General features: G+C 38.1%; 3 protein-coding genes across 15 annotated transcripts in view; 1 reads left to right on the top strand and 2 right to left on the bottom strand.

Moving 5' to 3' along the window:
* Positions 1-41,701: 41,701 nt before the first annotated feature.
* Positions 41,702-62,398, bottom strand: immp1l (inner mitochondrial membrane peptidase subunit 1). The gene is made up of 6 exons (XM_038306727.1): positions 62,247-62,398; positions 52,734-52,844; positions 52,550-52,635; positions 50,895-51,021; positions 42,398-42,508; positions 41,702-41,861 (listed from the first exon to the last, which is right to left on the bottom strand). The coding sequence occupies exons 2-6, from the start codon at positions 52,836-52,838 to the stop codon at positions 41,775-41,777; spliced, it is 516 nt and encodes a 171-aa protein (XP_038162655.1). The 5' UTR covers positions 52,839-52,844; positions 62,247-62,398; the 3' UTR covers positions 41,702-41,774.
* A 29-nt stretch (positions 62,399-62,427) lies between these two features.
* Positions 62,428-138,092, top strand: elp4 (elongator acetyltransferase complex subunit 4). 2 transcript variants are annotated; one of them, XM_038306725.1, is made up of 10 exons: positions 62,428-62,615; positions 64,752-64,787; positions 73,744-73,865; positions 77,693-77,827; positions 79,183-79,319; positions 82,097-82,175; positions 86,816-87,004; positions 92,633-92,741; positions 94,874-94,980; positions 137,634-138,092. In XM_038306725.1, the coding sequence occupies exons 1-10, from the start codon at positions 62,438-62,440 to the stop codon at positions 137,751-137,753; spliced, it is 1,212 nt and encodes a 403-aa protein (XP_038162653.1). In that variant the 5' UTR covers positions 62,428-62,437; the 3' UTR covers positions 137,754-138,092. The 2 variants fall into 2 exon arrangements, with proteins under 2 accessions (XP_038162653.1, XP_038162654.1); XM_038306726.1 differs by lacking the exon at positions 86,816-87,004.
* Positions 138,093-142,786: 4,694 nt separating this feature from the next.
* The window catches only part of pax6b (paired box 6b), a 19,596-nt gene continuing 18,203 nt past the window's right edge, over positions 142,787-144,179 (bottom strand). For all 12 annotated transcript variants that reach the window (XM_038306704.1, XM_038306707.1, XM_038306699.1 and 9 more), the window contains one exon: positions 142,787-144,119. In XM_038306704.1, coding sequence (XP_038162632.1) covers positions 144,034-144,119 — 86 coding nt within the window. In that variant the 3' untranslated portion in view covers positions 142,787-144,033. The remainder of the gene's footprint in view (positions 144,120-144,179) is intronic.

The following is a 144,179-nucleotide window of genomic DNA, read 5'->3' as shown; positions in this document are numbered from 1 at the left end:
CAGGTCAATTGAATTACTCTGTAGTGAGCGTGATCGCTGAATAACTAATGTGGCTGAAAACATTGTTGCAATAATTGGCCTAAATCAAGTGAATCCAGTTAAGACTGTTTACACCTAATAACACAGCCATCCAGTCTTTATCTCACAACCACTGCAGCATCCTGTTGCTCATTATAGCAGATCCAGGTCTGCACAATGGAAACAAGGGAATGAACTCAAAAAAGCAGCGATAATCCAAAAATCCCCAGTGTGAGAGTTTAATATCAAAGCTTAGCAATTATTTGCTTGCAAGCTCACTCATAAGAAAGCCTTCACATTACACACCCACTGGCCATGCCCAAATGATAGGTCCCTTTAAGACTTTGGAATGCGTAGAATTTCGCATTTGGGCAAACTTTGGAAGCTATTGAAATGCATGCCTAAACCGGAGAATTTGAAACATGTATTAGTGATATCCCAGTGACTTAGAGGAATAATGTTTGTTAAAATATTGCAGATCCTAGACCGTAGATATGACAGCGGGATAAGGATTCTTTTGAGCGGCTCAGTGACAAGGAACAAATAGGTCATCATTTAAGCAGTCCTGCTGTAATAGATAGAGTTAGTCAACTATGAAGTGTAAGAATCTGAGTGTATTTAATCTATTGCATCTGCTTTTGACTGCCAGCATTAGATAAATCCAGCAAACTTATGAAAAAAAAGATGACAAAGAACTTTATTTAGTCATACTACAGCTTACCGTAATTGTTTAATTTAACGATTGGACACAAACAGAAACCATAAAATGCATGCAAACACTGCAACCCAATTCGAAAGCCATCTCCATCACTCACTTTGGCACACAAGTGTTGTCAGCCAAATACTTTCTGCTTTTCACACATTAATCTGTTGCGAAGAAAGCTCACATCAGCTTTCAACATCAGCTTTCATGTGTGCACTGAGACTAGTGAGTGGAACTAAAACCTGGTCCTCAAACCAACAGGCTTTGGCTCCGTTGGGACATGCATAAGCGACAATAACAACTAAATCAACTGTGCACATGTGGGTGTTGAGTCAACACTAGTTAGCTAGAGGCTCGGTCCCCTAATCAGTGGACAACTCTGGTCCACTGATTCAGGGGTAGACGATGAACTTTCATGCTGGGTTGATTTGGATTATGTGCTGTGAAATTAGACTGGGGTGTGAAGGTGGGAAAAACCAAGCAGGCATGAGGCTAAAACACGGAATCACACCTTCTCGCCTCTCATGTTCACAGGATTCAACCCTGTCAAACTCCATAAAGGCAAAATTTGGAAATGATCAAAAGAAGCTGGGGTACTTTGTCCTCTGTCCCACTTGTTGAAGCACGCTCTACAATATCCCACACTAAAATTGATAAGCTTTTCAACTCAAAACAGAGTAATTAGTTTTTTTAAATATTCAAAAGTATCTACATTTGTAACATACCCTGTTGTATTATAGGACGACAAAGGTAAAAAGAGTGCAAGTAATCTCATTATCATCAGTATCTAGTAGCTTCACAGTAGGGAGGGGCTTTTTAATTCACTGTTATTTGTATATTAACTTTCACAAAGTGTAGCAGAGGCTCACTTGGTTATATTCTTGATACTTTCTTTTCTTTGTCTGAATTTCTTTTTTGACCCTCAACATGTTGCTGCCTTCATGCTGGCAGCTCTAATAGCTTCCTATCCACAAAGACCAGACTTACACTGCTTTACCTACATTCACACACCCCTCCACTCAGATGTACCCTTTCTACAGCAACTGATAACTGGATTCTCTCTTCTTCTACCATGTGTGCAATGCTCAAAGGCTCTAAATGAATTAATGCACAGTCATGCACACACATAGATGTCACAACGGTGTATTAAAGAACAAGATAAGACATGCTAAAATAAAAAGCACTCTAACACAGTATGCAGATTACCTGAAGCTTAATAGTCTTGGTTGTCTTGTTGGTTTCTTGAAGTTTGAGTCCATGAACACAAATACAACGAGACTAGATGAACCTGGTTTAGGCAAAGTGCTGGTCTTCAGCCCTCCCACCACACCAAGCCTAGATATACTCTGGCTGTGTGAGGTACACTGATTACTGATATTATACACACACATGCACGGTACCTTCACTGCAGGGTATGTGTAAACCCACCATGCAGAAGCAGGTTGCATCATTAAACACAAGCATATGTTAGCAAGGAGTCTTACTATGATCTTGCACACAGCACTTCACTAGACTGGGCTTCAGCACGCTACACTAGTCTGTGTTCCACTGCATTACGTTGGGCAGGCAGGCCAAAGCTAGCTGATTTCCCTGCCACACAGAGCAACAAGCACCAGGCCTTGCTAGTAAGCTCACCAGGCTAAGCTAGAGTAAATCAAGGCCTCCTGCAGTCACTGGTGTGAGAGCCCATTTTCACAGTTCACACCCGACCTGCTAATGGCTGATCATTCATTCACGCTCTCTGTTGATTGCACAGGCAGGGGGTTGGCCAATCGTACAGTTCGCTAATGTACCGTACATAGTGAGGATAATCGGCGAGAGCAATAAGCATACTAATGTTCATGTTGGCCATGAAAACAGAGGTCTGGTAATCTCTTGATATTTTAGAGCGGGATCATTGAGTTTCTTTAGTGAACGCAGTTGAGAGCTGTAGGTCGGGACATGGACATGAGGATTAATAAAGGGATTCAGTGGTGAACTCAACTTTAGCTTGTTCCACTGCAAATAAATTTAAGTGTAAAAATGCCAAAGGCACACAGAAACTTTAAGCTTTTTTTCATTAACTTTACCTTCCCTACTATTAGAGTTAACAGATTTCCTATGGATCCCTGAAAACTCACAAAAATTTCTGGTCTTAAAAGGTGAAATAACTTTTTTTTTGCATACTTGTCTAAAATTAGGGTTAGGGTAGCAGTGCTCCAACAAATGCAGGAAAAAGTCCAGAGGGTAACAATTTTATTTTTCAAAATTTTATTTGCTTTGTAGTGAATTCCGACTTTCTGAGAAACTGTAAATTCTAAGTCACTGATGAATCTAACCAGGGCCTCGTGAGTGATAAGGATTTTTTTTTAAGTGTTCAATGTTGGTTGTGGAGCTTGAATTCAAGAATCGGTTTTTAATTCCTGATTTAGGCTTGGTGGTTCCCGTCTCACTTGACTGGCAGACACAACATTAACCCCACATCACAGGGAAATACAGAGACAAAAAAAAAAATATGGCAGTCTTGACTAATAACATTTTAGAGAGAGCCATAGACTGTGGGATAAAGTTTGAGAGCACTGAGCCAAGTCATGCTCCAAGCAGAAAGGCTTGAGACTTGAACCTGGAAGCTTCTGTCTGTAACACTGCTGAAAGCCTCACCAGCATGCAGCCTTTATTCGGTTAGAATAAAGAACCTGCAAAAGAAAACATAAGCTTAAATAATTTTTTGGAGTCTTAAATATATATATATATATATATATATATATATATATATATATATATATATATATATATATATATATATATATATATATATTTATTTATTTATTTATTTATTTTTGCACTTTCTGTTCAACAGTGACAGGTTCAGTACTTCAAGGGTAAAATATAGTCATCTTTGTTTGCAAGGTAAATCAATCATGCATTAGCCCATTATTGTCATTACACTGTCACAGGTACAGAGCAACGAAAGCAACTCTCTGCATTTAAACCATCCCCTTGGGGAGCAGTGGGCTGCCATTGTGCTGTGCCCCGGGAGCAGTGTGGGGTTAAGGGTCTTTTGCTCAGGGACCCAGAGTGGCAGTGGGAGTTGGGCTTGAACACAGAACCTCTGGATTCCAAGCTCTATGCCCTAACTACTAGGCCACCACTCTGCTACTGTATATCCTTATATGCATTTCATTCAATTCAATTCAGTTTATTTATATAGCGCCTATCACAAAACTTGTCATCTCAAGGCATTTTACAATTCAACCAGATCGTACAGTCAGATTGGTTCAAAATTTTCTTTCTAAGGAAAACCAGCTGATTGCATCGACTCATTGACTGAAAGGCAATCCCTCACAGCAAACATGTTTGAACCTACGGCTGAACCAGGCTTATTAGTGTGAATGGACATTTGCCGACGCCGACTGGGGCTCAAGGAGACAGAAAGAAGCTGAGATACAAAAGGCAACTGTCAACCAGCTCCACAAAAAAAAAACACACAGCCAGGTAGATGATCTCTGAGCCAGCTCTCATGTCAGAGGATGAAAGAGAGCACATACAGTTAGAGAAACAAGACTACACTGAAAAACAAGCTAAGCTCCAACATCTACAAACAAAGGTGTTGATAGCAGTAGAACGGCTTATATTTCTCTCCAGGATGATTTCACAGCCAAACAGGGAAAGACCAGACAGAGTTATTATTATGAGAAAAAGCATGGGAGAATGGATACAATAAGGTAGAATGATGAAAAATATGTCCTTCAGCAGTCTGAGAGGCTGGTTATACTCCTGCAGCAGTGTGTCACAGTGAGCTTGTCGCAGGTATAACGCAGAAATGTTTTATTTAATGCCCAATTTTGAAGCTTGGTCTGCTATGTTATTCCATGCCACAACGCAAGAGGGACAATCATGAACCCGCTGTGGGTCTAGATACAGCTGAGGCGGTGAGGAAATGGAGGCAAGGGGCAAGTTTGTGCAACAGTGGAGGGACATGAGCATGAAAAGAGCAGGGATCGAGGGGGAAAAGCTGTCTCAGCATTCTAGCGCACCCCGCTCTTCTAGCTGGTCCAACTTCACGAGTCGTTTTCCACAAATACAAACAAAACAAGGCAAGGTACCAAACAGGAAATATGCATAGAGTAGAGTGGATGTAGATTTGACCAATCAGAGACCTCCTATCTACGGTCACCTACAATTTTGTAGAGGTGCAGCAGAATGTCTGTGGAAGGGGGCGTGGCCATGTCTGCGTTAACTGCGACACACATGCAGACCACCTGATTTCTGAGCATAAACCAGCCTTAAGCCTATAGCAGCATAACTATAGAGATAACCTGAGCCACTCTAACTATAAGCTTTATCAAAAGAAAAGTGTTAAGCCTACACTTAATAGTAGACAAGTTGTCTGCCTCACTGGCTTAAAGTGGTAGTTGGTTCCACAGGAGACGAGCCTGATAACTAAAAGATCTGCCTCACATTCTAGTTTGAGATATTCTAGGAACCACTAGTAAACCTGCAGATTGAGAGCGAAGTGCTCTGTTAGGGACATAAGAAACAATAATATCTCTGATGTAAGAGTGCAGCTTGGCCATTTAAGGCTTTATATGTGATCAGGAGGATTTAGTTATTGTTAAGAGAATATGTTGCGCATAAAAGATCATTATAATTATACATTTGATGTGATATCCTTCCACTGTCTGATAAACCAAATACCAGAAACCGTATACTTCTTCAGAAGTTACATCTATTTATTTTAGCATTTTTAGTTTGGTTGTAGGAGTTTTTAAGGAAACATTCAGACTCTATGAAAACAAATTTCCTTATTTAAAATGCAACTGAATGGAATATAAGGCTCAGAAAATAGCAAGTTTCACTTTGCGGTTTAAAATAAATCTGATGGTTGTGGGGCAAATGCAAAGCAGTGACAGTTTTGTGCTGCAAAACATTCTTGCTAGTACTTTTGGATTGTCTAATAATTAAATAATAAAAATTAATAATAAATAAAATTATAAATAATTAGATAATAAATAATACAATAATTCCGGTTAACAAGAATTATTTACTTTTAAAATCTTTTGACATGGAGCAAAGATAAATCCAGATGTATTAGAGGCACTTTATAAAACATTATACATTGTTTTTTTGTTGTTTTTTTCAGCCACTGTTTTACCATCAAAAACAAAACTGTTTACATTTTAAGATCACTGATAGTGTGGAGATGCATGTGAAACTGGAAATTGTATCACCTAATCGACAACCTTTAAGTTAATCTTCACTTTCTAAACACATTGAAGAATAAAAAATTCTGTGCAAAGTTAGTCAGTGAGATTATACTTCATTTTATGTGAAACACCATACCCTCATTCAGTAGATGACCTAAACCCCTCTGTTGGTTTGGGTTTCCCAGCTCATATTACAGAATCTACTTCTGCCAAATATGGCAAACTTCCTCAAATATACCGGATTGTACCACAAGATGTAACATGCAGGATCAAATGTTCTTCAGGCTAAACAAAGAGATGAAGAGTAAGTGCCAAGGAAGCATAATTAATGCTTCTAATTGGGCTTTTCCTTGCAGTGGTGAGTGATAGTCCACTCATAGCGCATCATGGCTTCAGGGCCACTGATATGTGCTGCTGCTGATGCGAGTTTTGTCCATGTTTGATCTGAGGCAGTTATTGGCTTTCAGTAGCCAGAGTCTTCCTTATGACCCTAAGCTATACTGTAGGAGCTACAGGAAGAAAAAGCTTAACACAAACAAATTACATTTTTTGTGTCTCTCAAGCAAGTATTATTTCACTACAAGCCCCTATTCCCACTAGTCAGTGATGATTTGAGCCATAACAAACCCCCTCTGTGTTCCATCTGATTGAGTCTTTGTCCACTACAAGATTTACTTAACCTCCTGAAGCTGCTCTCCCCCAGAGGTCTTACTCACCAGCACTCTCCTCCTCACTCTGACCCATGGCTTAGTGACATCAAATGAGCAACGAGGTGTAAATCCGCTGCTCTTTAACATCACCACCGTTGTTAAGTCAGGTGTGAAACATAAGCTTTTTGGCTGTAGAATAGCTCTTCAATCTATTTATTTGTGTTTAAAAAAAAATTTAATATTATGTTCTTTAAGTTGTAAAATAACAGAAAGTCAAACCATGCGGTCCAGTTTTTTTGCTGCTATACTCCTATGTTTATGACAAAAATTAAAAACATTCCAAAGATCCAGAAAATGAAATAATCAAATTCTAATATAATTTCTTTGTCTTCATACAAAGTGGTATATAGCTAATGCTGATCATGAGGGGGGGGGGGGGTGCTCCTTCTTAATATCATAGTTCATGTAATATTTAGGGAATGATATTCAAATACTTACTTTAGAAATTCTCCAATTAAGGTCCTCAAAAAATCAAGTTGGAGTCTCCATATGCATTAATTAAAATAAATTCAATTACATTAAACTTGAGCAGTAACATAGCATTTCCAGACCCTATGTCCTATATATTGCATATAGTATGTTGTGTGCTCTATATATATATATATATATATATATATATTTATATATATATATAAAATTACTAATTTTTTTTATGTGTCTGCACCATCAACACCAAGTCAAATTCCTTTTAAATGCAAACCCACTTGCCAATTAACTTAATTATTTTTCTGATTAGTTTCTGTGCTTTTTTTCTTACCTACCAGCAGGGGTCAGTAGTGTACCGCACGTACCCTCACCTGACCGGCGTCAGATAAAAAGGCTTTTATTATAGGCACATTTTCTTATCCAAGATCTGAAAATATATATCCAGATTGTAGTCTTCACATATATCAGGGTTTCTTTACATATAAAACGCATAAATGGGGTACTCTATGAAAAAGGATAACATGTAAGTTTACATCTCATACTGGGATTGTGTGAGGGTCACTAACTCAGAGCTAATCTGCTTGGTGAAAGCTTATTTTTTAAATCTTAATGAGGGATGAGCCGTCACTCAGGAGCAAAGGTAAATACCGACATAAATATGCAATCATTAAATCTAATCACTGTTTAATTATGTCCTCCTCAATGGGTTTAGATATCTTCTGATGTCTGTGGTCTAAATTTAAAGATATTTTATTATGGATTTTAATTGCAGCTCGTGTCGATAATCAAGGGCAACTTTCTGTTATTGAACATAGTCGATTTCAGAAATATAGAAAACTGGGCTACCACAGCTAGAAATAACCATACAATTGGATAAAATGAAGGCATGTAATTGAATATAAATTGAAATCTAAATGGAAAAAACTGTATTTTCTGTTTGTTTCGTCAGAATGACTTGGTGGCCCCTTAGTGTCCAAAAAAGGCAGCAACTGACACACTTTCCTTGTGCTTTCGCCCTCAGGCAAAGAGCTAATTAAGGCGAGACTCTGGTTTTATTTACTGTCAGCTCTTGGCCCCTGGCTCTGTGTCTGTGTGCTGGTTTGTGTGTGAAAGAATTGGAGAGGGAAAGAGAGAAATCGTGTTGGGCAGATTTTAACCCCATCTGAGACCCTTTCCAGTCACACTGGTTTTACAGTGCTTAACTATTTTGTTCACGATCAGCCAACAGCACCATGAAAAGAGGAACGCTGACTGTTGTGCTAAAGAGGAGGCTTTTCCTTAGCAACACATTAAAGTACTGAGAACAACAATAAAAGCCCCGAAGGGAGAAATTATCATCACCAGTAGATGATCCACTGATCATAATTAGAAAGAGGGAAATTTAGTCGGTTTTCAAAATGTTTGATAATAAAATACTACTAGAGCTGATTTAGTTGTTATTTTTAAGGAGGTTAGGATTATTAAACAACATGATGTCGCTTTGACTTTGCATGAGTAGAGAACATGGTTATTCCACACTTTTATATAAAGTGATGCAGGATTGGATTTTGGGGATCACTCCTAGCCTCAGCGGTTGCAAGGGGGGCGGGGCGCAACCCATCACTGGCTCTCTGGATGTGGGAGAAACACAGGTAAGTGACCACAATCATCTGACAGGAAATGATTATCCATGTGAGTCTCTTACCGGGTTTAACAGTTCAGTCCATCCTCTCTAAGGAAGGCAAGATCCAGCCGATAGATTGCCAGACGAGAAGCGGCCAAGAGCCGCCCAGAACTCCTAGTAAGGTAAAAACATCTTTTAAACAGCCCATAGTTTACCATTTATTTGTTAACTAATGATCCAAAAATTACTTAAACTGACTGCCGAAAAACAGGAAATGTTGCGATTTACTCTCTGATGAGTATTTTCTAATTAAAGGAAAATTACTTAAAGTGTTTTAAAACATGGAAGCTGTTTTTTCCCCCCAAATAATACATTATTGGGGTAGTTTCTTAAAGCAGCCATCGCAATTACTGGTCAGAGTTGTCCGAAAATGCTTCAATTGGGTATAAAATGGGACCCAAGAAGGAAAAATTCATAAATCTGTATAATGATTATTGAATAACATATCATAAAGAATCCATAAATCATAAAATTCATAAATGAAGAACAATATAGACAACCCCCAGCATCCTATTCAGAAGACTGTTGAACAGCAAGTTTCGTCTAGCAAAGCTTTCACAACAGAACAGAATGTAAATCCCTATTAACTTCTGCAAAAACTAGTTAAAAAAAAATTGTTACAAAAATATGAAATTTTCCTTCAGGTTTAATAAAGCATTTTTGAACTGCATTAAAAAAAACTATAAAATAAACCAATTTTTGATTATATGCTTTTTGAGTTGTTTAAATCTATTTAAAAAAATATATTTGGAAAAAATAAATTCAATTTATCAGCTGCTCACATTAAACCAGGTTCTGATGGATTTTTTTTCAGGTAAAAGCAATTTTCCTTTACCACAATCCCCGCATTCATATTCGGTAGAAGGTATTACTGTAAAATCAATGATTCATTGCAAGGGAAGGTCCACTTCTCCTCCAGAAGGAGTAAATGCTGCAAGTCAGTAACTCATTGCAATCTCTCTGGATTTATTCCTTTTTTTTTTTTTTACCAGTGTAATAAATACCAAGAACCTGACTGAAATGTTCAAGAATTAGAATATATATTAAATGTATGTAAAAAAAAACAAAGCAAAAAAAAAAAACAACTTCAAACCTGATCTATATGAATAAACTGAACAGACTGTACTTAGTTATTTTCTAAGTGCCTGAAACATGTGTTGTGAAGTCTATAAATAAAAAGAATAAACATTTTCAGTCTATTTTATTTCTGAGAACTGAAGTAGAAAGTAGTACTGACAGTTTATATCATTACAGTATCTATAGGGTTAGGCTGAAAACACCAAACTACAATAGCCTAAGTGAAGATGAATTTTCATGTGGTCATGATGATAATATAAAATATTATCCAATATTATCTCAATCTTATTTAAATGTGACTTGTTATAATAAACACCTGCTGTCTATGTTGACTGTGGATGGTCATCTGGAGGTAAAGTGGCAGTGGACATTCTCCCAACATCCGCTGTTGTTGATCAAACACACCCTGCAGTCCCCAGCCAGCCCCAAGCTGACTCTAACAGTACCCCAGCAGGACTCTCTTCACAGGGTTCCACTAAAGCTCCATTTGTTGCTGACAGCTCTGCTGCAAAGGTGACACTCCACAGTGACAGGGGCAAACACTGCCCACCCCCCTGCCCTCTCAACCTAACACACACACAACCACACCAGACCCTTCCTCACCCAGTGGTAGGGTCCCTGGGAGCCCCGTACCTCCATGCCAGTCAATAAACTGCGGGCGGTCTCACAAAAACACACACACACTCCCAGTGGCACTGACAACTTGGAACTGTTGACAAAGACGTCTTGATAGAGACGGAAAGTGGAAGAAAGGAAGTGATGCATGGATGGAAAAAGCGTTTCAGCGATATTTGAACAGCAAGCACAGCGAGGAGGACTCTCATTATGCGCTGTCGGTTCTGACAGTGACAATGTTGTAGCAGTTATAGGGGAGCTGATGACCCAAGTGACCCGGAAAGCAAGGCGTAGCCTGCACAGCTGTGGTCACTGTTGTGATCTCACACAGTGCAATTAATGCGCACAATCAGAGGTGTCTATGAGAGTGAGTGAATGTATCTGAACACGGATGCAGGGGTTTGCCTGCTTATTACAACCAAACACTGAGTTACTATCTGACAACAGAGTGCTCTGGGTAATTTCCCATCATGCCTCATCAGGAACAGCAGGGAGCCAAGAGCATCGCCACATCAGCTCACTCTCGGACCTGGGTGGAAAATTACCATCATTAAACAGCGATGTGCAAGGGAGAGAAAGAGGGAGCCGTAAAAAAGAGGGCTAGAGGAAAAAAGAGTGGCCTCCAAAAAGCAATGGGATGGCTCTCTATTTCTTTATTTCAAAGAAACCTGGTGGAAAAAAAGCAAGATGGAGACAGAGCCAGAGGTGGTTCTAGACCTTAAACCAGACCCTGGAACCACATCTTATCAAGTATAAATACAGATTACCCCAAATTTCATGGAAATATTTATTTCCCTGGTAGCTTTGCATTTAAAATGATTCTATTTCAACCAAGAAACTTGTTTTGCATTGAAAATAAGACAGAAATCTTTGAGAACGCCAATGCATGTCAAGGTTATATTTAAAAAAAGCTATCACAGGCATTGAAAACCTCATCAATTACTTTTGACCTGGTGACTTATTTTTTATTCAGAGCTACAAGGAGGTTTTCAAGGATGTTGGTGGTTCAGAATGTTGATTCTACTTCAATTTAACATAAACATACAACTTAAACCTTGCTGGGTGTATACATGTTAGGGACTTAAAGGTAAAGATACACTATATTGCCAAAAGTATTTGCTCACCTGCCTTGACTCACATATGAGCTTAAGTGACATCCCGTTCCTAATCCATAGGGTTCAATATGACGTCGGTCCACCCTTTGCAGCTAGAACAGCTTCAACTCTTCTGGGAAGGCTGTCCACAAGGTTTAGGAGTGTGTTTATGGGAATTTTTGACCATTCTTCCAGAAGCGCATTTGTGAGGTCGCACACTGATGTTGGACGAGAAGGCCTGGCTCTCAGTCTCCGCTCTAATTCATCCCAAAGGTGTTCTATCGGGTTGAGGTCAGGACTCTGTGCAGGCCAGTCAAGTTCATCCACACCAGACTCTGTCATCCATGTCTTTATGGACCTTGCTTTGTGCACTGGTGCACAGTCATGTTGGAAGAGGAAGGGGCCAGCTCCAAACTGTTCCCACAAAGTTGGGAGCATGGAATTGTCCAAAATGTCTTGGTATGCTGAAGCATTCAGAGTTCCTTTCACTGGAACTAAGGGGCCAAGCCCAGCTCCTGAAAAACAACCCCACACCATAATCCCCCCTCCACCAAACTTTACACTTGGCACAATGCAGTCAGACAAGTACCGTTCTCCTGGCAACCGCCAAACCCAGACCCGTCCATCAGATTGCCAGATGGAGAAGCGCGATTCGTCACTCCAGAGAACGCGTCTCCACTGCTCTAGAGTCCAGTGGCGGCGTGCTTTACACCACCGCATCCGACGCTTTGCATTGCACTTGGTGATGTATGGCTTGGATGCAGCTGCTCGCCCATGGAAACCCATTCCATGAAGCTCTCTGCGCACTGTTCTTGAGCTACATGAAGTTTGGAGGTCTGTAGTGATTGACTCTGCAGAAAGTTGGCGACCTCTTCGCACTATGCGCGTCAGCATCCGCTGACCCCGCTCCGTCAGTTTACGTGGCCTACCACTTCGTGGCTGAGTTGCTGTCGTTCCCAAACACTTCCATTTTCTTATAATACAGCTGACAGTTGACTGTGGAATATTTAGGAGCGAGGAAATTTCACGACTGGATTTGTTGCACAGGTGGCATCCTATCACAGTTCCACGCTGGAATTCACTGAGCTCCTGAGAGCGACCCATTCTTTCACAAATGTTTGTAAAAACAGTCTGCATGCCTAGGTGCTTGAATTTATACACCTGTGGCCATGGAAGTGATTGGAACACCTGATTCCAATAATTTGGATGGGTGAGCAAATACTTTTGGCAATATAGTGTATGTTTAGATGGGGAAAAGTAAAACAAAAACAAAAAACAAACAATAATAATTGTAAAAGTATCTGCAATAACCTGATACTGCTCAAAACTTGCTATTTTTGAAAACAGATTTTATTAAATTAATTAATAAGCACATCTCGATTTAGTCAAACATTACATACTACACATTGCCAACATTCTTTCAATGATTAGTCTTTGCTTCTATTCTTGGGACCTCACAGATTTTAAATTTGTCAGATTTAGTTGTTGACTTTTAGCTAGGCCTTTTTTCAAAAATTGTAATGTCACCAAAAATGACCAATCTAATCTGACAAAAGATAAGTACAGAGCATGATGATGCCGCCACCATGTTTCATAGTGGACATGATGCTCTTCTTGCTGAGATGCAGTGCCGTTTCTGCCAAATATACCTTTCTTTTGCCTGTAAATACCAGAAACAAAGACGCATGTCTGATAGAAGAAAACCTTTTTTTAATGTATGCTCTTAACTGATCATTTTCAAGGCAACAGGATCTTTAAAAAAAAAATGTTAGAACTGTAAATTTACAGTCATTTTTACTATTTCTCAAGGCTGCACTTTTAAAAGATGAAATTGTCCAGTGAGCTGTTTCCAAACAAAATTTCTTTTTGTTTTACACTTGTGTAAACAAAATGACAAATAAAATCCATCTACAGTCCAAAAGTTTAAAGTCTTTATCTAAATTCATATTACTAAGTAGAGCTGAATCACACATGTTGACTGTTGTTTCCGAACATGAGCACATTTCCATTAAAGTTTCCTAAACATTGTGAACTATTACAAATTATTCTGAAAGAAAAATAGATTCATCCCATAAACCACAACAGATAATTGTTCAGTCTTTCCAGTATGTTCTCCTCTGATTAGTTGGCCTGCCAAGTGTTCTTTAAATGTTTTTAAAAGTTATGTTTGTTGCAATTTAATTGTGAGTTTACCAAGGCAGAAATAAATCCCTAAAGCATATACACCAGTAAAATAGGTCTATCAGTGCTATTAGAAGGACTCACCCATACAGTAAATGATTAAACCCTCCCCAGATATTGATCATGACAGGTGGTACTCTCAGAAACAGAAAAGACAAATCTTTAAAAGGCTTATCTGTTTTCTTATGTTGCCTTATCTTATCTTTGTCTGGATCTTCCACTCTCTCATTAGCAAGTTGCTGTGATTGCAGTGGAGTGAACACTGATTCTTTATTGATCTGGGCAGCCCTCTGAGGACTAATGTAATCAGTGCCCTCTGTGAAACCTGCAGAGACAGCTGGTGAAAGATCAGCAGGAGGGCAGCTGGGAGGATAAGCTGCAGTCAGACACTGGCAGCTGCATTTACCTGCATATTGTGCCATGCAAGGTCAAAAGAAATGAGCGATCTTCACCACTTCATATGCTAATTTGTTTGTATATAAATCTATATCTATATATAAAAAAACACACTTGTTGTCTTTTTTGGGGGGGAGGTTAAACAGAGTGAAAGCACTGCTTAAAGCAAACCGAGACGAGGCCCACTTGTCAAATTTCAGCCCTTGTCTACAACGTAAAGTACACACAGTGTGATGGCTGAAAGATTTTTAGCAAAGCTCTGAGCTGAATCTTCGATGTCTTGTCTCAAGTCTGCTTAACGTAACAGTGACATGTAAACATTAGAGAAGGATCCCTGAGCTCATACTGAAAATAACAGGGGGTGTCTGTTAGGAGACACATCTGTAAAATCCTAAAAACAATTCTGAGCTTAGACAAGTTCTGCTTTTTCGAAGAGGAGAGCTGCTGACAAGTCTGTTGTCTCCCATCTTTTCAGATGCATGACAGCATACTGGGTCCATGGCACTTCCTAACTTTTCTGCCCTTTACTTTGGTCTTTAGAGGTCTTGTGTCTAACCTTTTTTTTTTACATTTCTTGTAGTTTTGATCAATAGTTCTAATTTTTTTCTGAGATTTTGATGTTTGTTCTTGTTTTTGTTTTGTTTTTTATCACTAAGGAAAAATGAATGTAGAATATATCTTGAAGAGCACCCTCACCTGGCCAGGGTATACCACTGTCTTTTGGCTATAATGGGGTTTGGCACCAATACCTGGTAGGTTAGCAGGGATTAGGTGAGTATAGACAAAGAACAGGTGGACAGTCTGGACAGCCAGCGTTGCTGATAGAAGTAGCTCAGTTAAGAGCTTTTAGGTGAAAGCATGGTTTAATGTCAATGATTAACAACAGGATCATAACCGATCCTGTATCAATTAATTCCTGTATTATAAAAACATAACTTTCAGCTACTGTCTGTCACACAAACTTTTTGTTTGAACATTCTTTCCCCCTTAATTTGTCCAGTTTTCTTATTTGTAATCACTTATGATACTATCACATTAAGGTACAAAAATTGGACCAAAAAATGAGCAAAAACAGCTTGGTTAACCATTACACATAAAGAACATTTAAAAATACTTAAGGATAAAACAAAATGAAAATATAAACATCCAGAGATACACCCTAAAAGATGTAAAAAAAAAAAAAAAAAAAAAAAACACCCCCAAAACATAAACACGAGGTAGTGACTATTGAACGCTCTTTTTCATTACCTTTTCCACTTCAACAATGCTATAATTTTCTTTAAAAAAAAAAACCGTCTGCTCTCCTGTGCATGTTTAGGTGGGTCTGGGGCAGTTATTGGGCAAAAGGTAGTTTACACCCTGGAGTATTTGCCAGTCAATCAATAACAACACAGACAGGCAAGAGATAATTAAAAAAAAAAAAAACTTTGAGACACACATTTATACTAGATTGCATTGTAGAGTAACTACTTACCCTAGGAGTCATGATATTAGACTATGGGAAGAAGTTGGAGTGTCAGGAGAGAAACCCATACCTGCATGGAAAGCAGGCAAATGTTGTGGAGAAATACTTTAGGTTTGAATTGAAAACCCAAGAAATGATTGCTGCAAGGCAAGGCAACAGGCTAACCACTGTGTCATAATGCAGCCCTTCTTAAAATCTTTGCATCCCTTGGTGAATGTCTTATTACCACAGATCACTAGCTATTATGTCAAAGTCAATTTTTTTTTTCTTGTATAACCTTGCTTAAACTTACTAATGAAATGCAAGAAACACCAAAATAAAAGGATACTCAAATTAAATTAGACGCTGCACCTGTTGACAGGTATGTTTGTTCACTGTTCATGAGCAAACTTTCATTTGTGTGGAAAAAATTTCTTTTAGAATTTATTTTCCAATAAAGATTTAAAATCAATATTTTACTTTACCAAATTATCATTTAGTTATTTTTTATTTATTATTATTTTTGTCTGCTTTGTGTTATTTGAAATACTACTGTGAATTAATCAATATCTTTTATGAGAGGGTATGGAAAACTTTCAAGCACATTATGTTTGTGAGTCAGTATAAGCATTTTACATAATTTTTTGATTTTATTTGTTGTTCAAATAAAAAAAAAACAATTTTTAATATCCTCATTTATACTCAAATACATTAGAAGAAATAATTTGACTTTAAGGTCTAATGAAAACAGTCAATATATAATCAATCAATGTACTGTATTATGTATTTACAAGCTGAACTTTGCTGCTCTTTTAAATGCTTTGTTTGATTTATCATTTTTCAGAAATTTGAAAAATAGCATTGTTTGGTTTTGTTCATCTGGCTTCTCTGCTGTCTAAAGACAGAAGAAATGACAGGGGAAAAACAGATAGAATAGAGTTAAGAGGGAAAAAATGCATAGGATGGATATGCAGAATAGAATTTAGGTTTTGTCAATAAGCAACTGCACTTTACCCATCTTCCTTTCTATGTTACATGCTGTATTCTTACTTGAACAACACACAACCAAATACAAACATTCCCCAAGCAAAGGCCTACACAGATGCGTTCGTGGTGAGGAGGAGGAGGAGGAAGAGGAGGAGGAGAGACAGAGAAGTGGGAGACTGCATGGATGACCCAGTTGGGCTTGTGCCAGTTCTGGAAGAGCCTGGAGCCAAAGTAAAGACCTGGAGATACACATTCACTTACTCACATGCTCGCACACGCATGCACATACACCATCTGGTCCCGTGCCTTTTAATAACAGAAACAAGGCACAAGATGTAGGCAGCATGGTGCATGGTTTCCCATCAGACTGGCAGCAAGATATTGGGGAGATATAACAGCAACAGGAGCCCTGAGAACAGTAAATACACAGAAAACACAACAGCAGGCCCAGTTACAAGGCTGTTGGGTTTTAGAATGATTGAATGATGGTTTCAGCAAGAGTTGTTGGGAGGAAAAGACTTCACTGTTGTTTCTCTCCTCGACCAGGCCTTAATTCCAGATTTTGCTCTCACTCACTGTCTCTCTTTTCTTCATCTCTGTCTTTCTCCCCTGCTGCGTACAGGAGTCAGCCTGACTTTTGATCCTGACATCTGCGTCTTGCAGGAATGTCTGTGCGCTCTCTCTGCCCTCTGATGTAGCTCCAGGAACTAATGGAATGTGAAAGAGACAGACGGGCTTCTCGTCTGAAAAACACTGCCCTCTCCCCACACACGTGTGTATATGCATACATGTGTGTGTGGGTGCTTGTTTCATACACATGTCTGCTGTCGACTTCCATCGCAGCGAATTTAAAATAAAGCGTTTTCGAAAAGAGGTGAGACAGAAGACAGAGAATGAATAAGTCCAACAGTTTGGTCTTTGGTTTTTGCACATTGAAATCTTTGAGCTGCTCTCTGTATGGGTTAATCCCGCAACTCTTTCACTTTTTCCCTCCCTAGTTCTGCAGAGAGAGACTGAAAGGTCTAAAAGGGTGTTTACAATTCACTAATCTGACTTCAAAACCGGCTTAACTCTGGGAGACATCAAAGGTGTGCGCGTGATGGCCCCACTTATCCCAGTAAGAGGGGGATGTATGATAGACTGGAAACATGGAGAGAGCCTAGGGAAGGAAAAAAAAAAGACAAACTAGATATTTTTTAAGATCTTGTGATGGTTGTCTCGGTTAATTAAGCAAAAAAATGTTCCAGACTTATGATAAGGCTTATAAACTTGGAACACCTCAAGAGGTGTCCACAAAATAACTAAAGGAAATAGGTTTAAAAATAGCTCTGTCAACTAATTTACCTTATTTATCTATGTATTGTTTGGGTTGTTTTTTCAAGCATTTTATTGTTTAGAATAATCAAATCAATTAAAAACATCAAATTAGAGCTCAACCCCACCTGTTAAATCATTAAATAACCTTCATGGCTAATTTTTGTTTGAAATTAATTAGTGTCATGGAGGCCTAATAACCTGCAAAACTGTTGAAACAAGAATGACTTAAATAGGACCTGCCGGACAAAATCAAGTATATTAAAAGATCTCAGAAGTACACAGTACCACCACAGTACATTAGAATCAATCTCTCTGACATAGTGTTCTGAATAAGCAACAGCGAGAGTCTTTCTCCACAAGAGAATATATAATGTAGATGTGAATCTTCCCTACCAAAAATAATCTAGCTGCTCATTACAAACTCATCCAGGAGGTCACAAGCACTGCAAGCCTTAGAGTGAAAGCCTGATTCAGGGTCTAAATGGCTTGTTGATACTGATGAAAACATTAATCATTTTCTCTAGAATGAATTCCTGAAGGAGATTATATAGAATAGAGAATATTAGGCTCTGAAGAAGTTTGTTTATGCATCACCACAATCATATGAAAAGCACCAGGAAATTCAAATATGAAAAACAACACTGTTTTTTGTTTATTTTTGGGGCTTTTTAAGTCCAAAATGTGATGCTATATTGCTGCAGGGACTTAAACCTGAAGTCAATTCTATAAAACCTCTCTAAGGGATTGAATAAAAAATTAATAAATTGAAAATTCCTTCATAGAAATACAATAGAATCCGTTTCTGTAAACCTGACAGCAACTGTTGCTACCAATTGCGGCGCAACTCATTTTAGATTAACAAAAAGCCAGATTGTTTTGGATATAGATACCCTATTCAAATTAAGGCATTTATTATGTACATGTTTTATTTGTTTGTTTTTACTCGTATGTTCTTATTCTGAAATTAACTATTTTGCTTTGTCGTGATCAGAAACATCAAAACATAAAAAATAGGAAAAAAACAGAAAAAAATTAGCAAATTTAGGGTTGAAAATACATTTTACTGCACTGTCAGTTCTGTTTTAAATTTTAAACCAGTAATGAATGCATCTGAATCCTATCAAAGTAACTTAGAATAGAAGGTCATCCAATATAGCAACCCCTAGCTTTCATAAACATATTCATTAAGAACTGATAGCTGGATTTCCAAATGCAGTTCCAGGATGTGAACGGGAGAAGTCTTTGTCCTGGTGAGGCTAACTAATGAGCAAAATCTCATTTAAACAAGACTTCCATGAATATCTGCACAGGAGAGAACGCAGGCAAGGTAAAATTAGCCCTGTAATAAATGAAGATTGTGGGAATACATCTGGCATTAATTGTCCTCCAAAGGTCACGCTTCATTAAATTACCATTAAAGAGTTTGACAAAATATATTTAGTGCTCACTGAGGTGTGCCAGCTTTGTGAAGGAAAATGTATAAATAACTGTAATAACTACAGCTGTGTTTCTAAAAACCTATTAATACAGGACGGGAAGCAGGAGTCTATTCTGTGGAGACGTTATCAAGGGATTTGAGCTATTAACAGATGTATTTTTCCCCCTCCTTGAACACGTAGAAATGATGCAAATTATAATAAATTGTCACGTAATGAACAGTGTGCCCAAAAAAGCCGAGGTTTTCAATGTGATGGAGATGAGCTGATGTCTGTGGTTCTATTATTTATTCAGTGTGTGTTTGCTGAATACATCTCCCTGCAAAGTTCTTTTGTGATTTTAAGTTTGTCCCACATTCCCACTGAGATACCAGGGAGCGACATGCGAGTCTGCCTCAAGCAAACATCTGCTCACACATGTACACACATGTAGAAAGCCACTCAGGCTGACGTCGATGCCTGGACATTTTACAACACAAAAGAGGGAGATTATATTTAAAAAAAAAACAAATAAAAAACATCCTGGGAAGAAAATGTTGCAAATAAGAGTTTATATGATAATAAAGTGTGCTTTTGATTAAGGATAAAAAAGGGAAATATAAGGAAACAAAATGTACATTTTACATATGTATGTGTGTGCATGTGTAGGGGTGTGTGTGAAAGAGAGGCAAAGTAACATAAGACTTGCGTGGACAGAGACTGATTCCCCCAGGTGCATGTTGGGTAAGTCTTCAATAATCTGGAGTGACAAGGAACAGAAGGAGCCGATTTCTCCTCATGTCATATCCTCTTTCGCTTCTCGCTTCCTGCTTCTTGTCAACAGGACTTTAAACTGGTGTTTGTTAAATTGGATGTCAGGTTCAAGAGAGGACTTTTTTTTTTTTTTGCATCCAGTGCTTGTCTGTTAGCGTGCATGAATGTGCTGTCATTTGAATGTGGTAATGGGCTGTCTCCTGACATTAAAAGGTCCAGGTCAAACAATCCAACACTGTGGAAATTGATCTATAAAAAAGATTATCCAAACCAAAACCTTTAGTGTAAAACTACAGATTGCAAAATAATATATCCTCTATTACTCTAGCTGTGGTCATAGAAAACTATCACTGCCCCGAACTGGAAAGCCCTCAAGCCTTGAGATGTTCAGCAGCAGGTCTATCCTGCCTTTCCAGGAAGCCTCAGATGAGTCTGGAGCCCCTGGACATCTCTGTTAATCAGCCATCCTTAAATAAGCACTTTCTAAATGACCTTAGAAAGACAGAAGCAAGAGGCAGACAAGTCACAGAGTCAAACAAGGCCCCCAGGCCTTGAACCAATTTAAAAAACCAATTTGATTTCTTTCCAAAATATTCTCATAGATACACACATATCCATATATGACTGTGTGCTAGAAAGAGTGTAGATCCTCAGACAACCAGCTCCTCGACATAAATAGCAAAGGTCATCCCCTGTCTGAGTCAGTGTATGTTATTGTTCCATTAGTGTGTGTGATTTTGTTTTGACTATCAGTGCTACAACTGAAGAAATTATTGACCTTTGACTGAAAAAAACAGAAGATCACATCACAGCCATATTCAGAGCTTTCTTTTTTCTTTCAAATTATAAAGAATAATTATAGAAGCTAAATACACATGCAAGAAATTAAAAGAACTAAAACCATAATTTAAAGCTTTAATGTTTGCATATTCTTTTAAAGAGACAGCTAGGAAGGTTGAAACAATACAAAAAGTTATTTTTTTTTCTTATTTGCATTTCAATAACTGGCAGACTTCAAAATCTGTTGATGTGCAGCACATTATGTACTTTTGTGTTTAGATAATACACCTAGATAGATTTCAGCTTTATGGATCCGCATTGATTTGGGCTTTACAACTTTAGCAAAGATTGTTGATCAAAAAGCAGTCCATCACACAGCCACTGTCACCGTCGGTGGAAGGTAAGTCACAAAAGTTCTATGCTAAAGGAAGTGGTTCTTCCAAGGTGTTGGATTCAAGCATGCATATTCAAAGCAGTGACTCACTAGAGCTAAAAAATCTTAGACTTAGACTTAAACTTACGTAGACAACTTTTATTGTCAATTTGTATACACAGAGTGTACACAAAGAAAAATTTCCTTTAGTACAGCTTTTTAGACAGTAAATAAACATTTCCATTCCATAAAGTCCAGCGGTGATCAATTGGAAGCAGCGCGGGAGAAAAAACATGGTGCAAAAAAAATGCATGGGTATGGAAGTTAAGAGCATTAATATACAGTGTATGGTGCAAATATGCAGTACTTTTGGTCTGGTGTTATGAGTGTGATGCAGAGTTTGTGACATCATTTAGAGTTTTTTTTAATGGTAAATGGCATGTACCTCTATAGCGCCTTTATTTAAGTCAGAAGACTTGACCAAAGTGCTTTACACTACATTCATTGTTTACATTTTTTTTTATTCAGTTGGAACCAAAATCTTAAAAAAAAAAAACACAAATAACATATTTGGTACACAAACCCCTTTAAAAGGAAATGACATATAAGTTTGAATTGAATCACATTTTTTTATGGTGGAAAAAAAATATAAATAGAAGTGCATAGTGAGCACTGAGATCAGTTAAGGTATGTAAATACTTAACTAAACTATAGTATACACTGACAGCTGTACTAGAATTTCACTAGCTAGTTATTGCCTTTTGACACATAAACAAAGGGCCACACATACAATCACAGACACATACACCAGATGGCCACTCCCCCCTCACCTTGTTGGGTCCCTGTGGCAACAGGTCAAAACAGGTCCCACCTGAACGCTCCATATCTGGTTCACAGGTGAGTCCTCTCTATTCCATAAAAAAAAGAAAAAAAAAATTGCCCTATCACACATCTCTGTCTCTGACTGCTAATGAGAGCAGGTCACCGTGTGCTGAGGTTACTTCTGCAGGGCAGATGGGATTCAGTGGCTGACCCAGCTGATGTAGCCACTATGCAGCCAGAAATGTGGTTTTGTTTTTATGTAAATCTCATGCAGGTGCTTACAATCAGCTAAAATATCTTAAATCTATTTTTCTAGTGAAATGCTTGTTGGTAGATGTACTGCAATGGAGGAGTGGCCTCGAATGCTTTTACTATTGGCCTCTATTATAGTATAACAGCAGTGACAGCAGTTCTGTTGTCTTGCGCCTCCTAATACCTCTAGGTGGCAGTATTGTCATATCAACATTTCTTAAAGTGGCCTCTCTGCTCAAGCATACACATCTCTGAATAAAAACTGTTCTTATTCACTGTGAAATACTACTTATACTGCAGACAGGTGATAATTTACCTAAGTTACACTCAAAACTGTGCATAATACTAATATCTGAAGAATATATTTCACATCTCAGGAGTTCACTAATTACCATTCTGAAAACATGTGATCCGGTACAAATGGCCAGTTTGTTGTGTTTTTTAAAAATGTCTATAGCTTCAATTGAACAATAACATTATTCCGGTGTCGTTGTTTTTTGTTGATGATTAATGTTCTTTGAATTAAACTGACGACTCACCACACCGTCAAACACAACCCAAGGTGGGAAAACAGAGCATATAAATCTGATGATCAGATGCAGGGTGGTATAAAGGTGAGGGTACAGGGTTAGCTTGTGGGGCAATATAAATAATAATAAAAAATACTTAGACTCACTTTTTTACAATACTCACTTTTTTTATTGTTTCACAACATCATATATAAAATTATGTTGGAGATTTGCATAAAGGAGAACCTTGATTTTTTGCACAAATGAGAACCAAACAGTCAGGGTCAATATTGTGTCCTGGAACTGAGTCAAGCGGGTGTAGGGCACTCTGGGCTGACATGCCACTATTTAAAAAGCAAAATGAAATGTATGTTTATCTATATGTAGGCATTTAAGCCTGCAGGGTGGCAAGTGCATTAATGAGCAACTGACAGTAACAAGTTTCTCAGCTCTTTGCCATTTCTCCTCTCTGCTTGGGGATTGTGTTATTTCCTGCATCAGTTGACACAAGTCCTTAACAGACTATCTTGTTATAACTCTGAAAAGGTCATCTCTATGTTTCCAGGCCTCTATGGTATGCAATGATATAACACAGTAGAAGTAGAAGCAGAGCAAAAGCTCAATTTCAAAGTGTGCATGCATACAGGCTCCAGCGCAGCTCTTAATGCCATTCTCTCCTTCCTGGAGGATTGTAGGTGCAACTGAAATCCCCAGCAGAATGCCGCTCTGACAGCTAACAATGCCCTATGTCACAGTGTGTGCTGATTGTCTTATCTGCCCATTTATCACAGATGATTTGGACCCAGCCTTGCCTGAAACCTGTGTTCAGATCTTGTTCGGGTGACTTGGAATAGGCAATGCTGAAACCGTTGAGCTTTTTTCAAATAGGGGATCCATTGCAAATGCATTCAAGGTTATTCTAACACACATAGATACTTAATGCATTTTCTGACTGTATTTCACCGGTCTGAGATAATCATGACAATTAGCCTGACACTATGGAATGGAAAGGGGCAGGTCCATAAATATTAGGCTCCACACACCATGTCTCCTAACCAATGTACAGATCTCCTCCCTCAGATCGTCTGAAGCCTTTTCTCCCATGAACTAGAAGAAATGCATGAGTGTGCAGGAAAGGGTTGCTGTCCACACAAGCTGTTTGCACATAAACCAGCACTGATGTCTTCTGTCAGCCCTCATTTCAGTAAACACTGATGTCTTTGTGAGGAAGCGGAGTGACAGATGCATGATTGAGGTACTTAAATACAGAAACTACCAGCGACCGTCCCCTTTCTGAATCTCCCAGGGATGCTTCATTTTATATCCTGACAATGTATGCTTGGCCGCTCGCCTATCTACTATTTTATTCTCCTTTAATTGTTGCAGGACACTTTATCCAATATTTAATGCTAATTGTGCACTAATTTTATCAGACTAAGACAAACATAAAAAAAAAATCATCCCAGGAGGCAAAACATACATGTTTGATTCTGAGAGGCAGGAGTTTTGTTACCTTTCTAAAAACGCTGCTTCAGGAACAAATCGACTAAAGGTCCGTAGAAGGAAAACATTAAATATGCATCCAGATCTTCTGCTTGGGCAAGTGGACTGAATTTGTATAAATGGCTAAAGTGTTGCAGCGACGGCATGCAACTAGATTGAGAACTCATTACAAAATCTGCTCCACTGGCTATAAACACCAACAAGGAAACTTACCATGGCCCTCAACACATGCCAAGGTTAAATTGAGGGTAAAAAAGTGTACATTTATGTGCATGAGGGTGAATCAGAGTACATGTGGAGCTCAATAAAATAATTATTATACACAATAATTAGGTAACAAAATATAGATGACATATGTATAATATACGTATAGATTCATAATACTTTTTATAACAGTTTTGAAGGGGATGGCTTTGAGCTAGTAAAAAGAAATTTAAATAGTGCATAAGCAGAATATAGTTTTATATACTTTTTTTTTTACACAGAATTGTCAGTTTACTGAAAGGAAGGCCTGTGTACTGTATAGAACATTTATTTACATTTATTACTTCAGGATTCCTTTTTGAGCAATAGTCTGTGCAAGAAATTAGCCTATAGGAAGTCCATATTGCTTAAATAGTGGCTTTCAGATTGTCTGGATTGGTGACTTCACCCTTTGATGCAATCACTGAAAACACTTCTTACATTCTCTCTGACATTAAGTTCAGACAGGTGTATCAAGTGATGAAGTTCAATGGTGTCATTAAATTTCCAATAAATCTCAGCTTGGATATGTATGTTATTTTTTTATTCATTTATTGTTATTATTTATTCATTTATTTATTTATTTATTTATGTGATCCGTTAGTCTGCTCAAAATGGGTTGACTGAAATAAAAGGCTTATTAATGTCCCCTTCAATAAAAAATAAAAATGAAATACAATTTTTCCTTTAACGATCACACAACGAACAGAGCGCAAAGGTTACATCACGTCAGTATCACATGGTGAAGAAGCAAGATGAGCATTTCAATACATAACAGAGCAGCTGCATTTGTTACAGATGTTTGCAGGATAAACCAAAAATAATTAAAGAATCAGTTGCTATTCCAAAATTAAATAAGCAAATAATCAGTAATAAAAATACTTTTCCATACTTCCCAGGCACTACAGGCCCCCTTACATAAATAGTGTAATTAGTGATATATAAATCAAAAATAGAAAGCAAAAGCAGAAAATTTACCAGTGAAATAAAATAGGACTATTGTGACCAATTAGAGTGAAAATGCTTGCTTTTACAGATGAGTGCCAGTGTTTCAGATGTCAGGAGGGAAAGCATTCCAGAGATGAGGAGCAGATTAGTGAAAGGCCCTAAATCCCATAGTGGTCAGAGGAGCAGGAAGCACAGTGAGGATGAGAGAGGAAGCTGATCTACAGGAATGTGAAGCAGAAGGAGAGAGGTGATTGATGGCCCTAAATGTATTGAGCAGGATTTTGAATTTTGGGCAGTATCTGATTGGGATTCAGTGTTGAAGTACAGGTGAAATGTGACAGCTGAGTGGTGCTGTAGAGATAACACGGCTGACATTGTTGTTTACCAGAGTAGATAGAAACCTTTCCTCCACAGGGAGCATTGAGAGCTCTAAAATTCCCTGATCTACTACCTAATTTTCTTGAATTTCTTGATTTGGCTTCTTCCTTATTTAGCAAAGGGCTTTTGTTGAAGGTACCAGTGCCTACAGCCTCTCCCTTGATTTTAAGAATTTTAGATTTTCTTTGGTTATTTCTTATTAGTGTGATGTAAAGTTAGCATTTTTTCTTTTTTCTGTTTGTTATGGCTCACTCTAATTGGCAGATTTTGGAGGGTGTCGATGACAATCTGCACATCCTCCGTCCAGTTAGCGGCCTTCCCTATGATTGGTCTGCTAAAACATGAATGTATTACAAGACACTTCTCTTCCCTTTTCATTTCTTGTTTTCATTTGTCTTATGCGATATTCTAATTTTCATGTAAACTGTAATCCAGTTTTCGTTTAGCTGTGAGCCATAATTCTCGAAATCCCAGACCCTTGAAATATCTGATCCTGTTAAGATTGAAGCTATGTATATTTAAGTTTTCTTTCTTAACAGAATGCCTGAATTAAATAAATAAACCTGCCAGCATTGCGATTTATTGAGATGTATTTGTATGCAGTGGCGGGTGGCCAATATAGGGGGCACTGCCCCACTCACCTAATGACCTTGATTAACACATAAAAAACAAAAATTAAAATATTGTGAAATATATCAATATATTTTGTAGATGTGCAAGATAAATATTTAATCTTTTATAAGTGAAGATGTTTCGTTTGTTGTTGGATTGGTGACAGGGCGCCAATAGACTCTTGTTAAAAGTTGTACATGCGCAGTAGCTCCTCTGCAAAACAACAAATAGGACCATCCTGGGGCGCAGCTCTCCAGCGCCCAGAGATGAAACCATTATTATTTGCTCGCAACTTCTCGTCAAGGCGCTGATGCCACAGCCGTCTGTTATTAAGTGCAGCCGATTATCCGGTTCATATGATTATTTAGTAACAAGGCTTGGCTAACTGCATGCAGCGAGGCTAAAGCTTTATTCTGCTTTTCCTGCCTCCTTTTTCAAACGACAGGATCAGACCCAGCATGGATTAAGACAGGTATGATTGACTGAAAGCACTTTTTAGAAAAAAAATGTTGTTGTTGTTGGTATTCATGTAAATATATAGGTGTTATACCTTAGTATATGTTTGATTGTTTTTTGGTATACGTCTATTTTGAAGTTATAATCCCCCCTTGGAGAAAACTCCACCGGCTGCCAGTGCTTGTATATGTTTAGTAGGACAGTTTATGGATCATCATACTGTGGTCAAGTAAAGGGTTGACACAAACTGACAGTTTGGATTGTAGAGTGAGTAAGGAGGTTCAGGTGTCATGGCATACATAAGGCAAACAAAGCAGCTCTATAGTTTCTCACCAGGGACACTTCTCTCTGTACTTATCACACTGACTGCCCACATTAGACAACAATGCTGCTGATAAAAGCATCGCCATTTATCCAGATGGCTCTTTAATGGAGGAAAATCATATGTGGGATAATATTAGTCACTCACTTTCAACTACAGCCGTCTGCACAGTTATGCGGCCTGCCTCGGATTTTCTCTCCTGACGGCCGGCTGAACAGCTGATCCATTAGGATCTAGGAAAGAAAAGAAATCATGCAGATTTTATGGACTAAGTCAAGAGGCTCCTCACACCCACAGCTGCGGTTTGTCAGATGAACAAAATGTAATAAACCCGTCTGTGACACCTGAACATGCTTTCATTCTTCACTGTTTCCTGGTATTTTCTCTCTATCTCTGTCTCCCACACCTGCGTAAGTGAAGGATTTACTTGTATTACACATAGCACATTGAACATGTCAATCACAGCGCCGTGCAGGTGTCTGTATGTCATCTGCATTCCTTTGGTAATTATCCGTGTGCCAGAAATACTCTCAGGCATGTTGCTTCAGACGCTAAAGTGGAGACAAACGTCATGACAGTCTCTTCCATCATTTACATGCCAGAATCACTTAGTTTTCAATTAACATGAGCAAATGACTAATGCTGAGCCTTTTAAAAATCATTTAGAATTTATACCTCAATTATTCATCATTCAGCAGAGCATCTTACCTTCCTCAAATTAACTCCAAGAAGAACAATGAAACATTTTAGGAGTGAAAACATACAATGATACACTGTTAATGTCCTCTTGGTTTATAATGTTTCCAATGCAAGTTTGTGAATCTGTAAAACTAAAGCAAATGTAACCTTTTTTTCAAACAATGTGATTTAGGCTATAAGTATGTAGAGATGAAGACAAAGGTAGAGAGAGATACAGCTGTTGCAATGTCTGTTTACTCCTCAGTGTCCCATCTGTAAAGATTCTGTCCACAGACACCTCATACAGGGTGAGGGGACCCCTATTCATCTCCTCCCAAATGGGATAGCATCCTCCAGGGGAGAGGGGTGACACAGTTGCTGCCAAGGCGATGGGGAAGTCCTTCTGCTGATAATAGCAGTCGACGGGGGGAACAACCTCAGCAGGCACGGGGCCAGACAACTGTCAATCACTACACCTCTCTCTTTTTTCACTTTTTAGACACCACTGCTCTCCTTCTACACTTGTCCCTTTCACCAAACCCCCCCAGTTCACAGCATGCTCTCTGAAAGATAATCAAGGACTAAATCAACAGCCTGGAGGTCCTTACAGTGAAGGTAATGGGCTCAGTGCTCAGCCAAAGAACTGAAGATGAGCAGTTCTTCCAGATGTGCTACTGTGAACAGTAATAGGGGGAATCATAGCTTTATCTAATTGTGGATCCCTATGGATCAGAAAGAATAAATCCAAATAGTTTACATTTTTCCCGATAGTGCATTTGACAGAAATATAACAACTGTTGATCCTCTATTAGCTTCCTAATTAGTAATTAACAAACAGATAATTACACAACTGTGTAATGGCATGAATCATTGTTATGAGTAATTCATTTTTCAGGTTGTTTAATTTGATTGGCACCACAAAAAACAAAACAAAGAAAAAGCTGTGTGCAAAGAAACAAAACAGGCTGGGGTACTCTACGCTGCAAATGCCAAAAGAGATGACAAAATGTCAGAGGAAACAAATATTGGTTTTGTCTACTTATCCAAAAAAAAAAAAGCTTGCATCCTGTGTGAGAAATGTAATGACCCCAAAAACCCCAAACAATTATCTGAGCCTCATTTGGCGGCAACGGCTGTCTCAAAGTTTTGGTTTAACTCAGATGGAGTCTTTTTACATGCAGAGGGATTCAGTCCTCTCTGCTTTTCAGAATTGTTTGAATTCAGCCAGAGTGGAGATTTTTTAAGCATAATTGGCCTATTAAGGGTGATGAGACACACCGCTAATCATATTAAGGTCCAGACTTTGACTAGGCAACACCAAAACTTTCATTCACTTTCTCTTTGGTGGACCTGGTGTGGTATTTTGGATCATTTTCCTGCTGAGCATTCAAAGTTTATCAAAGATTAATGCAATAAACTGACGACCCAATGTTGTCTGCGATGACTTTCTGCAAGAGTTCATGGTTCCGTTAATGTCAACCGGCCTTCCAGGTTCTGAAGCAGCAACATTATCACCACACTTTTTGATTGCATTCATTTATCAAAATTCCCAAATGCCTGAAGATCATAACAGAGTGGGGCGCAGTGCAAATTTGGTGAAACAGGTCACAAACTTTTAAAAATGTTTACTTTTCACCTGCTCATACTAAAGTTACAAAATGTTTTCTTTATATCAGTGCTTTTCAGAGAATTTGAAACCATTATTTGTTGTGTTTTTTTTTTTTTTTTTTTTTTTGGTAATAAGGACTTTTCTTTCCTTTGTTGTTGCTGAATCATTGAAACCTTACATTTAATAAGGCAAAAATGTCCGCAGTGTTTTGGTGTTGTTTTTTTCTCTCTCAGTTTTTAAAGCATAGTACTTTTTGGGAGACTTGTCATTCCTGCAAAGGTTCCTCTCTGTGTCGTTTGATGGTATTGAATTTCATTGTGGTTAGTTGGCATACTATAGTGATCCTTTCAAATAGCTTTTCTGTTTTGCTGTTTGGATCATGGCAGGATGTCAAGTGTTATACTTAAAAAAAGAACCCAATGGAAACAAATTTTTGAATTTACATTGGTCATTTTAGTCTAATAATAATATATATATCATAATGTTCAAAATTTTATTTAAAAAAAAAACTAGAGTACAAATGTTTTTTAAAACCACTGTAATGATAGCGTACATATGTTTGCTTCAGCACTTTTAATGTCCCTATTTTATTACTATCTTATACACTGCTTTTTCACACAAAAGAGTTTTCTTCTTTTAGGGAAGTAAAGAGATCGATATAAATAGACTGAACTGTGTTAAATAAATATCAATATTGAATTTTATTAAGACTGAAGTTCAAAAACAGGATTTTATGAGAATACTGTATCTCTCATCTCAGGAAAACAACAGAACTGGTTTGATAAATGTTGATTGTCTCCATAAGGCCTGAGGCTGTCAGAACATTTCAACTAAACAGACTTTGAGAAACGGTGTATAAATAAAATTACCTGAGTTTGTTTTCATTGTTTTGCATTATACTTAGGATTTGAAGTTTTCACTAGAAAGAGGGTCATGTTTTTATTGTTATTAAAGTATAAAAAAATTACTTGCAATTGAAAACCTTTATGACATGATACCTTGCATAAACTTACTGACTTCTTTCCCATCCATTGAAGCTTGTTGATAAAATGAGAGCTGTCACATTTGCTCTGTAAAAGTGGGAGAGGTAACGCCATGCTGATGCTGCAAGCTGCCTATTAATGAGGCATCACTCCATCAGGGACGGTTGGTTATGACAACTGCTAGAGGCATTTCAGTGTGTTTTGTTTATCCCAACTCTATCTCCCTCTGTGTTTGTGTATGATTGGGTATCTCAAAAGTTGTGACCCTAAGCCAACACAAAAAAATGCAAATGTGTAAGATATGTTTTAATTGTTTAGCCTAAGGTGCGTTTGTTATGATGGACATGGAAATATTAATGGAAAGAAGTAGAGAAGAATAATTAGGGCATTATTAAGGGACAGCATATGCAAACTCTTTAAAAATCTGCATATATTGTAGAGAAGGAACATCTTAGATCTGCTGCATTTAAAGTTTAGGGACACTAAATATAATGCTGCTGGTGTTGCTGGGTAATGACGTTAAATCATGTTCACAGGTATTTGTCTATGATATAGTCTCCTTCAAGTAGGAGAAAATGTGGAAGAGTCCTGATTTATTTCTCTTGGGACATTAAATGCTTAGACTGCATTTTTTTTTTATCACATCTTAGGAGATATTCAACCATGCACTGGGATGATGGCAACTCTTGCAACTCAAGCAGCATTATATTTCGTGTTCCTAACATAATTATTCTTCTCTACTTCCTCCCTTTAATATTTTGATGCTTATGGCGAATGCACCTTAGGCGAAAACAATTCAAACAAATCTTACAAATTTGCATGTTTCAGTGTTGCTTAGGGTCACAAATTTTCAGATACCCAATCACACACAAACACAGAGGAAGATTTCTAAGTGAGAGAACTTGTAAAATAGCAGGGTGCTCAAATATTTATTTTCCACACTGTATAATTTGTATATTCAGGTTGCTACACTATTAAGTGAGACTGTTCAAATGTCCTACCAGTTTCCTGACATTTGAACATCAACCAAAACACTGAGTTTACCATTAGCTTTTTCATCTGCCTGCGCAAAATCTAATTTCTCATCACTTATGGTTCATATGGACCTAATCTAGGGACCTAGTTTTTTTTTTCTTTTACAGTCCATTTTAATTTCAATAGTTGTAGAAAGAGGGACAAGTCAGATAATTTAACGTCCAGATAAAACAGGAATATTCAGTGCATGCAATTACCTGGCAACATGTTTTATTTATCAGGAAATGGTAAAAGCAAGAATTACAGTATTATGCCAAAACTACTTTGTTTTATTTGCCTTTTCCCATTGATATCCCATCAACTCTGTACATGCAAGTGCTGTGAAGAACACATTTTAACCAAACTGTAATAAGTTTATTGGTATCGTGGAGGATTTTCTCAAATTTTTTAAAAGACTTTTTAAAAAATGAATACGCACAACCCCATACCCGCTCCTGACAGAGAGCGCCTGTTAAACATGTGCCAGAGCATGCATGAGCCCATTTCTCCTTGTTCACCCTCTCTGTCAAATGTGCTTTTTGCATCGCTCATACAAGCTTACTTTCAAAAGAAAATGTGCAATTTTTTCACTATGTCAGACTAAGCACCAGTAAGTGAAAATGAGGACGAGCACGTAGGACAGCCTTACGTAAACATATCACCAGAGTGAGTGACAATGAGGAGGACCACTTATTGGAATGATCCACCTGGAAATAAAAAATCCTCTGTACCTTTAGGTACAATTAGTATATGTGAAAATTATTGAAATGTATGCTTTGTTCCACTTATTGGGATGATCCACCCAGAAAAAGAACATCCTCCACTATACCTTTAAGCTTCTTTGCATATTAGATGTGCAAATATTACCTTGCTGAAAATCTCTTTTATTTTATTTTCTATTGGCTCTCGTTCTTTGGTCCCTTTTCATAAATTCAGGGCCCCAAGAGAAATGTGGTCAGTTTGCTTTCTCACAGCACTTCAGCTGACACTACCAAGAACTCATTTTACAAAGTGCTTGGCATCAACAGAACTAACACAGCATTTTTCTCTTGCACAATGGATTCCCAAAACCCACTAAAACTTCCATAATGACCAAGTCGCTCTTTCTGTGGCTGTGAACGATGTTTGGCTTTCACTTTCACTGATATTGCCCCCTCCTCCTGGTCTCTCCTTTCAAGTCCATCCATTTTACAAAGTGAAAACAGCAACAAAAACACAAACAAAAAGCTCCCCTACAAAGCTCTAGCACGCACAGCCAAACCCGACATTCTAATTAGTTCTAAAAGTAATTGCTTGAAATGATTAGTTGAGTTGGGCCACTTTTCTTTGTTACCTCTGAATTGGAAATATAATTGTGGCGGACAGTAATTGGCCGGCGATAGACTGTTGGTTATTGTAGTCTGTTGTGGCCGCCTGCATCATTACCACATCTTGGACACAATTCAGCTTTTGAACTAGAGTGACCAAAGAGAAACACAAACACACACGCACGCAATGCTCTGATTCCCGATGCCAGTTCTCCATCTCCTCTCAGGTTCATGCCTCGCTCCAAGGATCTAAGTTGTTATCCATTCTGGCTCTCTTTTATTCCCAAATTCTATCCTCCCTTTATTTGACCCTTCTATTCTTTATCTTTGGTAAAATGGACTTCCTGTCACAGTAACAGAGAGAAAGAGGCTGCAAGCCCTAATTAACCCAGAAGAAGCTTTGGTTTTTGAGACTTTCATGGATTAAGAGTCACCAAAACTGAGAAGATGGCAAGAAATTCCTCTAAATCGTAAGCAAGCTCAGCCTTCCACACATCTGCCGTTCCTGTCTATGTTTGTGAGGTTTCTTGGTGTATGCACTGGCTGTTATTGCCTGGATCACTCTCTCCCTGTTTATGTTTATTGCTTGAGTTTTCTTTGCTAAATTATCTGGAAGCAGAATGGCCCATATCAGCTAACCAGGCAGAAATTGGATCATTCAGAAACTGGGATCCAGGACATGCCAGGGGGACCACATATGCAGACAGACAAGCTCACATAGAAAACAACACGCTTACTGTACTGTACCTTAATCTTGCTGACTCACCAGCACACTGACTCTGTGTAATTGACTGATGAGCAGACAGCGGTTTACAAACAGCAAGATGCTTTAAGAATTAATGTTAAGCTTTGCAATTATCTATTGGCTTGTTATGAGATTTCATAAACATTACAAAAGATTTTTTGTGGGTTCAGCAGATCTAGCTATATCAAGTTCATATCATTGCCAGACCTTAATCAGTATTAGAAATTACTCAGACAAAACCTAAATGGCAAAATTAAGTTGTCTGAAAGACTGCAAAACAGCAACAAGACAACAATTTCACAACTGATGGCAAACAGTTACTGATTTTCATCAGACGGGCAAATCCAAACGAAGCACCTAATTGACGTCAATTAGGGGATGTTGCCTTAATTGGTTCTGGCCTGTACTTTTGTCATGCCCCGAAATTGACATACAGACCAGCCCACTGGTTCACTGGCCCTAGAACATAAATAGAGGTAGATTAGCCTACAGTTAAATGACTCCTCACACCCCCACCAAGGACTGTTGTCCCAGCTGCCCTCTGGGAAGAGGCTTCGAAGCATTTGATGCAGGTCAAACAGAATCCAGGACAGCTTCTTCCCCACTGTGATTAGACTGCTGAATGTTGTATAAAATGGGTTTAAAAAGCACTGAATTTTGGAAAACTGTAAATCATATACCAGTCTTATGTTTACATTTGATCACCAGGTCTAGATTTTATCACTGCTGCACTTTAGAAATTAAAATGTCTTGAAGGCTGAACTGAATGAAATTTCATTTTGTATACACTCTGTGTACAAAATGACAATTAAGTCTGACTAAGTCTAAGAATGCTGGAGCACATAGTGCGAAGAAGTCACCAACTTTGTGCAGAGTCAATCACTACACACCGCCAAACTCCATGTGGCCTTTAGATTTGCTTTAGAACATTGAGCAGAGAGCTTCATGGACTAGTTTTCCACGGTCAAGCAACTGCATCGAAGCCATACCTCACCAAGTAAAATGCAAAGCCTTGGATGCTGTGGTGTAAAGCAAACCGCCACTGGACTCCAGAGCAGTGGAGAGCTGTTCTCTGGAGGGATGAATGATGCTTCTCCATCTGGAAATCTGACGAACAAGTGTAGGTTTGGTGGTTGCCAGGTGAACTGAACTTGTCTGACTGCATTGTACAAAGTTTAAGGTTTGGTAAAGGGGGTTACGGTGTGAGGTTGTTTTTCAGGAGCTGGTCTTGGCCACTTAGTCCCAGTGAAAGGAGCTCTAAATGCTATAGCAACACAAGATTGGACTATTCCATCCTCCCAACTTTGTTTGGAGCTGGCCCCTTCTTCTTCCAACATGACTCTCCACCAGTGCACAAAGCATGGTCAATAAAGACATGGATGGCAGGGTCTGGTGTAGATGACAATGACTGCCTTGCACAGACTCCTGACCTCCAGCAAATAGAACACCTTTAGGATGAATTAGAGCCAGGCCTTCTTGTCCAACATCAGAGTGTGGCCTTACAAATGCACTCCTGGAAGAATGGTCAAAAATTCCCATAAACACACTACTGAACAATGAGAAGAGCCTTTCCAGAAGAGTTGAAGTTGTTTTAGATGTAAAGTGTGGACTGAAATCAGATTGAAACCCTATGGATTAGGAATGTACTGTCACTTAAGCTCATACATGATTTAAGACAGGTGGGTGAATACTTTTAACAATATAGTGTAAATGCAACCCTGAGAGGTTTCTCAACAAACATCGGTTCAAGAACTTGGGTACGCTTCACAATTAAAAGACTGAACTTGGAGTCAGAAAATGTAAATACAAATCCTAAACATGATCTCTCCTAATTGGCATAAGAAGTATGTTATTTATAATAAATCATATCTGAAAGACTGGATGAAGAGAGGAGAGCCACAGATCCACATTGCTTGAAGTCCAATTCAAGGTTTCAACAATCTGTGATGATTTAGGGTATCTTGTCATCTGCTCGTTTTAGGACATTGTGTTCTTCTTTTAGAGCACCCCTTGCTTCCTTGTGCTTAAAAGCTTAATGGAAATGCTGATTTAATATTCTAGCAATACTTGGAGCCTGCCCACACAGCCAAAGGTACCAAAATATTCAATGACTATAGCGCCACTGTGCTTAATAGACCAGCAAAACCACCTGATCTGAATCCCACAGATAATTTATGTGGCATTGTGAAGAGGAAGTTGAAGGACACCAGACCCAACAATGCAGACCTAAAGGCTGCCATATCAGAGGTAAACACAGAAACCAAATAGAGGCCAATGTTAGAAACCCTTAGACTTAGTGTCCTGTCAGCATATGATTCAGACAAAATCTACTGTTTAACATTACTTGTATGAAGTTGTCTCACCAATAAATGAAAACCTGCAAACTTTAGAGATCTTAGTAGTTTCTGTTCTTTTTCCCAGCTCTTTGATTAGTCAACTGTGAGTATCGACAGCCTGGCGTGTGTGATCATCACAACAAACCGACAGTAGGGAGCTCGATAGCCATCCCACCCAGCCTCCAATACCATCTGTCTGGTATGGATCTCTGGAGGTTGACGCCTGTTGGTTTGGGAGAAGTACACACCAGCAGCCTCAAGGGCTGGCAGAGAAGAGTCGGAGGAGGTGTGCCTGCTGGAATTGAAGTTGTTCAGTCATCTACACATGCAGAAAACTGTGAGTGGTAGGGTATATGAGCTCCTTTTCATGATCTCTATCACCCCCTCCCCTCCCACATAGGACACAGTGATCAAACACAACTGTGATGTCTTAATTAAGAAGTACTAACAGCCTTGATTAAAAGGCAGGAATGAAAGGATCCATCAGTGAAAGAGGCAATTCCCTGTCGGCCACAGGCAACATAAGTAGATGGAAGACCAAAGCATGTGAAGAGAAAGCAATGGAAGAAATTTGGACACAACAACAGACCAGAAATATGCAAGTGAAAGTGGATTGATGCGTGATTGACTTCATGCAGAACATTGACATAACTTTACAAAAACATCTCATAAGTAACAGTTGTGATAAAGGAAAATCAGGTTTTCATTAGTAACCCCCTGATTGTGAATCTTTTAATATGAGATATTTTTCATTTTGTAGGTAGTATAAGAAGGGGGATGAGATTTTAGAGTAATACTGCTGCATTTGATCTAAGTTTGCTTTTTGTTCCATTTATCCAACATTAAAATAGAAATTAACAAACCAGTCTATAACCAGTGACAGACTTTCCTTTGTAATGCACACTCTCATCTTCCACATGTCTTTGCACTGTTAAAGGAGCAATCTACTTGAAATAAACACATGCTGTCTGTCTGTCTACACATATTAGGGTATTATTTACCATCCTTATTTCTTTTCTTGTCCTCAATCTCTCTCCGTTTTTACTCTCTATATTGGCAACATGCTTTTGTTTTTATTATGCAAGGTTTTTTCTTAACTAGTGATATTGCTGAACTTGTGCTAATGCCCACTTTGAAGCGTTTCCATCTGTTTCCAAAAGCAAAGACTCTACCTCTAAAAAAGTGTTTTCTTTTGGTAGCAATTCTTTGTTATACAGCAGTTAATGCAAAGAACAACCTTCAGTGGCTGACGGCAGGCCAAAGCAGATGTAAGCAGGACAATCAAAAAAGAGCTTGCAAAATAATATAATTTAAAACAGTCATTTTTAAATCAGCAGACATAAGGAGAACAAAAATGTTTCCTTTTTTTCAATCCTTCACAGATGCTCAGAAATGCAGAATAACAGAAGACATAAAAAAAAACACCTAAACCAGTTCACTGAAGTAAGTTTTCAATTAAAAAAACAGTTGACAACTGGTTTCTACCCTGGTTTAGCAGGGGTATGTTATCTAGGGGAAACAACAAAAATTGGCACATGCCAAACTTGTTGAGGTGAAAATTGCTACAATATAATAAATTGGAAAATAAACCCAAAACAATAAACCCCCTGCTCTCTCAGTAAAAAAGAAACAGAGTCATTTATGTAGTCACTAAAAGCAAGAACATATTTAAAGGAGAATTCCGGTTTTTAACACTTTTAGCCCATTTTCTGTAGTGTCCAGGATGAAATCGAATGATCGACACCAAAATTTTGACAATTGGTCCTGTCTCTGCTTTTTGGCTCATTTAGAATCCACCCCTGGCTGCTTCAGAACGGCTTCCATAGTGCATGTCCGATAATGTCCTTAAAACAACCTTAAACGTTCTTTTTTTTTAAATATGCTACTCACCGTGTCGTCAGCGCTGTTCAATGACGTTCCAAAAAAAAGTTTCGTAAAGAAAAAACGTTCCTGTAGTGTTTTATTTAGCATTTTGTAAATCCCATTGAGTTCTGTTGGAATAGTCAATATTCCCCTGCCACCGGAAACGGAAATGGGGCCTGTTTACACAGTTGTAGTCTTTTCGCTTCACTCTGTGTACTCCGACGTCGAGGTGCTAACGTCTCTGTTAAACACTTTAAAAAACTCTGAAAATGGAATACGAAAGGTGGATTCTTGATTCTCGACGTCGGAGTACACAGAGTGAAGCGAAAAGACTACAACTGTGTAAACAGGCCCCATTTCCGTTTCCGGTGGCAGGGGAATATTGACTATTCCAACAGAACTCAATGGGATTTACAAAATGCTAAATAAAACACTACAGGAACGTTTTTTCTTTACGAAACTTTTTTTGGAACGTCATTGAACAGCTCTGACGACCTGGTGAGTAGCATATTTAAAAAAAAGAACGTTTAAGGTTGTTTTAAGGACATTATCGGACATGCACTATGGAAGCCGTTCTGAAGCAGCCAGGGGTGGATTCTAAATGAGCCAAGAAGCAGAGACAGGACCAATTGTCAAAATTTTGGTGTCGATCATTCGATTTCATCCTGGACACTACAGAAAATGGGCTAAAAGTGTTAAAAACCGTAATTCTCCTTTAAGGTAACCCTTATGCTTTAAGACATTTAATTGAACATGCAAAGGTGAATAAATGTTCAAAATTAGATTTACATCTGGTTTTGCTTCAAAGGTAAACTTCCAAATTATGAAGGCAAAAGCAAACTCTTCTGCGTTTAGATATTTACCATGATTGATTGATTCTTTTTTTACTAATCTAACAATGGAGAAATGTACTCTTTACATTGGCTCAATAGTAAAAAAGAAGAAGGTACCAAAAGGAGGAAAAGGTGCATGGAGGTATATACAGTATATATATAACAACTGAGGTGTCTTATTTAACAGGATTAATATACAAGGTTATTGCACAGGGTATTAAATGGGCATTTATATGGAATGGTATACATTTAGTTATTGCACTTGGTATCAAATATAAAAACAGGCTATTGCCCAGGGTATTAAATAGTCAACACAGATTTAAGCGAAAGGTTGGTCCATAAGCTTCAGCTGTTACTTTTTTCTTTCAATATCTGTCAGTTTGATAACATCCTATTAGATGAACTGACATACCATGTAACAAAAACAATTCTTATCTATACACTTAAGCAAAGTAATATGCTAAAATTAAATTAAAAAAATACTTCACTAACCCAACAAGGAAATAAAATTTTGTTGTAGAATTGATTTATATGTTGTGCTGATAGACAGCACTGTTCAGGATCCTGTCTTTGTTTACTACTATCATAATTAAAGAGGATGTTTGATAATTTCAACTTTTGATTCATTGTGTTAGATTTCGTTTGCTATGTGGCATTATTTTTCAGTATCAAATATGCATGATGTTAACATTTAACTTTGCTTAGCTATGATTATTCCTAAAATGAACTTACTCGATTTTTATGAGCAAAAAAAAAGAGAAATTGATCCGATTTGCTCAATTTTGGCTGAAACCATTGAGTGAATGACAATAACTCCACAACCTGACAAGTGTAGGGACAGTAAAACACACTTGGACCATTGCAGATCAACCTTTACCTAATCACTGATGCCTGACCACCACTGTGTTAACAGTTAAAAACAATGATCTCTGCCTGTATGCTATTGTTTGAAAACCCAATAGATTTTTAATTCTCATTTTCCAGTGTAATACAGCATTTACATTTTGTTAATAAAAAAGGGCATTTTATTTAAGCTACAAAAAAGGTAAATATTTTATTAGTGGGTTTCTAGTGGGTTATTAGTATTATTGCCTCACAGCTGAAAGATAACAGTTTTAAATCTCATAATCAGACATTCAGAAGTTTTGTTGCGTCCCCTCAGCTGTATAGGTTTCTTTCAGCATTTATATATATATATATATATATATATATATATATATATATATATATATATATATATATATATATAACATGTTAACTAAAAGAAAGCAAAACAATTATACAGTAAATGGGATTACTTTAACATGATGAAGAAGCTCCTCAATCTAACAGATCCATCTTTGAGTATTTATTTTACCCATAATGTGGAGCGACATGAGATTGCAACAGTTTTCTTCTGTCCCCGTTGTGTTTCACACAGGAAGCAGACACACCTCAGCCTCACTGACAGCCCACAGCCTGACTGCATGCTGCTGCATAGCTCAGCACAGCTGTCTGTTGTCTGTTTTCTTCTGAGGTCTACTCACTCCCTCATCACTCATTTTGTGCCCACTCAGCATGGGGGTCATCTACACCTCAATCATTTCCTTGGAACTTTGGTTCAACTCCTATTTTTGCAAAGAATTATGTGATTTTGATTAAAACTATCTGTTTAAACAATTACATACTGGGGAACATCCTGGGGGAAAGAATGATCCCAATAGACATGAGGGGATGTGAATCTCCAATTTCCAGATTTTACCCATGCTAACTTTCCTCAAATTATAAACAGTGTTCTAATCCTCTTGGAAGAAAGTTATAATAGTATACAGTCCTGGCTTTCTCTAGAATATAGAAGCATATTTAAGGGGGCATGCTGAGATTACTTCTGTCAGCATTTCAGCTAAACAGCAGAACCATGTTGACACACAACAGATGAATGCAAAACCTTGAGAGGAAAGATGTGCTTGAAGCAAATCCCTAAAAAAAAATGTTTTTCATAAACACACTCTCATATTATCTTGAGTGTCTCCCCCAGCAGGCACAATCACACTCAGGCAGATAATTCAGTGTCACAGAGAGAGAGCCTTGTCCATGACCCTCTGGTCCCCTCCAGACAGATGAAGCAGCTGGACAGGGACCCACGGCTGCCCAGAACTTACTTCCCTCTGGGAGCTCAAAGAGAAGAGTCTCCTCTCTGACTCGGAGGATGACCAGCTGAGCTCAGTAGGCCAACGCTGTGCTATGTCCCCATGCCCAGGAAGGTCTAAGCAGGAGGAGCAAGACTTGCAAATGTGCAGCAGTACAGTGATTTATTTTTTCTCACTTAACCAGCTTAGTTTTACCAACTCATATTTGTCAATTTTCACAATAAAAGAACAATTTTAAAGGAAAAAATAAAAATATCTTGGTTATACACATATAAAAATACATTCAGCTAACTTAAAACATACTCTGTAATGTCATAAATGCATATAGTATGTGCAATTTCAAGCGCAACTTTTGTTTGTACTTTGGCTGAAATTAATTGGCAAAAGAGACAAATCAAATGCAGGAAAACATCTAAGTAAATCAAATAATATTACAAAGCTGGAGATATTTTGTTATGAGTGTAAAGTCCAACAGATTTTTCCAGTAGCAAGAGAGAATTATTTAAGTACATATCAATATTGCATAGTTTCGACTGCCTTTGCTGCTCTAATGAAATATTAAGCAGTCAGGAACTTTGTGTTTCATCATAATGCCAAGATAGAGTAGACCTGAACATATGACATGATTTTATAAGAGGTATTGTTTTGTACAAAAGCAAGCACAGCATTTTTGCATAACTATGGTAGAAAAGGCTTCTTTTACATTTCAAATTAATATCTTCTGTTATGCTTTACACTTGGTGTAAAGCATATGCATGTTTGTTGCACGCCATAGATTAGAATTTGCAGACTGCAATGTTTAAACACTGCTCAAGCATTGCTCTATATATAGTTCTGTAAGGCAAGCTCCGGATGACAAAAGGCTCTAAGCAGCTCTATTAATCAAGTAGGTATAAATGCAAAGTGTTTGGGGGTTTTTTTTCCAAATAGAGAGGAAAAGAAAACCTGCAATTAAAATGTCCGACAGTAATGAAGCAAAAAAAAAAAAAGACTTCAGGGATATTGAACAAATAGTTGTTTTATTTTAAAAAAATGATTCAGACTAAGTACAGGAAAAGAAACAATTGGATGTGTCAATCTGAGTCTGAGTCACTCTGAGCTTTAATGATGCGTTTGGTTGGGCTTTCACTCAGAGTGCCGAAGCTACGCAGCGGCCAAAGCTGTGAAGGGAAAAAAACATGCAGAATAACAAGGAGTTAAAGCATAAATAAGACTTTGTTAATACAAACATAAAACCACTATAGGAAAAAAAACAACACTTTATTTCACATCTTGGACACACTCTTCAATAAAGCTTGTAATGATGCATTTGACCTCATTAAAAATATTGTTATTTCATCAGCTGTCATAGCAGGGCCTCCAGTGGAGTGCTGCCATCCAATCAGATGGACAGAAGGTTGCCTGACCTATTTCCAGGGTCATGCTTGTGATGACATCTTGTGACATGACAACATAGCAGAATGGAAAGCTAGACAATATGCTGTCCAGGCTTTAGCCAATCAAACACACTTGTTTCAAACTTCCAACTGACTATAATTTTTGATTAGCACTTGATCATAATGGAGGGATTTATTGGAGAGCAAAATGGCGAACCTCCAAACACAATACCATTTTCTCAACCCAGATAAGGCATACATTTACCTTAAAAGCTTTTTCCCCCCTTTTTTTATTGTAAATAGCATGCTTTGCACGTTACCTTTAAGCAAACACGACCTCGGATTAGGGCATAAGGAATTGGGCCATAGTTCCTAGAGTCAGTGGAATTCATATGGTTATCCCCTTCCAGCCATACATGCCCCAATGGAACCTAAGAAAACATGTAACACACAAAACATGGACAAAAACGATTTTCAGTTATACTTGCCTAAAGTAAACAAGGAAAGCAACTCCTCAGGAAACGGCATAGAAAAGTGAGTTACTCTACTATTTACAAAAACTCTATCCAAACCCCACACCTTTCATCCTAAAGAATCCCCTCAGCTATCCCTCCCTCCTCACGTATCTTAACGTCAACATGATCTCTCTTTATTACCACACTTTTGTAGGAGAAGGGTCATGGGTAACAAACGGGATTGGGGAAGGAGGCTTAAAAGAACTTCAAAAAGGGTCATTAGGCTGTTGGCTAAGATTTGAACCCCTCTAACCCAAGGAGTGCAAAGCCAGAGAGAGGCCTGGGATGTATGGACAGAGGGAAAAAGAGGGAGAGAACTAAGCTGCGGCTAGCAGCAGCGTCCAAGGGTCTCCACCGCGGTCCGACCTGCCAGTGGGGCAGTCATCCAAGCGAGCTCTAATTCACAGTGACACCAATTATGATTAATCTCATCACTTTAGGAGAGTAGGCTTGTCAAGGCCCTAATTAAGTGTGCTGTCCCCCTATATGTGCAGACAGGATCAACAACACATTATATTGTCATAATGGGCATCACAATCCGGGAATCTATTTTTGCGTTGCCTAACTTTTAACTGTAAAAGTCCTCTGGAAGAAAGCAAATAACTTGGAAAAAGGAAACAGGAAACTAGCAAGGGGATGATGTCATGCCTCTTCCTGTGTTTCCTCTCCTTCCTATTACTCTGGTTTCTGATTACTGCCCTGTCTTAATGCAGGATGCTGCGTTTCATTTCATATTTGATAATTGAGACAGATGATGTGACATAATCACAAGCCACTGACACGTTGACCTAACATGAGGTAAACAACTCGCTGACTAACAACGACTCAAATGAATATCATTAAAGTAGTCATCTGAGAACCATATGTCAACATGCTGGATTCTCACCATTACACCTCATTAACATGGTAACATATGCTGGCTCCCAAGCACCAGAAAAGAAACGCCACTGTTTGTCATCTGACAAATCATCATTGGACTCTTTTTGTTCTGTTTTTACATTTCTAAAAAAAAAAACACCCAATACTGTTAATCCTATGGAAATAAGTGCTTGATTACCAATTATCAAGTGCCTCTACAAAATGTATCTTTTTAATAGTTCAAGAAATTCAAACAATTGGAAAGGCATGACAGATTGGTTAGAGCTCATGCATATGATGAGTAATATTATGTAAACCAAGACAAATTAAAGTATTAATTGCAGACTCCCTCTACACTGTGTCCAGAAGTTCCCCAGGTTTGTTTCCAAGACTAAAGAAATATGAACACAAGCAGCTAATTTTAATGGCAGCAACAACATTTTGCACTGAGGTGTCTAAAGGTGTGCAGCTTAAGGGAAATTTTCAGATACGGCACCAGAACTAGGCCTTTTTTGGAGCAGCGTAGCAGCACAGAACGCAGAATTAACTTAATTAAGCCGGGATGTATGGAAAACCCCAAAATAATTCCTTATCTTAGTTTTGGAAACACTTCAAAATCCTGCAGTGAGCCAATAGCTAAAATAAAGAAAATTTTCCCCCACAAGTATAAGGAACATTTTTGGTTTCAAACCCTCCCGTGTAATGAATGAACACTTTTTAGGGGGGGGGTTAGAAACAAACAATGTATATGAGAAGCAAATCCAAATTGCTGAATAAAAACAAAAAAGAAAATGTTTTACAAAGATTAAATCTGACCAATAAAGCTACCTACGGTAGACCCTCTGATATCAGGCGGTCATTACATGTTATTCTAAACATAAAAACACACGTCAGATCACAGAATAGTCTATAATATTGGCCTATTTTTTAATTAGAGGCATTTCCTCCACCTTAAGGCTCATCTTACTTTATACAGATCCCTATTTGAACCTCATCTAACCAATTGTAATAATACTGGCTGTGATACCAATTCAAGTTACCTTCTAAGCCTAAAAAGTCTACAAAAGAGCTTTTCTTATAATTACAGTCCCAGAAAGAAATCTATCTTTAAGGGTAAGAACGGGAAGTTTAAATTAGTTTGAATGTATCATGTAAGGGTCACAAATATGGCATGAACTTAGTGAATATAATCAAAAAGTCCTAGTCCGTGCCCTTTAACAAAAAGAAATCTAAACTGGAGTTGCCTGAAAAGTATAATGGAAACTTTGTCCATTTGATGGATTATTTATTGATAGCTATTAATGTCCAATAATGTCTGCTTTAATAATACTTTGATGTGTCCTCATATTTCTCACTGATTACTTCAGAAATGTAAAGATTGTTGTCTTTTTGTTGCATGTAAAAATAGAAACAGGTTAGGTATAGTAGGTAAAAATAGGTTTAAATGAGTAATTACATGGATGTTTGCTGTTTTTAAAATGTAAATTTGCCTAGTTTATAAGCTATGGTCTGCTTCAAGGTTATTCCAATTAAAAAAATGTATTCTATCTGAACTGTATGGATGGTTTTGATGTATCCTGTCTTTTTGTGATAAATTTAGTTAGTTAATTACCCCTTGAAGTAGCATTCATGACCTTCATACAGAGCAAACTAGAGTGCATTTAAAATGTTCCACTCTTGTCTCATTATTATCCTTGATTTTTCCTTGAGTCTAACACGGATCATTTGTGTAACGATAAAAGGCAAGACTGTTCTGTGCAGTGCTGGATTTTTGGGACACAGGGGCTTGTACAGTTAGCGGATACTATTCCGAGAAAAGCACTAAGGCTCTACAGGTACAGTAATTGTCCGAAAATATACAAATATGGGCACACCACTGTACAGAAAGGTGCATTCATACTATTATGGTCTGACTTAATGGACAACACCTTGTCTTCTTTATCAACTATTTATCTAATTATTTCAACACATGGACTAATTAAAGGACTTTCTCTACGCCACCTTTATGAATTAAACAGTGACTATGTCACAAACTGAAGGGTGTTTCACAAAACAATTTGCAAAGATTTAAAGATTGTAGGATTGTGTGTATAAATAAATTGCTGTGTCAATATATAGGTTGAAAAGTGAGAGTGAAATGGTGAATGCTTGGTATTCTTTTAGAATTAAAATTCTCGACTGCCAAAGTATGTTACCATGTATGCAGTTTTCAGTCCTGTGATATTATATTTTTTTCACCAGTTCTTTCCTCATATATCTACATGGGAAAAACTGTTGGTTCTGATTCTTTTTCTATTATTATTGTTATTTACATTATTTTCATTATAACTTTCGCTAAAATCTGTACCATGCATATTTACCTTTTTTTAAGGCAAAGTATTGTTGTGCACTACCCCAGTACAAATACAATCATAGTAACATTTAACAACAATCTAAAGTCCCCACTGGAAGAGAAGAGCATTTATTATCAACACCAGTCCTGCTCACACAATGAGAGCTTCAATGGAACCGTTAGGCTGAGTGAGTCTGTTTAAATGGCTAAGTCAAAGCCCAGATCAAAATTTAAATTAGAATATTTAGTAAAAGCCGAAAAAACTGTTGTTCACAGATGCTCTCTATTCATTTTTAGTTAGGTTGAGCTGTTATGATTAAACTTCCTCGCAGAAAACCTCCAACTACAATCGAGACAAACATACTTGGGTAAAAAAAAAAAAAAAAAAAAAAAAAAAACAGGCATCAAAAAAGTGAAACTTGTATTGGAAACCTGGCCTTCCACATCATAGCAAACGACAGAAAAGCAATAAACTATTGTCTGAGGGGTAAAAGGAGAAAAGATGAAGGAATTTTCCCCCATTAATAACCCAGACAGATACAGGGCTTCACTGGACTCAAATAATTCATTACTCTAGTATTATTTGTTCTACTAAATATTTCAAACAGTGCTGGAAATCTTTAAGTAGGTGGTTTATCTGCGTTTTCAGCATGTAAAGATTTCCATAATAATTTCAAAATATCACCTTTATTACAAGCTTATAGCTTTTATACTAGTTCCTGTTGTCAGCTGAGGACTGCTGGGGATGGATGAGGAGGACAGCAGCAGCCTTGGGTTGACGCCAGGCATTGTGTACCTGTCAGAGACGTGTGGAGCAGAGCTGAGAATGGAGCTCTCTACACTGCTGAGGATTACTGTTCAACAAGCTCATTATTTTAACATGATTGGGGTGAGGAATTATTTTATATTAATATGAATATTCATTCTATATACCTCAGTCTAACTTTACAGCAGAGAATAGAAAGTATGGAGGGTGTTCCATCTCACATGTCTCTTTCTCTCCCCTGGTGTAACATTAGTTATCCACTGGTGTTGTTTTGACACAATAGAAATGCTTCTGAAAAGGTGAGAGAGCAATTAGTACATTGTTAAATGTTGGAGGGTGGAAGAGACAGGTCTGTCTATCTGTCCGTACAAGAAAAGGGGTGATGACAGGGTCTAACACTACAAATATCATCTCTACAGGTCTACATACAATGTTTCACACCGTCATAATAACCAGACATAAGCGCATAGATTGTGGAGGGAGACAAAAAACAATGTAAGGAGACCTTTCTATGAAAAGGTATTTGCTCTGTTACAATAGATGCTTTCAATCCCCAATAATGCTAAATCTTGCAAAAATGGTCCAACCTCTTTGATATTTCCATTTTTTTATTGTCTAACAATCTACAGAATACGTCCACAATGTTGAAAATGTTGTGTTGTGAAAGGAATTACAAATATGATCAATTGAAAGAAAACATAATTGTTCATTCCCAACCAAAAGTCAGTATATTGTAGAAATAGGTATCCAACAGCAATGCTTGGGTTAAGTCTCCATGACCTTGTCAAATCTGGTCACATGGACCTTTTTTTCTCAGGACAAAACAAAGGTTCTTTGAGTTCGATGCTTTTTACTTGTGAAAAGCAATCTTGAAGTCTAATCAAGTTTTTCACTTGGACTGAGTTCTAGACATAGACTTTCCCCTTAAAGCTACAGTGTGTAATTTTGACAACAAACTAGCGATCTCGCAATCGCTAGTTTGTTGGCTCTGCGCTGCCGTAGCGCAAAGATGTCTGCCTCCATGGCTGCGAGACCCGCTCCTATGTAATTATAAATAACGAATTCTAAGGCAACGCAAATGTTATGTATAATATATTACATTTCTGACTGTATATCCCTGAAATAGCCTGTAGCTTTAAACAACTCTATTGTTGTTTTTACAGTGCGCTTCAGGTCATTATCCTACTGGAAGGTGAGTCTCTATCCCAGTCTCAAATTACGGGCAGACTGACACATTTGCTAAAGACCATCCATGTATTTAGCACCATCCATCCTTCCCTGAGCAGTTTCCAAGACCCTGCTGCTTAAAACCATCCATATAGCATGATGCTGCCACCACCATGTTTCATTAGGAGATGATGTTCTAGGGGTGACTGGAAGTGTTGGCTAAGTGTCAGACATTAATTTTTTTAATGGTGGCCAAAAAGATTCATTCCAGTCTTATCTGACCATGGAATCTTCCTCCTGTGTTTTGGTAAACTCTAAACGTGCATCCTTATCTATATAAGTTACATCTTTCCTCTAGACACTCTTCCATAAAGCCCAGCTCTTTAAAGTGTAAAGCTTGTAATGATCAGATCAGCTGATACTCTAGTAATGGCAGTGGAACGTTGCAACTCCCTCTTGGTTATGTTCAGCGTTTGTGCTGCCTTACTGATCGATACCTTCCTTGCCCAGCGAGGGAATGATGCCTCTAGGTTTGTAATGTTACCGTCTATGGGCCTTACAGAAAAGGTGTGTTTATATGGAAAGACCACGCAACACTAAAATTGCACACCTGTGGACTTCATTTCACTAATTAAGTTACTATGAAGGTAACTGGTAGCTTCAGAAATATTTACTGGCTTCTATTTCATCCCTAAATTTAGGAGCTCGAGGGTCCCTGATAATATGTTAATCATAAAATTAGTAAAGTTATAAATGTAAGAGTTTTCAGTGGTTCATTTGTTTTACTGGAGAATTTAACCCTTTAAAGCCTGATCCAAGAATAAAACAAAACAGAAAATTACTTGTTTTTGGTTTGAAGTCCTTATTTGGCCTTTTAACAAAATATGTAAAAAGAAAAAACAGAAATAAATTTTTGATATTAATCATTTATTACTATGCGATAAGTCAAGATTATTTTTTGTGTAGTCTTCTGCCCTCTGATAACAGGTATATCTGATTGTGTACGATAGGATTTTGAGCAAAGTTTGTACCATTAAATTATGCAAAAGGTGTCGGACGCAAAACATTTCAGAAACCGTATGTATCAAATATGATACATTTGGCATTACAGGGTTAAATATAATTTGCAAAACGTCCTGCAGGAAAAAAATTCTTTAACTTATAGTATGGAAGTGTTTGTTAGATTGCCTACAAAGGTTTTCAGTATTTATACTTACAGGGGGTAAATAAAGACACCATTGATTATTTATACACATGCAGAGGTGGGTAGTAACTACTTACATTTACTCAGTTACATTTACTTTAATAAAAAAATACTTTAAGTAGGAGATTTACTACATTGTACTTTTTAATTTTACTTGAATTCGATAAAGTATCACTGCTCTTACTTGAGTAAAACTTCTGGCGACTGTACCATAAGTAACTTCACTCAAAGGGTCAGCTGGTTTTAAACAAAAAAATGTAGCAGAGGAAAATATCTACAGTTCATGTTTAAGTTTGTTTCTTTTGCACTCAAGCTTTTCTATCTGCTGACCCTGCTGTGTTGTTTGAAGGTCAAAGGTTAACCGTATCATGTTAATGTAACTCATCGTCTTCTAAACTATATACATACAATACTTTATGCATTGATTTAATAGGTTTTATAAAAAATATTTATTAAAGGTTATTTTTTGAAAAGTGTCAATTCCACCTTAAATTTTAATTGTGTAAATATTGTATGTTATATATTATATTTAACATACCCATATAAATATTATTTTTTTAATATTATTATTTCAAACACCAGCACTTGCACCTAACTATGTTTTTTTCTAGCTGTATATATTTTTAGAATATCAAATATGATATTATGATAATGACTATTAAATAAATCATTATTATATATTACTAAGTACTTAAGTAAGTAGTTTTTTACTCCTTTTTTTTATTCTGACCCAATTTCTTGGATCGGTACTTTTTACTTTAACTGGAGTAAAAATATGATTAAATCTACTATTATTTCAGTGCATTTTTTGGTACTGCATCCACCTCTGTATACATAGTATTTCACCTAATATTGTACAGGAACTGGCTCTATTAAATATATGGACATTAACTTCATTGTAGCATAAATTGCCAGCAGCCCCTTAGAAGGTCCTGTTAAACAGAACTTAGATGCAAGTAATCTACTGATAAATACTTCATATAACCCAGCTTCTAATAAACATAGATCTACCACTTTAAGATGGAGTAGAAAGCATGCCTTCAGCAGTGGATCTGGAAAATGTTTCAAAGAAGAAGTTTGCCTGAACCTAAATAAAGTAGTTTAAAGTGTTAAAATGACTTAAAGTGGAAAATGTTTCACTGAATTACGGTACACCTTTTCAATCATTTGAATGTAGAGGTAAAGATGGTAGAAGTAAGCATTTACTTTGCCATTTGATGAATGTCACATGCAGGCTTGGCCTTGTGCTATATTTTTCTGAACCTATTCAAGCGTTTCCCCAAAGTCTATAAAATAGAAAGTAAATTCAAAGACATGCAACATAAACACAACCTTTGGTTTGTGGACTGTCATATATTCATTCACACACACACACACAAACACAGTCTCAGACAACCCTCCTCCCACCCATCAGTCTGTCCACTCAGCTGGCACTAACTCTAACAGGCTTCAGAGAGATTGCGGGCCTGAGCTGTGGGTGTTGGGGAGAGCAGTAATAGAAAAGCAATGACAGTGGTTTCAGCAGCAGAAACCCTGTTCATTCTCTGGTTTTATCACCATTCTTAGGAAATATAGGTGTTGTCAAAAGCTGATATTTTGACCACTGACACAAAATGGATGCGAATGGTCTAAAATGTAAACAAGTCTGAAAGCCTATAGACTGTGATAGACACACAAAGCATGACTGAGGCACAGTTCTGCATTATGCATAAGCATTCTACTCATCATTTTAAGGTGAAAGGAATTATCAAGGGTTTTGTACTAAACACATTTTTCATTATTTCTCTATTTAACTGTTCGCTTTTTGCAGTTTTTGGAAACACCCTGAGCTTTGGTTGTTTGCCAAAAGGCTGTGTCTGAATCTTGATTCCTTTAAAAACAGGAGATAATTGAATATATATTAAAAGCAACTAACATTCTGACACCTTAACAAGTATACTGCAGGTGTGCATGATTTAAAAGGAAATTTACTCACATATGTGTGGGTCTTGAAAAAATCTGATGGGGAACTAGTGCAGATCTTGTCACCCTCCAATCCAATAACCCTTTTACAAATGTTCACGTGTGGGTCGAATGGACTTTTTGCAATAACTATGTCACCCCTGAAAAGAAATAAAAACAATCATTATGTGTGGTATACATGATGCACTGACTCTGGTTTGATCCAACCTGCAAAACAACCTGTAGCAAATATAATCAACCTCTTATAATGTGCAGAGATCACCGATCTCACAAGTTATCAAATTCAAATCAGCTTTATAGCTTATCAATACATTTGAGTCATCTGAAAATAAAATATCAACTTACTGAGATAAAAAGACCCATACAGGAAGAAGAGCTGATGTATTTTAACTCTTTTTAATATATTGTAGTAAAATTAACAATTTATGTAGGATCAGAGAAAAAAGTAAGGTTTTATATTAATCCATATATATTACAGTAAGCAAAGCAAATAATACAAATTTACTCCGTTACACACAGCCTGTTAACAAAGTTTACCTAACCTAGACATAAACAAAGTTAAAGAAAACACTAAAATATTTGTTTAATTCTCTGAAAATTCAATACCTTATGGCAATTTCAAGGCCAGAAGTAAATCTTAAAGAAGGAAAAGTTCAACTTAAAGTTTTAATGCTACCTGGACTATGAAGGAACTGAACCAAAGCTTCAGGGATCTAAAAGGGTCAAAAGAGGCCATTCACCTTTAGGGTAATATTGAGACTCAAGCACTGTGGTTTTGCTACCATAGTCCTATTTTTGGATAGAGCAATACCCTCAAGGACCACAATGTTTCTTTCTGCTCTAAAATCACTCTTATAAAGGCAAGCAAGGCTAGCCCCTCCAAGCACTGGGTTCTGGGATTTCTGGAAGCTCCTTAGTTTGGAATCAGGTAAATACGCTGCAGAAGGTCACGGACGCATGCAACAAAGACAACAATCATTGCATAAGCTTTACACAAAAATTAGAGGTACATCAGGTAAAAAGGTAAACTGCACTTCCTGGTCACTCCATCAGGTCTGGATTCTTCTTCAAGAACCTTCGTAGCTGAATACCCAGAGCAATAGCCCCAAGTGGAGACATCAGTCAATCAGGAGTTCATTTTTAGATCAAAATACCTGTTTTATGAGATTATCCATTTGTTTAATTTACCAAATACCATAAATTATTTTCTCTGATAAAGAATTTCACAGATGTAGAACTTTATTAAAACCAAACGTTTTCAAATTTTATTCAATTAAGTCATCTGCTGAGTCATGCTCTTGACTTTAAAGGCATTCTAGATTTGCAACAATTTTATACAAGGAAAGCAGCTTCGCGTCCAGACATTCTGACAGAATGAGGATTCTGTATTGTATTGCATGAAGGAAAGAGAAAAGGCTGGTAAACATCCGTTGTTTTGTCTCATATTAGTGAGTTCATTGTGGTGGTAGTTGGAGTTATCAACCCAATAGTAGCAGATGAAGGTCATAAAAGAAAGCTTATTATAGAAGAACTTGTTTATTTTTAATAAAGTTCAACATTTCAGTGGCTAGCTAAAATGGGGAGGAGAGAAAACAGTCTTTGAAGATTCAAGCTCAAAATATAAAAAAGTCAGATCAAGCTACATATAAGATCCAGATCTCAACTTACTTCTGTATTTTATAAAGATGACGACTAATGCGTTCAGAGAACACCACATTGTTTACGATCGTGGGCTCCATAGATGGACCAAAACACTGAATCAAAACAAGAAAAAAAATGTTTAGTTTTGAGCAAACATAAGCTTGTATTGAATATGAAAAAGAGACATCCGTTACATAATCCTAATACAAACCACCACAAATTCTCCAATGTATTCAAAGGCACAGTGTACTATGCAGCCATACTGGATGGTATAACCCACAAAGCGAAGGGTTTTCCCCAGAACACGACGGAACATCTCCACCTGTGGAAGAAAACAAACAGAAGTTACAGGATTTCATGAGGAAACAAGAGAGAAAGCTGTGAGTTTCATTTCTAAAGGTGTGGACAGGGTTGTCAAAGTTGGCCTACTGCTAAGATGGCACATTCTTCAGTGTTTCATTCTCAGGGGCTGAGTGGCCAGTTCACACCAGAAAACTGTCCTGCACTTTGACCCCATAGACGATGGACCTATCAACACCATGAGCTCAGGTGATGGACAAACACAGAAACTGTTACACACGCAGCCAGGCAGCTTTGCCCTGTCTAAGCTACTTCCCTGACGGTGTTGCCTCGGCTGCCATCATCATCATTAGAGCTGTTATCAGCTCCTGTCGGCACCATAGAAACACAAAAACACTCTGGCAGACTTGAAATGGTCCCGCAAACACTGTCATTTAAACACACAAGAAACATGTCTTCTGAGCAAACATAGCAACCACTTTTGGGCTATTGACTTTTACTCTACCTGCAGGATGGACTGAAGAGAGCAAGCCAGTATTTACACACTTGTCTAGCAGGGTTTATATGCAAAAAAAGCTCTTGCAAACCTGCACACACACAATATGGAACTGTATATGGTTGAGCTTAGATGTGAGTATGTGCTTCATCACCTTCTCTTTTCTCAGGCTGCTGTCCTGCTAGCCCTCCACGGGGTAAAGAAATCTTTTTCTTCATCTCCTCTATACCCTCTGTCTGTTTCCTTCTTTCTCTCACCACGTTTCCTTTCCCTCCTGGGGTATTATTAACCAAAGCAAGCAGAGCGGAAACCAAAGCCACAAATCCTCAGAGCTCTGGGAATGACTTCCCAAAGATGGACAAGGATTAGGACCCCCAATTTCTCCCTTACCCCAGCACCTCCACCCCCTGTTTCTCCCCAGGTTCCCAACAGACTGGGTGTCAGGTGGCTCTGTGAGCCTTGCCAAAGGTGTTACCCCTAATCCCATTACCCCCTCCACTCTTCTCTCTCTGTTATACACACAGGTCCTTCTCTTTCATTCCAACTACATTTCACCTATTAAACCCTCCATCTTTTCTTTCATGTGTCTCTTTGGCCTATTCGCCATCCTTTTTGATCCCAAAAAGATAGACTCCATCCTCTCACTTCCCCACTGCTTCTTCCCTCTGTTTCTCAATCACCCTTGGCAACCCTTCACTTTTTTAAAAAATACTCTGAATGGCAGGACTCGAGCAGGTGACATATAGACAGATACCCTGTGAGGAGCCAAAATGAAATGTTCCTTTCCAGTTTTAGCACACTCCCTTTTCTTGTCCTGTAAACTGCATCCTTCCCCGGCTGGTACAATAACACCTTTGGCCCTCTAATTCCTCTGATGGCAAAAAAAAGTGGACAGAGGGTTAATGGGAATCTATGTTCTGCACTAAGGCAGCATGTCCATGCCTCTTCCTCTTAGTCTCAGCTTGCTTCACCTGCAATTTCCTTTCTGTGGCACTGTAACGCACTCTCAGACATGATCTCCAGTGTACACCTCCTTCTGCTAGACCAGGGATCAGGAATCTTTGTTAGCACTCATTCACAAAGCACAGTGGACAGCCTCCCATACAGCTGCTCTCATATCTCTATTTCATCACTCCCCCGCCCCTCCATTCCAGCATGCATTCATCATAGGTAGGGATTAAGAGACTTTGCATAACCAGATCACACGGCCAGTGACTGATATCAAGAGTCCATATGCAGCCGCCTGGTTTTCAGAGGCACCCTCTGTCACCGATAGTGTCTGTGTGTGTGTGTTCATATGCGAAGACAAAAGCATCACCTGTAGGTAACATAGAAAATGTAGCATACAATGCAAAGTGACTCTTGGGACTCAGAATGAGGTGGACATCCACAGAGACTCCTGATTGAATATCTATTACATCTAATTTCCCCAAGGCAAAGAATTAGGCAACCCAGACTATCTTTTAGCTTTAATTCCCCAAATGTGTGTTTGCGTGTGCGCACATGCAGTGGTTGGGCAAAGAACATTAGCTGAATGTTGTATTACAGCTGTAAACTATCACAAAATCTCTCTGCTAATCCTGGATTAAACAGCGGAGATTTTCACGAGACAACAAAAACAACAGAAAAAAAAAAAGTAAAAGGAGTCTTCACCGCAGAACCATCTGTGACCTCTGGCCTCCCGCTGTCACCTCGCAGCACTACCGTGAGGATAAAAGGGGGAATCTCAAATGAATAGCTGCAGATGGAATTATTTCATTGTGTGTTTAACTTTGTGATCCTCTTATTGAGTGAAACCTAATTTATTCATTCAGCTCAATTCAATCACAACTAAAGAGATAAAGTAAATTTTTCTTTATGCAAACTATCAGCAGAATCTTCTTAATAAAGATATTTCTGGAGAAACAATCAAAAGGAGGAGAAACAGCTGCTGCCTTTCTAAAGAAGACCCCCTCTACTTAAAGCAGGAAATGTTTAAAGACGTTCTATGACACATTTTAAGCTCTATTTCTAAGGAGAAATACTTTTAAACTTGAATTTTTGGATTTTAATTAGATCTTTATATATTAGGGTTTTCCACATTCCATGTTTTACCAATTGCTGGGATTTCTTGAGGTTTGAAATGCCAGTTGACTTATATCTAATCAACATTTATCATATAGGGAAGAAATGTGCTGCACTTTAGAATTCAATGCATTATGATTATAAAAGATTACTACCAATATTTCAAATATTTTGAAATCTTTGTTCATTCTGTCAGATTTGGATGTATGCTTGGACTCACTGTGACGTTAAAACATAGAAAGCATCTTCACTTACAGCATTCTGACAGACACCCGAGGGTGTTGGGTCTTAACTGTTGGTATTTCGAGTTGTTCCTGTTATTTTCCTCCACCTTGATTAAGACGCAAGCTCTAATGAAATGCAACTGCAGAACACAAGGCTCCCGTCACCCGGCTTTGTTGTGTGCATGTTGTCCTGTTGATTACATGCAGCACTGTTTATGTGCTAAACATACCTTTTGGAATTGGCGCCACGCAAAATAAAAGTTGGAATTTTTTTTGTAACCTTCTCCGGATTGTGTTCGAACTAAATAATTATAGTGATTGTATGTAATCTCTTGAGCATTGTCTTTTTAAAAATACAAATAAGTGACCTAAACTTTAATTCAAGTTCATCGGATCTGATATAATTGATGGTAAGTGAGAAGTGCTGAAACTGAATCAGAAGTTCTTTTAAATAACTAAAAATCTAAGGGGATCATACCTATGCAGTCATGTTATTGTATTTATTAAGGAAACTACAGCAGGGACATAATTTAAGCTCAACAAATGTAATCCCAAATGAAATGCACATTATTGAAACCATAAGGAAATAGTCAGAATGGAATTACCTCCACTGGTCTCTAGGGATTTGACCCTGCCATGAGTGAGTAGTGTTAATTGATATACATGGCCAGTCTATTAGGACCACAAAGCGAATTTCAATCCAAACAGCACACAAGGGCCTTGCAGCAGACTTCTTACACAACTAAATTAGGAAAACATGGGCTGAGAGAGAACCAGGCAACGGGGGGGCTAAGAGGCTTATGAGCCCCTTGTCAGATATTCTTCTTCTCCCTGAGGATCACAGATGGAAGGGAGTCTGGAGGAGCAGCCAGACCAGAATAAGGACGAATCCTACCTCTGATGTCTTTCTCTGGACAGCAGAAGGCAGGGGAGGGTGGGGAGTAAGTCCTGTTGCGCATGGCTTGATTTGATCTTAATTTGAGATATAAAAAAGGAGCAGCTTTGGCAACAAGGGGGGCTGCTGTTTCAACTATCGTTGCAATCAGTGTTAATCCTGAAGATCTGAACATGGGCACCTGGCTGTATAGAGAAAGACAGATGTAAAAGTCCCAGGACGGTGTCTGTGCAAAATCTCCGTCCCCCTCTATTAAAGCTTAAATTGAAAAGACTGATCTCCATACTGCTCTTTTTATTGTTGCTAACAGCAACGCAGCTGAGAAACAGCTGAGTGATGTGGCTATTTGAGGAGCTCAGAGCTTATACCTACAATCAAAGGGTCAGCCAGGGCAAATAATAGGCAAGTGATATGAATACAACTGCTGCAAAGTGAAAGGAAGTGCAGGCTGACCCAGTCCCCAGCCAATTACATTCAATGGAAAGTCAGTCAGTAAGCTTATTGTATTGACCACAAGAGATTGTGTGGTGCTGGCTCTGTGCTGAAAGAGTTCAGAGATCTTATCTGTGCTTGTATCAGATTTACAAAGAAGTTTTGGTTATCCATGGGCCTGAGCTTTACACTGCTTTTATACCAAGTAGTGACAGACATCTTACCTCAATAACAAATTTAAGACTGCAGTTTCCTTTTATTCTACAAGAGAACACGCTTTGTATTTTTAGCATTTATAGAAGTCTTCCTATAGATCGAAATGTGATGTCATTCCAACCAAAACATCTGAGAAAAACACAATGAAGAAATGCAAAATATGGGACACAGAAAAAAAAGTTAAAAGGAAAAATAAGCCAGTGCAACATCTGTTCTGGCTTATTGTGTCTGACTTCTGAGACTGGTGTTTTCTTTCAGTGTTAACAAAACAAATTTGGTGCATGTTGACGATAATTTGGCATCCTCTGGACACAAAACATCGGGACTCCTTTAAGGAGTTCCACACAAAAAGCAGAGAAAGGCTGAAGAAAGCAAAAAATTCAGACCAGGAAAAGGTCTGACATGTTATGACTGCTGCCATTATTTAGCTCGATCAGATACAGCAGCTGACATAATAAAAGCAGAAAACAAAAAATCACCTCCTCAATAGATCCTGATATGAAAAGGTGTTATTTTTGTACCATTACTCTATCCTGTTCTCCACACACTAAGATTAATTTAGCAACGTAAAAGCTAACATGTATTTTTTTTTTTTTATTAAGGCATAGAAAACTCTTACATCCTTAAAGCTGGATCTCCTTTTGGAAATGCAGGTCACTCAGAGCATCTTATTTGGCTTGTGGAGTCTCTCCACAATGCCCTGCATCGTCTGTCATGATATTTTCCCTTGGCCTCCTGTCATGATATTTTCCCTTGGCCTCCTGTCACCACACATAAGTCTCAACAGTGCTGTCAAAGCAGCAGGACTGTCTATGCTGAGAGCATTGGTAAAGTGAGCAGTTGGGCGATCACAGCATCCTGCGATCTTACACTGCCTCTGGCCTCTGCCTTCTACACAAAGCTTTTTACAGCTGTCTTAGGGATGTCATTGATCAGTCTGAACTCCCAAAGAGGAGTTAGTTGACTATGCAATGCTCAAATTAAACAGGGGTTATACCAGTTAGTACATGTTATTGGTCTCAGAAATAAAAAGAAGTTAATAAATGTCCTATAGTCTTAGGAACACTTGTTTTGACGCTGCTGCAGAAATAGATTCTACATCTAAGTGTTGCTTTAGATCACATAAAATCTTCTAGATTGAATAGTCATCCATACACCAACCTATTATCTGTGGTTTGTCATTCCTTGATCAGTCAAGATGCTAACAGTCCCACAATTAAAACTCGGATATCCTTCTCCAATGGCACACTTTCCATCTCAGCCTGAGGGATCATAGAGAAATCCAGACTAGTAGAGATTTCTCCAGTGATTCCTGGGTCTGTCCTTTTTTCAGCTTAAAAAAAAGGATCACAAAATGCCTCTCAGATTTTAAGGCACTCAAGAGGAAACCTGACGGAATCCCTGAGTGAGCCCCGCTGACCAAGCCACCATATGGAGTAGGGGTGGGTATTGGCAAAGAAGTCACGATTTGTTTCGAATCACGATTCACATGCCACGATGCGATTCTATCACGATACATCACGATACTTGAAATAATATACTGAACACTATAAGAAACTGTTTTACCTTCTTTGTTTTTAAAGCCAAAATGCATCCAAGCATCTGACTTGAAATGTGATGGAGCCGCAGCGCGAATTTTCATAGTGTCCTCCATGTTTTATTTCATATGACTCGTCGCAGTATCCCACGGTCGGAAATGCTTGTGACACAAGGCAGCAGGCGTCAACACATCCGCAGCGACATCTGCTGGACTGGAAGTTGTTTTCCACTTGGTTTGGCTGATGTGCGCCAACCATTAATGTCTTTTATTTGTTCATTTTTTATTTTGTTTTATAATCGATTCTTGAAGGCAAGAATCGATGCAGTAGATCACAAAAATTAGGATCGCGATGCATCGTCATGACGATTATTTTGCACACCCTTAATATGGAGGAAGCCTATTTCAGCTTTATGTTTTCAGGATTTGCTTCTTTATAACCACATGTCAGAGTTAGGATGGAGATGAACGGGAATATTGAGAAATTTGCATTTCAGCAGTTTTCTTTACCATTATAGACTGGAACAGCCCTAGAATGACTACAGACGAGGCCCCAGTCTGTCTGGCTGTTTCCTTCTCGATCCTACTCTGTGGACAACTACTACAGAGAATACTAAAGATGGTCATGACCTAAAGATACACATAGAACTGTACAAGCTACAAAAAATAAATAAATCAAAGATGAGACACTGAAGTCTTTAAACCAGAGGTCAGCCTCTCCAGAACTATGTCTGTGGAATCTGCCAGAGTTAATAAACACAGGAGGAAGATTAAAAGTTCACAAATATGCATGAAAAAGACATTGATGCAGTAAAAGTTAAGATTCTTAACACATTTAGAAGAGTTATCTGAAAGAAAAATAACGTTATCCCATTCTGCAGCTTAATTTGACAGTTAGGGAATTCAAAAACAAATTTCTAGACTAGCAACAGATTAGTTCTATCATAAAAGACAGATTTAAGTTTAATGAAGCAGGTCTAAAAATACCACCAAAGGATTTACTAAGCCTTAATCCTCCAAAAGTTACTTTCCAAAATATATAGGAGTTTATCCAATATAGCTGAGTCTATATCACTTCCCACTGGAAAATGGGAAACTGATTTATCAGTTAGGTTTGATTAAAGTGCATGGTCTAACATTTGTCAGAGAACCTTTAAAATGAGTAGAAATCCTTTTACAACTGATTCGATACAAAACCCTTCATGCAGTACACTATAGAGACCAATGGATGGTTAAGATGGGTTTTGCACAGTCTGATATCTGCTTCCAATGTGCAAGTAATGCACCAGATACTGGTGCAATACTGGTGTCCAGTATGTGAGTATCTGCCAAAGTGTCTGAGATGTTTCCCTAACTGCCAATCAAAGCAGGAGGCGGTGAACACTTGACCTGGCTACCCAATGACAGACAGAGGGCAGCTCCAGCGGGCCAGATGTCCAACTGAAAGAGCCCTGTAATGAATCTGGGTTTTTCTGGGGCTGCAGATGTTTTGGGGCCCAGTAACTGTTGCGGCCCCAGCGATGAGATACTCCTGTTTTACACGTATTGGCAGAAGGCACGTGTAAGAGTTTTATCCTGTAAAGCCAGTAAATGGATTTTATTAAGTGAAAACATGTTAAATCAGCTGAGATCAAACAGAACATGTAGCTGCGGTTGTGGTCACACAAGAAGACACTTTTCTCACTGACAGAACGAACTAGAAATAAGCAAACATTTCTTAAATTAAGTGTATTTACCCTTAATTTCAGTAGGTAAGTGAGATAGTTTGCCAGTGGAATGAGTCATTTTACTCTTAAAATAAGATAATAAGACAATATGCACTTGAAATAAGACAATGCAATTGTGTTTTCTTATTTTAAGTGTAATTTTTTTTGTTCCATTGTCTCCTTTACCTCCAAAATCCAAGAACAAATGCATTTATTTTAAGAAAAAATGACTTATCTAGATCTGCGATGGACTGGCGACCTGTCCAGGATGATCCCTGCCTCTCGCCCGTAGACAGCTGGAAATAGGCAGCAGCACCCCTCGCGACCACACTTGGGATTAAGCATGTCTGAAAATGGATGGATGGACTTATCTAGATTTTGATTTTTTCCAGTGCTGTCTCCATCTCCTTATCTCTCCCCAAAGTTCTTATGCCCTCTTTTTTCTCTCAAGTCCTAAATTATTTTCAAGAACGTTTAATATACAAGCACCAAGCGGAACCTTGTAGCAACAGACATAATGGTCATCTTGTAAAAGCAAAGCTGTTGGGCTATCATCAATCTCTGGGACATCTATTCCCAGAGCTATGTTGACAAAACAGCACACACACAAAAAATAGATAAATAAAAAAGATTCTTAACACATATGCACAATGCCTCTACGTCATCAGATCAGATGCACAATATTTCCTCACTTATAGAGTTGAGCCTTATTTTTGTGTTTTAGATCATCAAACTAATTTTTCCATCACTTATAGCTAAGCCGAGTTAATATAAAACAGAATTGCTTCCCTCACAATAAATAATGCCCAAGCTCTAATTAGCCCTGTTTTGGACACCAATGTTTCAGAAATGGGACATCATCTTGTTAAAAATAGGCTTTGTGTATGCACCCTGATGCTCTATCTCTTCAGTTCTTTTCCCTGAAAAGAGATCACTCAGGACAAACTCTTTAAATAACACTTAATAACTTATATGTATCAAATAACCAGGAGACATGACAACAGATTCTGATAAAAATTGTAATTTTACTCAGAACAGAGAAATTGCTTAGGGTTACAGAATGGCAGCTGCTCACCTCTCAGGTAGTGGCCCCGATTTACAGTTAAAAAGGCATTTTATACATCTCCAGTCTGCCAAATCATCTTATTTTACATCATATGCGTTAGCAGATGATTAGACATCAATGGCTCCAGTCATATCAAAATAGGACACTGCTCTCATTCCATTTCCAAATCTTTGCCACGTACAAAATGAAGATTATAACTGTATATCTAGACAAAGAAATTGTCCTAATTAGATTAAAATATCAGTTCTGACACGCAACAGGCAGCCAATACCAGGGTGTAACACACTCACACATCTTCAATGATAATTATCCTAAAAATCCTGACATCCGAATCTAGAGGAGGAAAACATCTAAAACCTGCAGGACACCAGCCGTTGAGGACTGACTTTGGACAACCCTGCCTTAAAATCAAGCACATGGGTTATTTATTCACCACAATGATCCAAAACCCGCCTGCAAGTCCCTGTGTAGGGTCTTCATTTTGATGTTCTTTTAAATATAAGTTCTAAATGTGTAGGTTTTACTTTGTAATTGATATTTATGAATTGATAATTCCGGTCTCTGGTCTCCCCTTAAATTGCTTCTTTCTGTTCCTTAACTTTGTTTTAACAATACAGACATAGAATTAAGATTTATTTTAAGTTAGAAACAAACAGTGTCTGTTTTAATTTATATCCATGAGTTATTTGGAGCCACTGAACAGCTTCTTTGTTCCGCCATAAACACAAGAGCTCGAGATTATTGAAGTAAAATATAAATACATGCATATACGGCAGCTGTTAACTTACATGGAGCTGAGGCTCTGGTTTGATTTAAAATCCCAAACTGTGACCATTCACTGGAAACAACAATCCCGACCTTCCATCGACAGCTTCCCAAAACAGCAACCTAACAAACTGGCTCCTGATTGGTCGAGCTTTACCAAACTCTCATTCGATTGGATAACGCGCACCACAACATTGACGTCATTATTGCCAATATGGCAGCTCCCATGAACAATGTGTGTAAACCATCAAGTGAGCGTTTACATGTTAATGCTACGAGCTTTCAGAAGAAAACAAGGAGTAAACTGATCTCAATTCCCGGGACGAGACCTTCGGTCCAAAATGGACAACTCTTGGTTTCCACCGGTGTCACGTCGTTGGATTATCTGCTCGGTCAGTGTCTGGCTGCTACACATGCTAATATCGATTCTAATGGATACACACAGCTCTACACAATTTGAAACATTTTCAACCTTATGAGAGTTTAAAGATACTAGAAACCCGCCGACGTGGAGCTGAATTGATCCCAAAAGCAAATGTATAGATATAGATCATTTCATCAGATAATTAAAAGCATGTATTTACATATTGTATTAAAGAAGTAATTTCCCTCTGGGATTATTAAAATATTTCTGATTCTGATTCTGAAAGATCATTCATGTTTTAGATGAAACATTTTGATAAGTCAGTAATATTTCTCCAAACAGAATAGTTAACGTTATATCAGCTTAGTAAAACAAACAGTTTATTTTTTAAATCTAAAGGGATTTCTAAAATGTTATTTATAGTTTACAATGGGCATGTATCGCAGTTATCTATAAGTATGTGCTTTGTATGCAAAAGAAGAATAGAGTAAACATTTATAGGCTCTCTCTTTGAGTTAATATTGTACATTTCAGTTATTTTTACATCACTCCTTATTCAACAATGTTTCCCCTTCTCTAATTAATTTCAGTTTAGAGAAGTGCACCCGCCCCATTCAGACGGCATGATATGATTTTTAAAAGATTTTTTTAAATACATATGTAAAACAGGGCTGAAACTGACAAATTAATCCTGATTCATCGATTATCAAACTCATTTTCAACTGATTTAGTTACGGAATTACCTTTAACTAGAGTACAGAGATTCTAAACATCCCGTTAGCTGCAACTCCACTCCAAGCTGTTATAGTAAAATTGTAAAAAAAAATATATGTAAACCTTTTGCATTTAAGATGAAAAGCCTTTTCTGTCTATCAATATGCCCTATCCAGAACTCCTCAAATGCTTCAATGCCTTAAATTCTGTACAGAATCTTCCTTAAGTAACACTTTGCTATCCAATTATTAATTGATTAATCTAACGAAAATTCAACAGATTAATCCATTATCAAAATAAATTTTTATTTGCCTTGTTAATCTAAACTTAAGTCTTAATTTCATAGTTTTCTTTCTTAAGGCAAATTGTACCTCTTATTTCTGGGTTAGATGTGTTTACTTGTGTATGCATCGAGGGGAACATTATAAATTCCAATCATGTGTCTGTTGGGGGGAATTCTATAAACATTATCTCAGAGGTTTATTGCTGGTAGGATTAATGGCACTCTAGAAAGCTAATATCTTCATTTTTGACTTTAAAGATTTAAATGAATTTGTTTTTTCCATGCAGGTTTTCATTTTTTACCATAAAGTTTAGAAATGATCCCTGCTTACATGTTTGGGTAATTTATTTGAATTCAATTGGCTAAGTCTAATACATCACCTCTTTCATTCAGTTCTACTGCTGATGGAAACATCCCTTTATATTCAGCATCTACAGCATCAACCTCTAGTCAATAGGCAGTAAATCAAAATGATACTCAGTTTGAGCTCTTGCTTATTTTGACATGTTACGGAAAATATACAGCATTCTATGCTGTTCTTTTAATTATTTAGCTCTATTCCACTAATATTTCCATGCATATAACTTTGTAGCAGGTATGCTGTGCAGCCTGGTTACATCTTGGTAAAAGTGCTGGAAGCCAAAAATAGTCCAGAAGCAAAAAAAAAGCAGAAAAAGAAAAGTACATTTAATTAGGCATTGACTTTAAATAGATGAAAGGAAGCAGAACAAAAATAGTAGAAAACTGTTTTTACAAGTCATTAGTTTATTGTTATATATATATATGTGTGTGTGTGTGTGTGTGTGTGTGTCTATATGGGTTTTTATAGCAAAAATGATATGTTAATGGTATTCCCAGGTGTAAAGCAGTTATTTTCAGATACTATTTTTTTGTTTCATCACACAAAGAAACACTCCTGTAATAATCCAAAATAATAATAAAAAAACTTTTGTAAGGTATAGAACCTTAATGTGATTAGAACTGTACAATTTATCAAAATATATGTTATAGATCATACTCATAATCATTAAGGCATTGGAAAAAACAACTAAAATGTGTGCTGCTGTATGTTTTGTGAAGTATGATACTTGTTTTGCTTAACTTGCCCTTTTATAAAAATACTTCTAGCATCATGTTTTGTTCTAATATATTTCTCTTTCCTAACAGGTGGTGGGTTAGCTGTTGGGACAGTGCTTCTCATTGGTAAGCCTTTATCTTAAAATTTTTCAAATGTACCTTTTTTTCCTCTCTCAGTTGTATTGTTTTGCTTTGGTAGAATCAGCGTTAAAAGATATTTGTATTGTTTTTTAACTTGTTGTAAACATTAGTGGCACTTTTTAAAAATGTACCCAAGGGGTAATAAAAGGTTTAAACCCTTACCTGGCACTGGAAATGAAAAAATAAGATTTTAAGTATTTTAAAGTATATAAAATGCTTAAGTATATAAAATAGCTTGTATTTGTTTTGTATTTTTATCTAGAAATAAAGAAGATGGCTTATAGTGATGAAGGTATAAATGCTGTTTTCTTCAAACTGCCTTTTTGCAGCTGAATGTGTTTATTTTCCAGGCGTAGAAAAGAGCATATCTCCCCAGTGGTCAGATTTTTACATATCATTCCAAATAAAAATTAATTTCTCAGTCAAACATTGATCAATGTTGACAACATTGATCATAGTAGATTGATCAATAAATAAGTTTCAAATCTTTAGGGAATTATGTCATATGTTGTGTTCAAGAATGATTTTTAGTTCGGTCCGTTTATGTAGATAAATTATTCAGGCGATCCAACTTTGATTACTGACTAAAGTTGATAAAACTTGATATTTGTACTTTAAATGCTAAATATTTAATGAAGGTAACCTTTTCTGTGGAACTTCAGCTTGTTTTAGTATTTGGGCTTTTATTCTGTACTTTGCAAAAACACTGACATTTTCTCACAGTATATTCAAAATCTCAACAACAACAAAACAAATTATCTAAGGATTATATAAGATAAACCAACACAGTGTAGCACATGTCTATAAGGTAAAAGACTAAATTACATGGTTTTAATCTTTTCACCTGTCAATTTAAAAAGCGTCACTTGCATTTGTTTTCAGCCTGACTGAATCAGCTGTCTATAGATTTGCCTCTCATTGCAGTTTAAGTTGTCACTATTTTGGAGTTTGTCTCTATTAGCTTTATGCATCTGTTCAGAACATCTGTTAGCAGCCATTTCCCAGTCTTACCACATTTTAACTGATGTATCCCAAATGCTTCAAACAATAAATTGTCATATATTCAAAGCTTGTAAAATTAATTAATAACACGACCCTGCTTTTAATCTCTCCATAGTTATATATTAATGGTCCAATTACTGCGTCCCGTTGATGTTGATGCTATTTGTTATTTATCCGCTTTTCACTTCAGGATTTTACTGAACCTTTTCTTCTCTTCTGACAATGAAATAAACTCAGTTTGACTTGGTTTTGTCATTCAGTTCACTTCTATAGTTAAATGGAAGCTCTAGATTATTCTAAGAGGTTTTGCAGAAAATAGAGCTTAATACGTGATACATATACATTACACTTTTCACTAATGTTAATAATTTCAACAACTATAGATTGTTTCCGTCCAGGTGAGACTTATATACTGCTTGGTGTTGGTCTGTTATTTTTTTTTTTTTTATATAAAATACACTGAATATGTGTATATATAACAAGGAAGGATATGCACATTTTAATTTATAATATCTGAACATTACAAGATTCTTTTTCATGTAAGTTTTTTTTTTCCCAACACAGGACCAGTAATTAATTGTATCAGCTCCAAGTTTACTGTGTGGTCTTTTATGGTAGAATGACTGATAATTACACTGTGTATATGTCCATAACCTTCATGAAACCTTTTTCCTAATTTATACAGTCCAGGTTTTGATTGACTCTGTGCCAAGCAATAGCAACTTTAATTCTTCTGTAAACACTGTTCTACAAAGTCTGATAAGAATTAGGGCTGGGTAATTAATTGCATTTGCAGAATAAATGCAATTTTCAAAAACGTCGTTTTCAAATCACAGAGCCTTTCAATTTTAGTCACATTATATTTAATAAAAGTAAGACGTTAAATTTGTTATTCCATCCCTTTAGGTAGCAGTAATATGTTTAAGGTTGGTTTGCCGCCACATAGAAAGGTGGAAAGAGTTGCAGCTATCTACAGATCCATGCATGCAAGTAGAGGTATTTATTTTCTATGCACCCTGGGGTGAAACATCTACAAGCTTGTGGTTAGGTGAAAATAAAATCAAAATATTGGATAAAATAATTGTAATTTAGATTTTTGTCAAAATCATTCAGCCCAAATTAGAATTGATTTCTCCTTTCTGTAGTGTTGAGATCAGGGCTCTGGGCAGGACGGTCCGGGATAAAAATATAAATGCAAACATGGAAGTCATAACAACATGTTATCCCAAATATGGTTGTTTTTGGAAATATTCTTGAATCACTGCATTTGAAGCTCATTGCATATCTAGTTTGCTTTTAAAAGTGTGGAAGATGAACGGAGGAAATGTGGAAAAATCTTAACCATCCTTAAAAGATGATTTATCTTAATATTTAGGGACATATTTTTTCTGACTTTGCTCAGTTCCCTTCAGCTCCTGGCTAAGTTATTAATCAAATGTAAATTAACACATTTTATTGGCTCGGTATTCCTAGTTAGGTCTGTTTCTAGTTAGATAACTGTCCAGCATTTCTTTACACAAAACTAAAGAAAACAAAAACTAAATGGAAGCCATCTGATAACACAAAAAGGCTCAAATATGTTCAAAAGCAGCACATCACACCCAGAACATTATATCCAGGATGGCTTGGGGAAAGATATGGTTTAGAAAAGATCGCTAAGTAGTTAGTACTAAGTTTGGACGGTTTTTATACTCCCATCAAGCCGCAGTAAAATCCATTGTCATCAAAAAGAGAAAAGATGGAAGAGTAGAGAACCTTCCCAGGACTCAAACTGGGCAAACAAATGAAGAATTTCAAATCCAGAACCCCTGCTGAACAAAAACAAACTCAAACGTGACTTTACCATTTGACATATAAGAAAAACCTGAAGCTGTTAGAATTTCCCTTCAGTGACTTCCAAGACAGATGCAAAAAATGTAACCATTTTAGAGAGTGTGTTCTTCTACATTTGCCATAAAATGCCCAAAATCTTTTTAAAAAGAACATTGTTCTAAAGACAAGCTCGATGGTGGTGGAGTCGACCTCTGGGCCCGCTGTGCTACATCTGGACCTGGACGACTTTTTATAATTGATAGAAGAATTATGTTTGTACATTAATGTCCTGTAGGATAATCACCACAGTAGTGATCAGAGGACTACCAATGACTGAACCGCTGGATGGTTTAACAATTAGAAGGGGATAAATTGAAGGTTCTGAAGTAGTCAAAGTATGGTCTTTTGCGATTACGATTTAGTGACAAAGCTTAAACTGATAATGATTCTCAAACTCTCTAGTGTGTCTGACTAAAATTCACAGAAAAACTCTTGCAAAAGCACCTGTTTCGAATGTGATCAACCATGAAATGGCCGTTATTAGCGGTTATCAGTCCCATAGAATGGCTTCATACTGCGCTTCCTCTACCTCTCTTATGGCTGATATTATGCAGCTTGTTGTTGATAGCCACCTTGGCCATGTCTAAAACTTTAATTTTCACTTTCTTTTTACCTATTTTATACTTTTAACCTGCTTTATTTACAGTCTATCTTCCTAAAAGCTTTACTTCGAGTGAATTCCACATGTTTCAGTCACACCGATTTAATGTGGTGTTTAAAAACAACTTAGTTGACAGGATATGAGATTTTTTTGGGAGGGGTTGCTGATATAAGGGACATGTTGATTAAATTTATTTTTACAAAAGATGAAGAACTACTAACATGAAGTTCAGGTTACAATTAAATACATAAACCTCTCACCTCTCACACACACACACACATACACTGTACCAGAGACTGCACCTTACCTGCACTACCTCAGCCTGGAACAAACTATTGCTGCTGTTTTTATTGCTTTTTATTGTAATGTTTATACTTCATATTTATATTTATCTTACCACTGTTACCTGTCATGTCCTGCACTTTATGTCAGTTTTTAAATGTCAGTCTTGTATATTTCTTGTATATTTGTATATTGCAGAGAGTAAACGTAATTTAATTTCCCTTGTATGTCTTGTACATATGTAGAAAATGACAATAAAAGCTGACCTGACTTGACTTGACTTGAAATTCTTTGGGAAAAAAGTAATTACTTTAGGATAGCATTAGGATTCATTCGGTAGTGTGTATTGTGCCTCCAAAATGAAACCATTCTATGCGACTGATAACTGCTAATAACGGCCATTTAATGGGATGATAACATCCGAAGCGGCTGCCAAACAATATTTGCAGCAATGCCAAGAGCAGCATAATCTGTTACGGGTTTAGGGGGAATGTATTTATCCACATGTTGACATTGGTTTAAAATTGCTTCTACTCTTCATAAATTACATCCATATTTGAAAACTGCATTTTGCATTTACTGAGCTCATTCCTTTACGATGTTGAAATTAGTTGGATTTTTTTTGGTCATTTAAACTGTGACAAGAGAAATCTACAAGGGGTGAAATATTTTTTCACAGCACTACACAAAAAATATGTATGCCATATTCCAAGACCGAAAGTTGTTAGTCTACCCGTCTTTCTGGAAACCCTTTTACTTCACTCATTTTCATAATAGACTTTAAAACCTTAAGTACATGTCAACTCAGTTCCTAACGTTTTTTTTTAGTAATCGTCCACAGGCTCTGTTTAGAAGGACGTTACCTTCAAGCAGATTGAAATATAGACTAATAGACCACCTGAAGGTCTCCAGTTAGAGTCCCAGGTGTTCACACTTTTCGCTTGCTCCTTCATTAATATGCTCCTCTGCAGATGTTTTGCAGAAGTTTTCAGAATAACATAAATCACAAGTGGGTTTTCTAGGGCCTTAAAGGTCTTCCACTGTGTTATTATTATTATTATCATTCATTGTAGGCTAGGCTATATGCACTGGTGGACAGTGAGGTTAAGGTAGTCATGTTTCCCCTTGAAGCTGTAATTTGTGTGTAACCAAGGCCTATACCAACTGATGATATTGCTTTGCCCTTTAATTCATCCCCCCAATCGATGCAGGAGTCAGTGATTACACACTAATGCGTTCTTCCCTTCCATTTTGTGAATCAATGTACGGTTGGTTTCATCTGGTAATGAGAGACACAGTAAAGGTGAAATGAGTGTGTGTGTTGAGCACTCTCTTGTGTTTGCCTCTGAAAGAGTAGCATATGTGCACGATGTGTGTGTTTTTTTTTGTGTTTTTTTTTTTTTCCTGGGTGGAGTGGAGGGGGAGTTTGGAGTGTGTGTGTTTGTTTGTGTTGTGTCGTCGGCTGCAGTCTGCCCCCTTAGCCATGATGGCCTGTTTGTGAGACACAGACATAAAATTATCAGACTGGTCGTTGTCTGCCTTTGAAGTGTCTTGAGCTGTCTGTCCTTATTTGTCACCCAGAGGGGGGATCTCACCAGTATGGCCGCTGTCTCAGGATCTCTTGTGTTTTTGCAAGCAAGACAAATAAAAAAGCTGCCTAGTTTGTTTTATTCTGAGCACCTCTGGTTTTGCTCATTTGTTATATTAGTGCTTCTTTGATTCAAATGCCACGTACTTCTGGAATGATTTCAAACTCTTTTATATATTTGGCTCCAGAGCAGCAGCTTTACGGTTCTTGGCAATTTAGAGGCAAAAATGAAAAACTTTTGAATTGTGATTTCAAAAGAGGATGAAATACGGTTCCTGTAGTTTTAACCAGACATGTGTCGATCAGGCTGAATGATTAGAATCTAAAGATTCCTTTGAACTCATGCCTTCTAATTATGCCATCCATTCCATTTTCCATCACAGCTGGGGCCACGAGGGACGCTTGTGTCTATCTCCAATTGTCAATGGGTGAGAGGCAGGGTACACCCTGGACAGGTTGCCAGTCCATCGCAGGGCAACACAGAGACAAACAAGACAAACAACCATTCATGCACACACAACACCTAAGGAGAAATTAGAGAAACCAATCAAACAAAACGTCATGTTTTTTGTTTGGTTTTTTTTGGACTGTGGGAGGAACCCGGAGTACCCGGAGAGAAACCACGCATGCTCTGGGAGAACAGGCAAACTACATGAAGAAAGACCCCGGGCCGGGAATCAAACCTGGAACCTATATAGGGCTGAAACAATTCATCGTATTAATCGTGATTAACCAATTATGGAAATAGTTTCAACTAATTTAGTACTGTATTCAGTAGACAGAGCAACCCACTTAGAGCAGTAATTCTACCAAAATTGTAAAAAAAAAAAAAAATATATATATATATATATATATATATATATATATATATATATATATATATATATATATATATATATATATATATATATATATATATATATAAAAGCATTTCGCATTTAAGATGGAAAAAAACATTTCGTCTGTCAAAATGCTCTACCCATAACTCCTCAGTGGAAAAGTTTGAGTTTCACCTGGTTTAATTTCGTAAAAAACCCTTCTTTAAGGAAGCTTTGGCTATCCGATTACTAATCGATTAATTAAAAAAATAATTGACAGATTAATCGATTTGCAAAAAAATAATTAGTTGCAGCCCTAAACCCATATTTACCAATGTAATTTATTTCCCTAACGTTTGGACATGAAAAACTGACCACGTTGCTAACATTGCTTCTCTGCCTCAGGTATTCACCCACAATCGTGAGCTATATCACAATCGCTCCCACATGACCAAACAAATACCCTCTTGAAGACGGGAAAGAAATATTGGTTTTTAAAAATGTTAAAAATATACTTTACTTATTGCACCAAAACTTATATGCTTAAAAATGCCACTTGGCTCATAGTGATATTGATGCCCTCTATTATGCATCCCTACTTAAAAAAGAAAAAAATTTGCTTCAGAATATTTGATCGAGGTAATAGTTTGTAATCCGACAGAAAGCAAAGAATTCCGTAGATTGAAGTGTTTATAGATGGAATATGTGTTTTATTTGCATATCTTGAGTTTTAATGGCATATTAGACCTGTTAAGGCTTACATTAAGATAGAACTTAGATTAACCAAAACATTTATGTTTAACTTGATCGACTCTTTTTCCACTAAGATTGTTATTTAATCAGTACAAAAGAAAGCAAATCCTATAAGTTCATTAAAAAAACTACAACCAGAAAATGAACAAAAATGTAATCAAAAGCCTTATCAACCAACCACTTGTATGAGCTGAACTACTTGACAACTTTTACTTCAACACCATCTTAAGTGTATATATTAGTATATTTTTTGCATGCCTTATACCCTAGTGTTTTTAGAGATTTTTATAATTTTATTTACTATTTCATATACGTTTCATGTTGCACGACTGTACCACAAAAAATTCCTAGTTGTGAACTTCTTCACTAACAATGGCAATAAACCCGATTCTGATTCTGATAAACAGAATTCAAAGTTAAACTGAATTAAACATTTATAATTTTAACAATTCTTCTATTTATTTAATGTCCATCTTCTTGCCCACTCTATGCAGCACATAAAAAATGTTTTCCTTAAGCAAAGACGTATAGGAAGAAAACGTCTGACCTAGATTTTTTGTCTCTGTTCCCTGCAGCTCTAGCAGATATTATTCAGGAACCTTGCACTACAACTTCCTGGTCTGAAGGCGAATAAAGCTCAGACATCCCACTTTTGTGATCTTAGTCAGAAAAAGCAAAAAAAGAAGTAAAACAAGTGGGGAAAATCATCCTATGACTGTCCAGAGTGACTGATCTACCTCGAAGACATAACCGTCCCCCACCCCCTGTTGCTACTATACCCCGCCACCTCCAGCCCCCCTCCCTATACCCCCTGCCTCAACAGCCTAATGACTCCTGGAGGTTCCATTTGTAATGCTCCCATAGAAACACAACCACAATAGGCCCCATCTTGAGAGGGCCCATCTGGGAGTCTTTGTGGGGCCTGGTGAAAGGCACAAAGGCCTGCTGACCTAAAAACCCATCAATAAGAGAACAGGGAGTCCTGCCGACAACAAATTGAAGAGCCGTGGAATTTCCTCGGCCATCTGAAGTCTGTAGGTGAGGATGCGGACAAGGCAGAGCGGAGTGGAGGGTGGGGGAATTCTCCAAATGTCTGAGGATGACACATCAGGATGTAATTCCCAAGCTGTCAGCTGCATACCCATTGCCTCAGCTGTCACCGCTGCCTTTGTGCGTGTGCCCACTGTTTGCCATTGTGAGGAAACGCCCATGGAATCTTTGCAAAAGGGTGACGGTGACAGGAACCAGCAGTGGCATGCTGGGCAGAGCTATGTGCCCTCCGCTGTTGGCTGTAATGATGATGATGCTGATGAGGGGCTTTGTCATGTTGAAAGCATGCCATGTACAATAAGAAGGGCTTGTGGAGGCAATTTTTACATTAGGAGGTATTTACCTGTCCTTTTAATGGCAGAGCCCGCCTTCTAAAGGCTGTCATGTCAATTCTTCTAGGATTACCATCTGAAAACTCAACTTTCTCTTAAATGTAAAAAGATTAATTGCTACTGACAATCCAAATACAGAAGTGAAAGGAATGCCACTGCCATTAGGGATGCCACCAAAAGTTCAGATATTCAAAGGAACCAGGTGTCAGGAAGGCTTTTGACAACTGCTGCTCTTTTACTCTCCATCTCTGCATGTCAGTTGTTTTGACCACCAAGGTACCTCTCTGCTGCGTGGGAAGAGCCAGGTAAAAGTCGAAAAAGTCGAAAAAGGCAAAACAGCCAGAGATGTCATTTTTTTCCCTTTCAAATTCATATCCAAGTGTAACACCTGTGTTCATGTGCCATGTTGATTTCTACATCATGTTTTGCCTGCAGTAGGCAGGTAGAAGTTGGTCCTTACCTCGATTAGAGCTAGCAGCGGAGATGTAGGCATGAACCGCTAGACAGGTGGTGAGGTGTTCAAATCAATAAAGAATAAGACAGCCACGAGTGACTAATGTATTTATGTTTTTCGTGTTTTTTCTTTACTTTGTCATTTCCATCTATGATAATCTGATGGTTCTCATCTCTGTTTCTCTCTTAGAGGAGGACCGATATGACAGCTACTCCCGCATGATCTTAAAGTACTTTCTGGCAGAGGGAGTGGTGTGTCGCCATGAACTTTTTGTGGCGACAGCTCAAGAAAGCCCTGATGACATCCTACAGGTAGGAGATTTGTTTTTATCTAACCTCTAAAGAGGAGCTTTCTGGCCATCAAAAGACTGGATAGTTCAGAAAGATTTTTTAACAGCCATATGAAAAGGCTATATTGTCGACTCTTCTTTCACATAAAAGATGTCAGATGTTACTTCTTTATGTTGTCTTCCAAAGCCTCAGCTTTCTCCAGCATGTATCAGGGTCAGCGGGGGTATCTGGGAGGTCAAGACTGGTATAGTTGTGACATTGTTGAAATGTTTCCCGGCATATCAATCTGTAAACGGGACCATAGTCCCCAGAAGCTTCCTGCCAATCAGCAAAGAGGAGGGGCGCTTCTCTCCATCTGATTGATAGTGGGAGGGTTCATCGCCTCACCCTCTCTTTGCATATCAAAGACTTATTAAAAGAGGGAGAGTCCCACTGGGGATATATTAAATTATTTATTATTTCCTCTGTTGTATTTGTAGTATGGCAGTCTAAATATTTAAGTTGCAGAAGGGACTACAAAGTGGTAATTTAAATACTGTGTTTGTTTGTATTTACTTAGCCATATTTTGCTGCTAATTTATATATAATATAAAAGATAATTAGTGTATTATAAAAAAAAAATCCAAAAAAAGGAATTGTAGTTGTTTACTCCTTACCACCAAGGAGGATTAAATTTAATGTTTTTATTCAAACTTTTAGGAGATTAAGAAATTTGCGCTCAAATTACTTTAAGGAGATAAAAGGCTTAGAGGGTTACCACCAGAGGTGGGTAGAGTTCACAAAACTTTTATTCAACTAAGAATAGCATTGCCTAACATTTTTTTACTCAAGTAAAAGTAAAAAAGTATTACGTAAAAAGGCTACTTGAATACTGAGTAATTGTTGCATACTTACATCAGATTTAACGTTTAGAAATGATGCTGGCAAACAGACTTTATGTATAAGTTCTGGTATTTGAACAAATTAAATGCCCGAAGAATACAAGTAAATTTCCTGAAAAATCAAAGAACAAATTTGTGCAGAAGAAATACTTTTACCATTTTTTTTCCTACATAAAACCTGAGGGATCAGCTGATCCCTCAGGTCAGCTGATCAGTTGCTTCTGAGGGTCCCAAAGACAAAATGCAAGCTCAGAGGAGACCGTGCTTTTTCTGTGGCAGCTCCTAAGCTGTGGAATGATTTGCCTCTGAGCATAAGACAGGCCTCTTCTCTTGCTGTTTTTAAGTCCCTTCTTAAGACTCATCTTTTTTCCTTGGCTTTTGGCACAATTTGAGAGGTTTTACTTTGTTTTATTCTTTTTGTATACTAATATGTATTTTACACTCGTTTTTTCTCTATTTTATAATTTTATTGTATTTTATGATTGTGTACAGCACTTTGGTCCTGTTCGGTGTATAAAGTGCTTCATAAATAAAGTTGGTATGGTATGGTATGGTATAAAACTTAAAAAAACAATCTCTACAATGACAACTCTGTATGTACGTATGTGTGTGTATATATATATATATATATATATATATCTTTTTTTTTTTTCTTTTTTTTTTTTATATATATATATTTTATTTATTTTTTTTATTATTATTTTTATATTAGGACAAGGTAAACTTTCACTGTTAATATCTATTGTTAACTAAATGTTTACCTGATTTTGAAATGGTGGAAATTAGTCACAATTAGATTTTACTAAAGTATGAGTATCACTACTTAACAAGAATAATACTCAAGTAAAAGTAAAAAGTACAGCACAGTAAATCTACTCCTAAAAGTATATTATATATACCGGTATATATATATTTTTTTTTTCAAATTGTTATGTAACTGAGTAAATGTAACTAATTACTACCTACCTCTGGGTACCTCTAATAAATGTAGTCAGGTCTTTGCGAAAATGAAATGATTGCTTTGCCTTTGAAATAATTGGCCTAGTTTATTTCAGACATCTATTTAATCAATTAAATTGCATTTATTAATTTTCCAAATAGTTAACGGACATCTACGTTAATTAGTTAAGGGGTATTTTGTCTAGAGCGTAGATCTATTTAACCAAGATAAACAAGCAACAAAATAAAAATGAAATCAGTGATTTACAAACGTAACTTTCAAATCTCATCTGTGCTCAGATGATTTATAAATTTTTTTGTTCACCTCCAAAAACCTTATGGATCCCGAGGTTATTTCTTTTTCAGTAAAATATAAATGTTGATAGCTGTAAACAGGAAGGACCTCCTATAGCTGTCTTTCTTGCAGCAGATTTGGAGGGGCCTTTGACTGGAGACACTCTGTTGTCAATCAACAGCACTCTGAATAAAAATATGATAAATGTAGGACTGTTTAAGTATATTAATAGTTTTTTTTTTCATTGCAGTCGAAAAACCTTTTAACTTGTTTGTGTAATAACTTCATAAAAGTTCCTCATCTGCCTCCTTGGTATTCTGTTTGCTGTGTCCTCCATCTGTAAAACGCATCTAGTCACCGTGTGTAGCAGTGCTAGATGGAGATTGTGATACTCCAACCCCCCACCCATCCACCCCTGACTGTTTTCAGAAAAACCTGAACTTTGCTGATCCAGAAAGCTGACAATACAAATCCTTTGCAGCTTACTTGTTAAAGGCAGTTAAGATTACAATGTGTGTATCATCAAATTAGTAGTTGTTTAATATGTGATTATTTTATTATATTTAACACTATTCACTCAAGGACATCCACACATTAATTCTATCAACTATTAAGTCTAAGCTTCGACCACATTTAGACCACATGCATTAAGATCAGGTTTAAAAATAGACCTACCATCTCATGAGGTCTAACTAAGGTCTATATGTCTCTTCATATTTAAAAGGTATAGTGGAGGATTTTTCCGAATTTTTGAAAAGACCTGCCCTCTCCACTTAAAAAAATAAAAATAAAACAAGCTTGTGCTCAACCCTGAACCTGATCCCAAGAGGGAAAGCCTATTAAACATGCGTTTTAATTAAAAAATTAAAAAAATTGCGAGTAAGAATCTCCCAAAAACACTCTGGTCTTGTTTCTCACTTCTGAGGCCTTTCTCTTCTTCTCTTACACTTTGTAGACACTTTTTCTCTTACGACCCTCTGCCATTTTCAAATAACCGTGGTGAGCTTCAATGTCTGACAAACACGTAGGAGGGCCTTAAGTAAACATATCACCAGAATGATTGACAGTTTGGAGGACCACTTATTTTGATGATCCACCCGGAAAAAGAACATCCTCCACTATACCTTTAAGCCCAATCTGCTACTCACTGGGTAGCTGGTATACTGCTTATGCATTGGTCCTTGAACTTTAATCTGAATTCAAACCATAGTTAAAAATGCCCTTTAATTAAGTGTTTGCCTTTGGGTTGTTGCAATTTCTCCAAACCTAACATGTGCTGCTGATAATAATGCCAAAAGGCACTTTAGTGTTTAGTGTTTCTCTTGATTAATGAAAATTAAATAAATATATTTTTTTAGTGACCGTTATCTGATTTTTACGGTTTGATTTTACATATTTACAGTTTAGTTTAGTTAGGGTCTCCTCTATGAAAAGTTTAATGAAGACATTTTAGATCATTTATGTTCAACAATGTTGTGTTATGAGCGTTTTACATGTACATCATTAGAAAATCAGCCTAGTTTCTAGATTGCTTTAAACATTTTTGTGATGGAGAACTTGTCTGATAAAAAAAAAAAACTCTTTACAATTTAATAAATACATGCTTTAATATAGAACAGTGCTCTAGAATAGAGCCCTGTGTTTTTTTTTTCATATATAAAACTTGAAATACTTGTCAAACTTTAAAATGTATTGTTTAAATATTTCCGTTCATTGTATGATTTTTGTTTCAGGAGCTACCAGCCCCCATTTTGGATGATGTTGCTGTTGCCAAACCTGTTGAGCAGCCCAGGCTGAGTGGTGAACCCCAGGACAGTTTGGATGCCATGAAGATTGCCTGGCGCTACCAGAATCTCCCTAAAGTGCAGGTGATCCCACTGTGCTTTTTAATGCAACCGTTTTTTACAATTTTTACAATCAAATGGAGGCTATCTTAATTTAGTGAAAGTTCAACATGTGTCACCCTTAATGATAGGATGAGAAAGAACAGCACTGGATCTCGGCTTTTAGTCCTTTGACAATGGTTTCGAGCACTAAATCCATCTACCTCTAAACTCCTTTGTGGAGTGAATGAGGCCTCGGCCTCTCTTTTCAGGGCCGCAGCAGATTACTCACACTTAGCTGGCAATAGGTAGGCTTTTCACTGTTCCCCCAGCTCACATATACTCACACATACACACACACTTGCACCCCTGCTTGGCCTGGGAAACAAGGGTACTTTGCAGGCAGTGCATTGACATGTCTGCTCGCTCAACCCTATGACCCAGACCTGTGCCTCCATCTTCCCCCAAATCCCTGCCTTTCCCCCTGCTAGGGTCGGCAGCTCTACACTCTTTCTTCCGCTTTGAGGAGAGCAGACCCTCCCCTTCTTCTTCTTCTTCTTTGCAGTCTACCCCCGTTGGTCTATAATCCATATCGCTATGTGGATTAACAGAACACAGTGTATCCCTAGGGATCCTCTCCCTCTTTCTCTCCCTGGAAACTTCTTTATATCTGTGTCCTTTCACCACCTCTCCCCCCCTTCCCCTGTAAAATCGTCTTTACAAACCACTAGTAAGCCCCGCCAGAGGATTTGCATCCCAAATTCACCTCGAGAGTCAACGCTTACTTTCCCCTTACACACACCTCTCCTGGCACAGCCCACTGCGTCGTTCTCCTGATGAAGACATCAGATCAAAGGTGAGCCCGTCAGGGCGGGGATGGAACGCTAAGCGGGTTGCCTGGTTCACAAAGAGAAGATGAGCGCCTGACCCCCCCTCCTCTGCCCCCTGACCCCCTCGTCCTGACAGGAGAGGGACACACCGGGGGCCCTAATCCAGATTAGGAGTAGATTAAGGGCCCCTCTCACAATGGGGACCACGGTTTTACCGAGAAAGAAGAACTAAAACTCTCTCTTTCAGCTGCAGGAAAACATCCGCCTTCCCCTGCTTCCATGCCATGTTCGCTTTCACAGCCAGAAGTGGACATTTAAGTAAAGAAATGATGAAGAGGCTGGCCATAGTGCTTATTTACTTCTCCGTCGTAAATAAAAGTTTAGATATTAACCATAAACAATTAAATTGCATCGCCACAGTAAAGTTTAAAAACAATTTTATAACCTGTATTTTTGGTTTAATACATCAAAAAGTTGAGTTTATGAAGCCCAATTAAAAACCCTTCTTTTTCTTTTTAACCAAGTTTTTTTTTTTTTTTTTTTTTTTTTATGCATTTATAAATATTTCAGAGTGCTTTGGCATCTTCGTCTCGTTTTGGACACTACTACGATGTCTCAAAGACGATGGAGGAGGAAATTCGCCAAGCGGCCACGTTTCACCGCTTCTACCTTCCAGATCACGTCACCCCTTCATCAGAGGCACACAGGTAGGACAGCAAGACACAGTCCTATAATAAATCAGGCCAAACCGATAAGACAAAATCCAGCGAACACATGCACAAAAGCATGACATCATCCGCATAACGGGGCTGTTCAAATACGACTTCATCTTCAGAAAGCATGTAAGTTAACATGGCAATGTTCCCTGAATAACAGGTGAACCCTAAATACAGTGAGACGGAGTTGTAGAATATAAAGAGCACATCCCTTTGGAATAATCCTAGTAAACATGAGCAGGCAGAGAAGATTGGTCTTCAATACATCACGTTTCATACTCTGTTTGTATTAGTTTAGGTTTCTTGCTCAAATGAAGGCTAGAAAATATTGCAAAGTTGCAAATATTCACATTTCTTTGTGGCAAAAAAACTAAATCCATTCAAATAATTTCTGAGACAAATATAATAAATAGATGCTTAAATTGTAAATGCTTGAATTAACTTATATTTGTTTTGTCTCGAATTAAATGAGGCATTAATCAGTGTTACGGTAAACCTTAAACTAATCAAACAATTGTTTCAGCTCCAGTAAAATGGCTGATGGCTTTTTTTTTACTTCAGGAAAACAAAGCCTAATTTATCTGTTATATCATAACATTCACTTAGATGATTTAAAGTAGGAATTTATGTTTTAGTAGTCTGGTAGATTAAATATCACTTTGTTCATTTACCCCTTTGAAAAATGTGTTTAAATTAAATTAAAATCAATGAATTAATTAAATTACTGTTCTGCTTTAATCCAGATAAAACCCACATTTAAAAATGTTCCAGTTATGAACAGATAACATGAATCACTCAATATAATTACTATTTTTACAGCTGATTGAAATTTGTTACGTATCTGCTTGCTTGCTCTCCTGTTTAGCATCTTATGCCACAGGTCAGGTCATTCAGTTCTAGAGGAAAAGGTTGCGTATGTCTGTTCAAACAAGGGTTTTGTTTGCTCAGCGTTTGTTTGATTTCTCCTGCATTGAGTGTACTTAGGGTTCAGAGGTCGCGCAGGCTCTTTACCCGGAAAGTGCTGCTGAACACACATGGGCACACGAAGGCTCACTCGCTTGCACTGGGTAAATACAGCAATCTGGAGCACAGAGGATGTTGGAGGAGGCTTTAGAGAATCCCTCATTCCCTCTATCAGCAAACAGAGAGCGGTAAACAAAGTGACCGTACAAACACATTAAAAGTTATGGGCATTCGGGTTAAAATGTACATTTTCACAAGAGCGGTGCTCAAGGTGGAAAGTGACCTCTAATCAGTTAAATGTTATTTCTTAACGCAATAATGGTTAATGTTAAGAATGTGGGAAGAATCTCCCTGGGCTGCACACAAAGGTGACATAGTGGTGCTGTTGGAGAGTGTGAATGGGTTATAGATCTTACAGGCATTTTGACAGCTGCAAGCAACACCTGCAAAGTGCCATTGTGCCCCAAGGCCCGCCCAAGTACCGACACGAGAACACACACGCACGCACAATCAGTGCATATCTTATAAGCTCATGAAACACACAAACTGGAAGCTAGCTACTCCCCCTTGCATGTGTCCGCTGCCCCATGTTGATACCCTAGCTGTTAAATTGCTCCGTTTCACTTGAAGGCATAATTGGCACAAATTGCTCTCTAGGTGATACAGATCCTGTTGTTTAAGACCAAGCATCTCCCGTCTCTCCTTCTTTCTTCCCCAGCTGAAAGAGAAACGCTGAGATAAAGACGCTTTCCGGTGCATGATCCTAATTAGCTGACGCACTAGCCCCTGTAGCTACGCACCTAACCCTCTTTAGGTACCTGAATGATCTTGCTCTGTAGGGGTAGCGAAAACACAATGCTGGCCTCCACCACGGCTGCCAACCAGTCACAACCTCCTGCGAGCAGCCGAACGTCAGAGCGTCCCAGCCCCCCACCACCTCAGAGCTGGGGCATGGGCAGAGAGGCCGTGGAGAGTACGGGTCCCTTTTTCACCGGTGCAGCTCTATCATTATCCACAGCAGGGTCAGGAGGCACCATTGTTGAGCTGAATAACTGAAATAGAGTTCATTGATATACTTGGCCAAGGGTAATCAACACAAGTGTGCGGCTCTCTTCTTTATGTGGGGGTTTTGGCGTGTGACCAACCTATGTGTATCAGCTTTTGTGGTTCTCAGGTTGAATTGACAGCTGACACAGTAGCCCACTGAGAGCTGCCACAGAGTGGTCATTACAGCGGCGAGGTGTTTCTAAGTGGAGGGTCCGGTGTAAAACGATGGGGTTAACATTATTATTGGCCATCCCATAAGCTCATAGAGGGCTCAGCAGTAATCCATCCCTTGACTGTTGCTAAATGTTGCTCCGATGGCACTGTGTGGCCCCTGTCAGTGGTGCACATCTTACCCTTGATTAAACACAAAAATGCTGTTCTCTGTTAGTTTTAGATATCAGCCCATTAATCCCTCATCTCCTCTCCGTGTGCGCACGTTTGCGCATATGTGCACCTCATCTGTCTGTCTGTCTCGGCACAATCGGATCCTCAGGGAGCTGACAGGGAACCAGTCATGTTGTAATTTAATCAACCAAATAAATTAATTGGATCTCTTGATATGGATCATCTGTCTGCTTCGGTGGCTCCAGAAAAGCACTGTCAGGAGGAGCAGGCTGCAGTCATTGAGGATTAGGTTACTGCAGTGATCAGCTTGGCCCAAGTTTCTCAAAATGATCCTGCTGATGGTTTTTACATTTTACATAAAATAGATTTGTGTTCCCTGTTTACATTATGTCTCATTCTTTGTCCAATCTCAGGGTTGAGTCATACTCTGCCTTACTGAAGTCACTGCAAGAGGTCATTCAGAGAGAGGGCTTTGATTTGGCGACCCCAATGGTAAGAACCAAATAAACTGTCTACTTTGTTTTATTCAATCAAAAACACAAAGTTTTATAGTTTAGGATATTGTATTGAATAAACATATTAAGTCACTCTGGCTTTAGTAGAGCTTGCTTTAGAGATAATCCATATCATCCATCATTAAATCAGTTTGCAATCTTTTGACTTTTAACACTCTGTTAAGGGTGTCAGGTCATTTTCTCTTCACAGGGAACTTCATGTACAAAAGCAGAAAAATATTGAAAGTCTAGATCAGTGCTCAGTAACTGTCAGGACCCCAACAGCCATTTTGCTTTGGTTCTGCTATGGCTGAAACATTTAATCGAATCAATTGTGATGAATGGATTATTTAAATAATCGTCAGCTAATTTATTAATCGATTAATTGTTAACTGGTGTATAGAGACTCTAAAACCTGATTTTAACTGAAAGAGCAACCCACTTAGAGCAGTAACTATATCAAGATGTGGAAAAATATATCAACGTTTTTTCATTTATCAGTATGTTCTATCCTAAATTCATCAAATTTAAAGGTTTTAGTTTCAACAAGTTTAATTTCATGAAAAGTATTTTTAAGGAACCTTTTTCTATCAATTAAAAAAATCGATTAATTGAAAAAATAATTAACAGATTAATTGATTTGCCAAATAATCATTATTGCAGCCCTAATTGCTGCTAAAGAAAAGCTTTTCAAAGCAGAAAAAAGCTACTAAACGCTTTAACACAACTTATTTTTCAGTTTCTATGTATGATATTTCCTTTAATGTTTGTAATAAAGTAAATAGTTTTTTGTTTTTGTTTTTAGGATTCAAGATACAGCAAATCATCAAGTATTTACATTTTAGGAAATTAATACATTTTCTTTTCTGGAGCTTTCAAAATTTAAAGAAACGGATGTTAAAGAAAAATGGAGTCGTAAACTTAAACACACAAAAAATGACTTCCTAAACTATTACTCTAAAACAGTTTTAGGCTAGTGTTTCTTTATTACATTTACATTTATAAAAACTGTTATATTTTTTTATTTTGTTGACAAAATGAATTATACCAACAGCAGAAGGTCCATAGACCCTTGATCTAGAAACTTCCTTTAGTCAGGGTTCAAAATCCAACATTAAGGAAAACCTGAATTACTTTATTCTATCAACACCATTATAAATTCTAAGCGCTGCAAGAAAATCCTAAAGGAGAATCTCAGGCTATCAGTTTATGACCTTTTTTGCAGTGGGTCAGTCAGAGTTGCGATTTAAAAGAGATGATGCTAAAAAAGTTATGACTGCACTAAATCTCCACCATAATAATATAAACGACTCAGTGCCAGTCATCCCAAAGTCTACATTGCAGTAGTTATTAGGTTTAGCACACCGTTTCTTTTATTACATTAAGCTTAGTCGGTTAGAAAATCTTTTTTTTTTTTTTTGCTTGATAAATTAATTTGGCCTGTAGCGCTCTTTGTCTGGCCTTTTAAAATTGTTTGACTATTTAAGGAACACAAAAGAAGTAAAAATATAAGATTCCTTTGAGGGCAGCTACCTTTAGATAATGCTGTATATATTTTAATTTGTACCTAAACCGTCCTATAAACATCTTTATTTTATAAAAAGCCAAAATGTCTAGTCACAGCAGACTTATGTTTAATTGCATGAAATAAAACTAAACTGAAAATGAAAGTAAATGTAGAGACATTAAGGGCATTCATGTGGCTTTCTTCTTTAAATTACCAAGCAGTTTACTCACTCTGACTTATTTGTACTGGCTTCTCTGTTCCTTATATGTTTTTCTTTTGTCATACTGGAAATGTTTTTGTTTTTTTATATCTTTTAATTGGCCACATGTAGACACTTTGCATTTTTTGGCACTTGGTAAAAATGTGAAAAAAGGTTTAAAATAAGCTCATATTTTACTGTTTAAAGGAATAGTACATCCAAAACATGATTAGCCTTCATTTTCTACTCACCCCCATGCTGAACAACACTCTGCAGTACTTTTTTGATATCTCAAATGCATCTGGAGATCTGGGAGGCTTCTTGCCGTCTGCTGACATTCAAATAATGGAGGTCTATGGTGCCCGAGCCAGAAAGGTCCATAAAAGTCCACAAAAAACGTGTCAATATTCCTCCATACTGCTCGTCCAATGTATTCCAAGTGTCCTGAGTGGGTAGCATCCAGAATTTACTCGAAACGAAGTCATTTAGAATGTTTTTAGAGCATAAACAGTGGTGTATAGGATTTCCTGAAAGCGCGCACATGCGCGTTCACGACGCTACGGAAGCCGGGAAACCAAACCAGATGAAAGTGCGCATTCAGCGTCTGCTCTGCCAATAATGCAAGCGTAGAAGAAGAAATGTGCTGTTTACCTGTGCAAAGAAAGAAACAACGAAAGAAAAATGTCTGAGGACTTCAGTGTTGAGGAAGAGCATGAGTTCTTTGCCGAGCTGAATGCGCTGGTTTGGTCTGCCGGCTGTGTTGTTCAGCATGGGGGTGAGTAGAAAATGAAGGCTAATCATGTTTTGGGTGTACTATTCCTTTAATAACAGAAACACATATGGATGACATTGGCATTCTTATTCTCCACGGTGGTTAAATAAGCTTGGATCTTCATTTAGTGTTTGTAAAAGTTCCAGAAACCTGCAACGTTTTATCTTTGATAAAAATGCAGAATGTTTATTAAAAAAGTTTAAATGCACTAGTTACATGTTTCCAGTTAATTGAAATAAAGGCATAGAACAGCACCAGTTTTATTTTTGTTTTTCAATATTTTCTACAAGGTAACCCCCCCTTCCCTCACCTGATTGAATAAGATTAAATGATTTCTTTGTCTTAAATCTTTCTCATGCTGTTACTGTTTAAAGCCCAAGAATTTGTGATCAACATTATCATACACAACCCCGTGCATACTGAGCATAAGCTTTTCTTTTAGGAGATGGAAAAACATCTTATTTTATTTTATTTTGTGGGATGCTGCATACACAGTATCTATGCATTGTTCACCTGCTTCCTGTGAACCCTGTGCTTATCACCTGGAGCCACCTCTCCTCCTGTCACTCACACAAGGGATTTTCTCCCCCAAGAGCTGTCATTCAAGCACCAGATTAACTGCTGACATCATTAAAGCAGCAGGACCACCTGACACACTGTTGGCACAGTCCAGGAATGCAAACCGACACAGAGCGACATGGGCGCTGGCACAAAACATACACAGTATGGTAACAGGGTGGATGGGATGATTTATGTTTCCTTGTTGTGGTGTAAATTATTGAAACATTTAAAATAAACATTGACTGAGCGAATAATAATTGGAAAGGTTATAATTTTCTCCTGAATAATTAAATAAAGGGGTCTCTCTAAATCTTTGCAGACCCTTTTCTGATTGGGTTGAGATCCCAGACTAGTTTTGGTCTATATGGCTGGCCTCTGGTTTCTGGCTGGAGCCTACTGGCACTGTTCCCTGATTTTTCTATAGGCTAAACTATAGGAGTTAAGTTTGTTGTTGCATCCTGATGTTGCCACAGCAACCGTCAAATTACCGCAGTGACCTCCTGTGGGGCATCAGACACAGAAATAGATTTCTAATTCAAAACCTGTGTAGGAAAACACTCCCAAACAAAAGAAGGGGCATGTCTTATTGTGACTACTGCACACATGTGCAGAATGCTTATATCTTAGCTGAGATATAGACTGATAGCATATCGTGGGAGAAAAAATAAATAAATGTGAAGTCCAGGGTGAGAGTCTCATTGGAAACTCTGAGGCAGTTTTGAAAAGCAAGTTTAACAATGGTGTTTATTTTTCTTAGATTGCTTCAATACTGATCCAGATCCTAAATGAGGTTAGGTCTTAAAGTTGGGCGAAGAAAATTTGAGCTGAGGAGTTTTTGCAGAAGTTGCCTTAATTGAGGAGGTGGTTTAAATTAGGGAAAAGGTTAAAATAAAGGTGAAAAGTGAGAAAATTTTTAAAGCAGACCTTTGTTTATTGCTCTTGGCTCTCACTTTCTGCAATCAGGAGCTGTCCTATAAGACAGACCAAATGAAAGGCAATTGTAGGCAAGACTAAAACTCTCTCACAGTTTGGACAGGCTTCACTACTTTCTGAGGTGCAGTGATATATATCCTACCACTGTTTGGCCCACTTTTTTTTTTTTTTAAACAAAGTTGGTTTCAGTTGATCCCATGTGGTGGGGTGGAGTGTGTGTGTGTTTGTAGGGGAAGAGGGGGGTTCAAGGCAAGGCACTCCACCCTTACCCAGGCCCCCCTTGGCTGCAGAGCATCACCGCTGTGCCAAGAATGTGCTGGGGTTTTCTGGGTGGCGGCCATATTGGAAGCCTGTCTGACAGGTCCATTGTGCATGTGTCAGATGGCTTCTGTGATTGGGCGGTTGTGTCCAGTCACGTTTGGGCTGTGTGTTCCAATCGTCTGTGCCACTAAGCAGGCTGTCTGTTGCTCTCACCCAGGGTTTGGAAATATGGCCCAAGATAGCAGCACCCAAGTTTTCAAATCAAAATCAAATTCTTACACTTCTTTTTGTTTCTGTAACCCTCATGTTCTTCAGTAACATTTGGTGCTTTTTATTATTATAACTTTTTTTTTATATAAAACGTTTACATATCTTTACCCCACCACCCTTTTTACATTCTTACAGTCAAAGTCACGTAACATCCTGCGTGTCGGGCTTCACTCTCTGGGCTCGGCTCTGTGGGGGGACGACCTTTGTTGCCATGACAAACCTAGCAACAGCCACGCCCTGACCACCTTTCTGTATGGACTTCGTGCGTTACTGAGGTCTTCGCTGTCAGTTGCCGTGGTAACCTTACCCTCTCATCTCATCCAGGTAACATGCTAATTGACACATACTTTCTTGCTTCTTTTAAATGGTTCTGATTCTGAACTTTCACCAGGTATAAGTGACCATTTGCGATTTCATCCAGATTAATGCAAAATGCCGATCAAAGCAAAAAATGACACTGTTAAGCAAACTTCATGTTAGGGTTTAGCCAATGCCTCCTTTTGTATGAATTAGACAGGGGGAAGTTTTAAGACACAAAAAAGGTTTAGAGCCATCCATTGCTTTACCCAATAAGGGTAAAGTGATTTGGCAGCTGGGCTCCAAACCTGCTTATTCTTACAGTAAAATAGTCTCCATATTCCAGTCACTTATAAAACTGCAACTTTTTAAAGTGTCAGTGATCCAACATACCTGAATTAAATGCCTGGTTTGCCTTCTTACCCTTCTGTCCAGAGCAACAGAGTCTCACTGACACCAATATTTAATCCAAATAGGATTGAATATTAAATAAAACAAGACATATCTAAAAGTTGAGTGAGCCCAACACTTTTGGCTTGGTGTTTTTGAGCTCTGTCTGAAACCTTCTGTTGGGAAGGACTCATCCTCTTTATTTTACATAGAGCTAATGCTATGTAAAATGTATGTACACTGCTTTATAATGGCTCATGAGCTGAGTTTTTATCTTTAAATGCGTTTAAGTTGAAAGTGAAAGAATTTGAAGCAGCCTCAATGATCTGCAAATGTTTTACTTGATATGTTTTTTTATGTACCTGTCATTTAATTTAATGTATCTCTGTTTCTTATGTAACTTTGCTGCCTCTTGGCCGGGACTCCCTTGAAAAAGAGGTTTTTAATCTCAATGGGTAAAATAAAAAAATAAATAAGTTTTTATCTGAATTTGTATAATTTTTAATGTATCTGAAAACTTAGATATCTATAATAGATTTAAGTTTGTTTAAAATCTCTTAACAGCTGAAAAGTTGACCCTTTATGGTAATTTCTCTGTTTCCAGGACAACATTTTTCTTGTTAACACAATTTACGTTTTAAATCTTCCACTTTTTTGACCTCTCAAGTTGTGTTTTGGGATAAACGTGTGTGCATACATGTAATGTAGAGAGATGTTTTTTGTAGTTTAGAAAAAAAACAGCAGTAATAGAATAGAATAGAATTCAACTTTGTCATTGCACTGTCACAAGTACAAAGCAACAAAATGTGGTTTGCATCTATCCAGAAGTGCTATACAGGATATACATATTATTACAGGTGTATGTACAAGCAAAGAAGTAGTAGTAGTTAATGATGATAGCATTTTGGCAAACAGACGTCTCCTAAAGGAAAACTATCGGAATCTGCAGATTCAAACTCAAGCATCAGAATCTGATCAGAAGTGACACATATAGATCCCTAGTTTTGGTAACCTTAAATTGAGACAAGGGAATAAATCTTAATCTCCAGTCAAAGCTGGACTGATTGAGATTACTGTGATTATTGATTGTTTAACCACTGTTTGGATTTATCATCTCTCTGAAACCACTTGTCTAAAAAAATGCAGTGAAGAACCTCTGCTCTATTCTTGTGTATTCAGCACCAGATCCAAAATGGACAGGTTAGCTGACGTCTGTGTTAATGCAAGAAAATCTCCTGTCCAAAGCCTCTCCCTGTTCATATTGATCTCCTATTAATCTGCTGTGGTTCTCATTTTAGCCATTGTTTTCTTGCCTTGTTTTTGATTTTTCTCTTTTTTTTTCTAACATTCAGTTTGGTTTATTTGTATAGCATCACTTTACCACAACTTTCTCAAGGGCTTTATTAAAAATAAAATCTTCTTAAAGGTGTGTGTGTCTGTGTGTGTGTGTGTGTGTCTTTGGTCATGATATTGGTTGGGGTGGGGGTTTGGTAGTGGTCTGTGAGTCTGTGTCCAGTCTGGCCTCTCAGTGTGAAGGTGGAGTCATCTGCTGAGGCATATGGCAAACCACCACCCTTAACCAGACAATCAGCCATAGCAGCGCTATAGCCTCCAAAGCCATCTCTTTACCAAACTAACCTGAGCACTCTTCAAGCACACTTAAAGACTTCTCATTCTGAAGAGACCTGACACTGTATTGTTTGTGATCTCTTTATTCAGAGATATAGGTCAGTGCCTAGCTCAGAGAACAGCTGTGTTGTCACAGCACTCACTGGCTCCAGGCCTGTGCGCACTGTGCGCGGCGGCTTGGCCTAGGCAAAAAAAGGTAGAGTGGCTAACTAGCAGATGTCAGCTGTGGTGGGAGCGGTCCTCCTGTCCCACTCTGGCCAGGCTTCCCAACCCTTAATCTGTCCCCTCCCCCTTCTCCACCCTGGGGAGAGAAGTGAATGAGTTGAAAAAAAAAGGGGGGGTTGGACTGAATCAGGTGTTTGGTGATGAAGCCAACATGGAGGTAATTAGCGGCTGTTATGTTGTGACCATGTGATTAACTTAGCATTTCCATTCTCACTTTGTGCCGTTGTCTTCACCAATGTATGAAGGCTGCTCTTATCAAGATGATAACTTTAGTCAGACGATATTTCTTGCATTGCTTTGTATAGATATTTTCTTCAGGTAAAAGAGAGTAGCCTGTAGACTGTCTAGACCAGCAGAAGTGGTTTTACAGACTCAAACATTGTGGCCTCAGCCAGTTAGCCCTCTGCTACTAGTCTACAATACTTAATCCATTATTGAGCAGCTAAGGAAGCTGAGCAACCCACTGAAAGCCTCCTCACAGCAGCCCAATGCCACAGCCCATCTGAAACATTAATTAGACTCTTTCCATCATACAATGTTCAGCAACCACACCCAGCTCACACACATGTGCAGAATAAAGCTCTCCCATAATGCTCTATGTATTCGGCAAACTAAATTATTTTAATGCTTTTAAAAGGTATATGTGCAAACCCTCTTAAATGGAGATTATTTATGAATCCAAGTTTCTGAAATAACAAATAAATGCACATGCAGATGTTTAATTTTATTTTTTCCACCCAAAATAAATCTCTTCTAAACATTAAAACAGAATTGATTGAAATTTTACCCAATGAAGTTTTTTAATCCTATGATTACAAACCCTCCTAAAGTTGATGGTCTTCCTACAGAAAAATCCATAGTTCTATGGATACAGAATATTAATTCGCTGTTATATTTAGTTTTTTCCTGATCATTTTTTTTGTTCACTCATCAGATATAGGGTGCAAAAGTTGTCAACAACTTTTTCCTTCTTCTCTATTGCTTTGACATTTGGGAAATCAGCTTTTCTCCGGATGGCTTTCACCTTTTTGTGTCTAAAAACTCTCTCTGCATGTGTTTTGTACAATTTTTCAGTAACACTGAGATAATTCAAGATCTCAGCAATCAAATCCCCTTTGGGCTCAACGTAGTTTTGAATATTTTTTACATCTGACTAGAAAATCTTGTTTCTCCTAATCTCTTACCAAAAAAAAAAAAAAAACCACCGAAATTTGTTTAATAAGTTTGAAGACGTTTTGCTTCCCATCCAGGAAGCTTTTTCAATTCATCCTATCTCAAAGTTATTTGGGTATCTCAAAAAAATGAAACAAGTTGCTTTGTGACTTTTAGTTTTTTTTTTATTTAGTTTAAGACAACTTTATTTTGTTTATTCAGACAAAAAAATGCATTGTATTTACATAAACAGTATTGTGGCTGTTAGGCTGAATCAAAAGTTCTGAATGCTTTCCTTCTTACACCACTCATAACAAAAATTAAGAATTCAATGATACAAGAAAATATACTTCACTCACAATAATACCCTTGAAATATAATATTGTGTGCACCTTTTTTAAATCTAAGAAAGGACGTACATACCTTAGTTTTAATTTTAACATAGTCACAAAACCTTTTGGCTTTTAATATCTATTAAATATCTAGTAAACCATCCTGTTTTCCCCAGATTATCAGTGAGTCTTGTCTTTAATATCTTTGTAGTTTTTTGGTTTTTAAAAAGAAATCTGGAAAATAATTTAGACTTCTTTCCTTAGGGTCAGTCTAACATCCTGAAGGAACTCTTATAACCACGTGTAAGACATGTTAGTAGTTAAGTTCTTGTGACATGAAGGGTAAGATGCTAATGAATATATTTTTTTCAGTTTAAGCTTAGGTTATACATCTATGTTATTGTGTTTAAAAAAGGAAAAAATCGGCCTGGAGCTTAAATTCCCTGGTGTTCATTTGTATATTAATGTTTCTATGATGCTAACTGAATTGTTTTAGGAGAATATGTCACAGATTTTCTTTAAGAATCCTGTAAAAGATGAAAACTTCCAGAAAGTTCTGCTAAGGAGAGCTAGAAAATAGAGCTAAAATTTGAATCCTCATGAACCCACAAATGGGAATGACTTATAACAATTTGATGGTATTAATTTGAATTATTATGTTCAGCGTATTTAGTTGCATTTTATATTTTCTTCTTTAAACATGTGCATTTCCATCCCTGTTTTTCATTATTTCATATAATATATATATATTAATATAAAATATGTTCATTCAAGATCTTTATAGGGAACTTGCTTTAGCTGTGCCTAACTGGTCCAACATGTTTGGAATTAAAAAGAAAAACTAGTTTTTCAGGTTTATTCTCAAAAAAACTAAAGAACTTAAAAATCAGCATTGAAGATCTATTTCTAATATAAATCTGAGTTAAAAACTGATCTGTAGTTTATAAAGGCGATCTCCTGATCATCTATATACAGTCAAATGCAGGTTGTTACCCTCACATTTTACTGACCTCATTCTTCCCTGCTCCCACTATGCTGGGCTGCTTCTAGTGAAAACTGCATTATTTCAATTCTAAATTTTAAGTCAGGATAAGTTGCTTGTATCTCCTTAAATAATCATGGCTTTTTAGGGAAAGTATATACAATAGTTTTATTGGAGGCTGATTTTAAAATAAAAACTGTCTTCATCCACTGTTGCAGACAAAGCGACATGAGGTCCTTTTATTTCTGTGGCCTTGGTACCCACTGCTGGATATGCATACTTTAAAAGTAGGACAAAAATGAAGAGGAGGAAGAAAGAGCAGGAAAAAAGACAAGAAGGCATGAAAACTGCATTAGGCTGTGGCAGCCAACACAGAGAGAAGGATGTGAATGATTCAGGAGGGAAAGGGATTAATAATGCAGGACTCCCTCTCTCCCTGTATGGCACTGTCCCTCTTTTTCTCCCGCTCCTTCACGTTCTTTTCTCTATTGATATGTTTCCATTTGCTGTCTTCTGTCCTCACCTCCAATGTTTCATTGACCTAACCAGTAGGGGGAGCTATCATCATCAAACCTGCATAGATACTTTTTTTCTATCCTGTCCTGCTTTTCACTGCTTTTGCTTTGTGCATCAGCTGTTAACCTTCCTCTCAAACATATTTTATGAGGTGAAATAATGACCAACACTTGAGTTGCATAGCATTTTGTACATGAGTGTAGGTGACTGATGTGAAGTGCCTGACCTCACATCACCTGTGTGACTCCAATCAGCACTTTACCCTCTCCACCTCATCACACTCCCATAAGTCATGGTCATAGAGGAGCTGGTCACAGGCAGGAAATGGTGACCTGATTTAATTGTAACACTGGGGGCCCGTCAGGAGGCTTTTAATTACCTGCTTGTGTTGGTCTTCACTCTCAATCCTTCTTCTCTCCGTTCCTGCAGGATAGAGCTCTAATGGGCAGCATAACCCGGCTGTGTGACAATGCCATCGCCCTGGAATCATTCAAAGGCTCTGAGAGAGAGACCAACCCTCTCTACAAAGACTACCATGGTACAAACACACACACTCGCTTATCTTTCAGCGTCTTTTCCATCAGATACACACACATACACAGAGGCAGTGCATTAAAACCAGAGCTGGGATGGAGGCAGGGCAGCCCCCTTGCAGGCCAGGCTGTCATTGCGTGTTAGCGTGCTGCTGCTCAATCAGACGTGCTCCTCAGTAGACAGGCCGGGGGGGATTCAGCTGCCACGCCGTACCCCCTCTCTCCCTCTCACCCTCACCTCACTCCATCCCTGCCTCTCCACCCCCCTCCACCTCCAGCAGAGGCTCTCTCCCTCTCGCCTCGCCCGCTCTCCATCCCTGGTCCCATACCCCTGAGGCTCTGGAGCAGAGCAGACCAACACTAGGGAATCGATATTCTCACCATCACTCTCCCTTCCTCTCTGCCTCCATCTCTCCATCTCTCGCTCAATGTCTCCATGGCCAGCATGCTCTGCTAATAAATGGAGGGCAAAGCTTTCAGTGGAGAGACAGGACACTGGTAAGGAGACGTGTAGAGAGAGAGTAACTAAGGCATGGGAGGGGAAGGCAGAGTTTGTTTCTGCTCTCCCGGTCCTCAGCATCACTTTTTTTTTTCTGCACAGTTTTATCATTTTTCTTCTTCTCCTCCTCACTTTCCTCTTTTCTATCACTCTCCACACATAAAGGTCAGTATAAGTGAGGGTGGTATTTTTAGCAGTTTCTCTCCAACTCTTCCACTCACTCCTTCCCCCCCTCCTTACATTTTCCCAGCCGTCCCTCAACTCTTCAAGTTGTTGCACATGTAAACATTCAGTTTTAGATTGTAGTTTTTCTTCAGAACATTTGTTTAGATCCTATACAGAAATGTTTATGCATTCTGCATTCGGCAAGCAAGTTTTAGAAACCTCGCACCATCTATGAGTTTTCACGATCTTAACTAGTGAGCTTCAAAAGTAACCTCTGGATTTTTGAGTTGATATTTATGCAGATTAACACCCCATACTTTTCCTGATTAACTAGTTCTGTTACAGGCTTCTGAAATACTTTTATGTGTATGATTGTTTTAATGCGTGTTGATGTATGCCAACGCATCTGGTGCGAGTAGGAGAGTGCATGTGTGTATGTGTGTTTGCGGCAGCAGTTCAGGGCTGCTCAAAGCATGCTGGGAAGCCTGTCACTGCAAATCAGGCAGAGGGAAATCACCCAAGTGCACAGAGGAGAGAACCCACCATCCCCCACTTTCTCTATCTGCTTTCCTTTCTCCATTACTCCCTCAATCTTTTCCTTTTCTGTGTCACGCTTGTTTGTACCACCCTACTTTTACAGTGTGTATACAGTTTTCTGGAAATGTCAATGTGCTGGAATGAAATGAAAAGGGGAGTCGAGGGTTTAGAAAATCCCACTTCTGTTCCTCCTGTTGTAGCAGGAAATCATAGTTTCTGTTTTTATTATTACACTAAAAGTTGGGGGGGAAAATACCAGTTCTTCAATAATTAGGACACTAGAGGAGAGGAAGAAAGGCTTCTCTATTATTGTTTTTAAATCACAGTAAAATAATGTTTTGACATCCACTTTAGAATGCAATGTATATGATACAGAAAGAAATTATACGCTTTGATAGAAATAGATTACGGTATAAACTAAATACCTTCAAAGGAAAAATATAAATATTTATAGAATTCAAACATCCTTGGAAGGAAAATATGTTTATGGGAATGCATCTAGTTATTATTAGGAGGTTAATTCTTCAGATCTACCAAAAATAACAAAACCTCAACTTTATTAAAATAAAAGTCTGATAAAGTTTGAGGAAGAATGCTTCTTTAAAAGAGCTCCAATTTTGTCTTTATGTGTTAATGCAAAACAAATTATTGGTTCAAATTTTAAAAGTATGAACAATTTCTTGCAGTATGCACAATTACATACTTTAATGAAAGAGTTAATTATTTATTTATTTGTTTATTTTAATGTTTGTTTGTTTTTACCACTATTGAAAGATAATACAGGCAATCTTAGGTTGTTGTTCCCCTTCATACTCAGTAGGCGATGTACCGTAAAAATGATTGAACTTAAAATCATATAAGTTTTGTCGTAGAGTGTATTTTCTTATTATTTCGATTAATATAATTTTTTTGATCCGGCCCCCCTGTGCTTCATAGGCTTGCTGTACGTACGCCAGGTGCCTCACCTGAACTGTCTGGCAAGCCAGCTCCCTGACCACAAGGACCTGGCCTTTAAGCTCAAGAGGAAACAGTTTAGTATTGAGGTATGTGTTAGCTTTGCTCTTTGGCTCTGCCTTAACCCCTTCCTTTATTTTATTTACAACATATGTCCTCCTATTGTTGTTTTTACCTCATTATTTAGCTTATTCACACTGGATTGCAAAATATTAATATATTCTCTATAGTTTGTCATCTTGCAATCACAACAGCACATAGCATCACCAGCTTTGTCTACACAGAGATTGATGTTTAAACCCATTTGTTTCAGCCAAACAGCTCTGCTTCAATGAGATTGGATGAAAAGGTTCTGAATATTAATTTTCATGTGTTGCCAGGAAATATCAACTTAATTTAGGTCAGGATTTCTGATGCCATTATAACATGTAAAAGCTTGCATCCAAATGATGCTGCTGTAACTGTGGCTTTATGTTAAAGTTTGATGCTCTGCTGGAAGGTGTTTCAGGTATTTAGCTATCTCTTATAAGTTTCTTTAAAGATTTCTCTTTATTTTTATTCCATCATTGTTGCCTTCAGCTCCCTGGTTTCTAATGATGGAAAAGTTTTTCTCCATACCTCTAAAAGCAGATGCACAGTGTTGGTTTTCTGCTACTTTTAACGTTTGTCTGAAAGCCAATAATATCATTTTGGGCTCGTGACTTTAGAACTTGGTCTTCCACTCTTTCTTGTTTATTGGGTCTTTTATTCTCTTGAAGATAACTTTCTTTTACCCCACTCTTTCGTAAAGACCAGAATCGAGACATGCCCATCAAAAAAGTTGCCCTGTCAACAGGTGAACAAACCTGAGCTCTGCTGCTCCTTTAGAGCTACACTGGTTTCCTGACCGCTTCTATCATTGATATCCGGTCAGCTTAGGTGGACATATATATCTTAGATATAAAGATCTGGTTTGGTTTTTCTACTTTCAAAGGATTTATTGAACTGCATCCCATTCCATATCTATAGGACATTGCTCTTGCTTTACGCTATTTACACTTTTCTACTGCTTCATCCCTGACCTGCTTTTTTCCTTGGTCTTTAGTATGTCTTTAGCACCCATCTTAGGCATTCATATAACAACTGAATATGTACTGAGATCAAATCATAAAAAGGTACGTCTCTTTAAAGTTAGTGAGTAATAATACTAACGAGTGTTATTCTAAAGATAGCTCTCTTTATCTGACAGTTTATTTTTATTTTTTTTATAATATAATGAAAACTGTAATTTTCTCTCCATTGACTTTTGTGGACTTTGTTAGATTTTTTTCGCACAGATGCAAAAATCCAATAAAATCCACAGATGTTTCTGGTTGCAATGTGAAAAAAATTATAATAATCAAAAGGTATGATTATTTACTGTGCTCTATGTCCAAATATTTATTGTTATATATTATTGTTATATTGTTGTTTTGGCATTTGTCTGTTGCATTAAAACGGTAGCCATGAAGAGATGCTTCACCAATCAGCAAAGCTCTACCAAGCTGTTCTTACTCTCCTTTTCTATTGGGGGACAGGATAGAAGCCGAAACTATTGATTATACACTCTTACTGATGCAGTCGCTACAGTGTGAAGGCAAGAGGCAACAGAGACAGAAAAAATATCTATTTCCATAAATTTGGCAGTCGAACCACTGCTGAATGTTAACGTGGTATGTCTTGCATTTTATTGCATGTAATTCCTGTAAAAAACAGAAAAAAAATCTCAATAAATTTAAAGAAAATAGGAAATGTAACATAGGGTTTACCTAACTTCACCTTAAACAGCATTTACCCAATAGGTTTGTTATTATGGAATTTGCCAAGATTGCTTCACTGGTCAATAAATACAGGATTGTTGTTTGCAGATTAAATAGGTAATATTTTCCCATTTATAAGGACAGCATTTTTCCCTTTTTTATTATTTAGCAAAATTGAACTGTAGCTTAAACAGGCTATTAAAAGCCTTGCAATTTGAATATATTTGATGGACTTTTCTCCATCCAATTTAGATCCCCCCCCCTCATTGACTTTCTTCTAGTGCCTGAACAACCATTCATTTTGAAAGTGTGGCCTCATCCCTCTCTCCAAAAGATACACATCTGACACTGAACTACTACTCTGGAGACAAATTAGGAGGCTCCGCACTTAGCTCTGGCTCATGATTGGTCCTCATTACATTATCATTACCTTATCGTACCCTCTGCTCCTTGGCTCTTTAGTGATTCCTATTGTCTCAGCCAGGATTTGGAGGGGAGGAGTGGAATGCCAACCCTACCCCCCCAAACTCAAAAGCTTCTAATTTTCTATTCTTTTTGCCACCTTTGACAATCCTTCTAATCCTTTCTTCTGTCATCATTAACCCTCTCTCCTCTTTTCATTGAATCCCCTAATAGGCTCCTGCAGCACAGATTATAAGGTCTGTTAATGTCAATGATTTTGTTTATTTATTTATATTTAGAAAACAGCTAATCTCTTAAGACATCTGTTCACAGGTTTTTGTGTGTTTTACAAACCTTTTGCTCTTTGGATTAAACAGTAATAGAAATATAAAGGTGTTCAAGAGAAGTGCCTGAAATAATTTGTTTTAGTACTGGCAAACAGCTTTTAGAAATTATACTCAGGGAGCTGCCTTTTCTAGAAAATCCCTGTTAAATGCTTTGTGAACCTCTTTTGATAAACACCCCATTTACTAGGAATTAGCTTCCTGAAATTGGCTTCCATTGTCTCCAACAGTTGTTTCTCCATACTGACTCAAAACTCATAAGTTTTAAAAGATGTTTGGTGATAAAGTTACAGCTTGTTAGAGCCGTACAAAAACAACTATAATGGTAAAATCATACATAGCTTTTAAAGAGAACAATAACTGATAACTGTTCGATGCACACTTAGCCAGTTTTGTACACTCTGCTAATACATAACAGAACCCTAGTGGTGAAACATTCTTCCCTCTGCAGCCTTTTTGAGTGTGGCTAGCACTTAGAAATTAATGTCATAATTATTCAGGGCTTTTCTTAATTTTTCACCTTAGTTGTGCCAAGCAGGTTTCATCGCTTCTGTGGTTAAAAACCAAGTCAAACGCTAAGGTGTCTGGCTGCCATCAGCGTCCCTTTAACAAATTACAGAAAAAGGCTTCAAGTTGAATCACTAAGATTGGTTAGGTTTTTGACTTTTGTTTGTTGTTTTATTTTTTCTCTTGATTGATCTCATTCAATCATCCTGTTTAGTGAGTTTAAAGTGAGGATCCTGCTCACACCAATGAACCTATCAATCAACTAGTCGACCAATATCTTTACAGTTATAAAGCCTCCATGGCAATAAATGAGGGCAATGCAAAGTCCTATTCAAAGGTTAAAAAGGGAGCCAAAAAAAAAGATGAACTTAAAGGGGAACTTCTTTTTTTTTTACATTGGGCCCTTGATTTGACGTTATTACATCATGTTTTACTCACCCATGTAAGTTTTGTGTCATTTGGAGCTGTTCTGAAGATATTCGATTAGGTTATATCCAAGTAATGTCTTCCTATGAGCAGTCGAATTGAAGGCACAAACTGAACTGTTCATAATTTATTCTTTATGGTACGGCAGCATTCATAACATGTAGACAAATCACTGTCCCCCAGACATCCGCGGTTATATTTTTTATATTTATATGCTTTAAAAACAAAGCAGCGCGTGTATGACGTCATCCGCGCGCGCCAGCTACCATTCATTCTTCCTGTCCCCTGAACTGCTGCTAGTTTTACTCACATGCCTGGAAGATGTCTAGTGCTACTACCACAGATGATCTCGCTCTCGAAATGGAATTGAACAATTCAGATTAGCTGGCCGAATGAATATAAGGGGTAGAGCGTAGCCCCCTGTGGCCTGGGCTTCCTGTTTCGACTCCAGTCAGCATGCACGGATGACTTCGCTTTGTTTTTAAAACATATAGATATAAAAAATATTACCGCGGATGTCTGAGGGCGAGTGATTCGCCTACATGTTATGAATGCTGGCGTACCATAAAGAATAAATTATGAACAGTTCAGTTTGTGCCTTCAATTCGACTGCCCATAGGAAGACGTTACTTGGATATAACCTAATCGAATATCTTCAGAACGGCTCCAAATGACACAAAACTCATATGGGTGAGTAGAACATGATGTAATAACTTAAAATCAAGGGCCCAATGTAAAAAAAAAAACAAATTTCCCCTTTAAAAACTCAACAAAATGAAGCATTGAATAAAAGATAAATGTTCAGTTAACCTAGAATATATTAGTTAAAGACTAAGGAAATGTTATTGCAGTCATTACTACCAATAACCTATACAGGAGGAGAATTTAAAGAAGCATAGAGCCTGGGAATTTGTAAAACAAAGATCACAGAAAAGACTCTATACATTCTTTGATTATTTTTGAGACTTTTGAGTGAACCTTTTAATTACTGTAAACACTGGTATTTTTATCTCCTGTGTAGCTGAGTTCTGCATAAAGCGTCAGTATTAAAACTATGTTTGTTGCTAGATGGGGAGATTTATTTTAACATGAGTTCAACTCCCCTGATAAATAATCCTATGTTTCAGCATTCATTAAAGGTCGGCCTTTTGAGGTTGGGTTACTATGTCATACATTTCAGAATTTAGAGCATTTTTAACACAAAGCTTTGTCCACTTTTCTAACAATCTGTTTACCGGGCTAAGAAGACTTCTGTTCTTGTTCTGCTTTTCACAAGAAAAATTAGTTCTACTGACATAAGACAATTAACGATCCAAAAATAGTTGCCATTGTTGACTCAAGAGTGCACTTAATCTAAAATGTCAATCATAATCCCTGGCCGTGACACATTCTTACTTGTCTGGGAATTTCCCATAGAACCTTGTGTCTAAAGTCACGCATTAAATCAGTTAGTCATTGTAATACAGTCATGTTCTGGTGTTTTTTTTTGTAATTGTCTGTTATTGGTTTGTGCATCAGCTGAGATGTAAATGTCAGAAAGGAATGCCAATAAATTTGTTTAAGGTGTCTTGTTACAGGAAGATGTCTGACTGTTGGGGCAGAAGCTGGACTGCCGTAAGGTTAGCAGCTGCGCTGCTGGTCCTCTGACTCTGTGGATAGCTGATTGACACATGAGATGACGGTTAAATGTGTTTGACAAGTCACAGCGATGGTCATCATCTCATTTACTCAACCTACAAGACTCTTTTTACCCTGAAGCCACAAAAGACAATACTCCCCCTACTGAGCATCACATCCTGCCGAGACTTTGGACTTTGTTTCAACCTTCTGCAGATTTGTGTTGTTCTGAAATCAGCGAATCAATAAGCTTCTATTAGAAATAACGTGTGGGTGGTGGTGCTAAATGACAGCTGATTGACAGCAACAGATTCTCACTAGCTGACTCAAGCAGCTGCATGCCATCCCAGCTACGTGTGTGCTCGTAACTAATATCCTAACTACTGCCAAACTCATCCTACAGGTACTACAGTCTTCGGTAATGAGGAAAAAAGGGCTATATGTTTTTAAAAAGTAATTAATGAATCTAAATCTGTTTGCTAGTTTTTTTTTTTAAGTTGTTTCAATCCCACTCTCAGCTCAATCGATGCTCTGCTTTCTTGGTGTTGCTGTTGCCTCAGCAACACTCGACTTGCTGAGAGTTCAAGCTGCGGTTGATGAGCAGTTATTAGCCATGGCGCCTGAGGACAGAATTAACCCATGGCCCTGCCTGTGCAGGTAGGGGAGTGTTAGTGGTTTGGACAGGATTAACACATATTCATGAACATTTGCAAACATTTCTTAGTCCCACACATCGATCTTATTATCCTATGTGAAAGCAACTTTCAATTATTCGCCATGTGCGTGAGAATTGTCCCAGTCACTCGTGTTGCAGCGCTCAAGCTCTTGTCACAGGTTTCACAAACCAAGCTGCTTTGAGGATGAAGCTCCAAAGAATGTAGATGGTACGCAATTACATTCTCCTTACCTTTGCTTGACCCTTTAAACTGACAGGCAAGGTGCCTTTGGGTGCATGGGTGCCAGAAGCAGGTCAGAAGATCAACTACAGTGTAAGAAAGGGATTTGTGTCAAATTAGTCTTTTAATAGAGAACCTGTTTGGAGGTGTCTTTAGCTGCACTCGCAGGGAATGTCACTAAGTCCTGCGTAGGCTGCACACAGGATGTCTTCTGTAGGTTGTAGAAACAGGCTGCTTACTGATGTTTAAGTTTTATAATTATTAATTATCAAGATTATTTATAGGTTTATTCATACCATTTCACTCAGTTAATGTTTTTACTGGGATGTTATTAAAAGTGCCAAAGAGACTGGCACACAGCAGTCACAAACCTGTCAGCTGGCTAAAAGTCTGGTAAACTTGACTCTTGCCAATCTCAAAGACATAATCGGCAGCTACAGACAGAGTAGAACCCCTGGCTAATCCAGAGAATATTAAGTTATTATTTAAACATTTTCTATCCTCATTGTTGCTATAAAACCAACAGAATGACAAAAATAGCTTATGGTACGTATGGTACAATAAGCTTAACTTTAGGTAAAAATGTAATTTTCTTTATCACAGTTCACATTTTCTTTTGAAACCAAAACATTTCACCAACATATCACCTCTAAATGCTATTTTTATTAATAACTAACTGCTGCTAATACTGAATTAGAAAATAACATTTTGATTTTGCAAATTATATACACACAAAGTCATTTTCTGTAAATCAGCCTGCAGTCGGATGCTCGTCAGGCACACCGCTCTTGGCTTGCCAACTGTACTTAACTATAAAGCAGCATTGTATTATGAGTGATCTGTATCACTCTGACACTCCTGTGGTGGCCAAGGGGTGCAGCCACCATCTAAATGTTTTAAAGCCAATTCAAAAGCACCTGAAAACTCAATAATTAGACAAACACTGAAACACTGGCAAAGAAAAAATGGTGGAGGCAGAAACTGCAAGTTCATAAAAGCTGCAATGAGAGAAAATAGAAAGCAGCAAAGTGGAAATATGCTGCAGACACAAAACTCACTGCAAATACATTAATTATGCTCGCAACCAAACACAAAGAATATAAAGAAAGGAAGGTGCAAGTAGCAAAAAACAATTATAAATTAATAAGAGCAAATGTGCATCACATGCACTGCTGCCAATTCTTCAGCAAAGAAAATCACTGTTGGCTCTTAGAAGTTACGTGAAGGCTTTGTCACCTAATTTGCATATTTGGTAATGCCTTTGTCCAGCCTTTAGGAGGGACCATTATCAACTTTGGCCAGATGGAGAGTGATTAAAAAAATGTTCAATGTATTTAAAAATAAAGATGTACTCTATAAATTAATTTCAAGTGTTCAGTCATATTTTAACTGAAGTCAAACTATATAACTCAATAAGTCCACAACTTTACCAAGAAAATAGTTACCAAAGACACACACAGTCGACCAGGCTATTTATAAAACAAAGGCAGAGAGGAATCGATTTTAATGAACAGTTAAAAAAAAATTTTGTGTAACTATATTTACATTTGCATGCACTTTCCTCTCTGACTACAGCTAAGGTTGTCAGCTGATTCCGGCCACCTGTCAGTGCTTTGGAGGAGGAAGGGGCTCATTACTGCTCGCTGAAGACTGTAAACTCATAATAATCGCTACTTTTAATGTGTTGTTACCAAAGTTTCCAACCATACAGAAATAAGTCACAAGATATTTTGCTAGTCGCTATTTAAAGATAAAAACATTAGTTTAAAGGTTGCTTAATATAGCAACAAAGTCGATAAGTTGACAACAATGACCGCATGATGGAAGTGCTCCAGACCACTAGGAGGAGATGACCTCAATTCATATGGAACCACACTCTTTGTAATGTAGAGATTGTGTTTTAAAAAGATTCAAAGGAAAACTTAGCCAGCTTTCTTCCCTCCTGATTCAATTTATTTTATTTATATAGCGCCAATTCACAACACATGTCATTTCAAGGCACTTAACAATTCAACCAGATCATACAGTCAAATTGATTCAAAGTTTTCTATCTAAGGAAAACCAGTTGATTGCAGCGCCTTATTGGCTGAAAGGCAATCCCTCACACTAAGCATGCTTGTAGCGAGAGTGAAGAGGAAAAACTCTCTTTTAACAGGAAGAAACCTCCAGCAGAACCAAACAAATGTCCTCTGGTTGGTGTTAAATACCTGTAACTAAATCTTACTGTTATGCATTTTATTTATTTACGGATCCCATCCATGATCTTAGCCACTAAGTTTGGGATGTTTTGTGGATATCCTGTAGAAAATACTGACTATATTTTAAACCTTCTCTTCTACGGTCATTGCGCAAAACACATGTTGCAAAAAGCACTGCTACTTGAATTTGGCTTTACATTCGCCCCAGTGCTATCCAGTCATCCTCTATTACGTTGCTATTGTAAGAACTGTGGTTATTTACCTTTGCATGTGCTCTGTAAGTGTGCTGTGAGATAGAAGATATCCTGCAGTGATTTTCAACATATTCAAAACCCTTTTCCTCAGTATCAAGGTTGTAAATGCAAAGTTTAGTATCAGAATAATCTTTTTATTTGAGGCAGTGTTTTTTTTTCCTGGGCGATCACCTATAAGTGCTGCTAAAACACTCATTCTAACGTGTGTTAGTGTTTTGTACTGCACATATAGTTAAACACCTGTTTAGATTAAATTGCGACTTTTTAATTCCATTTGCCGCCTTCAGTCATCCATTTCACTCCTACGTGACTCTAATAACTGAGTTATATTGTACAAGGGTGCATAAAATTTAAACAAATTGAAAACAAAAATACAGATAGAAATCCTGAGAAGAGGAGGAAGAGAACCTAACTAACAGAGTCCAAGGGATGGAGTAGTTTAATGTTTCTTGGCATGTCCTCAAAACGTCTTTAAGACAACGCCTATGTCTGCCCCCTGTTGAAGCCTGTGGGTGCCAGGGGAAGGGTGTTAATGGACCTATGTGAGGAACAGAGCGCAAGGCTTGGAGAAAAAGGAGGGGGAGTCATAAGCGGAGAGGAGCAGTTAAGTGATTCTCAGGTCAGGTCTAATTAAAATGAGGGCTTCTCCTCAGAGGCACCAAACCGTCTTATTGAGACAGAAATGAAAAGGGGAGGAAGGAGGAGCTGCAAAATGCAGAACGAGTCAGACAGGGACCGACTCCTAAGGGCTTCTTTTTTTGCATTTGTTTTAATGTTTGTTTGCTTTATATGCCTGTTTGTATATCTTTCCTCACTTGTGTCCAATATTGTTTGGCATGAAAGATCAGGGAGAGGCCAATGCTGAAAAGAACTAATTTAAAGGAGATTGTTGACTTTTTGAATTCATTAGCGATGATGGCAGCTATTCTTTTGGCATAAAATTTATTTAAATTAAAGCCATCATTTGGTGTCCTGGATCCAAGGAAGGGATTTTGGCTCCTGATACGTCTAATGCTGATTTGTACTTTTCCAAGGAAATCACAATCAGCTGGAAAAAAAAAACCTTTGGAATAGTATTCCATTTGAATAATTTATTCTTCCTTCCTTGGTGCAAATCAGCCTATGTTGCAGTCGGGAATAAGGTGTGCATATCATATGTGCTTGTGTGGCAAAGAAGAGCGAGAGCTTTCTTCTGGCCAGTCCGTGGCACGCCATCATACTCTTCAGCTGAACAATTCACTACATATCTCCGAACTGCATTAATTATTAAACATGGATTTTATTTAGTTTGCAGAGGTGCCTGTGCATTTTTTAAGAAGCATGCAAGGTCTAGGTGCTGACTTTTGAACAAGTTGGGGGGTGTTTGATGTGTTGAGGCACTTGCAAGGTTCTTAGTTAATCATATCCCATGCAGAACAGTATAGGATTTTATTTCTTCTCAATCTTCTAAAACCAGATGATATCCAGTGGAAAAAGTGAAATGCATTGTGCACCATATATATATATATATATATCTCTATATTGGCACAGTTCTCTTATTTCATACCCTTGTTGACCGGGTGAAGGTACTGATCATGCAATGATAACATCAAGGTTTAAAAACGTCACTAATCGTCTAAAATTATTAAAATGCTATTTTACCTTATTTAATAATAACCATGATGGAAAAGCAGCAGCAGTTGTTTTTGTGGTAGTTAAGTCAAACTGGGGGAAAACATATTTGTGGCAACCAAACGCCCTGCCATCCAGGCTATATCAACAGAATGCCCAAACATTTGTTTTAAGCAGACAGTCCTAAAGCTAAACAAAACAGGGCATATTTTCTTCTCCTGCCAGACTGTGTAAGAGCATGGTTTGCCTGAACTCACCCTGAAAGTGAAACTGTTTTATCAGTGAGCAGTGAACCCTTAACGCAGTCCATGCACCACTCAGCTCCCATCAGACTAGACTGGCCACATTGGACTCAGACCTGATTAAAGTAGCCCCTCATGTCTTCAGCTCCCATTAGGGAAAAGAAAAGACGCTATAACATGCAAGCCGTCTTACATCTGTAGGGTCTTGTGGCACTAAAGGGTTTGTGTTGTTCTGCTCAGATAAGGCTTCTATTAGCATATTGAGAGTGACTGGAGTAGCATAGGTCCCCTGGTACTTATAAACAGTGTCTCAGTGTTATTTCTCTTGATATTTATGGAATTTATGGGAAAGTTCTGCATAATTTTGCCTTAGGTTTATGTAATCGTTGCTCATGTGTTAGAAAGTGTGGGTGATGCTATAAACCTTTAGGTGGACTTATGTTGCTTTGAAGTTGAAATATAGGTTTGTAAGCAGATATTTATATTTACAGTATAAAATACGTAATATTTTTTCATTCTTGGCAAAGTAATTGTGTCCATTTCTTTCCTGCTGTCAGGATTACCAGAATTAACACTGCCAGGTATCAGGGTTGCAGTAAGAACAACTATAAACTGTCCAATCGACATGCTATTCAAGTAAGACGCATGGTCTTTGTCTATTGGTCAAACATATTTCTGTGCCAAATATTAACTCCAGAGCAATAAGCTGATAAGAGTCATTATTCACAATGAAGTAAGTTCAGCACTGACATTGGACAGTCACAACACAGTAAAATGGCAGATTACAGCGACAACACTCCTATTACTGAAATGACCATCTTTACAAGGGTATCAACCCATCCTATAAAATACAAAATCGTTCTTTATTTGGCATTTAAATGTGGCGTCCCATATTGATTCAATGCTATTTGTTGCAAATTTTCATATCTTATACTCATCTGTTACACACATAAAACCCAGGAAATTCTAAGGTCACCTAAATTGCTGTGGGTCGATCAAAGCAGGACCTCCGCAGCTCCCCTTCTACTGTTGTCACGGTTGCCTACAGAAAAACTATGAGCATCTGCATGGCTCTTGTCACCCACATTGCACCTGATACTCCACTGCATCCTCAGGAAAGGCTTGCAAAAATACTGACATGAGTGGGACGAAGCATATCCCTGGTTGAACAGCATCAGTGGAGATGACAACGAGAAAAATGATAAAATGTGTCGGGCTGTCAGCGAGTGTTTACAGTGGTACACTGGGGGCAGTGCATGGCTCAGGGAAGGAACACTACATACACATAAAAGTCTCTAACATCCGTCCTGCATACTCCACCCATCTCCTGACACTTAAAGGGTATGAAATATTATGATAACTGTGGTTCTATTGATTGTTTTTGTAGACTTAATGATCATGTATTTGATGTAGTTTAGCCGACATGAAAGGCAATTTAAAGAGTAAATCATGTTACCACACTTAAGTTTAACTAAATAATACATTTAAGGAGATATTGCTAAAATAGTGAGTTTATCGAGATTCCCCATAGTTTAAAATATCTTATGCATATGTTGTGTATATTATGCCATAATGTTTATACTTCTAAGGAATCAGTATTCAGAGATCGTTTCATAAAGAATGAGGAAGTACCAACGAAAGGTTTGATGTCATGGAGAAGCAGATTAGTTTGCTGCTGGTATTGTAGCTCTCGTAGAGCTGTTGCTTAAGGCAATTAATGCAGACAATATCTAAAAGTTAGTGCACAGTTTAAAACGTCTTTATTAAACGCTTCACAGACCCATTTTAGGTGCTAATAGTATTATCGTGTGGTAGATCAGAGAGTATCTCAGTTAGTAGTAAATTGTGCAATAACTACTGGAATACTATATTTCCTATGCTTGGCATTTTAAGTTATATACAGCAATATTTTACAACAAGTTATCAAGCTCTTTTTTTTTTTGCAAATATGGAAAAATAAGAAAAAGCTGAAAAAAGAAGAACACACCACTATTACTTCTCCATGACAGTTTGGGAGATTTGGGCGTCCCTTATTTTCATTTATGAAAGGTGGTAACCTTAATCTTTACATTTGTTGGATAAAGGACAGGCTGGAAATCCTGAGAGCATTCTCCTAAATGTCAGGTACTGGTGTAGCAGTATCATGCTGTGGTTGGTGCTTCTCTGCTAGTTTGATGTGCGCTAAATAGATTTCATCATTATGAAGGGTCATGATTGTTAGGCCCAGAAGGTTCAAAAGCTATCATATGTTGATGCATACTTTTTGTACCTGCACAGTTTGAGATTATGGTTGATGTTACTGTGCCTGATTTTTTTAACAAAGTAAATCTAGCCTTTTTAAGCAACTACAGAATATCCATATCAGTGGGGAAAAAAATAGTTTCTAGTTTTATCTGTACTCAATATTCCAGATGTTCAGCTTTGTCTCAACTTCAACAGCATAACGATGTTCTCATTGCTGTTGTTCCACAGCAGAAGTAAAAGTTGCCATCCGAGGCACAAACAGCTCCATAGTCGGTGCGGTTCAAAGGTGGAATGTTGATCCCGAACAGGAGCATCGAAATCAGGAAGGCTCTCTGCATGGTTCCTAAAAATAACTTTCCCACACTCTTCGCCGCTCAGAATCCTAAGGGGGGTTCAGGATGAGGATTGTATGTTTTTTTGTGTGCCCATTGTTGTATTATGGCTTTTCGTTGCCGTCATTAAAATGAAAAACTATGATTTATGGCAAATCAAATTCTGGCTACGAATATGTTATTTAAAAGGTTAAATTTTCCAATGAAAAACAAAAATTTTGGTTTTTGACATCTCTTTTTTTGTTTTAGATTTCAAGACACAATAAAACACAGTTTTCCCTAGATGTTTGTTACCTTTTTGGACATCAATTGATTCATGTGAGCTTGGGGTGCATGTACTTGGAGAAAACCGCATGGTGTTAACCGAATGATGACCTCAGTTGTAATGAAGACTCCCAATTATCTAGCTTTGCATACCTTATTGCATATAGATATCTTTGCCACACAAAAAAAACAAATAATTGATTTGAATCGTTAGACCTGTATATAATGCAACAGTATCTGCTGTAGGACATCCTGCCATGCACCCCTCCCTTTCATAATTATTGATTCGACTGTTTTACCTCAGCTGCTGGTTCAAAGACACAACAGCATTGCTCTATCCCTTCATCTCTCTCTGTTCCTCTGAGAACATTGTTCCTGAATAAAGTCTTTACAACATGTCATTGACTGGGCTATTCAAAGGTTTAAGGGTCACAGAAAGGAGAAAGCTGGTTCTGCATTTATGTGTCTTTGAATGTTAGCCACCAAAGGTCAATACAAGTCCTATACTTATGTGATGTTTAATTTAGGTATTTCCAGCTCTGGAAAAGTGTGGATTGAAAAAAACTAAGTTTTTTATTTATTAGGTCAATTATGCATCCATCAACTTGAAAAAATTATGGAACTAATTTGAAATACTTTTCTGGGTTGGGATTCTTTAAAAACATCAAACATCATAAAAACAAGTGGTGCAGTGGTTAGTGCACACGACCCATGTATGGAGGTCTTAGTCCTTGATGGGGGCGACCAGGGTTCGATTCCAGCCTGTAGTCCTTTCCTGCATGTCTATCATACTCTCTTTCCTGTCAGTCTACTGTCCATAAAAACAAGCCACTAGTGCTGAAAAAACTCACAAAAAAAAGAAAGCTTTATATTATTATTGGGATTTGGTTTTAAATAAATGTTTTAAATTTAATTGAGTTATTAGTACGATCATTATTATGAGTTAAAGTATTTTCTACTTTTATTCCACTTTCCTGTCGTGCAAATCTTGGATCTGTCAATTGTATCATTCCTCACTCCATCTACCTGTACATCTTGGATCCGTACTTCAACCTGCACTACAGTTGTAATATATGCAGTTAATTCAGGCAATTTTCTCTATTTATAATGATGAATAATGGACTCATAACTTTGTTTTTCTCTTCGTGTCATAAAACTCTGACATGGAAAAGCTGCAGATATTCTGTTAAAATTCTGCTCCTACTTTGAAACAAAATAAAACTAACACGACACCTGTCACATCTTTGCTGCATTAACACAAGAGACAGAAGACAGTTTTAAAAGTCTGTAGTTTTTAAACTTAACTTGTGCAGTGTAATCATTAGTTTTTATGTTAGTATATTTAAAACGATAACATTGTAGGGTGAAACAGTTGGGCTCATTTTGTAAATACCTGCATTCTCTCAATGAGGATGTTTGCCTCTTTCATTCCTCTCACAATATAGAAACACTTGTTTCATCTAATTAGTGGAGCTACTGAAACCTGGCATCAGTAAATATGGCTGTTTAAGAGGGTTTCACTCAACAGTCAATGCTGAGTCACTTAAAGCAGTGGCAGCCATTGTTGACATTTAGCCCTGTGCTTTGGTGGTGATGAATTTTATGGGGGTATATGTCTTCCTTCCCTTCAGAGTTCACAGGTGGCTATTGAAAGGGCCAGCCAGATGATAATGGAGAATAGTTAGTGCACATATAGAGTCATGAATAGGCTTTAATTACACACAATTGATGAACCAGAGGGCCATTGAAAGGCCAAACCTGCACTTCAAAAAGAAAGTTTAACCGCAAACGTGATCCAAAGTTTTCAATCTCTGAATCAGTGAGCGTATCTTGCTAATCGGTTTGTCTTTATGCAGCGAAAATAGAACGTGTATGTTTGGATGTTTGCGTGTCTGCACTGTCCATATGGAAATGCAGGAAGGTAGGTGGTGGTGGGAGATGGGGGGGGATCAGGGTGGGAGAATTCTTCAGTGTGCAGCTTAACCAAACTTTGCTTTTGTCTCTAACAATGATGAGTGATGATGAGTGACAGGGCTGTTAGCATTGGGATCTGCTGAACAGAATACGCCTAAGCAGCGCCCGCACAGACCTACACAAAAGGCAGCAAAAGGTCAAATCTGCAGCAAGCTTCTTATCCGCTGGCAAATTCTATTGCTCTCTGCTACATATCACATGATACGCTAGAACACTGAGTTTGTCTTTGGGTTATTGCTATCCTGCTGATTTATTTGTTTTTTGTGAAAAAAATGAGAAAAAAATCTATTAAACATCTGAACAATATGTTCTCTCTGAACCTTAAAATGTTTGTAGTTTACCCTCCTGATTTAGGACCTCAACAAAAGCAGCTCCCTTAAAATATTTTTGATGTATATGAATTACTCCTGTTTCTGTGCTCCTTCCGAATCAAGCAAAATATGCAGTATGCTCTCTCCATGAAGCAAGATCCATATATTGTTTTTACCTTGCCAAAGTTGTGGTAAAAGTCCCTCCTTTGTACGCAAAGCTAGGGATGAGGAGGAGTTGCGTGCAAGTATTTCCCAGGGGGAAGTTATAGATGGAGGGTCCTGTGGCCTGAGGATGGATCTAGATGGCGGTTAGTGTGGAACCAGTAGTTTTATTTTTTTATTATATTTTTTGTAAGCAAGCTCTCCTCTCCCTCCCCCTTTTTCTGAGCTCTGGCTGTGATCATAATGGGGGGTGACAGCTCACCTCTCCCTAGCGTGCCTACTGTCCTTGGAGCGTTAACCCCCCTTGCAAAATCGTAGCACCACCCCGACATCCCAGAAGGCCACAAAGGTTACTCCATATGGTATTCTGAGGATTCTAATTAATTTTCATTTATTGAATTTTTGTTTATATTTTACTTTGATGACTTTATTTTCTGTCAACTCTGAAGTAATTTGACTGAATTAATAAAAGTGAGCTGTGTTTCTTCTTAATCATCTCATTATGAATGCTGTCGTCCTTTCTGTGGAATGTCTCTCATCTTCTTTTTCTTTTTGCACTGTCACCCTTTGCTTCCTTTTCCTCTGTGTGGGTTGCGACCCAGTGGTGTGAAAAAATTCAGGGCCGGCAGTTTCACATCTATTAAAGGCTTCGTGTTTGGAGAGGGAAGTGATCTGATAGCCTGATGTTGTACGCTCACTTACACAGACTGTTTGAATGGGTATGTCATGTATGCCTGCTCCATCGCCCTCTGTGAATGTGCATCAGGGTGCCTGCCTATGCATGTTCCTATAATTGCATTAAGGGCATCCTCAGTTTAATAGCGGACGTACCTGTGGGTTTTAAACCCTGTGGTGTTATTTCTACAGCTGTTCCCAAATTCTTTCCACTTCTGTAAAAGATGCAAAAAGTCACCAGAAAAGATTAATATTTTAATGAGGTTGCATAATCTCAAATGAGGAATATCTTTAGATTGTTGCCATGGTGACAGTTTAGAGTCAATTCCAGTGTCTTTATAGAATCCATCAGGTTTTTATGTAAAATGACCTCAGTTTATCTTCTCAAAACCCACCGGTTTTAAAGCATTTACAACTAATAACTCAGAATGCATGAAAATTACACCGGTAAAATTTTTTATATAAACATATTAGACATCGTTGGAAAGCTTAGATTCTCCGCAATTCAACCGCCAAGTGCATTTTATGGACATAGTGAGCAACAAAGCACACTTAACACAAATATAGCAACATGTCAAAATGTAAACATGACAAGTAATGTAAAGACACAACTACATACATTTGAAAGCATCCAAAGCATTTTATTAATCCAATCATCAATTGTTTGTACTGCATGCATCCATAAGTGTACACATATTCATAATAAAAATATTCCATGATGAGAAAACCACCCATAATATCCGGTTGTTGACATCAGAAAAATTAGCAGGTCATAGCTAATGCTTAGCATCTTGCTAATATTTACTTCCTAATACTTATTTCCTTTGTTGTTAGCATGCTGATGTTTTGCATGGTTCTTTACATTGTCTTCTCACCTACAAGTCAAAAGTGTCTGCATATTTCTATGACGCGATTTGAGCCAGATAAACTCGCTGAAATCTCACTTCCAGTTCGCTTGTCCAGGGTATGCACGGCCTCTTCCAAGCACTCTGAGGTTCTCGGGGTATTGAGGAAAGAAAAGGCCCACAGCATGACAGGTCCTCTGCAATACCTAATAGTAAAGATGACATTATCTTCTACTTGTATATAATAATCTTTCCTCCAGACCCAACTGGGTTGTTTGCTGTTAAGTTAATCTTATTTGAACCAGTCAAACCCTCGATAAAATTGAACCAGCTCTTTTCTAACTCAAACTTTTTTCAGTATATAAAATATTGTTACTGCTGCAAAACATAGCTTTATTTCAAACACCTAGAACTACAGGAGTTATTAAGGATGGGAGATTGTTTTATGCCTTACAGAAAACAAAAAAAAAACATGTCAAATGAATGTAAACAAACAGCATTTCATATTTTATTGTTTTCAGGTTCCATAAAAATATGTGTTTACAATGCAAGTAGAACACGGTTCAAAAATAGTGTCTCATCCTTCTTGGCGTCCATCCAATTTTGGTTGTGCTTTCTCACACTTGTTTTTAGACTTTTCTTCTTCCTCTTCGCACCTTCTCCAAGTATTGTTGACTTGCTTGGCTTCATTGTTTCTCCTATTGACCTGATATATGCCATGGCTCTTCCTTGTTCATTTGTTGCATATAAAGAAAGACCTTTATAAGCAGCCAGAGTGAGCCACTGGTGAGAAATCCATATCAGTTACTAGATCTTTTTAGTAATTTTATTGCAGTTTAAAAAAATATGGCACAAAACCGTATTAATATGTGGATGAATATGTGCCCAGAAGATTTGTTTTTCACTAAGTGTTTCAAAGAAGTTGTGTAGTGATGAGTCTTGGGGTCAGCAAGACTGCTTTTTATGCATGGTCCCCTATGTCTTTTCCTTCTGCTTCTGTCTCTCTCTTTCACTCTGTTGCTTTCTTTTTTTAGAAAGTTCTTTTCTCCACTCCTCTTTTTTAATTGCAGCTATCTCTTTAGGAGTGCTGCTCTTTCAACATTCAGGAACTCAACTAAAAAGCGTCCCCCTATTTCCGCCTCATTTGCTTACTGACACAAAGTCACCCTGGCATCTTATGGGCTGCTCCCTCTTCTTAGAACTTGTACTCGTGGTGAACATTAGAGCTGCACACACACCCTCCTTGCTGCTCAAACAAAAAGGCTGGAAACCTCTTTGGATGTTGAGATGGAAATGCAAGAGAGAACAGAAATGCTTTGGGAATTAATCTCAAATGTTGGAATATGCAAGATGAGGGCTGGAGGGATTATGTTTAGCTTTCTGACATCCTTTTCAACAGACCCTGGAGCCGAAAGTGGAATCCCAGCCCCGCCCTGCATATGACCTCTCGGAATGTTTGGGCACACATTTACAACTTAACCTACACACGCAACTTTTCTCTATATTTTTCTTACAGTAGCGTTTAAGGGTTTTACCTCTTCAGGACTTAATGGCTGCCTACATATCAGAGAGGATGCTCTGCCCTGGTGTAATCTGACTTGTCTTAATTACAGGCAGTATCCAGTAATAGGCTGCTCCCATAGATATCGGCCATTAGAGCAGTGTCTACGGCTAGAGGGGTCTGATTGGCTTCGAGGTAGCTGATAAAGAAGCCATGCCTCATTTCCCTCCAATTTTTTTGTTCACATATCTCTGTATTAAAGTGAAGCGTGAAGATGGCAAAGGACTGTGTTAAAATGATTTATGCACTCCTCTGTTTGGTTCGTGGCTAATCTGCTCTTCCTGATTGCATTGTCAGCAATCAGCACTTCCATTTCAGTAACTGATTTCATTCGATTGAAGTCATTTCAAGCAAGTTTGAAAGCTAGTATTAAAATTTATTGAGCCATTCTCTGGTTTTGTTTAAATTGCTGTGTTTTTTTTTTGTTTTGTTTTGTTTTAATTTTTATTGCGAGTGTCCCCCCCCCACCCCCACCATCACCACCACCAAGCCCTAGGCCTGTTTTTGTGGCTTTGATTTCAAAACCTCAAACCAAACTCTCTTGTCTGCTAATTGACTTAAAAACCACTACAAGTGTCAACAAACAGACTTTAAGACCTTACCTAAGAAGTTCTTTGAGCAGGTTTTACTCTCTGCTTAACACCGTTCCTGCAGGCCTCCTTTACTTCTTTCCCCACAAGTTGAGACACATTCTATATTGAGTCATGAAGTCCTTTCCTTTACAGTTGGGTGATAGGATTCGCACTATTGTTAATTTTATATTATAGATACTGAAGTCACATGCTCAATTGCTTCATCACACCTTAGCGTGATTAAGCCTCATTAAATGGAGGTTCATAAACCAATAGGTCTCACAGCCAATATAATATTAACCAGTCTTGCAGCCTCAAAATCTATCTGGATGAATAGTTTTCCTTAAAATTTTGTGATTTTGTCATTCAAGATTATTTTTCAGGATTAAAATTTAATTTGTGGTCAATGTTAAAATGATGGCACTTCAAAAAACTTGGAAGGATTACAGGAAAATGAAAGGTCAAATTCATTATTTCATTTTTCAGTGATCACACATATCTACATTGTAACTGATTAATTTAACTTAATATCAATGGTAATACTTAATATGCTAGCTATAGTCATGGGCTAATAGGGATAGATGTATGGCTAGAGGTTTTTTATAACAATATATATATATTTATAAATAATCTGAAGCAGGTCTCAGATTTTTTAAGACCTCAATGGAATTTTCCAGCTGATGTTGATTTACTTTCTCATCTGGGAGGTAAAAATAAAAAGGCGAAGAATTTAAAGTTTTGGAACCACTTATGTGCCAACTTTCAACACCAGAGGTAGGCAGGAACACAACTGAATAAAATATGCTGCTGAGGCAGTAAGTCACCATCGTGTTTTTCCGAGTCTGAGAAATGGTCTTCTGCTTTGCCTCCAACAGCACCTCTGTTTGTCACTCTGAAACAGACAAACTGCACTGGTGTTTTCTGGCACTGTTTAGTTTAATATTCCTTAACCTGAATATGAAAGCAAGTTACATCCTTAAAAAAAGTTACATAGTAATCCAAGGTTAAAGTTTATACTGTGAAGGAAAGCAAAATAGTCTTTCAAGAGCATTATGTAAGAGCATACTTTAAAAACTAAAAACATATATTGCATTCAGTGTAATGAAGTTATCATTTTGGCTATAATGCAGTTGATCCAGGCCTCTTTTGTGCTTTATGGTATTTCCAACTAGTTAAATTAGACTCGTCTTGAGAATCATTATTTCTTAAAGAAGAGTCTTTCCAAGCTGCTTGTCAGCCAATCAGAGGAGTTATTGAGTAAAAAGTGTGCCCTAATCACTATGTAGGGCACAATAGAGTGGTTACGGCATTTTAAATTAGCGTCCGAACGTCTACTGGATAAAAAAGTAGTGGACCCGAAATTTCCCTTAATGCACCATGAAAAGTAGTGATCATCCATTGTCATTGGACGAGCAGATATATTCCATAATGCTTTGTGAGGAGAGCACTCGCAAAGCATTATGGGATTTGTTGTCACAGCGGACCGCTGTTGCCACCCGACAGTGGCGACAAATAGCAAAAATGGTGCAGGCACCGTGCAGGGGAGACGAGGTCACATGACCAGCAGAGTAGAAAAGCAGTGATCATCTGTCCAAACGGTCAGTAAACTGAGTTCACTATAAAATCCACTTTATAGTCTCTACTCTATATAGTGATTGGGGATCTAGGGGTTAGGGCGCACATTCGGACACAGCCATTGACTTCATACTGAGGGCGTAATTCAGCCATTTGATTAAGGTATTGGACCAAGGACATGTATAACAGTTGAAGGATACTGGCCCTCAGTAACTTGAACTGCCCACCCGGTTTCAAAGACTCTGCCCCTACACCTGCATGGAACAAGAGGTTAACATTGTTATATGTAAAAGTCTGGTTCAAATGAAGATACCTTTGAAGAAACAATAATGTGAAAGGTCGAATCTAATGCGTTCCAGTACACTAGACCACCAATTCAGCTTGTCTTTGTTAGCAGCGTGTGATCTGCTTACATGATATGTTTAAGTTATTCCACACACTCCTTCATGATCCATTTCAAATGCCATAAAACAAAGTCAAGCCATTAAAGATGATATACCCATTATTAGTATGGAAATGAGGAATGTAATACCGTAGAATACCAAAAGCTTGTCACTTGAGTGACAGTTAAAGACACTCCTGGTTCATTGCGCTGTATTTAAGATATGTTTGATGTTTTTCAAACTCCATATTTGGCGCATTATTCTCGGGTGGCGTCCCACACCTTGTTGGTATTTAAGACAGATTTCAGTGAATATTACTGAATTGCGTTGGTGGTTGCAGTTAAGAGTACAGCTCCCTCATAACAGGGAGGTGTCTTCTGCTGACAGATTGCTGTTTGGATGAGAGAGCACAGCAGCATCCCACCTCATTACTGTAGCAGCACACTAACCGGGGGACCGACACACTGCTCGCTGTGATTAAGATGTAAATTTCCTCTAATTGGAATGTAAATTCATACATTTATATGAAGACGTCAGCTGTCAGATTGCAATATTGTGTCCTTTTTTCTCGCTCTCCCCTGCTCCCCATCAGGGACTAGGTGCCTGTAATCTGTATCATACTTCCACAGCCCGTCCTGGGATTTGCCGTTTGTTTAATGCCAGGCCCATTGTCCTGCATCCAGCCTGTCATTGTAATGCTTCCCATTCATGTTTTTATGTTTTGTTGCAGTCAGACTTGCTCATGATACCTGTGTTTGTTCCCACACGCATGGCTGAGCCGTCAGGGCTTTGGGGATGGGGAGGAGACTTTGAGATGGGGGCCGGGGTCATTTGGGTGGCCGTATTTTGTGTGTGCATCGATTACTTCTGCTGAATGTTCCTCAATGCAAATAAGTCTGCCACTTTGAGAGGAAGCACATGTATCTGAAGTAATTAATTTTACCCTTGAATGCCAGCTGTGGTGTTGGTGTGATGTGTTCCAAATTGAGCCTTCTTACTGGAAAAAGGTGTTAATTTAGGGATTTGGCCGATGAAGTAAGTGGGTTTGCCAATGGAAGCTGCCAATTTAAAATTGGATATGTTATTTTTAGTGTTGCCTATTGAAAATCGTTCTATTATATGATGTCATTTTAATTTGTGGCGCTGTTCGTATATTCAGAGTCCTGTTTCAAAAAAGCTGTCAAAATACTAAGGAAACCTTTGAAATAACTTTAACAAGTTTGCCATTCTGGCTTGTTGGATGCAAACTATAACGACTTTGATTGTTAAAACCTTTATATTATGCTTCATGTTAATCTTTCACCAAATCATAGGCAATTTTCTTTTTATCTCATAGGGTCCTTTAAGAGGTCCTTTACAATTGTATGAATTTTCTCAAGTGGGCGACAGTAGCGTCGGGTGTAGGAGTTCGCCCTGCAACCGGAGGTTTGTCGGTTCTGTCCTTCAATGTCGTTATGTCCTTGGGAAAGAAACTTCACATGCATTACCTACTGATGGTGGTGAGAGGGCCCGGTGGCGCCCGTTTACGGCAGTGTTGCTTCTGTCAGTGAGCCCCAGGGCAGTTGTGGCTACAATGCAGCTTGCCATCATCAGTGTGTGAGTGTGTGCGTGAATGGGTGAATGACTGAATGTATTCTAAAGTGCTTTGGTCATGTTTCCTGACTTGGCGAAGCAGTGTATACATAAAGGCCATTTACCATGTAATTCTCTCAAGTTCACAGTTATTTTGCAAATCGATTATATTTTTTTTTTTGATTAATCAATTAATAATCAGATACAAAAAAGTTCCTTAAAAAATACTTTTTACAGAATTAAACCAGGTGAACTTAAAACTTTTCCATTTGAGGAGTTCAAGATAGAGCATACTGATAGAGGAAAAAATTGCAAGATGTTGATATATTTTTCCATACTTTTGATATAATTTCTCTTCTAAGTGGTTGCTCTTTCAGCTAAACGTGTTTTAGAGTCTCTATACTCCATTTACTCGATTACTAAAGTAGTTGACGATTATTTCAATAATCGATTAATCAGATTCCTTGTTTCAGGCCTAGTGCAAACCTTTTAAATGATGAATTTTCAGCTCATACTATTTTGCACTTTGGAATTTATGCTTGATCTGTTGTTTTGTTTTAATATACCAAGTTTGTAAGAACATAGCAACAAAACTGGGGGGAAATTGTATTTTTTGTTGTATGACTGAGAAGTCAAATAATCACATTAGGTAATTCCTGATTTTTAACAGAATAACCAGTCGTACAGTTATGAGCACCCTTAACAATTCAATAAAAAAGTGTTAATTCAACAATCTAAAATTTAGACTGTATGTTGTTTGAGTTAATCAGAGGGTCTTTGAACTTTTTTTTAGTGCTATCTGACTCCTCATTTTACTTAAGTACCTATATGTAGTGAAAAGAGACCCATTTTTCTTACCTGTCTAATCCACTTGCCTAATTTTGAGCATGTTTGCAGCCAGAAAAATAAGACAAGAAATGCTTAACTGTCCAACTGTGGGAAAATTCAGGTATTTGTATAAAGAAAAATAGCTGAATATGTACCAAATTTATGTTGCCTTATTGATATTATGGTGGATGGCGACATCAGCTCAAACATTTAAAAGCTCAGAAATCAGAAAAATTTAAAAGATCAGAAAATTGGCTTGAAAGAGTAGCTTTTCTCACAAACCACTATTTAGTTTTTTTTTCTGATAACAGTAAAGAGCACTGTATACAATTAATAAATGATCAATTATAACCTTTTCCAGCTTTATTTGTGTTGCATATTCTTTACATAAACATAAAACATTTGCCTGCCCACTCTATAATGTTGTATGTAAATATGTTGCTTGATGCATATCTATGTTGACACTTAGCTTTTCAGAAAAATACCAGAGGCTCTTAGAGCGAGTTTTACAAATATGTGTCTGAACAGGCCGGGTGCTTAAAATGATCTGGAAATATTAAAATAAGTAAGATATCTCACCTGTCACGCTCAAGCGTGCAAATGAACTAAACCTCAACAGCATTAAAGTTCACAAATGATCTCTTCTTTTATTTGATAAGCATTGAAATAACATTAAAAGCATTAATTATGGATCCATATAAGTTCTTTGTTTTCAGAAATGCTGTTGGATTTTTTTTCCGGCTGTTATGATGAGTGACATATTATTATCTGCCTTAACGATTGGACAACAGCCAATCAGGAAACTGTATTTTATTAAATGTCCTTAACATTCACTCATCGTGTTCATGGAAAGATTCCCAATCTTTGTGAGTTTTGTTTTTAGAAGATTGTAATTGACTACCTGTTTTTTCAGAACTAACTTACCCTCAACAGCTCTAAATTGACTGACTTTTCTAGAAGAAAAGGAGATAGATTCTAGATGTAGAGAAGAATAAATCATATAGTTTGACCCGAGCAGAGCACTAAAATAGACAAGTTAATGTTTGTTTGATGACTTATTGACCAAAGTGATGCATTGCTAATGTTGAACAGGTATTATGGTTACACGCTGACTTCCCATCTAGTTAGGAGAAATTCCCTCTATTAGTAAATCCTTTATACAAAGGTGAGTGTTGACCTAGTGGTTAGAGCAATATGCTTGTGCTCTGAGAATTTTGCAAGTACCCGGTTCGATCCCCACAGCCTGCACTCTGGGTCTCTGAGCAAAGACCCTTAACCCCACACTGCTCCCGTGGCGACGCAAAATGGCAGCCCACTGCTCCCCAAGGGGATGGGTTAAATGCAGAGGTACATTTCTCCAATGTGAGATCAATAAAGTTCAGTTATTATTATTGTTGTTATAATTATTAAATTATCAAAACATGTTGCCTTCTTTCGTTTATTTTTATATTTTTCCAGTCGCACAGATCGTGAGGTATTAGTGGGTGTGTTGTTACATTCCTCTGTGGCTGAGTACTGTGTGAAACCTCATAAGTCACGCAAGCATGCTAATCTTAGTTTTACTTTTTAGAAAATGGTCACATACTAAAATACAATATCGAAAGCATGATGCAAAATCTCCGAATGAATTGTTTGTTGTGTTTTCAGTTCATCAGACTGAAAAGTATTGGGCTTTTCAGAAGGAACCTCTTGACCTATGGCAGATGACCTTGTTTATATATTTTCCTAGCTGATTTATTATGCAGAAGAAAAAGTAATTAGTGAAAGGCTGGAAGCCTTCAAGGACCTCACCTGTTTTGTTATGTGACTGAACCACAGCTTCCTATACAGTCTGATTTAAGCTAAGGGCTGAGCTGTAGACTAGGAATCCTGACTATGTTGCAACAGCATGTCAGCTCTACTCCACCCAACTGTGGCACCCGACCTGTGCTGAGTCCTCTCTGTCAATTAGTCCTCCAACAGAAGGGAATCCTAATAAACCTGCTCCCTTCACTTTCATTCAATCCATCAACTTCTGTTCATCACATCGAATCAACAGGGTGGAAAGCTGACACGTTCCCAGCCGTTTGTTTCAGTTAACCAGGAATCTGCCTCTGGTCTGGTAAACCAACGCAGCTCTGGTGTTGTGTGTTAGGTTCTAGTTTAGGATGTGCTGATGCAAAATCAGCCTATCGTTGAGTGCATATCAGGGCACACACCCAACACACCACTCAAGGTTCAGACAGACCCACCCATCACCTGATCTTTCAGGTGTTTTGTGTGAAAGTATCCATCCTAATGTTTTTTAAGATATTTCATCCTGTGGTAACAGCTCATAGAGCATGCACAGCCTCTTAAGACTCCTTTTGATGATGAGGTGCAGTGGCTGTACTCCGAGCTCCCCAAGTTCACAGAGCTTCCTTTAGGGATGAGGTGTACTACCAGGGAAGCACATTTCATATCATAGCATTTTCCTTTAGCTCATGTCACCATGCATATCCCATTACCATAAATAAGGGTTGCAATCTACGTAGTACAATACATAAAAAGTTTGCCTTTTTGGTAGTGTTGCACCGATGCCATTCTTTAGCCCCGATACCGAATACCTGGCTGTGCAGTATTGGCCGATACCGATACCATCTGTTTGAAATTGATGTGTGTGTGTGTGTGTGTGTGTGTGTGTGTGTGTGTGTGTGTGTGTGTGTGTGTGTGTGTGTGTGTGTGTGTGTGTGTGTGTGTGTGTGTGTGTGTGTGTGTGTGTGTGTGTGTGTGTGTGTGTGTGTGTGTGTGTGTGTATATATATATATATAAAGAATTGAATACTACTTGGATGTAAAATAATTGCCATCATGGCTTTGTCAAGCTGCTGCCTACCTTTGTGAAGCAGGAGAAAGACTAATACAAAGTGAATCCAGTAGAACTTTTTATTGCCTATCTGGAATTGGTGACAATAGCTGAATAACCTTTTGGCTCTCAAAATGGTATCGGAGCCCTATTTGTTGGTACTCGCCGATAACGATACCACCAATTTAGGGCTGAATCGGGGCCCCACACTATACTGGTATCGATATTGGTGGCAACCCTACTTTTCGGTCCAGCTATACCCTACCTAATTCTATCCAATTCCTCAATCTGTCTATCCATCTCCCACTTCATCCTAAACAAGACACAACGGTTATCTATGTATGAATTTCGGCATGTTACACTGCATAAAATTGAAATCCATATAAGCAATTTTTTCATAAAATAGTGAATTTTTCTTGGATTTTGGAGGTGAAACACTTTGCCAATGGAACAAGACAATTTACATTTACAGTTAGAAAAAAACAATTGCGTTGTCTTACTTCAAGTGCATAATATCTCATTATTTTATTTCAAGAATAAAAATACTCATTCCATTGGCAGATCTTCTTATTTACCCACTCAAATTAAGAGTCAATAATCTTAATTTAAGAAATTTGTACTTGATCACTTTTGCGGTGTAGTGAGGGTGATTGGATAAATCTATATTGATCCCTTTAAGTGATCAACATGATAACAAAAGGGTTATTTATAAATACAGTCTATTTACCAAATACAAGCTACATGAAGACACCTGAACCACATCATGCAGAAAAAGGGAAATTGAGACCCTAAGCTTCCTGAAGAAGGATTACACATGGGTTGCAGTCCATGAACAACACTAACAGGACTAGAGAACAAGGTGCCCATGGAGGACGAGTCTGACTTTGTGCCAATGTGTTTTTTAATATTTTAAAGAAGGTAATACAGAGGATATTTTTAAAATTTCTCTTTCGGTTATTTCACACGCGGTGCTGTAGCTCAAACCAGGCTTGGCTCAAAGAAGTCATAGCACAGATAGTGGAGAGGAAGGTTAGAACTGGGGCAGTGAAATAGGCAAACAGAGAAAGAGAGAGAGACCATTTTGTCCCCCAGGTATGACTGAGTCACTCATGCAGAAGAATCCCACATGGAGGGAGGTGTCGAGGCCATGAAGGATCTCCTGGCTTCCTCTCCTCATTTATACCTCCCTTACTAGAAAACACATCTGTCTTCTTTTCTCTGCCACAAGCCTTTAAAGCATCCTCACCTTCTCACTCTGGTGCCAGAATTCGCTCCCAATTTTCCAGCTTCAAGTTCTCTTTCATTTAGTTTGCAAGTCTTTGAGTTTTCATTTCCCAGCACCTGCCATGTCCTGAGCAGCCTTGGTTTGGGCTGTCTCCCTTCTTTTTAACCTAGGTTGTTAGGACAAATAGTACTTTCCATTACCCCAAGCGGTCCGTCTTACATGCAAATATGTGTCAGTTCCAAGAGCGATCACCGTTTTAGTCTGCAGCGAAGCTATCTCATGGCTGCGTGCATTAAAACAATTAAACTTTGCCCCTCCCCCACCACAACAATAATTTGCGGATGTGTTGGGTGAAATTTAGCAAGAAATTATCATTTTCTGAATCACTTCACTCCGCTCGCTCTCTGTTTGTTTCATTCTTTCTCCTCTGTTTCTTCTTTGAGCTTTTCAAAAGACGCTGAGCCCCCCTGCGTGTTCTTCCTTTTGCTTCCTTTCTCTACTTCTTTTCTTCATCGTTATCCAGCAGCACTTTTCTGTGCGTGCAAATGCTTTCTGAACAGCATCCTTTCTTCCCTTTCAGACTAGATGTCATTGTTGCTGCCTGTGGGCTGGGTGTATTTATTTAGGGGTAATTGGTGTGTGGATGAGTGAGGTAATGAGGTGCATCCACACTTGGCTGCTCCCCTCCCTGAGAGGCCTGAGACAGACGTAGCCTTGCTGGGCTCTGGCTTGAGAGGTACCACACTGCTGCCTCCTCAACGCCAGCCAGAATGGCTCTTTCATACTCAGGTGGACAAACACAATCGCCGGGGAAGATACCTCAATGAGGAGTCTGTGGTTTGAAGTGCTGTGTACATGTGTGCACGTCTGTGTGTGCTGATGCGCTTGTGTTTGTAGGCAGGCTGTGAAAACAGTACGCAAGCGTTTTTCTTGTCTTTGTCTTGAGTCCTTGTTTGTCTTACAGCCTGTGTTTGCAGAAGTGATTCTCCCTGCCTGTTTGTAAGTGCATGTATATCAGGCTCAGTGGCTGCTCAAAGGAAATCAAGGAGAACCCTTTGCTTCGTATAGCCCCCTGCCAGCCCTAGGCTGCGCCTGGTGTCCTGCGGAGTTACCTAATGATGTCACTTACACCTCCCTTATCCGTCTATTTGTGTGTGGCAGGAACCGTGTGATGCTTCAGCCTTCACATGCCATTTGCTGCCTTATACCCTGTGAAATTCAATTGCACAGGTCTGCTTTAGCTAAAGAAGGGGAATCTCCCTGACCCTCTCTTTCAACACACTCTTTCTCCCTCACTTCTTAATTTACTATATTTTAAGACTGTCTAATATTGGGTCTTTAAAACGCTTGTTTGCCATTTATACCAGACTCAATGAAACTTGAAATTTTAAACTGGAAGAGTTGCCTGTGTGTGGTTACCTACAGGTGTTCAATAGAAAATATGAAGCATACATTTTCTTTTTGTTATTATCAGGGGTAATTGGTGTGGACCTGCCAGCCTTTGATAGACACACAATTACTGTATGTGATGCATAAGTGGACTCATTTTGGGGCAGGATTTGGAGTTGCTAATGGTGCATTATTCAGCTTTTGGTCTGTCCCCAAAAGTGCTGGGCCAAATCAAACACGCCGCTGCAGGGTAATTGAGGCCCACTCCGAACCCCCTGCAGTGAGCAAAGCAGAACTGTAATCCCCTGACAACTCTGACTTGGCCCCAATCTGGCAGGCCGCCCATTTCCCAGCAAAATGCCCAACTTGAAGGAAGAAGCTGATGGACACATTTGAACTGCTTTCTGGTTTTGTTATTCTCTACAACTTAACAATGTTTTGTATCCATCTTAGCTCTTGGACTTTCTCTTTTCTTTCACTTTTACAAATAAAGAAATAATACTCAAAAAACATATTCTTTTCTTATTGTTTTTTTTCTGCTCTTGTGAAAGGTATGATTATTAACTGTATTATTTGGAAATAAAAGAAAATTCTTTAAAAACTTTTTTTTGAGAAAAATATTCAAGGCTTAGAAAAATATTTTTTTTAGGTTTAGTTTTAAAGTGAACTGAAAAAAATTATTTCCATTGCACAATAGTGGAGAGGGTCATTTTTTTATGCATATTTGCTGCGTAATATATTGAGACACTATTGCATTTGCAGACTTTATATTGCAAGGACCTTTTGGAGTACAGTAACTGTTGGCTAATATTTTTCAAGTTTTGTGAACTTGAATTTTACAGGGAATCATATTTACCTATTTGCTGTCTCAAACATATGCCCATAAATGGACTAAAATGATAAAGTTGACAGAGTAGGAAGTTCAGGAGTTTTTAACTGAGTGCTTCCCATTACTGATTTATGGGGGGGAGGGGGAAATAGGTACATATTTAAAAAAAAAATAGGTACATATTTCAGCTGCTTTGTCATCACATTATATACCAGCATTACCGCAGTTGGAAGAATGACTATTATTGTCCTGCCCTAATGAGCTGTTACTGTTGTCTTATTCCTGACTTTAATAAATTCTTTAAGGGGTTTTAATTATTTTCTATATCTCTAATTAAAAAACATAATTACTCTCAAAATTCCCCCTTTTTTTTAACAAAAACATCCCCAGCAGTGCCCCCTCTTAAAGGGGTAATTTACATCCGAGGTCCACTAACTATGCATTTAGTGTCGTCTCAATGATTTTCAAAGTCAGCATGCATCTCCCCAGGCTCTGGCTCACTGTTTTAATAGCTTTCATAATGCTTTACAATTAACACTCAGCCAATGCTCTGTGTTAGGTGGTGTGTTTTAGTCTAAATTAGAAAGCACAAAACAAGAATTCCCCCATCACCCCCGATAGCTCAGAAGACCTAGGGGTTATGCAGGAAATGGAAGGTGGTGAATTTTTTGACAGGGCAGTCGAGGAGATGTCTCATTCCCTCTGACATGTTGAACACCCTAAAGGTGGCTTTGCCAACAGTCTGCCCAGGAAGCACCTCACCTAGCTGTGGCTAAATTTACACAACCACCTGCCCACAAGGAGGGTACTAGAGAGCAGCTCAAAGGTAGAGGTGGATGTGGTGGAGAGACTACAGAGAGAAACGTGATGGAGAGAAAGAAATAAATTTACATGGTGACTTTCTATGCTCTTTGCTACATCTGTACAGAAACTTGTGTGCTTGACTTTTACTGCAGATGTTTAGCATGTTCCCATGAGTTTTGCTTTTACACTGCTGAGCTTTTCCTTTGTATGCGTTTCCTCCTTAATGTGATATATTTACATCATACTTTGCTTATTGTTTTCCTTGTGACATATCTTTTATATATATTTACAAATTCTGCTTTCTAACATGACAGAGGTTAATCTTTTCTTTTTTTTTTATTTCCCATCTTTACTGCATTTGCATATACAAAGCTGTTCAAATACAGTATGAATTATATTCGGTCAACTGAATCAAAACATTTCTGCTGAATCAGTGGGGATTATGTCCTGATTTGTCATCTGGAAGATTGGCTTCTGGCTTCCATTATGTTAATTTAGTTTATTAATTATGGTTTTTTTCTTGCCAGTAGTGGCTTTCTCTGACATTAATCAGACAAAAATGTACAGACATGAAGACGCTACACTCAAATTCAGGCTGCTATTTTCATTTTCTTACGAGTGTATCCGGCCTTTCACTGACATTAGGACTCCCTCCGTAAGGGTTCTGCCCACTGGTTATGCTGAAAGTAGTCAAATGAAACTGTAACTGTACAAATGAAAAACATAACGGCTGCAGGAACCATTTCTTTAAGCACATTTATCCTTCTTATTTACAAATCTACCTGTGGAAGTGCTGTAAAAAAAAAGAAAATAAACTCTGCACCCTTTAGACTATGTCATCAACTAACTCTGAAGTAGTTAAAGGCAGATGAACACAGACATTAACGCCCTGCCAGTAGACTCGAGAGCCTGCTTTGAAAGATGGGGGAATCGTCAAGGTTTTGAAGGATTCCCAAACAACCGGTCAGTCACATCCATCTGACCCATGCTCAGGTATATTTTTTCCTTAAATGAACCATGTAAGTTGAGTAATGGGCCAGATAATGATAGCTGAATGGTGACTCATTATTACATGCCAGTAGCACATCTTAAGCTAGCGATTTATTTGCAGAACAAGTCGTTGAAAAGTTATGGTAATAGAAAAAGATGAATTAGGGAGCAGAAGCAGCCGATGATGATGCTGGGTCTTCACAAGAAAGAAAAGGTAATAAAAGATAATTACCTGAAAAACAGCAATCACACAGATATCAAGACAAAATAGTTTTGACGGTATTGTAATAGGAAGTAGCCCAGGGAGAAGAACATGTGATGGACAGATGGACATCCATCCATCCATCCATCCATCCATCCACCATCCATCCATCCATCCATCCATCCATCCATTCATCATGTATATTCACATCAAAGCTGCACATATTGAGTTTACTAGGACAGACACTAGAATAGGTCAGTAACAATTGTTGATGCTCCTCAGTGACAGAGTTCAGGCCATTTGCCTGTGGGCTAATCAGAAGTGAATGGCCTTTGAGGCTATAGGCTGGTCTATGTGTGGCCCGGCTGGTCCAAGTCAGCAGTAATGACTGGCTTTGGCCGGCATGCCTGTTAATGTGAATGGGGTTACTCTGGGCAACACCTTTTCAGCTGGGTCCTATGAAGTCCCAAGTATGGTGGTCTTTGTCCACACAAGGGGCTTCCTCTTAGCAAAAGGGCTTCTTTTTTGTGTGGACTATCACTAGTGATGGATTATGCTCAACCCCCTTTATTCCTCCTTGCAGACTAAGAGACACTGATGCACACAAGTAGACCCACACCTTTAGTGACACCAAAACTGTAGCAAAACATCAGCTTTAAAAATTTTAGATGGGACATTTTTTTAATAATACATATCTTAAAATATCTTATTGCTATTTTATTTAAAAGTCCATCTCTGCTCAAAATGTTCTTTTTTTGTTTTACCTGCTGTTCAAAAACATATTATTTATTCTTTTCCCTCTATTTCCTAAAAATAATCCTAAGTAATATTCTTCTTGCCTCTTGCAGTGTATTTATACCCTCTGAAAGATGGAGAGGTATTATTTGAAACTTATTTGCCTCGAAGTTTTTAAAACTAGAAGCATTTTACGTCCCATATGTTGTGCTGTTGTCTTATTCCTGCCTCGTTTAGTGGTAGTTCCCTAGCATTACAGACCTCTTCTGTGAGAGTCACTCCATCCTCCCACCCCTCCCAAGTGGTCAGCCACTTACCCAGCCCGACACAATAACCTCCAGACGACCTTTCGCTTTGCCAAATGTTATGCCTGTAAACTGTGTGAACTCTATCACAGGACAAATGATGGGTGAAAAATGGGACTTTCTACTAGAGCTAAGGCTGGGTTTAGGAAACCCTCAAAATACAAGCCGGCATTGTGCACTCATGTTGTAAATACCTCTCTGTGTGACACATGCATAGGAGAGTGGAAGTGTGTGTGTTTGTGTCTGTTTTATTTTTTTTGTAAAAGAGTGTGTGCACTTGTAGACTGAACACAGAAAAAATATGAATAATGCAGAAAAAGAGTATTCTTGGTAATGTTCCTGCTTTTTTGCGACTATAACAGTGTCAGAACATGTCAGTAGAGTGTCTCTTAAAGGAATATTTTAACTTTTGTGGAAACAGTTCTGAAAAATGATGCAGGATAAAAGAATAGCTTGCTTTACCAGCTCTTTAACAGAGCTTTAACAACACATGAACTGAAGCTTTTCTCTATCATCTGTTTATTTAACAATTCATAGAATATGCTTGATTCATGTTTAAGGCTACAAAATGGATGTAGGAATGGACCAAATGGTCTTGCATGTTAAAGAAAGGGGGGTACAAATTAAAAAGTGAAAGTATAACCCAAACCCTGAGCCTCCAGCTCTAGCTTTAAAATGAAACAGTTTTCTTTAAATCTGCAAACAGACAATTCAGTTTTGATTTTTTTTTTTTACTCTTTAACTTATTAACATTGACAGAGCATTGGTAGTCGCCCAAGAAATTGAAATTATTTGACTTTTACTTTGATGAACAAGCAAGCCATTATCATCGGCCGTAGCTAGCAGCTGTAAATATGCTATACATGTGAACTTTGTAGCACAGCATCTGTAAAACTGTAAAAAGAAACATGCTACAAAGCGTCAGTGGTGCCTTAACCTGAGGATGTCTGCAGCAGTCATGGTTTGAGGGGTGAAATGTGTGTTTGAGGGGCAGAGGGCACCAAAGGTCCCCCAGACATTCTGTCATAACCCGTGCGGCCGTGCTTTTTGCTATGGGCCTATCTGTAGTGAAAGCAGCACTTAGATATGTTTGTACTCTACGCCCTCTACCCCGCTCCCCTTTCTCCCCCAGGCACCATGTCACCCCAGGGGGGCTAACCAGCCCTCCATGACTGTGCCCAGTTCCACAGTACTAACTGCCATCTTATTACTCTCCTTTGCTATGAGGGTCAGCTTGCCCCCATCCTTTAACGCCTACGGTCTGTACCGACACCGCCCCGCAAAGAGAAACAAAACAGAACTGAAAAGAGACAAAATGGCCCCATGCTGCATTTCCCTGTCAAGGAGCTTGACAGGACCAAGCCGAGGACTAGACCCCAGAGGAGTGTTTAGCTGAAGATGCTGATGGCTGAGATAACAAGTCAAGTTGTTGTATTACAGTGCAGTTACACTTTGGCCCTCGTTTGTCCGTTTATTATTCAAAAACAACCCAGAGCTTGCTGATTTCCATGCGTGTCATGTTTAGAAACGTGACAGGTAATATCAAAAGCTGCATTTTATCAGCCGGTGGAGCGTGAAGGGTAAGTAAGGAGCTACCTAATAAAGGCAACACGAACACACATTCCATCAGTTATTTGAAAAAAATGAAATTATTGTCTGCTAATCAATTTCCTGTTTGGACATGCTCACTTCTAATGTAATTCAGTCAATTATTAGTCCCTTCCCCTCCATTCTCTGTTTGGGAATATAATTACACCCCAAAATGCTTACTCATCCTCCTGCCTGCCTGCTGCCTACTCTGTCAGATTCATTAGCTTGTGAAGCGAAAGAGATGAGGAGCCTGTGTCTGTATCTGTCTATCTGTCAGTCCGCCTGACTGTCTTTGGGCCCTGCCTCTCAGGTTATCCAAGATCAGACGGCAGGTGACCTGGTGGCAGGTGACTATCACCATATTACTGAAGGAAGATTTGAGAAGAGCTTGATCAATGTTTGTGGGATTTTTTTTCTTCCACTCGAACTGCATCATTCTTAAGGTGCATTAGGCATATTAGCAGCACATTGTGGAGAAAATAATGTTCCCAAAAGAAGATATACCGAATTTAAGCCTGATGAAATTAAAACTATGCCACTAAGGTGTTATTAATAGCATATTGATGGACTGAAAGGGTTTTCATCTTGAATGCAAAATTTGTACATATTGTTTAATTTTGCCATAATTCCTGGCCTAAATGGGTTGTCCTTCTAGGTAATGGCAAGTTTAAGAGTCTCTATAAACCAGTTAACAATCGATCACTAAATATTTTTTTGAAGAATCAATTAATTACAATAAATCCAATTAATTGTTCCATCCCCAGTGATTTGCTATTTAATGGCACACCATGGTCTTTGTGACCTAAAGAGTTGATCGGGGCTCCCCTCTTGAAATACCGACTATGTAAGTTGGAGAAGATACACAGTCATTGGCCAGGTCATGTGACCTGGAGGAAGGCTCTTGTATCGTCATAGCACTAAGGCTTTTGCTCTACTATTTTTCCACCAGCTGGACTACTGGTCATGGCTGGGGCAAGGAAAAAGTTTAAATGTTCTGTGGAGGCTAAAAAGAGAAAATGTGAAAGGGACTGTCCATCCATCCATCCATTATTTGACACGCTTTATCCCGTGTGGGGTCGTGAGGTGTGCTGTGCCTATCTCCAGTTGTCTATGGGCGAGAGGCAGGATACACCCTAGACAGGTCGCCAGTCCATCGCAGGGCAACACAGAGACAAACAGGAGAAACAACCATTCATGCAACAACTCACACCTAAGGAGAATTTAGAGGAGCAAATTAACCTATCAGTCATGTTTTTGGACTGTGGGAGGAAGCCGGAGTACCCGGAGAAGACCCACGCATGCTCAGGGAGAACATTCAAACTCCATGCAGAAAGACCCCAGGCCAGGAATTAATCCCAGAACCTTCTTGCTGCAATAGCCCACTGTGCCACTGAACAGCCCCGTGAAGGTGAAAGGGATTGTGTGCGAGGAAAAGCCAGAGTTGAACTTGGAAAGGAGTTTGTCCTGAAAGAAAAAGTCGGATGTAAAATCAATTCTGTTTCTAAATTCTATTATTAGACTTGTAAGTTAACACTATGTTCCTAGTATACAGTCATGTATCTTTGTTATTATTTTTGATGTTTAGTAGAAGCAAAATACGGACATTTACAGGTCTAGCACCTCTAGTGGTCAAAAGTTACACAGTGTGCCTTTAAGGTCCCGATTTCAATATACTCCCTCACTATAGAATACAACTATTAGTAGTTAACAAAAAAGACAGTTACAACAAGGTTCATTTCTGAGCTTATTTCACCCACTGTGGTCTCTTATTATAAAAAGTGTTTAGCTTTAAGCAACTTGCCTCATGAACTCTAATTACATTGGGTGATTAAAAGTCTGTAGAGCAGCTTATATCTAAGCCTGTTACTAGAAAGTTCTTTCATTTTAAATAAAGATAGCGCATGAGTTTTGTAAACTAGCACATGTATCCTCCTTTATTTCAGTCATTCTGCAATACTTTGCCAGCATAATAAGGGCTATCAAGAGCCTTATAGCCAAAATAGTTCCACAAATTTCCCAATGTGGTGAAATTGAATGTGAGTTGATGTGTGGCATTTCTCAGACTTTGAATGAAACATTTTATTAAAAAAAAAACACATTTAAACAGTTTTATTTATTTTATTTGAACACTCACTTTACTCCTGGAACCCTTTGCACAAAACATTTTAGGCCCAAAATGTTGCTTGCAGCAAAGATAAAGGATCATTTCATCATTTTGTTTTCTCATAAGCTGCTGCTCACTTTCCATCAAGGTGTCCATCATGGCTCAAACTATGGGCTGACTGTTGGCCAAGACAGACTACCCCAGTGCATCATAGCTCCCCCTGTCTGAAGAAGACAGAGTTGTTTTTTTAAGAGTTTTGCCTAATACGTTATTGGGATTGACATTTGGGCAAATCATCACCCCATTTACTGTATATAGACTCAAAGGCATTCTTTAGTGGTTTATCACAAAAATGGCTCTATGGTGTATAACACGATTGGTAGACACTCAAGATAATTAGAACCCCTCTGCACGTTTTATTTGGAGATAAATGCTTCACGTCATAACATCATCACTTAAATCCTTTTGCTTTTTCAAATTCATCAGTTTGAAATTCGGATTTTAACTACATTTTTACTTTATTTAAGTTTGTTTAGTTGTGAAATATTCAGGTTATAGAATATATTTATGTTTAAACTATTGCATTAGCAGACTTTACAAAAACAGTGCTCTTGGTCAACTATTAACAATAGCTTCTTCAATATACCTAAATTAAAAGGTAAAAGTTAAACGGCAAAAAGAATGTTTTGGCTGAAATGTGAGTTAGAAGACAGATCTTATGAACTGGTTTTTCTTTGGAAAAAGCAGAGGGTCGCGTTTCACTCTTTGTCGCCAAAAAGTAAGAGGAAAGCAGTGCTTTTTTTTCGCACTCTTTGTTTGGTGCAGGAGGGTTAGAATTACAGCAGAGAGGTGATGGGATTTATGCTTAGTAGTTCCTGTATTTTCTTTTTTTCTGGCAGGTATATTCTTAAACTACTAGCGTGAATGTAATGATAGTTTGTGTCTTAAATAAACAAGCACACATTACCTTATTATGTGCCTTTTTTGGGGGAATCTATAGGAGCCAGTTCAGGTTCCTATAGATTCAGCAAATGATTTCCCACACAATGCAGTGTAACATTAGAGGTGTGAGGAGATTATGGTTCTGTGGAGGTTATTTAGCTGGTTTAGCAGATGAACAGGGAGGCAAGGCTGGGAAATTTCTACCCACTTTTTGTGGTGAAACATTCTGCTGCTGTTTTGACCCGTAGCTGGTTGTCGAAATGGGGCTTGAAATAGAGGACACTGACCCTGCGTCAGGGTCAGACATATTAGTTTACAGAAGCTGAGCTGCAGCTGTGCTACACAAGGCAACAGAAATGACAAAATCAGCTGCTTATTTTGTTGTACTTTGAGTTTATATCAATTAGTACAGTATCAGGCTTTTCCTGTTTTTCTTTGTCTCATTTTAAATCCAAACTGCTTATTTACTATTACTATGTTAAATCCTCCACTTGTATTTCACTCATTCACTGAAGCTTTTGAAAGAAAGGACACCATCTCAGCAGGGATGTTGTCATGGTTGCATTCAAGGTAAATGTTTTGTCACTTCCATGTACAAGTTCCTCCCACAGCTAATCTGAATGGAACAGCCATGGCTGTGGTCATGTGTTCTAACAAGGTGTTGGGTTTCCTATACTTCTAAATTGTACAGTGAAACAGACCATTTGCAAGTGTGGCCAAAAGTCTATAGAACAAATGACTCGTTAAATTAGCACCTAATACTCCATTCATTAGCAACCTGTTAGCATAAGTGGAATGCCTTTGATGGTGTTAGCTTTTTTTGAGAGCGAGTGGCTCCTTTGTAGCTGCCCGTCTGAAAATGAATATCACACATTCCATGACCCATAAGTTATGCATAGCTACAAAGCTATATTAGAAACCTATGAGGGACCAAGCATAATGAGTTGCTTAACGCTTTAAGTATTGCATGTTTTGGATGTTTAGTAAGTGATATCAGTAACCCTCTTAGGCTAAGCTAGACTTTGGGCCAGCCCTTGGGGCTCATATGAAGTGCTTAGCGCTCGTTTGGAGCTTTGTCGCCCCTCGCCCTGTTGCCAGCATGGCCCAAGCCCCTCTGGCTGAGAGACGAAACTAGATCTCACTGATTACCACCAACTAGGGAGCAGTGACTTCACATACAAAATCACACTGCGATTGTGGCACACATCCATTTTCACATTCCCTCCCCACCCCGCTTTCAATCAATGCAGCCCAACCAGTGGTCCTTTTTCCCGCCGTCCACTCCCATCTAACAGCCACCATCGCCCCTCCACCACCCTGGACTTTTTTTTTCTCTCTCTGTTCTTTCTCTACACTTACTAAGGTTGCCAGGCAGCAGAGAAAAGATCTCACACAAACACCCACCCTGCTATGCCTCTGAGGGTTTTCCGGATGTCCTTGTTTACATCATGGGGTGTGCAGGTTGCAGAAAAGCCGACTCAGAGCCTCTCTGACTAACTCTCTCTAAGCCTTGTGCAAAAGCCCATATATCTGATATCCACGCTTGTATGTAGTCCTAGTAAAATGTTCATTGCTTTGGATGTAAATATCTAAACAGGATCACAATATCTTTTAATCTTTCCTGGTACAAAAATGTATACAAGGTGTTTTGAAGTAATTTTTCTAGATTGATAATCCCAACATTGCCTGCCGCTGATATTTGTGATGGTTGTCGACTGTTGCAAGGCTCCCTGTTCCCTCAGTGTGCCAAACGGATCGATTGGTTTAGTCTGCTCCTCCCTCCAACTTTGATGTTACCATTGATTGTTCTCATCTGCCCCTGAACTCAAAGGTTAGAGAAGTGGAGCTTCACTTCTGGATTGCTTTGACCTTCGCTCTGCACATGCTCAGTGGGTTCTCAAAGCTCAGAGCCAAAGAGAGGCAGGCCCGTGGGTGCGTGGCAGACAGACAACACTGCTTTTATTTATTTATTTTTTTAACTCACCCAGCGAGGGTGATGTATATGTGATTGATTTTTTTCCCTCTCTGTGCCATGTTTCTGCTGCAGTGCGCTAAGCAGGACTGAGTCCAGGCTTGATCAATGCATTGTTTTTCTTTTTCAATCACACTTGAGTGAGCTGAAGACACGAAAGGTTACCCAGGTGAGGGTTGGCAGGGATGGAAGAGAAGCAGGGCTTACAGAGGACTCCATAGATGTTTGTGTGCATATGGGATAGTGTAGGTGGCAAAGCGGAGTTGAGAAACTTTGTTGTCTTACTAACATATTTTCCACAGTCTTTCTTTGCTTTTTTATCATTCTAGTTACCTTGATGTGACTCCTGTTCTTGAAGTAAATAACATATTGATACCAAGGCTCCTGTTTGGCAACAACATTCTCTTTCTCCTTTTGTGTAACTTCAAAATACTTCAGTCATAAACAGTCAAAACCTCTGTTTGCCTACTAAGTTTGTGTATATTTTAGAAATCAAGCCAACAATCTCCTGCACATTCAATCTTTCAAAGTTAAACCGCTGTCTCAAAACCAAATAATTCATTGTCTAGAAATCAATGCAAGTAGCATAAAGAGTCTAAGATTAAATGGATCTCCCATTATCAATGGTGAAAAAAAAATCTTTCTGTCAGTTTCGTTCTTTTTTAAGAACCACCATTACAAGTTGGAAAAGTCTGAGACGTATTGATGTAGTGATTTTCGTTTTCCAGGAGTGTACAAAGGAAGAGAGGAAAATTTGAGCAAGAAACAAATGTTTGAGTTCTAAATTTTTTTCCTTTCTTTATTTTCAAAGGTCAAAATTCTAATTATGCTTAATAAGAGCCAATTGTTTTCCCATTGATTCAAATTTAAATTTAATTCTTTGTTTTAATTCCAATCAGGGTTTTTGTTTGCTGGCTTTTTAGAGATACCATACTGAGGAACTGAAAAGTGCAGTTTTACAATTTTTTCAGTATTTTTATGAAATATAGTTACTACTTTTGAAACTGCACATTAAAGAAACTGCATTGAATCTATGATTCATCTTTTCAAGTCTAAGAGATATAATTTTAAAATAGACCTAATCTTAATTTGTCCAGACACCATGGAAGTTAAATGGCCTCAAACTATGAAAAATTAAAGCAGATTTTAGAAATTTGTTGTTCCATTACCACTGCTAAAAGCAGTATTAATAACTACTGTTTGGACAGATGTAAGATAAACATTTTGTTCTCAAATATTTATAAAGTGCAAAATCTCCTGAAAGGAAGTTGAAGACTTACGCTATGTTCTCACTGCAGGCCTTAATGCTCAATTACGATGTTTTTGTGAAATCGAAATTTTTTGCGTTCCGTTCATATTTCCAAATATATGTGACTTGTATGTGATCTCTTGTGTGAACTGCATTCACACAACCTAAGTGTCCTGCATGCCCAGTAGAGGACGCAATGACATCACAAGCAAGCATGTTCCGTGTTTACGGAAGTAAACATGGATGGTAGGGCTGGAGCGCATCTAGTGATCTTTCCTAACCTTGTAACCTTTCAAGATGGTTAAACATAAATACTTCTCTCCGCATCGTCCGCCCTGGTTGTTGTTTTTCTTGCTTCTTCTGCACAGCAAGACGTAGAATAATGACCTTTAATCAGTCTTAATGATGTTTAGCTCAGATGAAAGCGACCTGGCTGTTCAGACACAGGTTGAATTTGAAAAGTATGTATCGGATTTAGGGCAACAAAGCCAAGTGGCTTGGGTCGTATTTAATAAAATCGGATCTGTGTTATTCAGACTGTCATGAAAAGATCAGATACAGTTTGCATATGGGCAAAACAATCGGAATTGGGTCACTTCAGGCTGCAGTGTGAACGTAGCCTAAGAGTCATTTTACTTGAGAGAATTACCCAAGACTGAAGTCCAAGAATCTGTTAAGTCTGGGCATACATCAGTGCAGACTGCTTATGGTGTTCTAAGTAAAAGCACTGTTACAAACCACAACATGTGTTTTTACCAAAAATTATTCAACTAGTTCTTTAAGGAGGCTGCTAGTAATATCTACTCCATCCTCAAAAGATCCATCCTCGAAAGACTAGATGCTATAGTATGAGTAGGAAAAATACCAACTTAGCATCTCTAAATTCTCATTTGCATCAGCAGAAACCCAAGCCTTCATATCAGAAAAAAAGCATCAGTAATATTACAACAACCTCAGGTGTTTCTAAAAACAAGACTGAATGGTGGGTGGAAGTAGCCTACCCTAAAGGGATGAAGAACATTACGTAGTCCTGAATTATCTCTAAGTAAAACTTCCCCAAACCCTGTACCCAAACACCTAGTCATTTAGGAAAAAAGATAAGTATCTGTGGGAGTAGAAGAGCTCTCCTGTAAATCTGGATGTCTAGAGGGGATGCGGATGTGGCGGGCAGGCAGCTTTATCTGGTTTGTATTGGGAGGGAGCATAGGATTTGACCAGAGGGTTTCAAATGTCATGGCAGATTCTTTCAGGGCAAATTACAGGGTTTAACCTCTCTTGTCCCAAAGAATAGCTGCGTTCTGATTTAACTTCCTTGACAGACACTCGAGCAACGTGCTAAACAACACAATTGGTTGGGGGGGGGCACTTGACTTGGAAGACACATTACCTCCTCTTAGGCAGTCGAGGGCCCTTCAGGACCTTGTTCACTACGGTCCGTCGGTGGCCTTTCTTGTTGATTCTGCTGAGAGCTTGGAAGTGTGGCCCCTTCACTGTATGCTGGTGTAAAGGGAGGCTTACATGAGTGTCCCTCATTAACCCCTTAGTGTTATTGTGCATTGAGTAAAGAGAGGCTTTGCTGTGAAATGGCTAAAAAAGCTGATTGTAACAACTCTGGCATTGTTAATTTTTGAAGAAATTACTATCTGGGTATTTATTGTCCTTTAGTCCCAGATCACACACATTTCCTTCCTTTCTTTCATTTTCAGGGTTTTTATTTTATTATCGTTATATTTCCATAAAATCTGAAACACTTGTGTGCCTCTGGTTTTATTCCTGCGAGGTCTAACAGACCTAAAGCTCTGTGAAGCATTTAGTAACAAGGTAGCAGATTTCCTCGATGCTGCCAGTGTTAAAGGGAGTGCTGAAGCATCTAATGCAATTTCAACCTAACATGGCTCTCTATGAATAAGCACCACTGGCGTCTACCACCTACTGTATGCTGATCTACTGTATGGCTACTGGTTTTGCTCTGACACTCCATTTCTCTCTCTCTCTCTGCCTCTCTCCTAGCGATTGCATTTGCCTCCGGACTTGTCCGAGACAGTGAGTCGTGTCAGCAGGGGGGAGCTTGCAGGAGTAGCTTCTGCCTGTGGCTCCAGTGCTTCTGGCAACAAAAACCTGGACTTTTGACAGGAAACCAAAGACTGGAATGGTGTGGCCGTTGCCCTCTTTGCAGCGGCGTCAGGGGTGTTGCATCGTTCAGGTGATGTCAACCACAATCAAGCAGCAAGCTGTTACCACCTGCCAACCAACCCAGCGAGAGGTGAAGATCTAAACATCAACAGCTTCTCTGGTCATCATAAACCATCATTTGCAGTCATTTTCATGCAAATCTATTTAGTTGTCATAATTTTGTTTAAATATTAAGGCGCAGTCCTTCAAACTGTCAGAAGGTTTCATTAAAAGTTAACTTTATTTTTTTTTTCTCTTTTGTTACCCATACAAATAAAACATTTGTGAACCTAGCTGTATTCAGGGTTGGAGAATTATTTAACATTTGCTACGTTTAGTTTATTTTTTTTGTCTCTGCCTACATTGTAATCATGAAATATTTTACAGCCTTTACTGATTCTCCGTCTTGGGAGCCGCTGAATAATTTATCTTTGTTCTTGGCTTTTCTTTATAAACAAGAGGCATCTCCTGCACATCTCCACCATTTACATCATTCTGCAAATACAATTTACGTTCCGGGATGTTACAGTGCGCTCTTGTGAAATAAATTAAAGAAGAGAAAAACTATGCAAAACTCAACTCATTCACACTTGGATTTTAGTTAGTCTCTGAGGGAATGTCTTGAATGCAGCTCACTGGTTGCCCTAAGTGGTAGCAGGTCCATATAGAAAGGCCCACAGACGGATGTGGTGAGTGGCAAAAAACTGGATTTGTGGGTTGATTTTACACCTGGTTTAGCTGCTTTGCAATCACAAGCCCAAGAGAACAAATTAGGTCAGATGGTGAAGAAATCAACATGTTGAATGAAATGTATTAGGGATGTTTGTAACAGAACGATGAAATGTCACAAGATTTTGAAAGTAAAATAGATCGATACCGCGTTTTAAAAAATCTATTTGATATTAGCATATGGAAATATATTTGAGTATATTGTTTTTCAAAGTGTCAGAAATGGATAACAAAACTGCTATTTTCAATGACTACTTATTTTTGTCCAGCTTTAACATCGGTATCGATATGGGTTATCGGCTACATGAGTTTTAAAATATCGGCATATCGGATATCGGCCAAAATCCCAATATCGTGCATCCCTAAAATGTATAATTTGTGTTTTTTTGTGTTAGAAGCTGATGCCACTTTGAATGTTTTTACCTGTTGTAACCTGACAGGAATGGTAACCGCTTGCAGCATGTATTCAGAACAGGTCGTGGAGACACGTCTTTTTTATAGGTGAATAAAACCTTGTGTTGTGAAGTGAAACACAGCTCCCCTAACTTACTGATATTTCATTATTGACATATTTAGGACACGTGTTTAAAGTGGATTAAAGGTGAATAGATTCATTTTGCCATGTGTTTATAATGGATAGATATACTTGGATAGATGAGTATCTGTTTTACAGAAAAATGATCAATGTATATATTCTTATTTTCAAAACATCAACAGAGATTTTATTGTCCATCTACCAAAATAATCAATCAGTTTATTTTATCTTAGTTGGCGATGATTTGACCTTTATCTAAAGATTGTTTGACACCACTGTAAGAAGACAGCTCACCGTCTGGAGTTATAGTTCCTGTTTTAGATAATTTAGTATTTTTAGATTTGTTTTCTTTAAATGTATATTTAAACATATATTTTCACATACAAACACTCACACAGAAGACAAGCAACAATGAAAGTCTTACTGAAATAAGAACTGTAGCCATTGGCACTCAGGCACCAGTGGAAGACGTTAGCATAGAAAAATATGATGTAATGATGATGAGCAGATGAATTTGCGTCTCTCACTGGTGGTGGAATGGAGGCCAAAGGAGGAAGGGGAGCCCGATGGAAATGAGGATGATGGTGGAAGAGGGTTGCAGCCTTCTGGAGCTCAGAGACAATGACAGAACAGTCCCTTTTTTTAAAGTAGAATCCTAGATGATGATTAGCCATGGCGGAGACCTGCACTGGGCTGATTGGCTTGCAGCAGTGCAGCATCAGAGGGCCACTGGATGAGAGTTGAGCTGAGTTAATTCTTCCAATCCTGAATATTTGCTTAAGCTGCATTTCCTGTAGGGTTTGGAGAATTACCATTTAACTGTATGATTAGGATCCCAACTTTCAGGGCCGGCTCCACACACTCCTTACACTAATAGGCTCTAATTGTGGCCCCCTCCTCCTGACAGAACTGGGGTAACAGTCAGGTTTTTTAGGTCATCATGCTACACTTTTCAGCTCTGTCCATGCATGTTCTGTGTGATCAAAGCTTTTTTTTATGGCTACTTCAAAATGTGAAGTTACTCTTCTTAATGTTTTGGTTGAAAGTTAATCTTTAATGTCTTTTTATATGTACATATATATATATATATATATATATATATATATATATATATATATATATATATATATATTAACTAACTAATAAGCGCTATTATTTTTGCTTATCGATTAATCTGTCCCTTATTTTGTTGATTATCGATTAATAATCGGATAGGAAAAGGTTGTTTAAAGAAGATTTTTTACAGATTTAAACCAGGTGAAACTTAAACGTTTCAACTTTAGGAGTTCTGGATAGAGCATATTGACAGATGAAAACGTTTTTTTATCTTAAATGCAAAATATTTTTAAATTTTTACTATTTTCATAGTTACTGCTCTGAGAGAGTTGCACTGTCAGCTAAAGGCATGTTTTAGAGTCTCTATACTCCAGTTAACGATTAATTGATTACTAAATTAATTGACGATAATCAATTGATCAAGATTATTCTGATTAATTGTTTCAGCCCTAAATTTGACAGTACATCTGTTCCTCATGATGCAGTTTTATTTTGTTAAGTGCATCGATCCTTTATATAATCAAATATTCCCACAACAGGATACCGCCACCTCTGTGCTTCATAGTTGGGATTGTGTTCTCAGGACAAAATCTGGATTTTATTTTTTTAGATTATGTCTCTTACATTGGACATGCACCTTTGATGACAATGTCAGACATGATTTCAAAGTGGGAAAACTTTCAAAATAGCAATCAAATACTTATTTTCCTCACTGTATATAATAGATATGTTTTAAAAACACCACTTTTTTACAACTTAACATGGTGTAATCTTTTGAGAGTGCCGATGTAATTTCTAACTGAAAAATCTTCTTAGGAAAAACAATTAAAATTTGTTTTTTTAGCTTAGCTGTAACTCTTCTTTAGGTATCGTTAAGGAAAATAGAAAACATACTAAATTTAAATTAAAGACTCATGTACAGCATACGCTTCTTTGATGAGCTATCTATTAAAATAAAACAGTAAAAATGCTAAAACAGGGACTATACAACTGAGAAAGCTGAGATGAGAAGTGCTACTTCATCCTTAGAGCAGCTTTTTCACATCCTTTTAATTCTGAACCAAAGCCAAATCTGTTTCCCTGTTGTTTTAATTCACTTTCATTATTGAAAACTAAACTAAATGTTTATAAAATAATTGTTTTGGTGCAGCAGATCTATATCTTACAGTGTATATGACAGAAAACATAACTGTATTAGCTGTCTCAGTCTCACTGTTCTTGCGGAAATGAGGCTAAGTGCAGTCTCATAGACAGGATAAAGCTTTCAGTGCCAGCTTCTGATCTCCGCTGTGTGAACTTTCATTAACATCTCTCAGAATCAACCCATCTCAATAAAAAATAGATCTGGAAACTCAAAATGTGTAAGAACATTTTTCAAAGACACTAACTGACTTTAAAGTTAGTGAAAATTACATTTAAACCACTTCATTCTTGCATTATTTAGATTTTCACTAATTGCCCCCTTGCATTTAAATCCATCTTACATATCTGTCTCTTTCTCTCCTTCTCTCCACACATGAAAACCCTGCTGCTCTATTAGTTAGATAAAGTGGATTAAATAAATAGAGAAATGGCATATCCTCTAAAAAATCTGATTAATCTCCAATCCTCTAACTTGGAAGTGGACCATTAAATAAAGAGGAAGACGTGTAAATTCTATTAATCACTTCAGCAGGCTGTTTGGTGCTGTGAATGTTACCTGACCCTGCTCCTTTCCAGATTATCTTTGCGTTATTGAGATGCTTGCACACACTCTTTTAAATCCACACATCCATACACGGCCCCCCTCCCCCCCACTGATGGAGCAAGTGAAGCAAAATAACTCACTCTGCCACACAATCGCTTCTCTGCCTCGCTCCAGGCTCCGACTGCTATCTTTTCCCAACTTTTTTCTCTCTCCTCCCTTCTCTGTATTTTTTCCATAGCCATCTTAACTCCACTAAAACAAGAGCCAGCAATGGTGAATTGCTTGACCTTTCTCATTGTGCGCTGGTGTTTTGTTGTGTGGTCTGTGTCGACTCAGCTCAGCCCCATACATCAGGAGAGGTTTGTTATTCTGGACACCTTTGTTTTGGTGAGAATTTGAGATTTCACTGTGTGCAAAAAAGCTGCCTCACTAGGAATGATAGAACATGCAGTAATCACTCATTCTTCAATATGCACCAAGAAAAATGGTAATAAAAAAAAGCTTTCTTTAAGACACAGTTGTTTTTTACTGTACAAAATGTTTTATAGTTCTCACAAAATACATTTAGAAAGCTCCATTTTAAATAAAATTAAATTGAAATATTTAAGAGACAGCGTGTTTTATCTCAGAAGCAATGCTCAGACGTAAACCCCGGTATGTGTCCATGTTCTACGCACACACCAAAAATAAAAATGCAGAACTCAAATAGCATGATGACAGATGATGCTACAAAAACAAAACAAACCCCATCCCATGGTCTTTTAATTATAAATAAGGACTGCAGGGCTTTTGACTGCAGTCTTCGAAGCCTATGTAGTTGAACAAAACATGTTCACAAAATTTTGCAACACAAGAGTAAAATCTAAGAAAGGGAGGAGAATGAAAAGATTGTGTTCTAGATGAAATACAAAGGCTTTGGTCTGTTTTACAATCAACAATGATTAGATCTGATATGTACTTGTAAACAACTGCCAAACACTTAAGTTTAAAACTCTGTCAAGCAATGTTTAATCATAATTATAGGAATTAAATATTTCTAGTTGCACATTTTTGACCATAGGACACTATATTACAACTATACCTAAGAGACAAATTGTACCTGACCCTAAAGAAATGTAGTTCATGATGCATGGAACATTTATAGAATATTCTTGGGGATGTTGACTGAAATCGACTTTTATTGGAGAAATCTTTCTGGAAGATTTCCAAAAAAAAAGGGAAGACAAGTACTTTACATTTGGACATTAACAAACTGGAATATATCGAAGACGCAGTCAACCATTTACAGAATACAGGTGTTGGGGCGGAGGGGTATGTTTTCGTGAAGGTTTTTTTTTTTCTTTTTTTTTGCGGCACCTGTTTTCCACATGTAATGTTCTTGGTGTAATCTTAAGAATCAATCCAGCCAAAGAAGCAGGAGGTCCGACATGTGTTGTAGGATGCGTCTTCTCTGCACGCTTGGAGTTGCTGATAGGATCCCAATCTAATAAATGCAAGGCCCCATATCAGAGAGGCCACCACAGCCTCAGTGGGTGGATTGACTTAGAGTTTCCCTCCTCTAAATATCCATTTGTAACAAATAAGATCAATAAATAGTTGGGGTGGGTTTTCTCTCACAGTAAGTCTTCCTTCCAGCTTTTTTCATCTATAATGATATGCGTCCAGAGGCCATGCAAAAGGCTGGTAGAAAGTCTTGATATAAGCAGATTAGAAGATAGTCATGGCAGATTCTCTCAGCTTCCTCCTTAGCAAAAGAAAAAAGCAAAACCAACATGGTTTTCTAGCAGTCCATCTATCAGTACTTGATCTTGTTTTTCTTTTTTTTTTTCATATTAACATAGAAATGGCCATTTACAAAGACATCAGAGAAAAAAAGGGGGAACATGACTGAAGCTGGAAATAGAAAAAGAACGGATAAGTTTTTGTTCCATAAAAATTTTAACACCGGGCACTTTACAGAGGTCCATTTTTTCTCTCTCTCTTTCCACTGTTGGTCTCTCTTCCAAGTCCGGGTTTGAATGTGCCTGGAGTTACACAACAGCACACTGTCCCAGCAGGGGGAAACAAAGCCCAGGCGTCCCAAGGCTCTCCCAGAGTCCCTCTCGTTCTTTCCTCTTCCTCAACCCTCTCGTGCTTTTTTCCCCCCACTCTCCTGTGCTGTGTATGTGTGAGGAGCACTGCCGGAGGGCGATGGTGGAGTGGGTGCTTACAGGGTGAAGTAGCTCTTCTCTCTACTGTAGTCTTGACCAGTACTGAGACATGTCAGGCTCACTCCCTGGGACTTGGACAGGGACAGACACTCCAGGAGAGATGAGTCCTGCAGAAACAAAATCAAGAAATAAAAAAAAAGAAATCCATCTGCAAAGAAGTGAAGCAA

Source organism: Cyprinodon tularosa, unplaced genomic scaffold (genome assembly GCF_016077235.1).
Source record: "Cyprinodon tularosa strain WSP-4 unplaced genomic scaffold, ASM1607723v1 ctg59, whole genome shotgun sequence".
Lineage (NCBI taxonomy): Eukaryota > Metazoa > Chordata > Actinopteri > Cyprinodontiformes > Cyprinodontidae > Cyprinodon > Cyprinodon tularosa.
The sequence above is the reverse complement of the archived record's forward strand: the minus strand, read 5'-3'. Positions and strand labels throughout refer to the sequence as shown.

Coding starts and splice junctions, on each gene's coding strand:
- immp1l (XM_038306727.1), bottom strand. CDS start 52,838: ATGTTCCGTCGTGTTCTGGGGAAAACCCTTCGCTTTGTGGGTTATACC. Junction 52,636..52,733: donor ACATTGGAGAATTTGTGGTG/GTTTGTATTAGG, acceptor GTTTTGATTCAG/TGTTTTGGTCCATCTATGGA. Junction 42,509..50,894: donor TTTTCAAGACCCACACATAT/GTGAGTAAATTT, acceptor ATGTTTTCTTAG/GTTCCATTGGGGCATGTATG.
- elp4 (XM_038306725.1), top strand. CDS start 62,438: ATGGCAGCTCCCATGAACAATGTGTGTAAACCATCAAGTGAGCGTTTA. Junction 73,866..77,692: donor GCCCTGATGACATCCTACAG/GTAGGAGATTTG, acceptor TTTTTGTTTCAG/GAGCTACCAGCCCCCATTTT. Junction 77,828..79,182: donor AGAATCTCCCTAAAGTGCAG/GTGATCCCACTG, acceptor TAAATATTTCAG/AGTGCTTTGGCATCTTCGTC.